This window comes from Electrona antarctica (genome assembly GCF_951216825.1).
Source record: "Electrona antarctica genome assembly, chromosome: 4".
Lineage (NCBI taxonomy): Eukaryota > Metazoa > Chordata > Actinopteri > Myctophiformes > Myctophidae > Electrona > Electrona antarctica.
The window spans coordinates 25,554,245-25,698,423 of record NC_136809.1 but is presented as its reverse complement, the minus strand read 5'-3'; the positions used below and the strand labels follow the sequence as shown (position 1 = coordinate 25,698,423).

General features: G+C 43.1%; 3 protein-coding genes across 7 annotated transcripts; all 3 read left to right on the top strand.

Annotated features, from left to right (window-relative positions):
* The first annotated feature begins 30,380 nt into the window (after positions 1-30,380).
* On the top strand, positions 30,381-46,830 carry usp38 (ubiquitin specific peptidase 38). The gene is made up of 11 exons (XM_079499930.1): positions 30,381-30,574; positions 31,087-31,812; positions 33,226-33,361; positions 34,318-34,447; positions 34,603-34,704; positions 36,625-36,783; positions 37,517-37,710; positions 40,174-40,267; positions 40,686-40,792; positions 41,272-42,634; positions 45,292-46,830. Exons 2-11 carry the CDS (start codon positions 31,131-31,133, stop codon positions 45,460-45,462), a joined length of 3,138 nt encoding a protein of 1,045 aa, XP_079356056.1. The 5' UTR covers positions 30,381-30,574; positions 31,087-31,130; the 3' UTR covers positions 45,463-46,830.
* A 3,118-nt stretch (positions 46,831-49,948) lies between these two features.
* gab1 (GRB2-associated binding protein 1) lies at positions 49,949-124,679 on the top strand. Of its 5 annotated transcripts, none has more exons than XM_079500078.1 (14): positions 49,949-50,507; positions 50,714-50,808; positions 105,308-105,436; positions 105,803-105,968; positions 109,647-109,869; positions 110,286-110,363; positions 111,119-111,801; positions 113,315-113,409; positions 113,725-114,028; positions 115,859-115,951; positions 118,823-118,916; positions 119,430-119,553; positions 121,937-122,065; positions 122,365-124,679. In XM_079500078.1, the coding sequence occupies exons 2-14, from the start codon at positions 50,737-50,739 to the stop codon at positions 122,521-122,523; spliced, it is 2,349 nt and encodes a 782-aa protein (XP_079356204.1). In that variant the 5' UTR covers positions 49,949-50,507; positions 50,714-50,736; the 3' UTR covers positions 122,524-124,679. The 5 variants fall into 5 exon arrangements, with proteins under 5 accessions (XP_079356204.1, XP_079356202.1, XP_079356205.1 ...); XM_079500076.1 differs by having other exon boundaries at positions 50,681-50,808; XM_079500079.1 differs by having other exon boundaries at positions 49,949-50,573.
* Positions 60,360-62,425, top strand: LOC306922093 (ATP-dependent RNA helicase SUPV3L1, mitochondrial-like; the record flags this gene model as incomplete). Its single annotated transcript, XM_079499486.1, is given in 2 exon segments — positions 60,360-62,373; positions 62,376-62,425. Coding segments are annotated over 2 exon segments (2,064 nt in total).
* Positions 124,680-144,179: the final 19,500 nt, after the last annotated feature.

The window sequence follows — 144,179 nt, the reverse complement described above, 5'->3', positions numbered from 1 at the left end:
CTGAGGTGGTTTCACTTTTCTTCTGGGATATGTTGCACTCTGGCCACTGTCACCTGCCTGAGCACTGACCAAATCATCCATCTCCCCTGCTTCTTGTTCCTGTATCTCACTGGTTTGGCCATCTTCACCTGCCTGAACATTTGCCAAATCACTCATTTCAACCACAACCTCTTGTTCTTGTGTCTCGTTAGTTTCCCTATCTTCAGGGAGGTGGTTTACAGTCCTTCCCCCACTGCAATCGTCATCCCAATCTGTTTGGGTCTGAATCTCAATGACATTCCTTTGAATGAACTTTACCAATCTGTGCTTAGTTACCTTCCCAGTGTCGGGATAAAACACTAAATAGGCTGGGCTATTTTTATCATATCCTACAAATATCCCTTTTTCACATCGTGAATCCAACTTTTTCTTATTTTGTTTATATGCATAGCATGGGGACCCAAAAGTTCTCATTCTTGAAAGGTTTGGCCTCTTTCCTGTCAGCATGTAATATGGGGTCTGTCCTACACGCTTATTTCGAATAACAGCAGCCGTCATTACCGCATATGTCCACAATTCCCTTGGTAATTTGCACAGCATACATCTGGCCATCTCAAACAGCGTTCGCCAATTTCTTTCAGCTGTCCCATTCTGATGGGGTGAGTATGGAGCTGAGGTCTCATGTCTAATGGACTTTCCGCTTAACAATGCCTGAAAGTGACCAGAAGTATACTCGGTACCATTATCCGAACGAATACACTTAATTTTCCCATAAGGTGAAACATCGGCAATGTACTTCTCTGTAGCTTGGACTGTGTCACTCTTAGATTTCAAGAAATAAACAAAAGTAGCTCCTGAATAGTCGTCAGTAAATGCTAAAGCATATTTGAATCCGTCTTTAGCCGTTGGATCAATTGGTCCAGATAAATCAGTGTGTACAAGTTCTAGTGCTGCTTTAGCTCTTTGGTCTGGTTCTCTATTTCGGCTCTGAGCAAATTTACCTTCTATACACACATCGCATGACAACTTGGAAATATCAACCTTGCCTTTAATTTCCATACCATCAGTTACATTCTGCAGTTTTAACACATCTTCGTAGTTGCAATGTCCCAGAATCTCATGCCACGTCTTGATGTCATAGCACCCATGACATTCATCAACATCAATACTCTCATCAACGGTGTTTACATAAAACAACCTGTCATGTACCTTAATGTCGTGCCGTCTCTCTGGATGAACTTGTTCTGTCCCTCTTTGAAGATGAATGTGGCTCCATTTGATGTTGCTGCGTTGACTGAGAAAATGTCTTGGGGAAAGGATGGAACATACAGCGCCCCCTTCAGCATCGTTTCCACCTCTCGACCCTTGGTATCTCTCAGGTAAAACACTGCAGTACCTCTCTTCAGCGCTACGCCAGAGGCCCTCACTTCATCAGCCATCTCCAGAACATTCCTCCGTGGCTCGAAATTCTCATCGAAGTTTCGGAACTTCTTCACGTCGGTCACAATATGTGACGTAGCCCCGGTGTCGACCATCAGCCCTCTGCTCAGAGTATTACTCCGACAAAGTCTCTGCTTCGGTCTCCCGGCGCCGTCCGAGTCGCGGTTCACCTGGCCCACCTTGAAGGCGAACGTGTGCTCCTCTTCATCCTGCGTCACATTGACGTTGTCTTTTCGTCTTCTCCGTCTACAGTTGGTGTCGTTATGTGTTGGACTTCTGCAAAGACTGCACCACTGTCTCTGTTCTCTCTGACCAGCAGCATCTCCGCACTCAAACGATTTGTGCCCCCTCTGGCCGCAATTATAACAGGACAGTCTCATGTCGTTGTCCTTGCTTCTTAGTCTCATCACGCTGTCATCCCCGGAACTGCTACTGAACCTTTCAGTGATCTCGTAACTCCTCAGTTTGGACTTAAAGTCGGCGAAGGTGATCCTGTCGTCACTTTGTGTGATGTGGATGGAAAATGGCTTATACGATTCTGGCAGCCCCTTCAGAACCATAGCTGTTAGCAAGCCATCACTCAAAGTCTCTTCCGCATTCCTCAGTGCCGTGATAGCTATTTCTGCTCGTATAATATAGTCTGTCATTGTTTCATCTGCAGTCTTCCGGAGCGACGTCAGCTCTGTGTACAAACTGATCACCCTCGGTTTCCCCTTGCCCGCATAGTGATCTTTCAGAATCTGTAACGCCTTTCTTCCGTCATCCGCTGCCTCACGCATAACCAACGACAAACTTGTATCATATAGCATTTGAACCAGTTCAGCGTATGCGTTTTCATTTTTCTCGGTGTCCTCAATGGCTTTCACCTCGGCTGCAGCGTCTCTTGCTGCGGCTTCCTCCGCATCGAGTATTTCCTCGTAGTCGATATCAGGCTCGTATAGTATGGTGTCTTTCAGCCCTTTCAGCCGGAGGTAACCGAGAAATTTTACCAACCATAATTCAAAGTTCCTTTCATCTCCGTCAAAGCGAATTCGGCTCCATTGGCTGTTGTTGTTGTTTCTACCACTGGGCTCCATGACCTGTTAAACAAAGCTAGCGTATAGCGTCAAACAAACAACAACCCAGAGCTAGCCGGAAACATGACGGAGGACAATAAAGAGACTCAGAGAGCAGATGTGCCTTTGCTTCTTAGACCATGGCTGAGAGAGCAGTGTGTTTATTTTCATTTCCTTATATACAGATCACATGATCGGTATCAGGTCACGTGCTCTCAATAAAGGTGTATATATATAAATATACATACAGTGATATATATATATACAGGCAATTAACGATCATACATTCCAACAAGGACTGACCCACATACACTAAAAAAGGCCTTTCAAAGACGCATCCAATGCCATGAGTGTGCTTTCATATGGACTTGTACAACTTTGTAAAAAAATTCAACAAGACAACACTAACATGGTCATTAAGTGACCAAAGGTAATATTTATCTGGGTAACCCTAACTATCACTAGGCTTAGTTTATATGAAAAAAAGGTCTCGGTCACGTGCTTCTAAAGGTGTAAGTGACATATTTTTCAGATGTTTGGTTAAAGAGATAATGGCCTTTGTTTAATGTTAAAACATTATATTTATGGATTTCCCTATGGGACATTTTTTTAAAGGTCAAAAAGTCTCTGAAATTGTTCCTAACCCCCAAGCAGGTGTCTGCGAACAACTTTAATATAGGGCAAGTTGCATTGCATCCAACACAGGCATGAAATAGAGCCATGGCTACCAAGGTTACATTTAGCCTGCAAGCAAATCCAACAGGCATAGTTCCATGTAGCTACATTAGCCTACAAGCTAATCCAACAGGCATTTTATGAGCCATGACTACCAAAGTGCTATAGCCCATGTAGCTACATTTGTTTTTTCTTTTAGTAGGCTGCATTATATGGTAGAAGCTTGTGGAGAGGCTTGATTCATTCATACATTAGCCTACAAACTAATCCAACAGCCAACGCAACGCCCATCAGGCATGATTAGATTAGAGCCATGGCTACCAAAGTGCCATGTAGCAGCTACATTAGCCTACTACAAGCTAATCCAACAGGCTTGATTAGAGCCATGGCTACCAAAGTGCCATGTAGCAGCTACATTAGCCTACAAACTAATTCCAAAAGGCATTATTCCATGGCTACCCAAGTGTCATGTAGCTACATTAGCCTACAAGCTACAGTAGCTACAATTCAACAGGCATGATTAGAGCCATGGCTAGTTTGGCTACCAAAGTGCCATGTAGCTACATTAGCCTACAACAATAACAATGGTCAAGAAGAGCCACAACCCCCAGCCAGCCCTAATTAATTACTGATGAAGAAAATGTGTTGATGTCCAAAAAAGCAAATACAGTGCTACATTTTGCTACGTAGAACCTCATAGCACGTCACATAATGCAATATTTGGAACCACTGCTCAAGAAACTAAAACAAACAGCGATTGGAAATAACACAGGATGGTAAACAAAAAAATGCGAGTGACAAGGGAAATGAAATACAGTTTTAGGGTTATGTCTTGGTTTGTATACAAAGAGTGACTTACTGACAAGGGAAATTAAATACACGTATAGTGTTAGGACTTGGTTGGGGTAGGAGGATGTAACAGTGTTTGACAGTAGTTTAGTTTTAGGCATATTTTAGTCATGAATCTGAAATCTAAATGTTTTAGTGTTACTCTAGTTTTAGTCGACTAACTAGAGTAGACTATAAGTAGGCCTGTAACATTTTAGTTGACTAAATTGACAGTTGATTCAGTCGAATAAAATGTATTTTAGCAGGCCTTGATGGCATTGTAATGGCTTATTTTAGAGTTGGTTGCATGTGGAAAATAACAGATCTACAGGCTCACAATGCGTCACAGTGCGATGTGTTGTGAGCTTGTACATCTTTTCCTTGCAACCAAACATAAAATGACTTGTCTTGTGGTTCTACTAGATTTCTTCTACAGTAGTCCCTCCCTGACATTTCAGTCTAGTTTTTTAATTGTCAGTATATCAGTGAATCAGTGAAAAACGTCAGTTTTAGTCATCAAAATCAACACTATAGTGCGTTGTACAAGTACAATGTTTTACTGAGCTTAGGCTGAGGTGTTCACAGCTCACTGCTCAGAGAAGGAGTGAAAAAGGGCTTTTATAGCCAAGGGGTGGAGCCACTTGTAAGTTTATTTAAGTCAAAAGTTGTTTTGACCCACACCCCTATTTCTTGCATGGGGAACAAGAATCCAAAGCTTCTGCCAATTATTATTTCGGAAGAACAGACTGGTTTCATACAGAAACGTCATTCATTCTCGAATGTTAGAAAGCTAATGAACATCATATATTCTCCATCATCCGCAAACACCCCGGAGGCGGCCATTTCTATGGACGCCGAAAAGGCCTTTGAAAGGGTAGAATGGGGCTATTTGTTTACAGTACTTAAAGAATTTGGTTTTGGAGATGGTTTCATTTCTTGGGTCCAACTACTATATACTTCTCCCCAGGCGATTGTCTGTACTAATGACCCCTTAACGAGAGGGACGAGACAAGGCTGCCCTTTATCCCCACTTTTATTTGCCATTTCCATCGAGCCACTGTCCATTGCTTTGAGAACTTCAGTTATTCAGGGGTATAGTGCGTGAGGGTGTGGAATTTAGGGTATCTTTATATGCTGATGACTTATTATTGTACTTATCTGACCCCGCTTTTGCTATCCCCCATGTTCTCTCTATTCTTAAAGATTTTGGTGTCTTTTCTGGATACAAGTTGAACTATCAAAAAAGTGAATTCTACCCAATTAATGACCGTGCCAAACGTATCACACAGGCGGAGCTGCCATTTAATATCTCGGCCTCAGGATTCAAATATTTGGGTGTACAGGTCACCAGTTTATTCTCATCCCTTTTCTCAGCTAATCTCAAACCCTTGGTGGAACAAGTAAAATTAGATCTCCAAAGATGGGATAGCTTGCCTTTATCTTTGACAGGTAAAATCCAGTCTGTTAAAATGACCATACTCCCAAGGTTCTCTTACCTCTTTCAATGTATTCCACTATTCTTGCCTAAATCCTTTTTTAAATCTTTAGATCAGATGATTTCAGCATTTATTTGGGGAGGTAAACAGACCAGAATTAAGAATTCTGTTCTGCAGAGGAGCCGTGATGATGGGGGGTTAGCTCTGCCCAATTTTACTTATTACTATTGGTCAGCCAATGTCCAGAAAATGGCCTACTGGTTCCACTCCCCTCTAACTGACTGGTGTGTACTAGGATTTAAATCATGCCACTCAATGTCTCTCCCAGTAGTACTCTACTCTAAATTACCCCTATCACCATCTAAATTTTCCCAAAACCCAGTAGTGATTGCCACCATTAAGATTTGGTCACAGTTACGCTCCCACTTTAAATTTAAAGATGGCTCTATAAATTGTCCCATACTTGGCAATCACCTATTCCCTCCCTCTATGTCAGACTTAGCTTTCAAACAGTGGAAAGATAAAGGTCTTGTCAAATTCTCAGATCTCTATGAGAGGAATATATTCAGTAGTTTTGAGAAAATTCGCACCAAATATGATCTACCCCACAATAATATTTTCAGATACTTCCAAATTAGAGACTTTGTTAAAAATCAATTCCCCTCCTACCCTGAGAAACCAGCAAATAAACCATGGGACAACCTTCTAATACTGCATCCTGGGCAAAGAGGCCATATTTCAGTGACTTATCGATCTCTTATGAGATTAAACGTCCTCCCCATGGACAAGAATAGGAATAGGTGGGAGACCGAGTTGGGTGAAACCTTTCTTGATGAATGGTGGGATGGGGCTATTGATCGAGTCAACACATCAACATCATGTGCTAGACTAGGCCTTATTCAATTCAAAGTATTTCATAGACTTCATTACTGCAAATCTAAACTTGCCACAATATATCCTGGAATTGATGACAAATGTGATAGATGTGCTCTCTCACCAGCTAATCACACACACATGTTCTGGTCTTGCCCCAAGCTGGTACACTATTGGACTAAAATATTTGAGATTTTGTCTGATATATTTGAGGTCCGTTTGGAGCCGTCTCCCCAGATCGCCATTTTTGGGGTACCATCAGATTTTGAACTTCTAACCCAGAAACAGTCTAATATGGTGGCATTTGCCACGCTGATAGCAAGACGTAGAATATTGTTGGGATGGAAATCCCCAACTCCCCCTTCTATAGCTATGTCGCTTAAGGATATTATGGGGTTTTTAAAATTGGAAAAAATAAAATTTACAATTAGAGGTTCAACAGAGGTTATTTTCTAGCTGGCAACCGTTTATTACCTACTTTGAGAATCTGAGTACTTCCGACAGACTAACTGAGTCAATACTATGTGTTTTTTTTTGGCTTTCTCATAATGGTATAATTGTCTGTAAAGGAGTATATCATTTATAGAGGGTGATGTATGACAACGTTCCGATTCAACGCAATCTTTTCTAACAACTTGTGACTATCTTTTGAACTCGAATAACCCAACTTATAATTGTATTTATTTAATTTATTTTTGTTTGTTGTTTTTTGTTATTTATATTGTTTTTGTCATCTGTGCTTGAATTATTGTTTTTGTCATCTGTGCTTAAATATTTTTTTTGTGTCCTACTGTTTACACTTTTTTTTTTTTTTTTTTGCTATTGTTGTTTTTGTATGTCTGTACTCAATTATTATTGTTTTTTTTTAATATATTGTTTTAATAATGACGATAACTGTGGGGGGAGGGATGGGGTGAGGGAGAAAATGGGGAAAAAATGGTATGTTCAAACTGAACTTAAATTGTTGAAACCCGCTACCAATAAACATATATTTTAAAAAAAAAAAGATTAATAAAAAAAGCATGATCTCTCCATTACAATGTTTACATGTTACAAAGTTTTAGTTTGATTCATTTCTCTGGCTGGAAGTAACTATCAGGACTGACCCACATACACTAAGAAAGGCCTTTCAAAGACTCATCCAATGCCATGAGTGTGCTTTCATATGGACTTGTACAACTTTGTAAAAGATTCAACAAGCCAACACTAACATGGTCATTAAGTGACCAAAGGTAATATTTATCTGGGTAACCCTAACTATCACTAGGCTTAGTTTATATGAAAAAAAGGTCTCGGTCACGTGCTTCTAAAGGTGTAAGTGACATATGTTTGGTTAAAGAGATAATGGCCTTTGTTTAATGTTAAAACATTATTTTTATGGATTTCCCTATGGGACATTTTTTTAAAGGTCAAAAAGTCTCTGAAATTGTTCCTAACCCCCAAGCAGGTGTCTGCGAACAACTTTAAAATAGGGTATTTCGGCGCGTAATCAGTGCCTCAAACTGTGACTCCGCCCACCCCCGGGGGAAGTTGTGATTTGCGCTCGTTCACTGCAATGCAATTTGCGCCATTTTAAAAACAATATTGAGCAGAGTAGCGATTATCAAACGTATTTGCAATGCCATACGTTGAAAGATCTGTTGACAAGGCACGCTACCTCCGCAAGTTAGATAGCATCGGCATAGATGTTTGTCCGTATGTGATTAAGGATTGGACCAAGTTGCATTGGCAGCCATAGAAAATTCTTACCCCAGGCTAAAACCGGATGTGATGTTTTTGGGCGTTCCTGTCTAGCGTGGTGTCAGTGTATAGCTGCAAGCAGCGATAAGGCGGGATCCAGCAGGAAGGCAATAAGCAATAAGACTGCTGCTCAAGAAACTAAAACAAACGGCGAACAAAATAATTAGATTGTAAACAGAGTGACAAGGGAAATTAAATACGCTTAGTTAGGGTTAGGTCTTGGTTTGCAAACAGAGTGACAAGGGAAATGGAAATAAGCTCATAGTGTTAGGGTTATGTCTTGGTTTGTATACAAAGAGTGACAAGGGAAATGAAATACGCTTATAGTGTTAGGTCTTGTGTAACCAGATGGAGTCGCTACGTACTCCTAATGTCACAGTGATACTACGCCACTCCCAATTACAGGGTGGGAGACCCGGAATACATATGAAGGTAAGTGTTCAGTTGAGTGAACAATAATTGTTGGTTGCTTCATGGGAATATAACTTATTATATAGTATTGACATTTCCTTTAAAACTTATATTCACTATTCACAGAGTTATCAATAAAAGGTTATCAAGTCTTCCACTACACAGATAAAAGGGATTTGAATGAATTGCACTAGGATGCACTCATTTCCTATGTCCATAGACACACAGTTAAGCACTGCAAAGAAACGCAATATCACTCAGAGCCAAATATGGTTGGCATTAAACACTGCAAAAGAATACTAAACTCTCCTAAAAGGAGAGTTTCGAGCCACGAAAGCATGTTCTAGAGTTGGCTGATGGAGTGAGGGCCTCTGGCATAGCGCTGAAGAGAGGTGCTGCAGTAGTTTGCCTGAGAGATAACAAGGGTCGAGAGGTGGAAACGATGCTGAAGGGGGCGCTCTACGTTCCATCCTTTCCCCAAGACATTTTCTCAGTCAAAGCAGCTACAGCAAATGGAGCCACAGTCATATTCAAAGAGGGACAGAACAAGCTCATCCATAAAAACGGTACGACATTCAACATTAAGGTACATGACAGATTGTTTTATTTAAACACTGTAGAGGGAAATTCTGATGTTGATGAATGTCAAGGGTGTTATGATATCAAAACGTGGCATGAAATTCTAGGCCATTGCAACTACGAAGATGTGTTGAAATTGCAGAATGTAACTAAAGGTATGGAAATTAAAGGCGAAGTTGATATTTCCAAATTGTCATGTGAAGTGTGCACAGAAGGTAAATTTGCTCAGAGCCGAAACAGAGAGCCAGAACAAAGGGCTAAAGCTGCACTAGAATTTGTACACACTGAATTATTTGGACCGATCTATCCAATGGCTAAAGATGGATTCAAATACATTTTAGCATTTATTGATGATTACTCAGGAGCAATTTTTGTTTATTTCTTGAAATGTAAGAGTGACATAGTCAAAGCTACAGAGAAATACATTGCTGATGTTTCACCTTATGGGGAAATTAAGTGTATTCGATCAGATAATGGTACCGAGTATGCTTCTGGCCTATTCCAAGCATTGCTAAGCAAAAATGCCATCAGACATGAGACCTCAGCTCAGAAGGGGGCAGCTGAGAGAAATTTTAGATAACTGATTGAAATGGCCAGATGCATGCTGATTGAAAGCAATTTACCAAAGGAATTGTGGACATATGCATTAATGACTGATGCTGTCATTCGAAACAGGTGTTTCAACAAGTGTGTAGGGCAGACACCATACTATATGCTGACAGGAAAGAAACCAAACCTTTCGAGAATGAGAACATTTGGGTCACCATGCTATGCATATAAGCAGGACAAGAAAGGGTTGGATTCACGATGTAAAGAAGGTATTCTTGTGGGCTATGACAGAAACAGCCCAGCTTATTTGGTATTTTATCCTGACACAGGGAAAGTACTTGTAGCTAAACACAGATTGGTAAAATTCATTCAGAAGATTGTCACTGAGATTCAGACCCAAACAGGGCAAGATGAGGAGGATGATGAGTACAGTATGAGGGCTGTAAACCATCTACCTAAAGTTAAGAAAACCAATGTAACTCCAGGAGAGACACAAGAACAAAATGCAGAGTCAGAAATGAAGAAAACCAATGTAACTCTAGAAGAGACACAAGAACAAAATGCAGAGTCAGAAATTAGTAATCTGGTTGAACAAGATGCAGAATCCGAGGTAGGAGATCTGATTGACTTTCAGGCAGTTGAAAGTGGCCAGAGTACAATTTACCCACAAAGAGAAAGGTGTTGGAATGTATGATCATTAATTGCCTGTATATATATATCACTATGTATATTTGTATCTATACCTTTAAGAGCACGTGACCTGATACCGGTCACGTGATCGTGTGATCTGTGTATATAAGGAAGTGAAAATAAACACACTGCTCTCAGCCATTGTCTAAGAAGCAACAGTATATCTGTCTCTCTGAGTTTCTTTGTTTGTCCTCCGTCATGTTTCAGGCTAGCTTTGAGTTATTGTTGGTTTGACGCGATGCGCTAGCTTTGTTTAACAAAAGGAGACCACCTCAATATTTAAAGGATTACGAGTGTCAAGTTAAATCTGATTACCAGGGAAATGTAACCTTTGATTATTGTTATGGAGTTAGGAGAGAAAATGATAAATTTACCCTGACTATACTGCCAGAGGGCAAGAATGCAGTGGGGGGTAAAAACAAAAACAGGGTGGTGATGCATGATTGTCACAACACAGTAAAACAAAAGAAAAGAAGGAAAAAGATGTGTTCATTTGTGTTTGGGTGACATTTGTGATTCATGTGATTTATTTATTGCTATTTATTGAGACATTTTATTGGCATTGATTTTGAACCAGGGATAAATCCTTGTGCTATAGGAAATGTGAAGAACTAGGATTACTAGTGTGACCAGTGTCAAAAACAGGTTTCTCTTTTTGGTTGTTCCTTTATTGTTTTGCATATTTATTATTTATTGTATATCTATCAGTGACTTATGATATCCTTCCTTATTATATATATATTTACCACTGTCGATTGGATATATGATCTTATTGTGCAGGACTTATGGTTCCACCGGACTAAAGAATGACGTCGGCGTCATTAACTGACAGCTGTCAGGTGTGGGGAACGGAGGAGGAGGAGCTGCCTATCAGGAACAGACTTTTGTATCAGTTGAAAAGGACACTTGGGGAGGAAGGTTGTGTGTGTGCTGCTCTTGTGCGTTATCGAGAGGTTGACAGGAGGACCGAGAGAGAGAGAGAGAGGGCCGTGGATCAGTTGGCGCACCACTGTTACGAGTCGAGAGAGAGAGGACTCGTGTGTGACCGAGCTGTTGATGACGGAGGGAATCGAGTGAGCTGAGCCAGGGGAGGTGTCATCAGAAACGTTGCTGTACCTTTGAACATCGGCGGGCAGGAAACTGCCCGTGTGAGTGAGTACCGCTCTATGCAACGTTGTCTGTCTATTCCACACCCGTTAAAGGCTGCTCGCAGTGTATATCTATGGAACGGAGGAACTGGCTTTCTATTTATGTGATTTCAGCTCCATGAGGAATTGAAGTGGACGTATTGTGTTGATTCAACATATCTGATGCTGGACTAACCTGAAGAGCCTCCCTGTTAAGGAAAATAACTGTATAACCTAACGCACTTTAGCACACTTTTGTAGTTGAACGTTTTTAAGGATTTTGTATTTTGTTTAGTTTAGTTTGTTTTTGTTAGTTTTGCTACTGCATTTTAAGGATTAATAAATATTGTATTTTAAAGGCATTTTAGTAGCCCATGTATAGGACGAATAAACATTTGTTATATTTTGAGTTCCTGAGTCAGTGTCAGTCTCTCTCCGCCTATTTATGGTTTTTGCTCAATTACCTGGTAAAACGTGAACCTGTGTGAGTCCTTGAACAAACTGAAGTTAAGAGTAATAATGACAAAAGAGTTTCCGTTTCTCTTCAATTAAATAACGGATGGCGTAGTCATAGTACAGGATTGTTTAAGGTATAAAACTTTGATATCTCTAGCACCTTAAATGGCGCAACTCTAATAATTAAAGGTTGTGTGTCTTATAAAATAATAAGAATATTCTACTGCCCAAATTCTGTGTGGCTGATTCGGCCTTGGTCACACTAGCATATAGCGATGCAAACTGGGCAGAAGATGCAAGTGACAGACGTAGCACTAGTGGTTATTGTGTCAGCTTAAACCCAGAGGGTCCTTTGATTTCTAAAAAGCAATGCACCGTAGCACTTTCAACTTGTGAAGCTGAGTACATGGCTTTAGCAGCAACTCCACAAGAGTGCTTGTATTTTGGTTTAATTGTAACATATGTATTGATATTTATTTGAGTATTTGTAAACTTGTAAACATGTATTTTAGAAATGACATGGGTAGTAGAAGTTTTATTATTGAAACTAGTAATGTGATGTGATAAAAGATGTAAAAGAGATGCTTACATTTTGCACATATTTGAAATGGATTTTATTGATTCTGAACACAATGATGATGTAAAATATGTTGATTCAAGTTTTAACATTAAGTTTACTGCATTTTCTTATTTACCAATATTCGATCAAGTGGGGGTGTTGAGATGTGATCTTTATTATATTGTATGCTCTTATTCTGAAGTGAACAGCTCATAACAGGAAGTGCCTATTAACTTGTGTGTATATATTGGTTGAATAAATGCCTCTCATCAGTTCTGTTGTGTACAGCTGAGAGAGTGGATGTGAACTGACGCTGCTGCCTACTCGTCTCATTATTTATTTCCTCCATACATTCGACTTATGTCCACAGTATACAGACTCTTCCTATCGCTGTAATGGCAGTGAAAAAAAGCTGTGTACCTCGAGGGCTTTTATAGCCGAGGGGCGGAGACAAGTTTCTGAAATTTAAGTCAAAAGTTGTTTTGTTTCTTTAAGAACCACACCCCTATTTCTGGCATGGGGAACAAGAATCCAAAGTCCGCTTTTGAAAATAATTTTGGGAAAGTAGTCAAAAGATTCATAAAAAAGCATGATGTCTCCATTACAATGTTTATGTAGCCCCCAGCCCGCAACAGCCCTGCCAATCGGGCTCAGCCCTATTGGCACGACAGGTTGCGCGTTGGTCTGGCGAGTGGGAGGCCCAGGTTCAATCCCCGCTTTCCGCACAATGCTACAATCTGGCGTAGTCGGCAGGACGAACTAACTGTAAAGCAGAGACGTGTCATTACAGTCATTTCAGTTGGTTTGCACTTTGTTTTGTCTTTCTTTTGATTATATATGTTTATGAGTTTATTTAAAGGTAACCATTGTTAGTTTGTTTAAAGGACAAAAACAGCAGTTGGCTTTGGCTAGGAGCCACCTGTGGATATCGGCCTGGTCATCATGAGCGACGAACAGGAGCTGCGGGACCTGGTGATACAGCTCGGGGCCGACAGGGAGAACCTTGTACAACTTTGCTCCAGCAAATGGGGACTCCAGCCCTTCTGGCCGCCCTGACCCACCTGTTGTGGTCCCTGACCGTCTGCTCTATGCGCCCAGAGAACGGAAGTGCCCCATGTTTCGCGGGACAATGGGGATAGGTATAGTAGAGTGGATCGAAGAGGTCCGTGCTAGCATGCGGGCCCGGCGTCTAGCCCCAGTAGATCAGGCCTACTTCATTTATGACCATTTGGAGGGGCCTGCCAAAGACGAGATTAAGTATAGGCCTAAACAAGATCGTGAGGATCCTGAAAAAGTCTTAGCTATTTTGCAGGAAGTGTATGGATGTGCTTTGTCTTATGTTGCCCTGCAGAAAGATTTATTTTCTAGAAAACAGCTTGATGGTGAGTCACTGCAGGAGTACTCAAATGCTTTATTTGAACTTATGGAAAAAATCATGAGGAATGCACCTCAGGCCATACCTAACTCATCTGTCTTATTGAGAGATCAATTCGTTGAGCATGTTAATGACCCTGATCTCCGCAGGACTCTAAAGCAGTTGGTCCGTGCCAAACCAACAGCTACGCTCCTGGATGTACGAGGTGAGGCCATCAGATGGGAGAGGGAAGGTACACTGCCAGAAGGTAGGCCACGTAGCTTTTCAGTCCCCACAATTTGTGCCACCCATACAACTCGGGTGTTTGACAAAGCTAATGTGCCACCTCAAAATGAGTTGGCTGAGATAAAAGAAATGTTTAGAAAACAACAGGAACAACTCGATCAATTCTCTGAGCGCCTTCTGCAGTTACAGAACCCTCCCAGATGGTCTCAGTCTCAGAATAATGGACCTGTGATTTGTAGACGGTGCCAGAAACCAGGCCATTTCGCTCGTGATTGTGACAACGAAAGGGCCCCTTCTCAGGGACCACGCCCCCAGTATCGTCCGGTGCAACAGTTTGCCTCAACCAACCAGCCGTCGGAAAACTAACGCCTTCTGTTTTACAGAGCCACAATTCAGAAGGGGGCATTACAGGCTCAGATGAACAGGTCGTTTCTCAACTTGTACGTCCATGTCCACATGTCACTGTAGATATGGGGGGAATAGAGGTAAAATGCCTCCTTGACACAGGGTCCATGGTCTCTACTATCAGAGAGTCCTTTTTCCGTGAGCACTTTAGCAACTCTACTCACAGCTGCCAGTGGTTGCAGTTGACAGCAGCCAATGGACTTAGCATTCCATATGTTGCCTATGTAGAACTTGATGTTTGTGTACTGGGTATAGGCATTCCTAAGAGGGGCATCTTGGTTGTAAAGGACCCCCCTGGGTCCTCTGAAAGGGATGTCCCTGGTGTACTAGGCATGAACGTAGTCCATGAATGTTATGCTGAACTGTTTGGTAAACATACTTCCTCCTTGTTCGACATTCCACTGGTGAAAGAAGCTCCAGAAATATGGCAGAAAGCCCTACAGCAGTGCCATGAAGCACAAGACCAACCAGCAGCACGTGACAGCGGAGTTGCTAGGGTGAGAGGGAGACGGCCAGTGTACATACCAGGGGGGACAGTTAAGTTGGTAGCAACAACTTGTACTCAAAAATGCTTCCCCTTTCCTCATGCTCTGTTTGAACCCTTCACTAATTATGACACCCTCCCCTCAGGCGTATTAGTATCTCCTACCATGGTCACAGTGCATCGTGGTACTGCATATATTCCAGTGATAAATGTTGGAACCACTGCTGCTAAACTTTACCCCCGTTCTGCCCTAGGAATGCTGGTCCACACCCAGATAGTGAGTTTACCTGCAGGCATCAGCGAGGCCCCCCAGGTGCCAGAAGGGTTGCGTACTGAGGTCACCATGAGTTCTCAGGCAGGGCAGGTGAGCAAAATATCAGATACCATACAGTCCCTTGAGTTAACAAACGTCCCAGAGGCAGAGCAGGTTAAGGTCAGGTCCCTGTTAACCACATATCAGTCTGTCTTTTCAACTGGGGATGGGAATTTGGGGTGTACAGACCTTATAAAACATGAAATACCACTGCTAGATGAGGTGCCAATGCGACAGCGCTTTAGGAGAATTCCCCCCTCAGATTATGATTCTGTGAAGGCCCACATTAACCAGCTGTTAGAGGCCCAGGTGATCCGGGAGAGTTGCAGCCCATATGCGTCCCCCATAGTCCTGGTCAAGAAGGACGGCAGCCTGCGGATGTGTGTAGACTACCGTCAGCTCAACAGTAAGACCCGCAGAGATGCATTCCCACTACCTCGGATAGATGAATCCCTGGATGCCCTGTCTGGTGCACGGCTATAACCAGGTACCCGTAGCAAAGAAGGACAAGTCAAAAACAGCCTTTTGTACTCCCTTCGGCCTGTTCGAATTCAACCGCATGCCCTTCGGTCTCTGTAATGCGCCAGGTACATTTCAGAGGCTGATGGAGCGCATCTTCGGTGCCCAACACTTTCAGACTCTCCTATTGTACCTAGATGACGTCATTGTTTTTTCATCCTCAGTAGACGAACATCTGGAGCGCCTGGAGTTGGTGCTGTCCCGTCTACAGCAAGAGCAGTTGAAGGTAAAACTGGAGAAATGCTGCTTCTTCCAAACGGAGGTAAACTATCTGGGACATGTGATTTCAAACGAGGGGGTGGCCACAGACCCAAAGAAGATTGCAGCAGTAAAAGAGTGGCCAAGGCCCTCTAGTGTGAAGGAATTGTCCTCATTCTTTGGGTTCTGTGGCTACTATCGCCGATATGTAGATGGCTTTGCCAAAATTACAGCCGTGTAAAAGCAGAACTTACAGACCCCCACACAAAGAGACCATCTCGCAGGTTAATTGGAGAACTGTGGGACGAACAATGCGAGAAAAGCTTCTAGGAACTTAAGTCCAGATTAGTTAGTGCCCCTGTGTTGGCCTATGCTAACTTCTCACTGTCCTTTATTCTGGAAGTAGATGCCAGTTTTAGTGGCTTGGGAGCAGTGCTCTCCCAAGAACAGGAGGGGAAAGTAAGGCCTGTAGCCTATGCCAGCAGATCTCTGAGTCCCTCAGAAAGAAACATGTCGAACTACAGTTCAATGAAACTTGAGTTTCTCGCCTTAAAATGGGCCATGACGGAAAAGTTCAGGGAGTATTTGATAGGTAAAAAATGTGTGGTATGGACCGACAATAACCCACTCAGTCATCTGAACAGTGCAAAGTTGGGTGCAGTAGAACAGAGGTGGGCCTCAGAACTGGCAGTGTTCGACTTTTCTATCCGCTACCGCTCAGGCCGTTCTAATGCTAACGCTGACTCTCTCTCCAGGCAGCACCCCAGCACTCTTCCAACTCTCGGGACCGCTCTCCCTGATTCCCTGAGGTGCAGAGACACTGAAAGGCCATTACAGGTGACCCAGAAGTCGATATCTGTCCTCCCCTCTCACTCCCCTGACCATCTGATGTCTCTCCAGCATGCAGACCCAGTGCTGGGGGCCTTCCTCCCATTTTGGCGCCGTGGCAGTGTCCCAGATAGGAGTGAACACCAGGCCCTTTCAAAACCAGCACGGGAATTAGTACGGCAGTGGAAGCGGCTGGTTGAGAAGGAAGGGCTCCTGTACTGCCGTGTCTTGCGTCCGGATGGTGGCGAAGAAGTCTACCAGCTGCTGTTACCCATATCCCTGAGAGAGGAGGTCCTCCAGCAATTACATCAGGGCCATGGACATCAGGGAGTGGAGAGAACGACTGCCCTGGTGAGAGAACGGTGCTTCTGGCCGGGTTTGTACCAAGATGTGAAGGACTGGTGTAAACGGTGTGACAGATGCACTTTAGCTAAACCTACACACACGACTGTGAGAACACCGATGGGACACCTGTTGGCTTCCAGACCAAATCAGATTCTGGCCATAGATTTCTCCCTGTTAGAACGTCCCCGTGATGGAAGAGAACAAGTCCTCGGAATGACTGACGTATTCTCCAAATTCACACAGGCGGTACCTACCCGGGATCAGCGTGCATCCACAGTAGCAGGGGTACTGGTCCGGGAGTGGTTTTACAGGTTCGGCGTCCCGTCCCGCATACACTCAGATCAGGGCTGTAACTTTGAAAGTATGCTGATCCAACAGTTATGTAGTGTATACGGTATCCAGAAGACCCACACCACCCCGTATCACCCCCAGGGTAATGGCCAGTGTGAGAGGTTTAACAGGACATTGCATGGACTGCTGCGAACACTCCCACCTGACAAGAAGCTGGATTGGCCCAACTACCTCCCACATGTCACCTTCTGCTACAATACCACCATCCATCAAACTACTGGTGAGTCACCACACTTGTTGATGTTCGGTCAAGAACCCTCACTCCCTGTCGATTTCCTCCTTGGCAGAATCCGGGAACCAGCTGGTGGCGCCGTTAACGACTGGCTGCGGGAACACCAAGCACGTCTGCAAACTGCCTTTGATGGTGCTAGGGAGCGGATCCAAACGGCGGCTCGCCATCGGAAGGAGCGGCATGACCAGCATGTGTCCGGCGGCAGTTTGGCAGAAGGCGAAGTAGTCTATCTGCGAGACAATGCTGTGCGAGGAAGAGTGAAGATCCAAGACACCTGGGGCCCCCTGAAGTATCGGGTCATTAAGGCTCCTATTGATGGGGGAGCAGTGTACTCTATCGCCCCGGTACCCAGCAACGGTCAAGCATGTCCACCGAATCCACCTGCGACATGCCCTTCAACCCACTTCTCCCGATGAGGTCGACCCGATGGAGCCAGAGACAGCCCCCCCTAGAGAGGAGGGTGAAGACCAGAGTGGAGAGTGGTGGATTGCTCCCCAACCGACCATGGAAACCGTGACCCCAGTAGCCCCTGATCCCCCGGTTGTCTCCCCTCAGCTACGTACACCAGCAGGGCCGGCCGCCGTAGCCACCCCGTCTGAAAGCACGGATGCTGATCCCATGGAAGGCTCCAGTGGCATAGGACCGAGTGCCGTACGAAGAAGTCAACGTGAGACAGCTGGGAGGCATGCTAACCCTCACCATCTCCCTGTAGCGGCAGGCCAAAGATGGACGACAGCTGCAACCTCTCGGGTCCCTGGGTCTGGTAGTATGCACTCTATGTTTAGGCCCTGGAAGTAAATGCCTTTAGATTATCGTTGGGACATCGATAAGAAGTAGGGGGTAGATTGTAGTGGGTTGAGCTTCACCAGTTGCCCCTAGCAACGCAGCGCAACGCCCTCATCATCAGGTTAATTAATAGGAGCCGTGCGCGGCTGGTGTGTAGCTGGCCTTGTTTGTCTGGGGTTTCATGCGGGAGCGTCTCGCGATTAAGGTACCGTATATGCGCTTATGAGGTGTTAAATGTTTATCGCTGTTTAGCGTCCTTTAAACCTATTATCCTGACTCTACAGGTGCTCTCTGCAAACCCCCTCTTACCTGTTCAGACCTCCCGTGCCGTGGGCATGTCTGCCCTATGTATATTATGTACTGTGAACGGAGGTAAGGCAGAGCTGTGCTGTTGTATTATCGCTTGGAAGTTATCTGGCAGCTATTTCATTATATTAATTATTCTTTTCTCTTTGCCGACGCATCCAGAGCGGTGTGTTCCGTGCCATCTGCCTCACCCTGGGCAAGACCTACGCTGAAAAGACTATCAGCGGAAGTGGCGGAAGTGTTGCGTGTAAGATAACTACGTCACGCGGTGCGGCTGTGTTTACTAGTCCCCACCCAATGATCATTTCAGCGGGAATACATTTTCGGGAACACAACGCGGCGATTGGTCAAAAAACGTTAACTTCCGGGGGGGGGGGGGTTACACGGCGGAAGTCCTGCCTTAGATAGCTTATTTGTCCTAGGTTGTGACCAGGCTCTTCTTTTTCGCAGTTAAGTGAGCCTGGGACCGAGGCTACATCTGCCTAATGTTTATGTGTCTGTAACCTTCAATAGAGGTAAGGCAGTTGCACTGCTACAGTATATTGTTGGGTTTACATTAATGAGTGTCACGCTAATTATATATTTTTGTCTTGTTAGGCGAAGCCCTGGTTTGCCTTGCTGCTGCTGTTTTTGTCCTTGTTATTTTGGTTATTTGGTTTTGTTTTGTTTAAGTTTATTGTTTTGTGCAAACCAGCTCACTCTAATTAAGTGCATTAGCAGTTGTGAACAGTTTATGAATAGAGACTATATGTTATAGGTATATTAGGCTCTGGCTATACCAGCATTGCCCGTAGCTGGGAGGGCTAGAGTTGTAGTCCCGACAGGTGGTGGGTCACATGGTACTAGAGGCTGTATGGGGATTTTACTTGCATGATATACTTTTATACTGTGGCTTGCCTTTTATTGTGAAACCAGTGTTGTGTGTGTTTATATAATTCCTTTTCTGTTTCCTTGCAGTGCGAGTGAAGTGTGTGCGTCCTTGGTGGCGGTGATTCTTTCCCCTCACTCCCTCACTCCCTGCCTTCCCCCTGTCAGTAAGGACACCTTTGGTACAGCCCGGCTACTGGTATTTATTGTATGCTACTGTCTTTTAGACCCTTTTGATATTGACCTGTTTTGAAATAGTCATTTTAAATTAGTATTATGTAAGTGACAAATAAATACACGTTCTAACCTGATTCCTGACAGTCTTATAAGTCTTATAGCAACATATTGCATTCTGCCTTGTCATTAATACATCAATATATTCATTTCAACCTGGAAATGCACGTCTCTGCTCACTTTCTCTACCTCAGCCCAGTGGGCTTAACCATTTGTATCATTGTGTATATCATATATTCTCTGGGTGAAATTCCCATTGTGGCGTAGTCTGGCTCTGTTTCCGGGCCTTAGTGCCCAGGTTACATTTACATGTTAGCAGAGCTACCATATTATTGCAGTGATAGGAAGAGTCTAGATAGCATGGAGACTGGTCTGAATATACGGAGGAAATAAATAACACACACGAGTAGGCAGAGCTTGCATACACTCCTTCAGCGTCAACACTACTGAAGCCAGCCGTTTATTCAGCCAATATATACACAATGTTAATAGGCACTTCCTGTTAAGTGCTTGCATTTCAGAATAAGAGTTCATTGTTTACATATAATACAAGCAATAAAGATCACATGTTAACACCCCCACTTGATTGTATATTGTTAACAAAAATAAAAAAACCTTTAGACTTGCATGTCAAGCAGCATCTCAACATAATCACTTTGTTCAAAATAAACAACCCTCTTAAATACCAATAAAATCTTTCAATAAATATGTGCAAAATGTAAGCATCTCCTTTTACATCTGTCAACACATCACATTACTGGTTGCAATAATACAACTTCTAATACCCATGTCATTTCTAAAATACATGTTAGTCTACAAATACTCAAATAAATAGCAATACATAAATCACAAAAACAGATATCACCCAAACCCAAATTAACCCATCTTTTTCCTTATTTTCTTTAGTTTTACTGTGTTGTGACAATCATGCATCACCACCCTGTTTTTGTTTTCACCCCCCCACTGCATTCTTGCCCTCTGGCAGTATAGTCAGGGTACATTTTTCATTTTCCTTCATAACTCAAATAATAATCAATAATAACAATAATCAAAGGTTACATCATCTTGGTCATCAGATTTTACTTGACACTCATAATCCTTTAAATATTGAGGTGGTTTTCTTTCCCTTTGTGGATAAGTTGCACTCTGGCTACTTTCACCTGCCTGAAAGTCAATCAGATCTCCTACCTCGGATTCTGCATCTTGTTCAACCAGATTACTAATTTCTGACTCTGCATTTTGTTCTTGTTTCTCTTCTGGAGTTACATTGGTTTTCTTAACTTTAGGTAAATGGTTTACAGCCCTCATACTGTAATCATCCTCCTCCTCATCTTGCCCTGTTTGGGTCTGACTCTCAATGACACTCCTCTGAATGAATTTTACCAATCTGTGTTTAGCTACAAATACTTTCCCTGTGTCAGGATAAAACACCAAGTAAGCTGGGCTGTTTTTATCATAGCCCACAAAGATACCCTCCTCACATCGGGAATCCAACTTTCTCTTGTCTTGTTTGTATGCATAGCATGGGGACCCAAATGTTCTCATTCTCGAAAGGTTTGGCTTCTTTCCTGTCAGCATGTAATATGGGGTCTGTCCTACACGCTTATTGAAACACCTATTTCGAATAACAGCAGCAGTCATTAATGCATATGTCCACAATTCCTTTGGTAAATTGCTTTCAATCAGCATGCATCTGGCCACTTCAATCAGTGTTCTCAAATTTCTCTCAGCTGCCCCCTTCTGAGCTGAGGTCTCATGTCTGATGGCATTTTTGCTTAGCAATGCTTGAAATAGACCAGAAGCATACTCTGTACCATTATCTGATCGAATACACTTAATTTTCCCATAAGGTGAAACATCAGCAATGTATTTCTCTGTAGCTTTGACTATGTCACTCTTACATTTCAAGAAATAAACAAAAATTGCTCCTGAGTAATCATCAGTAAATGCTAAAGTGTATTTGAATCCATCTTTAACCGTTGGATAGATCGGTCCAAATAAATCAGTGTGTACAAATTTTAGTGCAGCTTTAGCCCTTTGGTCTGGCTCTCTGTTTCGGCTCTGAGCAAATTTACCTTTTGTGCACACTTCACATGACAATTTGGAAATATCAACTTCGCCTTTCATTTCCATACCCTTAGTTACATTCTGCAATTTCAACACATCTTCGTAGTTGCAATGGCCTAGAATTTCATGCCACGTTTTGATATCATAGCACCCTTGACATTCATCAACATCAGAATTTCCCTCTACAGTGTTTAAATAAAACAATCTGTCATGTACCTTAATGTTGAATGTCGTACCGTTTTTATGGATGAGCTTGTTCTGTCCCTCTTTGAATATGACTGTGCTGTAGCTGCATTGACTGAGAAAATGTCTTGGGGAAAGGATGGAACGTAGAGCGCCCCCTTCAGCATCGTTTCCACCTCACGACCCTTGTTATCTCTCAGCCAAACATTTGCAGTACCTCTCTTCAGCGCTAGGCCCTCACTCCATCAGCCAACTCTAGACTCGTCGAAGTTTCGGAACTTCTTCACGTCGGTCACAATGTGTGACGTAGCCCCGGTGTCGACCATCAGCCCTCTGCTCAGGGCAATGCCCTGACAGAGTCTCTGCTTCGGTCCCCCGGCGCCGTCCACTTGGCAAACCTTGAAAGCAGACGTGTGCTCCTCTTCATCCATGGCCTGTTGTTTCACATTGACGTTGTCTCTCCGTCTTCTCCGCCTGCAGTTAGTATCGTTGTGCGTGGAACTTTTGCAAAAGCTGCACCACTGTCTCTGCTCCCTCCGACCAACAGCAGCCTCAGTGCATTCGAAAGCTTTATGCCCCCTCTGGCTGCAGTTGTAACAGGACGACAGTTTCACGTCCTTGCCTTTCATCACGCTGTCTCCGACGACGGAGTTGCACTTGCCACTGAATTTATCAGTGCTCTCGTAACTCCTCAGCTTGGTCTTAAACTCAGCGAAGGTCATCTTGTCGTCACTTTGTGCAATGTGGATAGAAAATGGCCTGTATGAATCCGGTAGCCCCTTCAGAATCATAGCCGTCACCCATAGTCTCTTCCGCATTCCTCAATTCCCCCAGCGCTGCGACATCGGCTTCTGTTCGCACAATATAGTCAGTGATTGTCTCATCAGCTTTCCGGAGCGACGTAAGCTCTGTGTACAAACTAATCACACTTGGTTCTCCCTTACCAGCATAGTGATTGTTCAGAATCTCCAACGCCTTCCTCCCATCATCTGCTGCATCGCGCACAATCAAAGACAAACCTTTCTCGTCGAGCACTTGAATCAGTTCAGCGTATGCCTCCTCATTTCTTTCGGCGTCCACATTGACGCCGTCGTCAGGCGAATTCAATATGGTGTTCTTCAGTCCTCGTAGCTTCAGGTAGGCGAAAAATCTGGTCTGCCATACCTGGAAATGGCGTCCGTCTCCATCAAACAAACATAACCTACTCCACGGTTTCCAATATTCTTCTTCCTGCTGGGCCTCATAACCTGTTAGCAGAGCTACCATATTATTGCAGTGATAGGAAGAGTCTAGATAGCATGGAGACTGGTCTGAATATACGGAGGAAATAAATAACACACACGAGTAGGCAGAGCTTGCATACACTCCTTCAGCGTCAACACTACTGAAGCCAGCCGTTTATTCAGCCAATATATACACTGTTCAGATTTATAGCTATCTACGATTTAATTGCTAAGTTGATAGCATCGACTCATAACTATCCCTACTGAAAGGGTCACAACTGCACAACGAGTATGTCTTTACTCGAACTGTCTAAATAATATAACTCAAGTGTCTTTTATACTTTTATTGTCGTTCAACAAACATACATTTAAACACATGAACTAGTTATCTAGGGTTGGTTTTAGGGTTAGTAGTTCGTTAGGTTAACCCAGTTTAGGTTAGTTAGGTAAATAACCTGCAGACAGAAATACACATTCATTCGTCAATTACAGGCAGGTTTACACAACACATGGATAACACATTATTCATTGATTGTTAATAGTTTGCATTAACATACCATTGGTCTATGTGAGCTGTGTTGTTCATCGTACGTTTGGCACGAGGCTGGACTCATCTTAGTTGGTTCCACTAGAATCTGACTGCTAGAGTCATCGCAGGGTTTATAAAACCTCTGTTTAGTGGAGCCCGCCCTGTGGGCGGTTCCGTACCAGCTTGCATCATTGGCTGCTGAGCACATTGTAACAGCCTTACTATTGGTTGAAAGACCAGGAAGTATTACAACTGACCCTGCTGTGAGGTTTACTCACTGTAGCCATGAGTGTATGGTAATTACATGGGCTGGTGGAATGGTCTATTTTCCCACTCTACTCTCAACTGGTTTATGAGAGTTTAGGGTTTAACACATTAATCATTTACATTCCTTTTAGGCACTGGGATTACATCTCCACCTTTAGATAAATGCAGGCATAATGTTTTATAGTTAAACACAGTCATTGGGACATGTTGTTGTTCTTCACCGGCAGTGGGCAACATTACTACCCCCGCAGGGTGTCGGAATTCACACTCTTATCTCGTTCCTCCAGCAACTGCCAGGGGTCTGACAGGGGTCCTGGGCAGTTTTGAGCTTAGGTGCATGTTACTGTTACTTCCACAACATATTTATTAAACATTAACACATCCCAATATCCTGGATATTTCCACATACACAATGTTAATAGGCACTTCCTGTTAAGTACTTGGCATTTCAGAATAATAGTTCATTGTTTACATATAATACAAGCAATAAAGATCACATGTTAACACATGTTTTAGTTTGACTGCACGGTTCAGCCAGAGCTGATATTTTTGCCAGAAGGAGAAGGAGGAGAAGGAGAAAAAAAACAGACAAACACAATAAGGGGACTGCTTGGTCCCTTAAAAAGAGAAAACCGTCTTTCTTCCAAACTCTGGGGCCTATAGTTTCACCCAGGACGTCCGTCTCGGGGTTGACTCGGTTGGATGCAGCAAAGGGTCCTCTTTACTGTGATCCCTGGGTCGTGGATGACGGACACTGTGTCCAGGACTTAACAGGTCCTACGTCACCTGGCTGACTCCAACATCGCCGCGGTTCTGCTCCTGCAGAAGACACACTGCACATCTGACACATCCTCAAGATCCCTGGGTTCCATCTTGCTGGGTCCATCCTACTATAGAAGTTTTTGATGTTACTATAAGTAAGTAAACAAATTGCAGGACTGCAATGCACCCAACCGTCAGAATTCAAACTTTTTTGTTTTTTATTATTTTATTGTAGATGTCACCACACCGGAGAGAGACTAGTGTCTCCCTCCAGAGCTTCCCCCCGCCTCCCTACACACATGTCCCACACATCTTTTATACTGTCAGGAGTGTACAGAGAGTAACAAGAGATGGTCAATCCTTACATGGACTCTATTCTATAGTTGACTCACACGGTTTGAAATAGGTTTGCACGAGTCGGCAGTCTCTAATGAGTTTGTCAGAGAAGAACAGGTGGTAATCATTGGGTTACAAGTTTCATCTACTAGTAGGCTACATTAAATTCATCAATACCATAGTGTTATATGAATTTTGCCACCACAATCCACAGCACTCCCATCAGTAAAGGCTCATACATAGTCTGGATTTTCGGTGGTGAGGTGACCACCGAACTACAACATGACGTCACGAGCTTTCGTGACGTCATGTTGGTTTCCCCAATCACATCACCGACTGTCCATCATTAAAGTCCCATCACTGGTGGAACTGTTACCAGGGAAACCTGTCAAGCGATGGAAATTCTGAAAGGCCAACTGGGATTCGTATGCTGAGGAGACGTAAAGAAGGTCCGCTGGCCTGCCAGACCCAGAGACAGCCAATGGGGATGCAGCCTATGCAGCCTACTGCCGTGTCATCCTGGGTGCGGCAAAGAAGATCATCCCACGTGGTTATAACAGGAACTACATCCCGGGTTGGGACGAGGAGTGTAGCCAGTGTGACGACCAGAGGGCTAGCTCCAGAGAAGAGATGGACGTGACTGCAGCAGCTCTGCTTCAGAGGCTGGACGTCACCCGCAGGGCCAGATGGACAGAAGTCATCGAGTCAATCAACTTCACCTAGACTCCACCTTCTATTCGCAAGGCATGGCTGACCATCAGCTTACAGGCAGAAACAAAACACCCCACATATGCCCAGTCACCGCAGCTTTCCATCGCATCCCAGCTCCTGTCATCCACCAGAGCACAACAACATCTGGCTGGCTCTGTTCTTTCTTCACAGCATGCTACCGGAGGTTAAAGCTTCCAAATATTTGGCACCGCGCCTCTATTATAGCTCTGCCGAAGCCAAATAAAGCTCCGGAAGACCCCAAGTCATACAGGCCCATCTCGCTGCTCAGTGTCCCATTTAAGATCTTGGAGAGGATCATACATAGCCGTATCGAGCCAGTGGTGGACTCACAGCTCCCATGGGAACAAGCTGGTTTCCATCGTGGAAGGTCAACAGCAGACCAGGTGACACTACTCTGTCAGGACATCAAGGACAGCTCGCAGGACAATGAGAAAGCTGGGGTAGTGTATCTGTACCTGAAGGGACTTTAGTAGCCGCTGGGTGGATGCTCCAGTGTAGCCTCCACACCCGACTTCCACTGGGTATGTGAAGGCTATCCACCCTGCTTGTGAGCACTCACTTGCCAACTCTGAATATTTGTCCCTCTTTACTTTTATTTCTATGTAGTTAAAGGGGGACATTTAGAATTGTTATATGTGTATGTTCAAGTGAAAGTAAAGACAAAAACCATAATTGAGTTATTGAATAAAAACATTTATATTGATCTCAATGACAACATGATCCTTAAAGGGTTAGTTCAGATTTTTTGAACTTAAGTTGTATGAAATACTTGCCATTAATATAGTGGTTGCAACTGTATTAATTGATTGCCCGAGTCCTGTGGTGGGAGTGTTGCTCTGGTTTTGGTGAAATATCAAGTAGTTCCGGTCATTTTGTGGGGGGCACTGGGGGCCACGCAGTAAAAGTAAATGAATCCACAAAACTAACGTCATTTGTATTGTTGACCTATTTCTAAAATATTAGTGCAACTTCCGTTCTTTTTTTACCCCTCTATCACACAGAACTATGTTTTTTGTGTCCATATCACTACGCCCAAAAATAGTTCCATGTGATAGAGGGGTCAAAGTTGAACGAAAGTCGCGCTAATATTTTAGAAATAGGTCAACAATACAAATTACGTTCGTTTTGTGGATTAATTTACTTTTACTGCGTGGCCCCAGTGCCCCCCACAAAATGACCGGAACTACTTAATATTGACCAAAACCAGAGCAGAACTCCCACCATGGGACTCGTGCAATCAATTAATACAGTTGCAACCACTATATTAATGGCAAGTATTTCATACAACTTAAGTTAAAAAAATCTGAACTATCCCTTTAATGGTTAAAACAATATCAGAAATGAATTTTACATGACAGAATTCTAGATTCATTAGACGTATTGCACCTGTTTTTGAGTGGTGTAAACCACTCCTACAACTGGCTTTTGTGTGCAGAAAAAAATGAGCATGGTTGCTATGTTCAAAATAATTTCTGACGTAATTAAATCACACCCGGGTAAACTGGATGACCGTAGCAACCATGCTCATTTTCTCTGCACAAAAAAAGCCAGTTGTGAAATCACATCCAGGTGTGATTTCATTACGTCAGATCAGAGCTGATCAGGCTATATAATACCTTACCTTATATAATACCTCACATCGGACAAAAACTCCAGCTGAATCAACTTCATGGTCACAAATCATCACATCAGAAGACGAGTCTACCTAGCCAAAGATCTTTAACGTCAGACATTACGTCAGACCACAGCTGATCATGCTATATAAAACCTTACACCACTCAGTTCACACGGGTGTGATTTTTACTCCTAATAATGGCTGCAAGTTATGTCCACGGTTTTAGGAATATAAAAATGACCTTGACCATGATCTTTCAAGGTCAATATCACCCAAAATGGTTAAAATAGTATCAGAAATGATCCCACACACCTCAATTAGTCAGAATGTAGGCATTACATGTGCAAATTACACCCAGAAGGGGAAAAAAGGTTTTATTTTCATCAAAGCCAATGGCGATCATATTCATTTTGATGTGGCCATTGCGCCATTCATGGCACTGATAGAAATGTTATGAATGATGCCATGTTCCATCGACCATTGGTTTTTAGATGGAGCATTCTATGGGAAATTTGGATTTTCTTTTTATTCGCATTTTTCTTTTCAGGTTTTTCTTGACATACTTTTGGGACTCTGCATTTTTACAAATAAAGGACCAAAGGATACTAAAGGACAACTTTAGATCTTTTTCAACCAAGGTTCATGTTTTAGGTTGTTAGAGAAACTAAAAGATGAGTGTTACATTTTTTGCATTTGCTGCTTTCTTTTGTTTTAACGATTTTAGCTATTTTTTAGCTATTAAGTTTTACAGCGATTTCTTTATTATTATTTACTATAGACCCACTAGACCCCAGGAAATTACATATGGCCAGAAAAGGTCATGTGATCTATTAAATGTGCAAGGGGGAGGTGACAAACTGACACACTGTCTGGGCATTCCATGCACGGCCAAAAGCCGCAGATTTCCGCGTCGACCAGATTCCCGGAAAAGCTTGCCGCCGCGGCATTCTGCCGCATGGGTGGAGCTTCATTTCCATCCACCAGCCGTCTAAAAACCCGGAAGAGACGCCGGCAGACAGGCATGGAATCCTAGGTGTGCTTACACTGACATTGAGCCTATGACACACAGTATGGCATCCCCCAGTAGTCAGTTGTTCATTCAGACACACGGAAAACAACTACTGTGGCCAGATGTCATTTCCTAGGGTCTAGTACGACTGTAGTAAGTAATAATAAAGAAATTGCAGTAAAACTTTGTAAAAAAAAAAAAACATATTTTTAGCCACTTGTTCGAATGCCCCCACCCCCCATGTCAAATTGCTAAAATCGTTAAAATGAAAGAAAGCAGAAAATGAAAATAATATAACACTTATAACACTCAAAAAAGTCCTTTATTTGTATAAATGCAGTCCCAAAACATCACCCCCTAACAAAGTTGCAGTTACAACGAACCTCCTCCAGATGCCCCCCTCGTCGCGTTTGCAAAACTTACAGAGCATACATCTCTGCCTTCTCCTCCCAGGCTCCCACTATAACCCATTCAAAGCAAGCAAAAGCATGTATACAGTAAGTCATATGTCCTTGTTATTAACCAAACCAAACCAAACCATTCTTACTGGTCCACATACGCATAGTGCGGTGACCCTGAGCAGACCGCCGACCATATCATCTACACCTGCCCCTTATACAGACCACCCTCGGAAGCCAGCCTCTTTGACCTGGGACCAGAGATGCGGGCGACACCGAGTTGGACCTCTGACGTTACACGAAAGAAGAAGAAGAAGTTGACGGCAGACTGCTGTGTGAGCGCTGGCACTTTGGCATGGTGCCGGTCAGATCAATATGGAATAGATTCTGTACTGACTATATAAGGTAGGGCCGGGCCTTAATGTTCGGGCCGGCTGCCGAGCGCAGCTGCACTAATAACTTTGGGGCAGGCCCGTCTAGACTCTGAATGGACAGGTAGGCTATCAGTCAAAAGGGAGACATCGAAGAGGAAGGATGGATGAGGAAGGATCAACATGGAATGCCAGAACAGGTTCCGACATATATCCATATGGAGATCTAAGGGTTTGAGGTTTGAGGTCAGATGTAGGCTAGAGTAGCCTCGGAAACCCAGATGTAGAGTTGCTGGCCAATATTGATGACAGGAATATCCAAATATGGGCTTAATTGCGACAACAGTTCGCATTTACTGCAACTATGACATCCCTGATGATGTCACGTGATGTCACTCACAAGACCCTAACCCTAAACCACATCTATGGGGATAATAAAGTGACTGGCTGACTGACTGACTGACTGACTGACGGGAAATGGACGTTTTCATAGTAAATGCGACGTGCTTTTAAAACCACACCCCTAGTAGAGACAATCAATTAAACTTAAGAATCAATAGCCTATATACATTTGCTGTCCCAACTCTAAGAGACCATGAGCCTTGAAAGAAAGAAAGAAAGAGTGTCTCATACTGTAATATGAGTTACCAGAAGTTTTATGTTTCACTGTGAACATGATCAATTGCCAGCCAGACAATGGGGCATTGGGGCCACAGCAAAGTTAGTTTCATATTGGATAGTTGACAGATATTCAACCATAGAGCCTGCTAAGTACTCCGTTTCATTTGTCATAATTTGTATTTTAAATTGCATGCGACATTGACACTCGACAATTCAGATTTCGCATGAAATATAGCATATAGGCCTACAGGTGTGTGTGTGTGTGTGTATATATATATATATAAATTTCTTTTTTTCATTCAATCATTTAGGGGCCGATGATTCAGCTTTGCGTGAGGTAGGTTTAGTCAGAGCCTGGCTGTGGGTTTAGTTTATTAGAATGAGTAGAATCAGGCACTGACAAGACGAAATGTGTCATGCCTGGGGTCCTCATAGTATACGCCGTCCACGAGAATGACGTCAGTGGACGGGTAATCAGCTGATTTAGAGCAGTAGAAAAACATAATAAAATGTGTTTTAGGTGTCAGGAAATGAGTAACGTTTTGCAAGTACTGTAAGGATTATCAGGTCGGATAGTTCTGTCATGATTCATCTGGGTAAGGACTTTATACGACTTTTTTGTATGTTGATAACAGCATTTATGCTAAGTCAGTGGCACCTAGTATAAACGTTACATGGCTAGGCCTAGTTGTGTTGCTTTGTTCGTTTATTTAACAGTACATATATTTTCGACATTTAACAGAAGTCACTCCCTCGGTCACTTGCCAATCAAAGGGAATTGTATTGAGGAACTTTATGTAGCTTGTGGGCTCTCAACTACCTACCATACTTGTCTATTGCTACATAGCCATGCTAATGTTAGCATGACATAAACACTAGCTAGCGCTAGTTCTCTGTACTGTGTGATGATGTGTAATGTCATCATAACACAACTAATTAAGAAGGATGGAGCCAAGCTCATTGACATTTAATTTGGATGTTTCCTGTTGTGGAGCAAAGTGATGCTGTAGACAGTTTGTTATGAGCTTATGATGTAAACATGAAATCAGTTGTCCATCTTCAGGTGCCATCTATAGCTGAGTCAGTCCTTTTTGCTCTCTTTGTGCAGGTTTGGACTGCGTCCTTTAGCACTACTTTCTATAGACTGTCATCATGGACAAGATTTTGGAGGCCCTGGTCTGCTCAAGCCACCCTGTTAACCTGAAGAAGGCCATTGTAAAGAGGGTAGTGGAAGCAGCAGAGAGGGAAGTCACAGAGGAGCAATGTAAGGCGTTGTACACTCTCACTGCCCGTTTCATCTTACTGGGTGAAGATGCCTTCCAGAAGAAGGTGGGCTTCCAGGTCCTTGAAGCCTACGCTCGCTATCACCGCCCTGAGTTTGAGAATTTCTTCACTAAAGACTTTGTCCTTGGCCTGCTGCAGCAGGGCTATGGCCCCCTGGACCGCAAGGACCCAGCCATAATAGACTACATCCACTGCAGCCTACGTCTGCTCATCAGCTGCCCCTCAGTGCTGGAGATCTTCAGTGTCGTCCAGGTAGAGGTGTTGAGGATGGTATGTGAGCGGCCCGAGCCTGCCCTTTGCGCCCGCCTCAGCATCATGCTGTCAGATTTCCTGCAGTGCGTACCCAAGGACAAGCTGGCCATTCTGTTTTGCCAGCAGCTGGTGAGGACCATCAGCTACTTCAGTTGCCCCGCCAGCCAGGAGCGGGAGCTACGGGAATATGTAGGTCAGGTGACCAAGGTCAGCACACTGCTGCAGAACATCTGGAAGGCTGAGCTGGCCACCCTGCTGCCCTCCCTGCAGGAGGTGTTCGCCATCATCTCCTCTACCGGTGAGACAACTCCTGCCAGAACGATGCTAGAATAGTGGAAAATTATCAAAAGTTGTGAAAGAAGTAAATGTTCAGCAGAGTATCACAGGGAGACAATAGGCCTCATCTACTATATATACTATGTGTAGAAGTGTTCTTACTTTGTACACAAAATATGTTTGCACCACACCATCATGCGACGTACTCAGCTGGCCAATTTTGTTCTTAACCAAAGTGCATATTGGTGAATCAGAATCATTCTACATTTACAAGCACGATTCTTGGTTAGCATAATGTAATGCCCGAGATTCAAACCCAGGTCCCCCACACAGGAAGAGATACTAAAATCATCTTAACCACTAGCACATTTTTGCTATAGAAACTTAATACAGCTCATATTTGGTTTTAGTTGAAATTATCAGCTCTTAAGCCTTGAACTTGCATAAAAGCATCAGCAACAGCATTAATAATGAAACGCAGGAGGTAGGCTACAGCAAAGAGCAAGTATTCTGAATACAACATGTGAACTGTTCTATTCAGTAAACGTATTGATCTTTTTCGTAACTTGATTCATAATACTAGAAGCTCGACTGGCCACTAGCGCCACGGGAGGGGAAAAAAAGTGTAACGCAGAAACCTGTGGCCTGTAGAATGATGTTTGATGATGTTTTGTAGAGTGGTCTTAATGGGCAAAAGAGGTGACTGAAATGTGCATTTTTTATATATAACTGTTTTATACACCCTGAACGGTATAAACGTAGGTCTCGGTCCTATCAAATAGTAGCGCTCAGGACGGAGATTAATCACAGGACGGAACTTTATTGATATCATAACCGAGCGCAACGCTCCACAGGCTGGGAGCGCCTGTTGGGCAACATTCGATGTCATTTCAGGTTGGGACGTCATCCAAAATGTTCCCCCCCATTTTAGCGGATGAGATAAAAAAAAATTAAAGGCGTAGTGAAATGAAAAATATGTTCTTCATACTTTTAGACCACATCCATGGTCATCATATGGGCATACCTAACAATCGATGCCAAAAAAAATGGGTACATTTTCATTTTTGTGTATTTTTATATCAAATGTCCATAAAAATTGAATTTTAATTACTTCCTGAAAACGAAAACGTACTGCGTGATGACGTGTCGAGGCCCACATCGATAAAAGCCAATAAAAATTAAGCTCACCTGTTTTATTCCCCATATCTGCGCGTCAACATCCAGACAGTGTATTACTCGGTTTCAACTTATATTAAACAAGAAAATATTATGCAGTCCATTCCCTAGTTTATGTCTTCTTTATTTGGACGAATGAAGAGAAAGCTTTAGAGGGAGACCGTAGAGGGTATTAGTATGTAGACTGTAGAGTTAACCTCATGGCTATCAGTTCCTGTTAAGTTATATTTATTTGTACCATTTTTGCTTTCCTCCGCAGACTCTGCCTTTGACCCATCCATTGCCCTGGCCAGCCTGGTGCAGCACATTCCACTGCAGATGATCACAGTGCTTATCAAGAGCCTCACCACAGACCAGAATGTCAAAGACGCCAGCATCACTCAAGCACTTTGCAGGTTACAGTTCTTCTATAACAGATCTGAAATTATGTATTAATGTTGTGGCATTATAGGTAGATACCGGTATGCCACGTGTCTATGTCGCAGTCATCCAAGTGTGAGACACACACTTTATCTTTGCCCATTTGACCGTGTGTTTTCCGTGCTGGGCAGGTTGTGGTCCATGTTGTTGTTTCTCTGTGAATGTCGTGTGTCTGCTGTCTGTGTGAATTCCTGGGCCATCGCATCATCAAAAGGGAAACCACAGAGCTGGGTTGAAAACACAGGGGTAGTAGGGTCGGTGACGTATCGCGGCCGCTGAGCACAGATGTAGGTGGAGCTTCCGCATGCTCCACAGGCGTTGCGGTCTATGACTTACCCAACTGAACTGTGCAGTGTGCACAAAGTGTACACTCACAACTTGTTACCGTCTCAATTGTATATATGATATAGATTTAACCCTGCTACCGACAATTAGTCTTTGGGCATGCAACTGGTTACAGCTGCAAATGAGATCATGAGCATTGAGCACAGACACGGTTCCCTATGCCAACGTGAGGTAATGTGTGAAGTCTTGCACAGACTTTATATAGTCGCAAGTTGTGCAGAGTGACCACAATAAAGAAGATACCATTTACAACAGACATAATTCATAGACATTGCGATTACATATGATCAAATACTTATTTCGTCCACCCAGGATGTGAAATACCAGTGATTATTTTCAAATTCAAACCATAGAAAGAAAATTACTTAATTGTGGTGTTGATACGATTAAAAAGGTGGCTTACATCAATATCTCCACACGCAAAAAAGTTAAAATTGTAATAATAACTTTAAAACAGATGCTTAGCACCCTTCAGAAAGATGCAACTCCATTCAGCATCGGAATGCTTCAGTATCATGTAACCAATGTAATGCATTGACACATACCTTTCAAATACAATTCTCCTGGTCTTGTTTAACCTGTGCAGGATGATAGACTGGCTGTCTTGGCCTCTGGCCCAGCATGTTGACACCTGGGTCATCGCCCTGCTGAAAGGACTGGCTGCAGTACAGAAGTTCACCATCCTCATAGATGTTACTCTGCTCAAGATTGAGCTGGTGAGATAGAACATATATCTTTCATTTGATTATTGGCTTCGTTATTTATTTTTCTGTCTCTTGCTGACTGTGAGATTGGCATAGTTTGTGGGATGGATGGATGTATAGATCAAGAGGTTGGTTGATGGGTGCAATAACATGACCTTTTTCCATAGGTGTTCAACCGACTCTGGTACCCTATTGTGCGCCAGGGGGCACTGGTCGTACTCTCCCACATGCTGCTGAGTTTCCAGCATTCCCCTGAGGCCTTCCACTTGGTAAGGTCACGTTCTTTCTCCGTTTCCCTCTCACTTTCTCCACAGCCTATTTAATGTGGTTGCCCAAAAGGGCACCTACAGCCCATGAAAATACTAATCTAACAAGACTGAAATATCTCAGGTAATCGGATTATTTTGGTACGAATTAAAGAGTGCAGCACTCAGTGTCCTTGTAGTAAAATATTGTTAAGATTTCATAAAATGCTTTAAGCTTTCTGTAAATCATGTGGTATGAGTGAAAATGCAGCCCCTGTGTTATTCCTTGCCTCTGTATTTGGATTTCGGATCTCGGACCAATCAGGGAAGCTCTATGAACTTGAACAATAATGTCAATAATGCACACACATGGATGATTGGCGGTCAGTAGTTGGTACCTTTTACTTTGTTTAACTTGGCCAAAAGCCAGTATCCAGAAAAGGTCTTATTCCTCTGCTGCCAACAGTATATTCAAGAAAACTAGCAAAAAAAAGAGTATGGTCGATCAAGAAATGGTGAACAATAGTGAACATACAATTTATAATTTAGGCATTTAGCAGACGCTCTTAATCCAGAGCGATGTACAGTAAGCAGGAACAAAAGATTTCATAAAAATAGTCATCATGAATCATACGTTTGCTAAGTACCTAACAGTAGAATATCTAATAAACTATGCGTATATACTATATAGTGCTATGTCTACATAAAATGCTATCTAAGTAGTTACAAGTTGAGCCTTTGCGTATGCCTGTAAGGTCATCGGGGCAATGGCAAGTGCCTCGACAAGTGCTTTACGGGCTATGATGGAGTCTGAAGAGGTGGGTTTCTAGACGGGCGGAACTGATTGCAATGGGAAGTGCATTCCATAGTTTGGGAGCCTGCAGGGAGAAGTGTTTGTCCCGGTGTTTTTAGTGAACATGGATGGCCCGAGCGGAGGGACTGAAACCATTGAAGACAGATTTCCAGTTTGCCCTGTGTTAGTCTACTAAATGATCCCATGTAATAGTATACTCTAGTTTGTTTTTGATAGAGCTTGCAAAAAGAGAGCTAAGCTTGGTAGTATGAATGTAGACAGTGTTTATGAATGACTTCTCCAAAGTTGCCTACAGCAACTTTTAATATGTTTATCATGATTTTGGGAACACAATTATTTGACTACAGTAATATTAACATCTTAAATATTTTCAACTCTTGGAGATGTTCTAACTGAGATTACATAAAACATTTCACTATGGCCAGTTTTTTTCACAGTTATGTGATTATTTATGGTGCACATTTAAGGCAAAGCTCTCAATTTACTGGTCAATGTTTGTTCCCAATCTCACCTATGGTCATGAAGATCACAAAAAGTACATGATCATGAATCAAGTAGCTGAAATGGGTTTTCTCATGAGGATGGCTGGCATCTCCCTTTAGTGATATGGTGTTAGTTTGACACATCACATGCCACTTGAAGCAGAATAAAACTTTGAAGATGTTGACGTTGTTAATGGTACCCCAACTTTCAGCAGCTGTCACAATGTTTCCCAAGGGAGTTGCCTTGGGTGATAGTAGGTGATAGTAGACACCTTTTATGAACACATTTTTGAAGAAAGGTAGTGGTAAGCGTTTTTTTTGCAGATTTGCCAGACATTTAGCTAATGTTCGCTAAAACTAGGGTGTATACATTTGTATACTTTATTTGTTGAAGGTGTCTTTATTGTGATGTTATTCTTCTGTACCAATTGTACTTCTTGTCCTTATCTGTAACTTTTACTGCTGTGTTGGCTCTAGCGACTGAATTGCCCCCACGGGGTCAATAAAGGGTATCTAAAAATATTGAAACACAAAGGGTATCTACATTTAAAAAGCTCTCCCTTACTTTCCCAGTATACTAGCTTTAACATATTGTCAATATACTCATTCTAAAACACCCGTTGTCTGTTTTTCCGTCCATGTCCTTAGGTTGTACCTCATGTGGTCCCTTTGGTTCAGTCTCTGAGGACTGACGGCCTTCCTACCAGTAAGGCCTTTCTCCTTCAGTTCACTGAGCTGGTCCACTGTATGATGTACCAGTATTCTGGCTTCCCTGAACTCTATGACAACATACTGGAGGCCATCAAGGTAAACGGAACACAGGACACGTCTTATACAACTGTGATGAATACAACTGTGATGAAACGGTCTCCGCAGAAATGGAACGTTTTAGCCTCACTTTTTTTGGTGAAGAGATTTGGTATAGATGGAAAGAATCACACCCGATCTTATCATCATACATCGTCTCATTCCGGCCAATCACAAGTTGCGTCCAAATTGTCAATGGCATTTAATGTTTGTGTAGGACAAAGTTTGTCTTTTCACATTATGCCAAAAGTTGGATGTAGGAGGGGCTAGTGCCCCTCAAAAAAGGAGGAGGTGGGGTGTGTGCTACTAGGGAATTCACAAATATAGATTTTTAGATGTCTACTTTGACTCCCATGAAGTTTTTTTCATCTAATATAAATGATCAATTTCCGTCTCAAACGTCATGCTGGAAGCCTCAGATACAACATAGGCAGGACAAACCTGGAGGTTGGTGAACTAACTGAGTCACCAATTGGCCCTGAGAGGCTGTTACTACAAATGAGCTGCATGAATGCATTGGACTAAAACCCTAGACATAGTGAAGTAATAGGCTCCTGAGTGGTTAAACTATTGTTATACTACAGCACAAAAGTGATACATTGCACTTAATGTGATGAAACATTTAACATATTAAAACACTATCATCAATGCAATCCATAAGGTATGAATGGGGGCCAAAGAGTATTGTTTCTTTTCTCTTTAGTGTACCAGTATTTTTTCACTGTTTTTCTAGGATCTTCCAAAGCCCAGTGAGGAGAAGATCAAGCTGGTTCTAAACCAAAGTGCCTGGACCTCTCAATCCAACTCACTTGCCCCAGGTCTACTGAGGCTGGCTGGGAAGTCAGAGACAGGAAAAACAGGCCTGGTGAACCTGGGAAATACCTGCTACATGAATAGCATCATCCAGACGCTCTTCATGGCCACAGAGTGAGTGCTGCTCAATGTATATGGCATGTTAAAAAGGCATTTTCAGTGGTACAGGTGAAGGAAAATGCATGGGAAGATGCAATGTGTGTTGATGGCAGAGTACATCTTCAACTATCCGTAGTCGGGTTGCAGGGGTAACGGCTCCACCAGTGGGCAGAGCAGTGTTCCAGACATACAGAAATACAATTTAAACTATTCCCAGCGAGCACTTTAATCCTAAACCTTTATCTCAGTGGTAACGCTACGCTGTCTTCCAGATTGGGACACAGGACTCCTTATTTTCCAATAATTCCCTATTATATTATTTTATATTAATAATGATGTGCTTGGTGTCATGATTCAACAACATGCTGTGCAGGAAACGGATTATTATTTTAATTCAGGGCCAGGGCTTTAGTGTGTGTCCTAACACTGATGGCTGGTGAGTTCTTGAACTATACAGAATCCTTTGATTTTATGGTTCATGAGATAACTGGCTTTAAAGCGGTACTATGTCATTTTACTCTTTTACCCCAGATTTGAGCCTGTATCCTGTGCAAGGCCTGAAACTTTTACCATTGAAACTTAGAAATTGAAATAGAGCCTGGGCCATGGCTCAGAGGTCCAGGCACCATGGCTGGTAATACAGTCTGGCAGTGTGCCGCGGGTTCGACTCCCGATCCCGACGGCCTTTACTGCATGTCTTCCCCCCCCATCTCTCTCCCCATTTCCTGTCAGCCTACTGTCTGTCCCTCCATAAAAATATAAAATAAAGGCGAAAGCCACAAAAAAAAAACATTAAAAAAAAAAGAAAATTGAAATAGAAGAGCAGGGACACAAAATTGAACCAGCCAGATTATTATGCAAGGGATAAATTGACGGCCAAAAATAAACAATTGTTGAGAAATAAACCCCTTCAGGATGATAAGATTCTGCTTATTACACAGCTACTTAATAAAGAAAATAATACATTGACCCAAAAGTAACAACGAAGGTTTCATTGCTTATGTTAATGAAAGTATTACATTAATTTATGGCCTCGAAAAACAACAAAGTGTTGATGAAATAGGTTACTCGGTTACTGCATTCTCTATTTCTCGCTTGAAATTATCAACGTTCTTGACAGCAATGTTTGATGTAAACGACTGTTTGTTTATGACTGCCATGTTAAGTAAGTAAGCCTTGCTGAGCCATGAGGCCCATAGGGCAGGAGGCGGAGCCTATCCTGTTTCTTTAGAGTGAGGCAGCTTGATGTACAAGTACACCCCCTGGACAATGGACATGACACTAGTATGTCGCAGGGACTTACCCCCAATCCAGCCCTAATTGAGGCTGAGTGCCAAGCAGGCTGGCACTGGGTCCAATTTTTCAGAGTTTTTGGTTTGACCCGGCCGGGCATCAAACCCTGACCTACCAGTCTCAGGGTGGACACTCTAACCACAAGGCCACTGACCAGGTTGGTTATGGCAAAATTGATGCAGCGCAGCAGTTAAAAGAAATGTATTAGTGCTACAAAAGCACATACCAGTAACTCAAATGTTGGCAGGTGATGGATGGCTACATCTAAAACATGCAGGTAGTAGGTACACTGCGCTTTCCTCAGGCAGATGCTTCCAATCTTTAGTGTTTTATTACTGGTCCACTCCTCTCTCTCTCTCACTCCTGGCACTCCATATACTCCCGGGGGTGTGCACATGCAAACTATGTGTGGACTTGAGACCGCAACTGGCACTACAGATCCCTTAGCCTGTGACAGAATGTGTATAAACAGCTTAAAATTTGTAAAGGTTACAAATCGGCTTCAGTAAAATGTTAAAGATATTATCAACCCACTGAGGAAAAAAGACGCGGGAAAACAGCCTCATCGTGAGAACAGTATAAAGGTCCCTGTCTGTGTATCATGATAGAGTACCAAGTCCTGATGTCACTCCCTGGGTCACAGGCTCACAGCGTTATTTTTTGTATTGGAATCCCCATAGGGCATTCTTAAATTGTGTCATGTGAGAACTGTGTTCCAAAATGAAACGCATCACTTTATGATATTGATAATAATGGCTGTTTGGAGGAGAAAAAAAATCATACTCTTGCTATATTTGTACTTTTCCACTGTCAGTTGATGCTTCGTATCCAAATGAGTGAAATCGCCCAGTGGTTTGTTTATTTCTGGAACACAGTTCAGACTCTCCTATGGGGATTTCAATACTAAACATAAGACTGTGGCCCAGGGGGACAGCGCCCTCTAGTGACAGTGATGTCAGATTCAGCGCCCGCCCATGTGCAAGTTCAGATCTGTTGGTCAACCCTCTTTAGAGACAAATGGATGAGGACAGACTTTTCCTCATTTTATTATAGTAGGATTCTCATTGCCACTTTGGAAACCTGTGTTTCTCACTGTTATGGATAGCCTTGTTATTACTGGTAATGTGACTTACAAACATTACGGTACTTCTGCTAATGTTACTTGTGTGTGTGTGTGTCTCCCAGTTTCAGGAGGCGTGTCTTGTCTTTACATCTGAACGGTGCCAATATAATGATGAAAAAACTCCAGCTGCTCTTTGCTTTTCTTGCACACACACAGGTTAGTCTCATTCAGCCGTTGCCTATGTTTAAACACGCACATCCTATATACTTTCTATAAACTTTCTCAACGTTTTTGGCTGGGGACCCCGGAAATGCTTTGGTCATGTCTCGCGACCCCCACCCCCAATACAAACTGACTGCAAAAATTACCTTTAATAATAGAGAAAATATATCATAAATGAATACTAAAAAACATTAAGGAAAGTTTATGCATGCATAACGACCCACGGGTTGAGAACCAGAGCAATGGCAGGGACACCACCAAAATTAAGGGTTTAAATCCTCTGCAGATTCTACACAGTGTAGGCTACCCATGGTTTAATCAAGTGTAATATTGACATGACATAATGATAATGATGAGTGTGTGTATGCATGCATTGTGTTCATGTCTGTCTGTGTGCATCTGTGTCCTACAGAGGGCAGCATATGGTCCCAGGAATTTCTTTGAAGCGTCTCGGCCTCCTTGGTTCAATGCAGGCGCCCAGCAGGACTGTTCTGAGTACCTACGCTTTCTCCTAGACAGGTATCCCTAGTAACACTCAATTTCTATATACTTTGTTGACTGGGTTCTCCCACAGGTCTCCCCTTTTCCCTCAACACTAAATCCACACTACAAAATAGATAAGTTCACAAGTTCATAAGTCACAAGTTCACACACTCACCGCAATATTGTGACCTTATACAGTAGATCTTTCTCTTGAGTGTTATGACATGCGCAGAATAGTGACACTATGGTCAGGTGCTTAATCGATGTCAGTTCACCTTAGAACTGAATATTTGTTGAGAGTTTGTTCTGAAACGCATTAGCAGCTGGAGGAATAAAGACAATAGTATACTGAGCTATTCCTCTTGCATTTTCTTTTTTGTGCCGCTTTTCCCACCTCAGTGAATTTCACTGTTGGATCAAATGATTCTGATAGAGCAGCATTGTAATTGCAGTGATGATAATCATTACACACATTAAGTGTACGTCTAAGATTCTGTCTGTCCTCTGTTGTCAAGGTTACATGAAGAGGAGAAAACCCTGCAGGTCCTGGAATCAGCCAAGCCAAATGTTGGCTCTGGCAGCGACACTACTACTAACAAAGACTCAGGGACTCTGACTTCAACAGAGGGGATGCAAGATGCACATTTGACCCTGGTAGAAACCAAACCTGCGGCTGACAGCAGAACATTGATTGAGACAATGTTTGGTGGAAGACTGAGCACGGGCATCCGATGTATGCAGTGCAACAGCATCTCTGAAAAGGATGAACCCTTTACCGACCTATCGCTGGCCTTCTGCCCCTCTGCTGACATCACCCAAGAAGGCCCTCAGACAGAAGAACCCTCTGAAGAGCCCAAGGGGCTTTGCCAGGGTGCCGTCAACGGTGGCAGCGAAGCCCCAGAACAAGGTCCGGCAAAATCACCAGCTGGTGATGTCCATTTTGCACCGGTGACTAATGAACCGCCTCTCTCTGTGCCTGACATGGTCAACTACTTCCTGGCCCCGGAGATCCTGGATGCAGAGAACGCCTACTTCTGTGAGAGGTGCGGGTCGCTGCAGCGGGCGGAGAAGGCCATGAGGGTGGTGGCTGCACCAGAGTACCTTATCCTCACCCTGCTGCGCTTCTCCTACGATGCCAAGTGCCATGTGCGGCGGAAGATTCTGGACAATGTCACCATCCCACCGCTTATGAGATTGCCCGTGCATGTCCCTCCACCGCCCGGAACCTCTTCCTCTTCCACCTCCTCCTCCCCGCCACCTCTGCAGGTGGATTCCCCTGAGAGCAGCGAAAACCTGGCAAAGAAGCTCAAACCTTCACAGAAAGATGAGGAGGAGAAGGGTGAAGAGCGAGTAAAGCAAGCAGAGCTGATGAATAGAGGAGGAGGCGACATGATGATCCACTCTGTGCCCTACATCCTCAGTTCTGTGGTGATGCATTCTGGGATATCATCCGAGAGTGGCCACTACTATGCATACGGCCGGAACATTAATGGGGCGGATGGAGCACAACACCAGGCCAATCACTTCATCCTGGAGGAGGACTCAGGGAATGGCCAGCGGGACCTCTCCACCTGCTCCGCCCCGTCAGCCTCATCCAAACAGGTGGAGGTGGTACTTAGCAGCAGCGGCCAGGAGGCCAGGGATTGGCTGCTATTCAATGACAGTCGAGTGACATTCACATCCTTCCAGTCAGTGCAGAACATCACCAACCGCTTCCCCAAGGACACAGCGTACGTGCTGCTCTACCGGAAACAGGGAGCGCCAGGGCAGACCATGAACGGGGGAGGGCCTGCTAACGGAGTGACACTGAGCGCTGAGCTTCCGCTGCAGAAAGAACTGCTGGACGCCATTACCAAGGACAACAAGCTGTACCTGCAGGTGAGGCCCGAGTGCCAAAATGTTGAAAATTGTATGTTATAAAAGTGTCTTGCTGTTGTTGGGACATGTGTTGGTAGCACTGGCAGCTGCTGACACAACATCCCTTTCCACTAAGGTTATGATATTCCTGATTTATACTTGGTTTAGCACCTATGTCACACATACAGTATATTAGGCCCTCTCTTTTGGCACTCACCCCAATTAGTTTCATGACACAATTGTCCAGGTCAAAATACCACATGTCAGCAGCCTGTAAATTGTGTTGCTAAGTGCAGGAGGTTCAGGGCAAGAAATTATTAACGCTTACACAAGTTTTTTAATTTGCTTCTAAGTGGTTCATTGGTCATTCAGACCAAGTCACCTTGGTAATTTATCATGTGAGGAAAATGCATTCCACTAATCACATCATTACATCACACCATTACAAACACTGTAACCACCTTTTGACATGATGATTATTATGTGCTGATTATTAGCTTATGTTTATTACAATCATTATTAACATTTGTATTAGTGATTCAAGTGTGAAATAGCTGTGGAGCTGGCTGCACACACATGCATCTGTGCACACAGCTCATTGACGAGAGGAAATTGCTCTGATTTCTACTTGGAACCAAATGTGAACTGTCTAAAAGGAGAGGTGTAATTTCATGACTCTGGTTTGTGGAATGTTGTCAGTCATGTAAGTGATGACTGGAATCAACCCTAGAGGACGCCACAATACTCAGATGAACTGTCACTATAACACAGTGTCATTGATTGTTACTAACCATACCTTACTTTTACTGCTAGTGAAGGGTTTTTTTTCTCTGTTGATGTATAGTATATACATAGGCCCAACTTATACACTACAGGTCTACAGCCCGGAGAAATGAACCCCTGGGAAAAAAACCAAATACAGACTATTGTACATACTGGCACTACCTGTACAGTGTCACCAAAATATTGTCTCAGAGTAGTGTTGGAGCTAAAACGGCGCTCTAATAGCGCTATATCAGTGCTGAGACATTTCAGCGTCGCAACATATTCACACCCTATAGCCTTTCTTCTAGCACCATTAGCCCAATTTATAGTTGAGCAGCACAGCACAGACTATACAGCAGTGGTTCCCAAACTTTAGTTTATGTCTCCCTGGGACCCAAACGTGTTGCGATATTGTAGATCAGCTATTTTCACTACTACTTTTGTCAATTTGTTTTTTGGAATTCTTAAAAAAAAAATATATATATATATATAAAATCAGATTTTTTTTTTTTTTGATTTTTTTTAAAAAAATAATGAAAAACAAAATGTAAGAAACAAAAAATTAAGGCGTATTTAGTCGGGACCCATACAAATAATAGACCCACATATGGGGCCCGAACCACTGTTTGGGTCTCTTTAGTATTGTTTTATTGATTGACACATTTGATGTTCTTTTTGAGTCACCAGTTGTGCTCCAGTTTTTCAGGTATTTTCACTTTTTGTGTAATTCTGGAATTTCAGTTCCTAGATCAGCAGTATTAAAGAAACCAACAGTATTATAAACTAACATAGCACATGGCTGGCTGCACAATTTTGCTGTGATGCTAGAGAGCACCAGAAGTGTTTCGGGCAACGTTTTTGTCCTTTAATTTCTTGATAATTCAAGAGAGGAATATTACCATGAATAAAATAATGTGGTGTGATAGGTAGGTAGGGAACCTGTGGTTTGGAGAATTTCGCTTTACTGTGCACTTGTGGAAGGTGGAATGACAAAGTCGAGTGGAATTTATAGTTGTCTTGGTTCAAAACACAGAAAAGATGGAGTCCTCTCCTCTACAGAATTGAGAGGGACAAAATCAGATTTCCAACTCCCCCTTCTGTTAAAGCTCCATATTTTATCTGTTTGATTTGCACAACAGGATATATACTATAGAATAGTATATTATAGAATATTTTTGATTTGATTTGCACAACAGGATATATACATAGTTGAGCCCCCCCCCCCCAAAACAAAATGTTAACTGATTTTTGATAGTGAGGTAAGAAGCCCTAGAGGGGCTTATAGAAAAACCTCACTATTTACATTGCAATTTGAGTTTATTAATATTATAACAAAAACAAAGAACAAAAATAGATAAAAACAGGTGATAAAAGACAATGGAACAGCATAAAGTATATACTGAGCAGAAAAGACAAAAACAAATTGTTTTATAGACATAAGTAAAGACATAATGCTACTACCAGTACTCATGAGAAATGAAAATAATGTGTGTATAATGTGACATTATTATGGATGCCTATCATCTAATCACTCACTAATGTATTTAATTTATTTATTAGACTTAAGTAAAAAATAAATAAGTCACTTATTTTATATACGGAGGATGTGGATGTGGTAGCCACTAGATGGAAATTGGTAATCTATAGTAATAGTAGCCTATAGGTAAACACCTTTTATATGTGATGAAGAACTGCCCCCTTGTGGTGTTTTATTGTGGAACATGTAGTTGGTTTGCTTGCCTGGTAGGGTATGAATGAAAACTGGAATTTCTATTATATCATCTCTTAAATCCTTTGGGATATCATTGTTTGGTGTTGAGACAACAAGAAATGTGTTCACACCTGGTGAATTACCAGGCCACTATGCACAAAGAAGCAATGAGAAATCATCGTCATTCTCCATGTCCCCACAGGAACAGGAGCTGAACGCTCGGACCCGGGCTCTCCAGGCGGCCTCTTCGTCCTGCTCTTTCAGGCCAAACGGATCTGACGACAACGACCCCCCAGGCAGCTGTGGGCCCTCTGGAGGGGGAGGGGGTGGTGGGGGTGGGGGGTTCAACACCATTAGCAGACTGGTCTTTTGAACATAGACTCATTGGAACTGGAACAGACTGGGAGACCTCAGTGTGTGACATCACACATGCATATACAGATTAGATGGGATATAGATGTGCACATGAACCTTGTTTGCCAGGAAATAAGAGTACTGAAGATGTTGAAGAACACACCCACACAAACAAATGCAAACCGTGTTAATCTAGTTTGAAATAATTTTAGATTGATATATTCTTAATCTTTTGGATAAAATCTTGCCCATATTATTTATTCAATCCATGCTCCATTTGTATTTATTTTGTGACTGTCAACTCCTGACATTTCCTAAGTGTCGACTCTTGAAATTGGGCTTTAGTAATGCTAAGCAACAGAGAATAACCTTTTTTATTACTATTACCTCACTTAAAGAAAAAAAGAAACACAAAATATAACTTGATTGAAACACAAGTTTCAAATTCAAAAACTTTCATGCAAATTGTAAATGAATCTTTTGTTGCTTTTCCTTTTAAGAACAGGCAAAGCATTTTGGCCTCTGTAGTCGGTGTAATGTAAAAATCCATAACATCAGCTTCTCATCTTAATTGCATTAAACATTGTCATTGAACATTTAACTGTTCATGAATATGATTTATCACAATGTTTGTAACATTAACACTGGCGTGCACAGTCATACATGTGCATGAACACACACACATAGAGGCATGTACACTACAGATTTGAGAGAGCACTTACATTTATCATATAGAGACACAGTTGGAGGTCCTTGACATGCAATTTTCCTGTTAACCATAACTCACAACTGTCTGCCTCAATGATGACCCTCAATTACCTTTCTGATTTGCATGTAATATTCCTTTATAAATTATGGGATTGGAATTGAAACCCCCCCCACTCTCCCCTGTTGTTCCATTGTTCCAGGGACATTTGGTTATTTGCTGTATGATGAGTGCTTTGGTTTTAAAAGTTTCATATCACATGCAATAAATGTACATATGACTTCAAAATCTATTATAAATTATTGGACCACTTCTATTTAGTACAGTGAGAATTTACAGGGGCTAGTTCATTATAGTATGCATTTTACTATCTTTTAAAGCCTTGTTTTCTATAAATATTTACACAATTCCATACTGTTTGATTTACAAAGTTTGTTTTGCCTTTGTATTGAAAATGCAGTTGGACACTTGGAGGCATCATTGATGCTAATATGTTTAACAGACGATTCTAATTTGTTCATTCAGGGAGCCTTTTTGTCCACTTTATGATGATTTTATTTTAGTGATCATTGTTAGTGTTTATTTTGGAAGTAGTTGCATTTTGTTGTACCATTCGGCAGTTAAGGACAATGTAAATGTTTTACCATACCCAGCAGTAAAAATACATTTTGAACTTTGTAACTGATGAATAATTTCTAATTTACTTAAACTGACAGAGGAAACGGCATTTGAGGGGAGGTTGGGGACTAAAAACATACAGAAACAGAACTACGCACAGCTTTGTGTGTTTGTAATATGGAATGTGATGATTTGATTAGCTGATGTATGATGATAAGAGCGCCCATCACTTCACACAAGTGTGATTTTTATTTATTAGTTTAAGGTGGAAAGTGTCAGTGCACGTCCACCTCATAGTCCACATAAAGTAACTGGCACTGGTATAATCCGCAGGTAGGTCCATTTAGGAAGAGCAATAAAGTCCAAGTCACTGTCCCTGGTATAATCTGAGATCAGGTATAGCTGGGTGTTCAGCAGTCTGACGCTCACGGTAGCCAGGTGGAAGCTATTCATCATCAACCTGGTGGTGTTGCCCGCAGTAGGCCTCCTTGCCCGGCCGTGGTTGTATGCCGGGGTTTGAACATTTTCATTATTTAGATTTTTTTTTTTTTTTAAAGCCTGGTGAAAGGCCCTCTGAGCTAGATCCGCCTGAGGAGGCGGGCTGGCGGGGTCCTATTCAGGAAGCGATGGCAGTACAGTCACTGCTGAGCCTTTTAACTCATTTGATTGGCATCAAAATGTTGTCTGGGGCCCGGACGGTTAGCTCAACCGTCTGGGCACCTAGGCTGCCAAACCAGCCAGTCGGCGTGCCGCAGGCTCGACCCCCGAGCCCGACGGCCCTTGCCGCGTGTCATTCCCCTTCTCTCTCCCACCCAGACCAGTTCCGGTAGACTCTTGAGACAGACTGTTGACTCTGAAAGAGGGTGCTGTTTTTCCTTTGTTTTGGCAATGGGTTCCCAGATTGGATGTTAAGTAATCTTTATACTGTTTTGTTTTTTTGCGACCACAGGTCGCATTTACTATGAAATTGTGCATTTCCCGTCAGTCTTGTGACATCAGGAATGGAGATCCCTGATGTCATCAATATTACATACATCTGACCTCGAACCCGTAGATCGATTCTCCATATATGGAGCTGACCTATTCTGACATTCCATATGTTGATCCGTCCCCATCCATCCTTTTTATTCGATGTCTCCTTTTTGACGGATTTAAACTAGACGGGCGTCACGGGCCTGCTGGAAGCCGGCGAAAACTAGAGTTCTCAACAGGTCCGAAAATGAAGGCCCGGCCCTAACTGGGCGCTCATCAAACCCTGTACACTCACGACACTGCCCCCTGCTGCCACCCTCTGGAGCTGACCTGTTCTGACATTCCATATGTTGATCTGACCCCCCATGCCAAAGCGCAGCGCTCTCCCAGCAGTCTGCTGTCACCCAGGTGGATATGTTGATCTGACCCCCCATGCCAAAGCGCCAGCGCTCGCCCAGCAGTCTGTCTGTCTATCTATCTATCTATCTTCTATCTATCTATAACAGTTTCCTTATGTTGATGTAATAATTGTATTGATGGTGATACTGTGAAGATGATTTAAACACACACACACACACACACATTTGAATTTCTTCCCAGCAAGCACGGTCAGGACCAAGTCAAACCAAGCCTAGTCCTGTTTCCCATATCCAGGTAGTTATACAAACACAGGGGTGTACTCTTTACTGTTGTTGATACAGCTGAGACAGCTTTACTCTCCAATATTTCACCTAATCTAAAAACCAAGGTTATTATATATGCAAAACTAGGTTGGTGGAAGGCTTACAGTCAGGACGCCACAATGGCCCTTTCAACATGACCATACACCACATAATATTCTTAAACGTGCTACTTTATACTTTTCTGCCTATAAAGTAATTTTACAGTAGTTAGGCAGGCTACTTGAGTAATATTTACGTCAAGTGGTTCTTGACTCTTAGCACTTTATTTACCACAGTAGCCTACCTCTCCTGTTTCACTATTATTGTTGATGCTATGACACTTGACAGTGCATGGTGAAAGAAGTACTCCGTTTTTTACTTAAGTAAATGCAGTGATTGCAATGCATAGGCTAATATAAAATTACTCTCCAGCATTCAAAAATGTACAAATAGTAAAAGTATACAAACGTAGGCTATTGGCATCAAAGCAATATTTAAAGTAGGTCTATATTTTCTTTTTTTTAATAGTCGTAAGTATACAATACAGTTAAAATGGTGCTGAAATATGTTTTTGTTTGTTGTGGATTGGAACCCCTTTGGGAACCATGCACTGGCCTACTGAACCCATAATGGTTCAGTTACTTTCTCTTTGTATTTTTTTACTTGCTGAAAAAGACCAGTTCACTTAACAATACTGGTAAAGTCACAAGTCATTGAAAGGCAGCAGCATTCTTTAAGGGTCACATTTACCATTACAATAGCATTCCAATCACATTCCTCAGATAGGCTAGCTACCTCAATACCCCCACGGGAATTCCCATTCTGCCAAATGGTCCATGGCAGAAAATGTCTAGTTTCTCAGCTGTTTTGCTCTGTTTTTGGAACCTCTCACCATGCAGTCACCTGTCCTCACTTCCAAGTGGCTAGCCCCCCCCCCCCCCCCCGAACTGTTTACTGTAGGCCTATATATTTTTCTTTTTGATTTCTAACCATTTAGATATTTTTTTTGCATAGTGTTGTAGGCCTATGTCATTTGTATATCTCTATGAATTGAGTTAGGAGTTAGGACCCCAATAGAAATAAGACACTTTTGTGGGTTTAGAATAGCAGACCTTTTGTATTGAACCCTTTTTTGTTTGTTTGTTTGTTTGTTTTTTGCAAACTGCAAAGAAAGTATTCAATCATCAAACAAACCCCAATTCCACTTAATCCACTATTCAAGTTGGTCTCCTGGACCACTAGTAATAACATAGGATATTCTGCACTTTAATTGATAAGACAATGAAAGACAGATAAATAATAAAAAAATACAATGTAGTTTTAATTGTTTGGAACAGCAGTGCTGTTACAAACCGGGGGGTAAAGCATGTCCAGCAGAACTGTAGCTACTACACTGCACACGCATTATGGATAGTGTAGTTTACAGTACACGATTTGGTGGGACCTCCCGGTCAATATAGAGGCGGGTCCTTTCTTTGTCTTTTCTTTGGACCAGGCTCTGTCGCTATTCCGTTTTATTAAATCGTGTCAGATATGTGTAACTCTGTTTTACATGGCCTGTCATATATATATTTTTTCAAACGTGCCGACAGCCGTTTATTTTTATTTTGGGACAATAAACGTTAAACAATCTGGCTGCTGGCCTGGGACTACATGTCCCATGGTTAAACGTTAGGGTTTTCCTGCACGCTGCCTCTCCCTCTGTGTTCTGAAGGAGGGTGAGTTCAGGGAAAGACGAAGCTACCCTGTCAATCACAATTAAAGGAACCCTGGAGTAAGCTGCTGGGGAGAAGAGTGCGAAACGACCCTATTATTTGGTTGGAAAACATTATTATGTTGGAATTTTGGGAGATACAAATATGCATCGCAACACTGGTCGTCAAATTCCGCAGAAAGGGAGTCGCTTCACTTTGACGGGAATTGCATAAAGCCGTCGTTCCATATAATCATAAACTTGGCGAGTTTCACTTCTGTCTGCGTTTTGCCACAGCGATCTTACTCGGATAAGGAAAACAAGGGCAACAAGAACGGATGTTTTTACAATCACTTCTTCAACCTTTCGGATATATTCACACTTGACTTGATCAGAAGTCCTGGGGAAATCTGGTCAGTGCATTTCAGAGGACTACTACTGCGCGAGTGCGCGTTAGCCTCGACTTTCGAGGAAGGACGGTATTTACTGCTACTACTAACAGAAAATACGTGCTAAATGCAACATTGTAACTTTTGTGTCTTTACGTCAATGTTTGAGACTTGAGAGGCCTGTTGACGTTTTGCAGGTCCAAATACAAATCCCCTCTTCTACTCCAAAGGACGGCAGAAGAAGGCAGCCGATATGAGTGGGGGAGATGTGGTGTGCTCGGGGTGGCTGAGAAAGTCGCCTCCTGAAAAAAAGTTGAGACGTTACGTAAGTGCACCTTTATTATGTAGTATTTGTTACTTTTTAATAACAGCAGCTACGCGTGTTTACAGAAATAAGTAGACGCTCTTTAAAGTCAGCCTGTTCAAAGACACGAAACTAGGTGCAGAGTTTGCAGCGATTACGTAGGCCTCGTATTGTTGTGCCAAAACAAATACATTTGGCATAATTGTTAAAGATGGAGTTTTGTTATTATTAGTTTGTCTGTTGTGTATGCTTAGATGTTTGTTCACCTTGTCTGTCCGCATAGACTACTTAAAACACCCCACAACAATACCAACTCCTATGTAGCTACTACTACTAGCTAGTGAGTTGATGGATTTTGAATGCGTTCGTCAAGTGATCTGGTAGTGGTGGTCGACTTACTTTGCATTCCTCAGCCGAGAAGCTAATAGTAATAACCCAGCTTGTCTAGTCATGGTCTATGGTCATGCACAGCACGCACGCACGCCTCTGCTGAGTCAAAGCAGCAAGTGGTAGCAAACCACTTAACCTAACCCAAACCATTCCTCAAAACAGCCCTAATGGCGTTTTACATCAAAAGGAAGGACGTTCTCAAATATTTCCTCAAATTGCCTCAAAGAAAAGGGCAAACGATGCACTTGTGTGCAACTCGCTGTCATTGCAGAATCCCACAGCATATGGTAGATAGCACTCACAGTTCACTAGTGTCAGTGTGTGTTGTTGTACACTAGTTGTACACAATATTAAACACAACACAGCATAGGCATAACACACAGTTCACACACAAGTAGTACACACACTATTAACAGGAACATAATTACTGAGGACAGTACTGGATCATTTGCAGCTTGAACTCAACTTTGTCTCACTAGCAATACATGTAATTGTTGTCTCTGTGCCCCCATCCCTGATATATTAGGCCCTACCTGTGTTAACTTGTGCCTCCGATAATATTTTATGTTAACTGACCAAGCTCATAATCCTCAAAGCACCCTGGATAGCTGACAAGAAAACTGAAATGAATTTGGTGGGGACTGTGGTGGTGGTGTATATTATCAGCTGATCATGAAGGCCTTTCCTGTGGTTTATCGGGCATCTCGGTTATTGCGATGCATTAGGAAGCAGACAGCCTGCATGTTGGTATGTTTTCATAGAACCACAGTTCCACAGAACTTGCAATGAAAGTGAAATCCAGCCTCCAGAAACCAGGCATCGTCGGGGGATTTTCTGTTCTCCTGCTGATAATGGCCTGCTCTGTGATATCATATGACAATATGGCAGTCAAAGTCTCATTTTACAGTGTCTACATTATGACCGATGAGATGAACTTTTCTCCCTGTGTTTTTAGTATATGCTTTTGTTTTGGCCCATTATCACTCACAGCACTGACCATTCAGCAGAGTCCTCAGTGCTTTACCACTGTGTGGTAAATGTGGAATAGATGTCCGCACAAAACTTTGAACAGAATGTATGGATTTTATTGTTGTTGTTGGTGAATGTCTAACAACACATATAATACTGGATACATAACTGTTGTGTGCCAACTCCTATTCCTTACACTGTATGTATTTTACATACTTAGTTACAAGTATTTGCCTTTCCCACAGTGCAATGTTAAGTAGTAAATTACTATAACATTACATTGTGGCAAAAGGTTTCTCATCTGAACCTAGAGGTTTGGCAGAGGTCACATTGATACTCAGCAAGTTCGATGGCAGAGTTGATGGTGGAGAAATGATGATACCATGTAGCAATGTCACCGTATCTCACCGTATCTCACCGTATCGGTTTCTGATATAGAAACACACGATTCGGGGTAAGGGGATAAGTCTAGTGCAGATCAGCCTGTAGGAATCCACCTTAATCCAGGTGTAGTCAACATTAGCCTACATTTAAAAGCATCCTATATGAACTGGAGACAATATTGATTTGAAGTGGCGGTAGGAAAAATGAAACATATTTTACATGCCATATAGCAATGTGCAGCACGTTTAAATTATATTAAACAAGCTGCCATGGTCAGATAGCATCACTGCCATCTTATTCTTTGGGACACATTTTTGGTTTCTGAATTCCTGATTTGGCAACAACAAGCTGGTAAGTTCAGCATTTCCCTTGAGCATTTATACTTGATTGTGTCAGTTATCTCTGCAGTCTACTGGCCCATGCTGATTGGTGGGACTGAAGTAACTGCCAATTGATATTGAAGAGGTGAATTGTAATGTCGGACCCTGGATGAGGATGTGAAAAACCTCAACTGGTCTATTTTCCTTTCCTTCCTCTTCCTTCTATTTTTTTGCTTGCTAGCAGAGCAAGCTATAATTTGATACGGTAATAGTCAACTTAAACCCTGATAGTCATAACTAGTCTACAGCTGTGTAATGTCCTATTGCATCATGGTCTAATCACCCTGCCTGGGTTTATTTCTCAATAATGACCGCTCCCCAGATTGATTATCCCACTACATGGCTACTTAATAAAGAAATTATAATAAATTGACCAAAAAATAACAAAACAAAGGATTTTTTTTGCTTACAGTAGTGTTCCATTATTTAATGCCAAGGGTCCAGTGCAACTCTCGGAAAACAATGAGAAGTGTTGATGAAGTAGAATCAATATTTGGTTACTACATTGTCTATTTCTCGCTTCAAATGTTTTCAAAAACATTCTTGAGAGCAATGTTTAGCTGTAAATGACGTGTGTGTTTGTTCACATGGCTGCCATGTTGGATACGGCACTAAAGCAAGCAGCAACGTAGATGCTTGGTGGTTGAGCCAGGTTCTCTGAGCCTTTGATTAGACAGCGGTCTGTTATTGAGTTCAGCTGTCATTATCAACAATAACAGACTGATGAATTCAGTGATTGACCAATCAGAATCAAGCATTCAACCAAGCTGTGTAATGTGCAATAGTTACTTGAAAATCAAGAAGCTACTATCCTTGATGCATTAGGACTCAACAATATGTGTGCATTTGTGAGAAGTTCATTGCATCCATTCTGGCATAAATTACCTCTTTGTCCCTTTGAGAGCAGACTGTTGATGTTCTGATGTTTCTGTGAAACACCCTTTGCCCCAATTCTCTCTCTCACACAGTTTTTAGGACAGCTCTTCTCCTCCCACCCCTTGAGACATTTGTTCTTTATGTGTCCTGCTACGTGTGCTGTATGATCAGGCCTCTAAAATGCAAACTATTCTTGGTCACAATCTAGACATGAAATTGAGCTGTGTGACCTGGAAATTAAATTTGTTAGTAGTACCAGTGCAACCGCAAATATTTGTCTTTGTATAAGCCAGCACCAAAGAGCCCTTTATCTGCTCTGTGTAACCAATCAAATGTGAGCTTTACTTTATGGATACGATGTCCTTTCTTATGTTTTACTGCATGAAACAATTACAGGAAGCTTCATTACGTTGAAACTTGAAAGACTATCAATGTTGGATTATCATGCCTCTGATAGTATCTTTGCTCTTCCTCTGATTGTCATGTGAAGCAGCCCTTCTGTTGGGGTGAACACCAAATGCTAACAAGCAAATGGTACTCACAGACAGAATAACAATGATAACGTTGACAGTGTTGCAGAATCATTAAGCTTCAGATTTGCATGGGTGTCAGGATAGAAGAAAACAGAACGGTGACGGATGGACAGTATAAACAAAATCCAGTCCTTTCCCTAATCAAAACTCCTCAGCCGATAAGATGGCAACTGAAGCAGGGAGACAATATTGGGCAATGGGCCTAAACGCCACTGGTATTGTATGCAATAACGACAATATATGAATCTGTCAGTGCACCACATATAGAGGGTATATGCGCGTGACATCATCATCATACCCGGAAGTTATACGGGAATGCCTACTGAGTGGCAAAAAACTACTTTTCTGGCTTTGATAGCCCATACATCCAAGCAGAAAAGTAAATCTGATTGCATTAAATGATGTTAAACGACATTAAATTAACTTTGCCACTCGATTTCCCATTCACTTTATGCATGCGCATACCCAGTCTATAGTGATGGTTTCTCCTGAACATTTTGCTAACAATCTTTCTTAATGTGTTGATGTTGTGTGCACCAGCATATGACAAGGTTCCAAAACTTAGTGTCTGTGTTCTCACATGGGCTAGTAGGCATCTGACCAGGGAGAGAACAGAGAGATCAATTGACTTTGAGAGACAACACAGAGAGATCAACTGACCTAGAGAAACAACCTGTACACTGGCTGAACGCTTTATTTATTTTTGTCTTGTTTGTCTTGCTAACAGTGCACATTGCATTTTTATATTTTTGTTTGCGCGTGTGTGTGTGTGTGTGTGTGTGTGTGCACACGCTCACAATGCCTCCATTTGGGTGTGACACTTATTGTGATCATCACGATTGTGTGTGCACGTGACGCGTGTGCATGTGCAGAATGTGTGTTTATGCAATAGCGGCTGTGTGGGGGCCATGGTGGCCATCACATGGTTGTCTCTGTGGGAAGAGGTGAGCTCATTTGATCCTTCTCAGGAGGGCATGTGACTGAGGAATAGCCACGCAGCGGCAGGCCATGCGGCCATGCTGTCAGATGACCCAGATGTCATGTCATATTTCACAGCGGTAGGATAACGGTAGTTTGGTTGTTGTTTTGACCATGATTGTCACAGTGGCACACATCACTGCTACAGTACTTCATGTTCATTTCACACCTATGTATAAAAAGTGACAAAGGTCTTTAGATTCTACTCTAGACCTTCATCAGGTAAATACCTGTTATGATGATACAATAAAATGAAGACATTTATGAGTGTCTTGAATATTTTATGAATATTTGACTGATTGTGACACATACCAGGTGATCATCAACCGTCAATTTCAACCCTAATTTAGGGCGGAGCGAGTCCCAGGTTGCTCCACTCACAAACTGACGTGAGCAACACCACTTGACGTTGTTCTATATATGCCACTTATGCCAGCACTGAAACGCGCTGTTTCAGTATACCTGATGAAGGGCCTTGAGGCCGAAACATATTGTCCGCTCTGTCAATAAATTATTTTGGGAGCTTTTATGCTTAAATGGTGGGCGGATCTCCTCTCTCAATAAAATGAACTACCAGTCTGCTAATCAAAATTTGAATTGGTGTCCCCATGTCCCACCATGCAACCAATAGCAACAGTCAACTCTTCAGCTCCAGTCCTAGTACGCATTAGGATCTACATCGCCAGAGGATGTCCTCGCCCTGCACACCGCTGAGGGCAAAGTTTGTCTTGAAGGATTAGCTACTGATTGGTGGAGTTCAAAGGTGAAAGCTGTTTAGTGGCCCTGTGTTCTGAGCTAACCCCCAAACATATTGATGTGCAAACTCTGCACTTTTTTCAGGCCTGTTCTGTAGGACCTCAATGAACAATATGTGGGCGATGCCGATGTCTATGCTAAAGTAGTACCAATAGTTTATTTCTGAATCAAAACGCCATATATCACTCAAGGGGGTCTACTGTTATCAATATAGTTGTTATATCCATGAGCAATATCCAGAACAACAGAAGACTTGCAGCATTTTTGGGGCCATTATCATACAACCAAAGTTGTCTTTACTTGGATGGAGTAAACATATCTTGGTGGGAGTTTCCCAACCAGATGTTGTCAAAAATGTAACCTGTGGGTTTCCATTTCATTTCATTGACATTGCATTTTCCATATTTCTCTCTCCTTCCTCTTTCATTTCTCCTTACTGGCTTTTTTACTGACTTCTGTAGCGTGTCATCCAAGACACCCTGAGAAATTAAGGGGAAGAGGAAGGGGAAGAGACAATAAATTGTCACATGACATGATGATATGAAAGACTGCACATCGGAGGAGAGGAGAAATGTGTATGGTGATAATCGGTGGAATTGCTTATTTTGTTGTCATAAATCATTGCTACAGAGACACAGATTTAAGTCTTACAGTCTTTGTGATCACCAGGGCTAGCCTGCCTTTTTACAGTCCAGCAGATCAGACCAGCTGGTCTCGGCTTGGAGGATTTATTTTCTTCTTTTTTTCAATCTGATACTGGCCCTTCAGGGGTATGTTGGTTGACAGGAAGAAGGAAAATGCTGAACTCTGAAGGTCTACTTATGATGGCTGTGAAGAGAGGCTGAGGACATATCGCCTGCTGGTTAGTCTCCTGAGCTGTAAGAACCCGTCCCCAGACGGAGTATCCCAGTCGCCTGACTTAAACAATTTGCTGTACACACAACATCCAACCCCACAGTGCTCTCACAGGCCTAACCGTGCCTGCTCAAGCCTTAATTGCATAAACACATCTCGGTTTGCAAACCGACTGAAAGGAAATAAGCAGCTAACTAGCAATTGTGACTGAGTCGGGTTGAACGAAAACAAAGCCGTGGCCTTTGTTTTTTTCATTAAGTCGAGGATTCATTAAATCTGCTTAGTAAGCGGAACAGAGAACAAATGCGCACTTTCTCTTAAATACACCCCGCTCCCCTCCCTGCCTTCATGCTGCAGGAGAAAACAAATAAGTGGCCAGAACAGAATGCAACAGAGGATTGCTTGTGTAGCATTAGCCTCTTAGGCTAATGCAGAAAACTACCCTGATACTGGCCCATGGCCTATGACTATACCACCAACAACAACAGTGTTGCATGTTGGTGTGACTGCTGTTGAGTGAGGCCTCCTCAGTCCGAAAATGGATTGCATTAAGCATTAATTATTAAATGGCCATTACAAACAAAAAGTCATGAAATATTCATATCTGTCCTACTACAATGGCTATCTACCCTTGTACCAGTTTGTTTTTTAATTTGATAGTTCACGTAAAAGTCCCAGACACACTATCATGGCTGTTGTGTCACGCAATAATCGGACCCTTCAGAGCCTAACCAAAGGTGTTACCCTGTAACCCTGGATATGCAATTGCAGTCCAGGGAACACAGCCTTCTGGTTGTCTAACTCAGTGTTTCCCAACCTGTGTGCCGCGGCACTTTACTGTGCCGTTTGATGTGTCCAGGTGTGCCGCCTGATTTGACCGAAAATAACACTAACCCTCCCCCGAAAGCAATAGCTACTGAGCTGCAGGATTCGTGCGACAACAACGAAACAATAGACTCTGACGACCATCGGCCATAGGAATGTTAATCACCTGTACTCGCCTGGCAACTTTACTGTATAAATGGGCAGTGATGTACCGGAACGCGTTCAAAGAACGATAGTTCACGAACGCGTTCCTATTTCGGCTGAACGTGAACTGAACGTACTGTATTTCTGCCTGATGAACGTCATTGTGAACGCGTTCATTTCTGGCGTGTGTGAACGTCACTTTCTCACGTTCAACTTCGTTCAAAAGTGAGTGAGCCTTCCAGGCGAAACCCCCGCTAAAACACACCCTAATCACTCCTTATTAATATCTAGCGGAAAACCCACCAATAAGCCCTTATCCAACACAAATTAACTAATCTTTCTCAATCCGCACAATTTCACTGGAGCGCGCAGCGCGCATATGCACGCAGACAGCAGACACATACAGTCCTACATGTCCCGACCCAAACACTGAGGAGGTAAAGTAAACTTGTTTATAATGTGCCACGGAAAATAGATTCCAATTGCTTGTTATTTTTGCGCAGTGATGCCTGATTTATTCTTCGTCGTACACGTGTTCCATGCTGAAAATAGTTGATCTACAAGCTCACAACGCGTTGCGGACGCAACGCGTTGTGAGCTTGTAGGCTGTGGCTGTGAGGCTGTGAGATTGCAGGCTGTAAGAACTGAGACCCTTCACAATAAAAGCATGTAGCTTTCACAAGTTGGCTCATAATAAAGACAAGGAAAAGGATTCATCCTTAAATTCGGTGGCATTTCACATTGCAAAGAGCAATTTTTTCCCCAAAATGTAAAAAAAAAATCACACCCGTGTGAACTGAGTGGTTGCTCATGTTTAAGACCATTGTATTGTGGCAAAATATTTTTTTTATTTAGAAGTATTTACTTTGCATTGACAAATTGAACATGTGTGTGCTATATTTTGTATATTGAGTTATTTGATGAGTGCTGTCATGTGTGTTTTTAAAAGTATATTGGGTTCAAAGAAGTTTTACTCTGTCAAAAGTATAATGTGTTTGGTATCAAAGACGGTTTACTATATATATATATATATATATATATATATATAGTGTGTGTGTATATATATATAGTATATATATATACACACACACATGCACACCCCCCGTATATCTAGGTGTGCCCCAAGATTTTTAGGCTATGAAAAGTGTGCCCTGGGACAAAAAAGGTTGGGAAACACTGCGAGTCTACACACACTACTCAGACATTTAAATCACTACAATTGTTTTGTTTTAAAATTGCTATTTTATACATAGGCTATAGGCTATAAGAGAGTGGGATTATTGGGTTTTGACTCCTCGACATGAGAAAATTGGGAGAAAAAGAACGAAAGATGACCAATATAATAACAATAGAAATACTGTAGGGTCCTTTGTTAGGTGCTGTCCATTGGTCCTACCTGTAAATATTATCCCAGTGGGGTAGGTAGGAAATCTACTCATCTTTCAGCTTATAGACTGCACAATGTGGATAAAAAAGCAACAAGCATTCTGACAAACACTGACATCTTGAAGGTTCCATCAGAATGCGGTTAGTGCTTGATTGGATGTGCCGGAGAAAGGGGGAACGCTAGTTTTATTTCACTCTCAAAATTGCATGTGTGCGGCATGTCGAGTAAAAGAATAGGAGTTCTCCCTGTCCCCAACCAAAGCCATAGAGTAAGATAGAGTTACGATAACTCTGGTCACTTCATGGGGCCAGTCCAATAATTGTATTCTATTTGCGAATAGTGACAAAGGTCTATGGGCTTTACAGTGACAAACGAGTTACATGAACCACATGCCTGCGCTGTTTTCTTCCCCCTCAATGTGGTAACTCTGTCTTACTCTATGGCACTGTCCCCATCTTGATCAGATTCCTTTTAACACATTTGACAAAGTGGACAATTCACTATAAAAGGAACTGTATCTACAAATCTTTATATAATTGCTGTGTAGCACACATGACGTCAGTCATCTATGATATATCTATGACGTGTGACTCCAAATTTGGCCACATCAGTGTGTCCACATCAGTCCGTCTCTAGCCTTGGAGAGAGATGGTGAAATGTTGACTGACCGCCCTCTGCAGTTCTCCAGTTAAATACAGTAAGACCAAATGAATGGCATGGGGACTGTAACGAAGACTCTTGCTTCCAGTCATGTTGTTGGATCTGAGTAGTTGCTCATTGGATATTTAGTCCCCATATATGGGGATATCCGACTAGGACATTGGGCTATATGACATTATGACATGTCATGTCAATCCCTATATTTGGCCCGAGCCGACCTAGTGCTGATATCAGATAGATGTGGTAGAACCATATATGGATAGATCTAACTGGCTTAGTCATCGTGACAGGCATAGTCGGAGAATATATAACAAGGGTCGGCTTCCTGGTTTAAGTTCTAACCGGACACCGCTGCGGTGGGTCCTAATCTAATCAGCAATACAGCCATTATCCACAGCACAGACCAAGATGTCAGTAAACCGGTGCATGCATGCCATGTATGTGTTCTCTCGCGTCCCACACAGAATAAATGCGTTGACTCGAGGCAGAGTGGAGAGCCGACTGTCCATGGCGTTGTTCAAACAGCTGTCAGTTGTGTCCATGGGTTCAGCTTCCAGCCGTCATATTTCATCCAACAACAACTCGTCTCAGAGACCCCTCAATACATCACTTTTCATCCCACTCCCCATCAAGATGGAAGCCTTGGCGGATGGCGGCGTGGGGGCCGAGTTGACGCAACCTCTGGACAAAAGTGAACTACTGAAAATCCTGAACCGGTTCTACAAGAGGAAAAAGACGCAGGAGCTGGCATCAGACCAGGGTCTCGACGCTCGTCTGTTCCACCAGGCTTTCATCAGTTTCAGGAAGTACGTTTTGGAGATGACGTTGCTCCCCGCTGAGCTACACATAATTCTGAACGATATCTACTGCGGAGCGGGTCACATAGATGACATATATCCATATTTCATGCGTCACGCCAAACAGATCTTCCCCATGTTGGATTGCATCGATGACCTGAGAAAAATGTCGGACCTAAGAGTTCCCGCCAACTGGTACCCAGAGACCCGTGCCATCCAGAGAAAAGTGATTTTCCACGCTGGTCCCACGAACAGTGGCAAAACCTACCATGCCATTCAACGTTACCTGGCTGCTAAGAGTGGGGTCTACTGTGGCCCACTAAAACTACTGGCTCATGAGATCTTCCAGAAGAGCAACAAGGCGGGCGTGCCTTGTGACTTGGTGACTGGAGAGGACAGGACATGTGTTGACCCGGAAGGCAGAGCAGCTGAGCATGTGGCGTGCACGATTGAGATGTGTAGCGTCACCATGCCATATGAGGTGGCTGTAATCGATGAGATTCAGATGATCAGGGACCCCTCCAGAGGCTGGGCCTGGACGAGAGCACTGTTGGGTTTGTGTGCAGAGGAGATCCATGTGTGCGGGGAACCTGCTGCCATTAACATGGTCAGAGAGCTGATGTTCGCCACAGGGGAGGAGATGGAGGTTAATACCTACAAGCGTTTAACTCCATTATCAATCTTGGACCATGCTGTGGAATCACTGGACAACCTCAGACCAGGAGACTGTATCGTCTGCTTCAGTAAAAATGACATCTATTCAATCAGCAGACAGATAGAGGTCAGAGGACTAGAATGTGCTGTAATCTATGGAAGCCTACCACCAGGCACCAAGCTGTCCCAGGCCAAGAAGTTCAATGACCCTGATGACCCGTGCAAGATCCTGGTTGCAACAGATGCCATTGGCATGGGCCTCAACCTGAGTATAAAGCGCATCATCTTCAACAGTTTGTTGAAGCCCAATGTTAATGAGAAGGGAGAAAAGCATATGGAAAAAATCAGCACGTCACAGGCTTTGCAGATCGCTGGTCGCGCAGGCAGGTTCTCCTCCATATTTAAAGAAGGAGAGGTAACAACAATGCACAAAGAGGATCTGCCTGTCCTGAAGGAAATCCTCAGCCACACTGTGGACACCATAGAGACTGCAGGTCTCCATCCCACCGCTGAACAAATAGAGATGTTTGCCTATCATCTGCCTGATGCAACACTCTCCAACCTTATAGACATATTTGTCAGCCTCTCTCAGGTGGATGGTCTCTACTTTGTGTGTAACATTGACGATTTCAAGTTTCTGGCCGACAAGATTCAGCATATCCCACTCGATCTGAGGTCACGCTATGTGTTTTGTACCGCACCGATCAACAAGAAACAGCCCTTTGTATGCACGTCTTTCCTAAAGTTCGCCCGTCAGTTCAGTCGAGATGAGCCCTTGACATTTGACTGGGTCTGTCGACATGTCAGCTGGCCTCTGTCTCCGCCCCAAAGCATCAAAGACCTAGTCCACCTAGAGGCTGTTCATGATGTACTAGACCTTTACCTCTGGTTGAGCTATCGCTTCATGGACATGTTCCCGGACACCGCCTTTGTTCGGGACATCCAACATGAACTTGATGACATCATCCAACAGGGAGTTCTTAACATCACGCGCCTCATCCAGCCACTGAAGCGACCGCCACTGAGCCAGCACAGACACGGCACAGTTGATCAGACCCCGGCCTGTGTCCAAGTGCCATGTTTACAGCCCCCACTGTCTCCTGCAAGACTAATACCCAGGGGGCAAACCACCCTTTTTTTAGGAAACCTGCATTTGTCATAACATACAAAGTTGTCCACCAGAAATAATATCTATGACCCCATAGGATCACAACCTATATGGACAACTCGGTCAATTTTGTTGCGAAAGTCCAATAGGGCCGCCCCCAATATTAGCCCCTATTAGTTATAATGGGGGGTGAATAGGGCAACATTTTAAACTGAGAGATATTTCCACGAAACTTCTCAGGTTGATCAATGATATGAATACGAACATCTTTTGTATTGCAAGTTTCCATGAAATCCAATATGGCCGCCACAATATGGCCGCCACATTATTAGCACCAAAAAAATAGGTTTTGGCTCTAACTTCTGAACCAGATGAGCTAGAAATGCAAACTTGGTGTCTATTTCATGGTTTCTGACCATGAGAGACTCAATGGAATACCTATTTTCATTATTGGGTGTGTCTGGACCCTTATTGTGCATATTTACAAGATGGTGGCTACCCGAAATAGTGCTTTACCATGATTTCTACCATGATTGTTGACTGTTTTGGCAAACACAAGCAATATTAATCCATTGGCTAAGATTCATGGCACAGAAGGAACATATTTTCTTGAGCTTGCATATTGTCAAAATGGCTGCAAACATGAAAAAGAAAAGAGACATTACATTTCCTGTCAGATCCTATTACCCAGGGGGGCAAACCACTCCTTTTTTGGATACCTGCATTTGCCATAACATCAAAGGTTGTCCACCAGAAATATCTATGACCCAATAGAATCACAACCTATATGTACACACCAGCCAATTTCTTTGCTGGAAATCCAATATGCCCACCACAATATTAGCCCCCATTAGCCTATAATGCGGGTGAATAGGGCAACATTTTTAACTGAGGGATATTTCCACAAAACTTCACAGGTTGATGAATACCATATTTTTTGTATTGGAAGTTTCCATGATATCCAATATGGCCACCACAATACTAGCACCCAGAAAATAGGTTTGCTCTAAATTCTGAACCAGATGAGCTAGAAATACAAACTCATGGTTTCTAACCACGAAAGATATTATTGTTCTGGGTGTTTCTTTGCAGAAAGACATCCCTCTGGTTGTATTTTGGTTTTGTTCTAATGTTTGTTGGCATTTCCTCTGTTTATGTTGACAATCATCCCTGGCAGGGACGTGCATCGCCAAGCCGTACATCCCTTCCTTCACTGAGTCTGGATGGTCTCTCAGTGACGGGAATGCAGTCCCCTGTCCATCTACATAGCCAGCCTGGCCTATGTCAATGAGCAAGACAATTGCATCATTCTGTGTGCTCTTTATGGGCCCAAAACCACTGGCTCAACTCCAGTCCGCTCCTCTGACAAGTGTCCTGCTCACTGACAAGAGTGACATCCTAGCACACTGGGAAGAGCACTTCAGTGAGGTCTTAAACAGAGAGTCCTCAATTTCCGAAGAGGATATTGCCACGATACCCCAGCTGCCAATCAAAGCTGATCTGGCTGACCCCCCCACCAGTGCAGAGACAGTGAAAGCACTTCTGGAAAGGCACCAGGAGGTGATGGGTTGCCCGCCGACATCTACAAGAATGGAGGCATGGCACCTGTACCAGGTAATCTGGAAGAGGGGGAAGTCCCTCAAGACTAAGGACGCATCCATAGTGCATGTTTACAAGAGGAAAGGGGACAGGGCATAATGTGATAACCATCATGGTATAGCCCTCCTGAGTCCTGAACATCACAGGAAAGTTCTTAGCAAGAATCATCCTCAACCGGCTAATCAGCCATGCTGAGAATGTTGTCCCTGGATCCCAATGTGGTTTCCATGGAGGCAGAGGTACCTGTAACATGACCTTTTCCATTTGCCAGCTGCAAGAAAAGTCTCTATGGTCTAGGGTCTCTATGTTTGTCGACCTCACCGAGGCCTTTCACACAATCGTGAGGGCCTGTGGCAGATCCCTGGCAAGTTTGGCTGTCCAGGGACATTGATCTCTCTCATCGCGTCCTTTCATGACAGGATGCCAGCCAGAGTCCAAGATAATGGTGATGCATCCCCAGTCAGGAATTGAGTGAAGCTCCTGCTGCATCTTGTCTCCAGTCCCTGGCACATGAACAGATGTTCTGGCATAGGCCAGGCTGGCTCTAGATGGACAGGGGACCATCACTGAGAGACCATCCATACTCAGTGAAGGGATGTCCGGCTTGGCGATCCCTGCCAGGGATGATTGTCAACATAAACAGAGGAAATGCCAACAGAAACTGTAGAACAAAACCAAAATACAGCCAGAGGGATGTCTTTCTGCAAAGAAACACCCCAGAACAATAATACTTAATAGAGGGAAATTATGTCTAAAATATTTATATATCTCTCGTGGTTAGAAACCATGAGTTTGTATTTATAGCTCATCTGGTTCAGAATTTAGAGACAAACCTATTTTCTGGGTGCTAGTATTGTGGTGGCCATATTGGATATCATGGAAACATCCAATACAAACCATTATGGTATTCAAATTCATATCATTGATCAACCTGGGAAGTTTCGTGGAAATATCCCTCAGTTAAAAATGTTGCCCTATTCACCCGCATTATAGGCTAATGGGGGCTAATATTGTGGTGGCCATATTGGATTTCCAGCAAAGAAATTGACCGGTGTGTCCATATAGGCTGTGATTCTATTGGGTCATAGATATTTCTGGTGGACAACCTTTGATGTTATGGCAAATGCAGGTATCCAAAAAAGGAGTGGTTTGCCCCCCTGGGTAATAGGATCTGACAGGAAATGTAATGTCTCTTTTCTTTTTCATGTTTGCAGCCATTTTGACAATATGCAAGCTCAAGAAAATATGTTCCTTCTGTGCCATGAATCTTAGCCAATGGATTAATATTGCTTGTGTTTGCCAAAACAGTCAACAATCATGGTAGAAATCATGGTAAAGCACTATTTCGGGTAGCCACCATCTTGTAAATATGAGGGATATAAGGGTCCAGACACACCCAATAATAGAAATAGGTATTCCAATACGTCTCTCATGGTCAAACCATGAAATAGACACCAAGTTTGCATTTCTAGCTCATCTGGTTCAGAAGTTGGAGCCAAAACCTATTTTCTTGGTGCTAATATTGTGGCGGCCATATTGGATTTCATGGAAACTTGCAATATAAAATTCTTTCGTATTCATATCATAGATCAACCTGAGAAGTTTTGTGGAAAAACTCTCAGTTTAAAATTTTGCCCTATTCACCCCCCCCATTATAAAGTAGGGGCTAATATTGGACTTTCGCAACAAAATTGACCGAGTTGTCCATATAGGTTGTGATCCTATGGGGTCATAGATATTATTTCTGGTGGACAACTTTGTATGTTATGACAAATGCAGGTCAACCCCCTTTGCCCCCTGGGTATAAGAGACAGTCAATGGGGAAGATGGCTGTTGAGATGTTGGCGACACTAAGAGGCTCCTGGCGCTGTGGGAGTGTCCAGGCCTGGCTCCTCCTTCGTCTGACCAGAAGTTGCGGAATCGTTCTGTGCTTTTTCAGCTTCGGTACAACTCGAGCTGATTTTAAATTAGTTTTTGATTGGGTAGCTGATTAGATATTGAGCTTTATAACTACTGGTAAACAAAAGGTATAGAGAATATGATAAAATATTCTCAATCATCGATCATAATGGTTTTGTGAGAAAGGGAGATCACTCTTAATGTCTAATAAATGCAGCAGTAGACTCTCCAACATCCCTATTCTGGCGGAGGGGGGGTTCGCCTAAATCAGTGTTTCCCAACCTTTTTTGTCCCAGGGCACACTTTTCATAGCCTAAAAATCTCGGGGCACACCTAGATATACGGGGGGTGTGCATGTGTGTGTGTGTGTGTGTGTGTGTGTGTGTGTGTGTGTGTGTGTGTGTGTATATATATATATATATATATATATATATATATATATATATATATATATATATATATATATATACTATATATATATATATACTATATATATATATATAGTAAAACGTCTTTGATACCAAACACATTATACTTTTGACAGAGTAAAACTGCTTTGAACCCAATATACTTTTAAAAACACACATGACAGCACTCATCAAATAACTCAATATACAAAATATAGCACACACATGTTCAATTTGTCAATGCAAAGTAAATACTTCTAAATAAAAAAAATATTTTGCCACAATACAATGGTCTTAAACATGAGCAACCACTCAGTTCACACGGGTGTGATTTTTTTTTTACATTTTGGGAAAAAAATTGCTCTTTGCAATGTGAAATGCCACCGAATTTAAGGATTAATCCTTTTCCTTGTCTTTATTATGAGCCAACTTGTGAAAGCTACATGCTTTTATTGTGAAGGGTCTCAGTTCTTACAGCCTGCAATCTCACAGCCTCACAGCCACAGCCTACAAGCTCACAATGCGTTGCGTCCGCAACGCGTTGTGAGCTTGTAGATCAACTATTTTCAGCATGGAACACGTGTACGACGAAGAATAAATCAGGCATCACTGCGCAAAAATAACAAGCAATTGGAATCTATTTTCCGTGGCACATTATAAACAAGTTTACTTTACCTCCTCAGTGTTTGGGTCGGGACATGTAGGACTGTATGTGTCTGCTGTCTGCGTGCATATGCGTGCTGCGCGCTCCAGTGAAATTGTGCGGATTGAACAAGGTTAGTTAATTTGTGTTGGATAAGGGCTTATTGGTGGGTTTTCCGCTAGATATTAATAAGGAGTGATTAGGGTGTGTTTTAGCGGGGGTTTCGCCTGGAAGGCTCACTCACTTTTGAACGAAGTTGAACGTGAGAAAGTGACGTTCACACACGCCAGAAATGAACGCGTTCACAATGACGTTCATCAGGCAGAAATACAGTACGTTCAGTTCACGTTCAGCCGAAATAGGAACGCGTTCGTGAACTATCGTTCTTTGAACGCGTCCCGGTACATCACTGCCCATTTATACAGTAAAGTTGCCAGGCGAGTACAGGTGATTAACATTCCTATGGTCGTCAGAGTCTATTGTTTCGTTGAATCCTGCAGCTCAGTAGCTATTGCTTTCGGGGGAGGGTTAGTGTTATTTTCGGTCAAATCAGGCGGCACACCTGGACACATCAAACGGCACAGTAAAGTGCCGCGGCACACAGGTTGGGAAACACTGGCCTAAATAGCCGATCTACAAGCTTGTAGACCTGCTATTTTTGGCGATTTGATTTGTGTAGAGTGAAATAAGAGCATACCAAATGTGTCCTTTACAGGTCTGTTTTATCAAGTATAGAGGGTTTAAGTGGTACTGAATTTGTAGCTTAACAAAAGCCAATTCATCCTAGTATAGTGTATGACGGAGGAACATTTCACGATAAATTAAACTCTCTGCAATTATAGATTATTTTGAGCGGTGCACACTGCTCCGTTTAAATAGCTGTGTGTCCCTGTGTCTGTTTAGAGACCTATTGACCCCTGCAGATGATTGGGGTCATCAGGTCGCACATTGTTCATTCACACTAAGCAGTCATCTAATTGGGGTATCATTGTGGTCAGACACACACACACTGCACTGCTCAGTTCACACAGGTGTATTTTTTTTTAAATCACGATAATCGATAATAACGATTAGCCTCCCATCCCTAGTCTACGCAGATGATCACAGGTTCAATGTTGCTTGTGTCAACACACTACCTGATCAGCCATTTAAATACATGATTGCGACCGCATGTCGCATTTACTATGGAATCGTGCATTTCCCGTTAGTGTGTTGTTTGGTTGGTTGGTCACCCCAGGCAAGCCCCCATATATTGGGCCCAGGTCTCGTGACATCACGTGACGGAGATCTCATCAATATTGGCCAGCAACTCTACATCTGACCTCAAACCCTTAATATATGGATATTGATCTGACCTCATCAAACCCTGTACACTCAAGACATACTCCTTATATGGCCAGTACAGAATTCATTCCATGTTGATCTGACCCCCCCATGCCAAAGCGCCAGCGCTCGCCCAGCAGTCTGCCGTCAACGAGGCGGATGTGTGCACGCAAGGCCGCTTCTCACCCTCGGGCGTCGTACTAGTAATAAGACAAGAGATAAAATAAGAGAAAAATATTAGTTAGTATTATGTCATATGTTTTTCTTTTGCTTGAATCAATATTTAGCTCTGTAAACAAATTAATTGCGTACTTGCGTAGACGGCGTTATGAATTTTTAACCTTTAATCCTAAATCAACTAAATTAAATGATAGCCTATAATGCACTACTGTCACTTGTCCACTGTTTATCCCTGTTTATCAAATCACTCAACAGGAGCATACATGGTTCATTCTTTTGGCCTCCAATTTCAACTGTTTATTTAGCCAGAGGAGAGAGGCCTGAAATCTACATTGCATCACAAACAAAGGTAAAAACCACAATTGGACAGTGAGAGTGGAGCCGTCAGCATTGGCAGCAAAGGGCGCTTTTAGTGACTCAGGGTAAACAATTTTCAGAGATTGTTATGTGCAACTTTGACATGGCTTTAGACCTGCATAGCTGTCACACAATTATTTGTTGAGCACTTAATAATTACATTTCACTCTCACTATGTACCCCAAATTGTTTTATTTTATTGGGGGTGTAAATCAGACCTGGGACACAGATGACGGCAACCTGGTAAACAAAAGAAAGTCCATCTTGGTGTGCAGGCAAACACTGTGTTACATTACACGCGATATTAGCCATTCAGTGGAACAATAATGCTGAATACCTCCTTTAACAAAAGGACAAAACAAATTCAGTCACAGTGTCTTGCTGCTCAACGCATCAACAGATCTGGGGATGTTGGGATACATCAAAGTTACTCTACTACATTCAAAGGAAGGAACATCAACATATCAATTAAATTCTAAGGCTTAGCTTTATTGGCATGAGAAAACATACGTTTACATTACCAAAGCATGTGTCAAGATATAATAATAACAGTTGAAAATGGGGAAAGTATATACAGTTGGAGGGGGTATAGCATTTTTTTAAACAGCTATGTCTCATTGTGTCGTTATATACATGTTATACAGGGTATAAAGCTTTTATTGGGACAAATGGCAGCATTTTTCAAGACCATATAGCATACAAAAAACCCCTCAGATTTAAGGTGTGTTTAAAGGTAGCAGCTCTGTTTACATGTGCAGTAGGTCTAGCAGTCTACTTGGTACGAATACCAGACAACTCGCCCCTTTACCAACTCGCCTTGGGCGTACAGCCGGCGGAACTGCACTGCCTGGTATTCCTAAAGTAACCTTAATTATGCTTAAACGGTTAAACCTAACCTAACCTTAACACCAGTAAAACTATGCCTAACCCTAAACGTATTTCTAACCGTATTCTCAGTAAAACAAAGTAAAGAATAGAAGAACCGCAGCACAGAGCGGTCGGCGGAAAAAAGCGGGGGCGAGATGGAATTGAGGCGACCGTACCTGTTACCCTTGGTACATATCAATGAAAGGGATACTAGGCTATCTTGCCGTTGACTCGATCGTTGTCTGTATTTCCTTCATCATTCACTGTGATCTCCTTGTCTCTGTGGTTGTCAGAGCGGATCAATGTGGGAGACCACAATGTGTACTTTTGGTTTGCTATAGTCACTCCCATGCTGTCACTTTGACCGAGTGGTTAGCACTTCTCCATCAACTCGTGTGGCTATTGCTGTCACCATTCATGGTCATGCAACTAACTACCTTGTCACATACCACCACCCCCCCCCCCCCCCCTCTCGCAATCTCAGCAAAACACTATCACAGCACTCTGTGTGACAAACAATGCTAATTCAATATTAGTCAGTTCTGATACAGTTCCCTGTCCATTAGCAGAGCAACTGGAACACATCAGGTCCAGAAAGCCCACGTTTGTAACACAGGTTGCATTACTCTGCACTGGCATGATGAATTTTAAAGAGATCACATTATGTATTTAACAGTTACTTTATCATTGCTGTTTAGCATACTCATTATGTTGCTGACGTACCCAATAATGTTGTGCTCCTGAACCTTCTGTAATCTGAAAGCTAAAATGACAAGAATGTGTAAACATTATGCTTGGTATTGACTTCATCACAGATCTTGAGTCTGTCAAGTGCCAAAATTGTCACATGGGGTAATGATTTAATCAATCATAAAAGAGCTGGGCTTGCAGTTATTCAATCCACACAGTTATTCCACAAGTTGAATAACTGCAAGCCCAGCTCTTTTATGAGGCACAGATGACAGAACAATTCTAAGTATTTGGCTAGTATTTTCTTTTTTTCCCTTTTTTCTTTTGTTTGCAGTTCTTTGTTTTAAGACAGCAGCATGTATTGCAAAACCTAAATTAGCATTAGCAACATTTATCCTGCCGTTCATTTTCTTTTTTACAATTACAAATAAAGTAAAATAAACACCAAGACATATAAAATAAGATACAGTACATTTTAAATAAATGGATGGGTTGCTTTGAAAGTCATCTATTCCCAATGCTTAATTTACATTGTCTCTCAGGGCTCAGCTCAACAGTGCATATCTGGAAACATGGACGACAGACATTTAAAAATAGGCATCTGTGTCATATGGCTGCATTCTATTTCCAGAGCCTAGTTTGTAGGCTGCTCTGAATGTGCAACACGAGGGAGCTACTGGGAGAACTGCACATGGCCAAAGATGGTCTCTACTAGTCTGAGACTGGAAGACTGGGGGGGGGGGGGGGGGGGGGGGTTATGAAGAGACACCTGTAGGTGTGTTACCGTGTGTACCGTCGTCAGTGTTCATTTAACTCTGAGTTAATCATGCATTTGGGTCCATATTTGCACTCAGAAGTGTGTGTGTGTGTGTGTGTGTGTGTGTGTGTGTGTGTGTGTGTGTGTGTGTGTGTGTGTGTGTGTGTGTGTGTGTGTGTGTGTGTGTGTGTGTGTGTGTGTGTGTGTGTGTGTGTGTGTGTGTGTGTGTGTGTGTGTGTGTGTGTGTGTGTGTGTGTGTGTGTGTGTGTGTGTGTGTGGTACCGTGAATTGCAGTCATGACACTCTACAGTCAGGGACGTATGAAAATCACACCTGTGTGAACTGAGTGGTGCAACTCGAACTCCCCTCTCCCCCTGCCTCTCTCTCTCTCTCTCTCTCTCTGTAATTAGCAGGCAACAGTGCAACACTATTTATCTCTGTTTCTGGCACAACAGCGCCACCTTTTCCCCTACTGGTACTCTAAACATAGTCCAATAGTCCCGAACACTGCTGTTCCTTGGAGTGGTTGCACCACTCAAAAAAGAGATGAGAGAGACAGGGCAGTGTGCTTCTTCTCAAAGTAGAAGTCATTATCCAGCCTTCAATAAGAAAAGCTATCGTTCCCTGACTGTCTGTCTGTCTGTCTGTCTGTCTGTCTGTCTGTGTCTCTCTCTCTCTCTCTCTCTCTCCCCCTCTCTCTCTCTCTCATGCTGTCTGTTCCCAGCTCTTCTTGGCAGGTGCAGGTTGCCAGTAATGTGATATTGTTCTGCTCTGCTGTCAGTCTGAGTGTGATGGCCTGGGTTTGTGTGCTGCTGGTTCTAACCAGGCTGAGTCTTCCTTCCTGGGCTCAGTGGGCTGGGCTGGGCTGGGCTGGGAGACTGGACTGGTTCAGTGTTGTTTCTGCAGCATGTGAAGAGAACAGGCGCCGCTCCCTGGCGCCCCAGCGAGTCATGGCCGCCCCTTCCTGTATGAGGCTCTGATGGCTACCAGATGGTGGGTGAAGGAGGGAGAGAGGGGGGAGAGGGGAAAGGGGCGATTAAGAAAGATGGAGAAAGAGAGGGGAGAGGGGTGACAGGATGGAGAGTGAGGGAGAGAATGAAGGGGACTACAGGACAGAAAGGGGGTGATAAGGAGAGAGGAGGAGAAGGGATCCCTCTGTCTCTTTTTCTCTTACCTTCCCTCTCTTAAATTAAGTTCTAAATTCTTTCTCTATGCATCCTCAGCCTACATGTTCTCTCATGCATTCATTTTCTCCTTCCTGTTTCTTTTTCCTCTTAAATTAAGCTTCTCCAAACACTGTTAGTTCTTACTCCATTGATGGTTTTCTTAGCAGAGAAATTGATTAATGAGGTACAAGCTCTCACCAACAGGAGGCCCTGTAAGCACATAGCCTGGAAAACCCATTGTCAAGTTTTTGTTGTTGCTCAAGTCACATAAGAGTACATTGTTTCACTTGACTCTACACACCTGCCATAAGTTGCTTTGGATAAGAGCGTTGACGCGCTCTCGATTAGCGCACCGGCTAAAATATCCAAGGCAGAATTACAGTTAAGATGTGCAACCTCCTCCTGTTAACTATTGTTCCCCCTCATGTTGTTTAGCCCGAGCATCAACAGTGTGCTACATTTTTGCAGCCACACCTTACAGATTTACTGCCCTTTTAGGCTGTTTTAAATTCTGTGGTTTCTGAAGAATGACATGTCTATTCATGGGTTTGTTTTATTCTCACAGTCTGCACAGTGCTAAAAGCTTACATAGGATGGAGAAGTTGTTGGTTGCAGGTTTGAATTGGCCTGCATGAAAAATCTTTGTGGGCAAAATAATAAATTATGAAACGCCCTTCTGTCGCTTGCTCAGCACGGCGACAGATTGTGTGTGGAATTAACATTAAGGAATGCATATTTGATCACCAGTTTCTTAACCACTTTTTAGCTCACAAGATGCATTGCAACGTGCGGTGAGCTTATAGATCTGCTGTTTTTCACCATTTGGCCAGCTGCCATGCAGATGGCCAGCAACGCTAAATTAAAAAATATGGATTAAAATCATGGCAATGACGATCACCAAACGTTGTGAGTCAGTTTACCGAAAGTTCCAAAAGAGGCTAGGATGCCAGGTTGAAGTGTTTAATTATTAAATTCTATGGTGATAGGCTTCTTCTGTCATGGAGAATAATCCCCTCAAAGCACTGGGTAATGATGAGCGATCGATGGCAAAGGCAGCCGTGGAGTCTAGCCATTTACGTCTGTGCACATTCAAATCCTGTGGTTCACCTGTCACTTCACACACATCCCCGTGGCTGGCACTCGTGCTATGTGGTGCTGTATGACATGACCCCAGCTGGTGCGTGTGCAAGGCACTCAATATAGACCACTGGTGTCATGGCTGTCCCTGCCTCCCTGCCTCTTCAGCTCTACAAGTGTGCGTGTGTTCATGTGTGCATGTGGGATGGTTTTGTGTGTATGCAATACGTAAGCATGCTTGTGTGTGGGTGTGTGTTTGCATGTTGTGCATGCCAGCGTAGCGTGCCGTGCATGCGTGGCGTGCGTGCGGACCAGAGCAACGTGCACGCACCTTGAAAAGTTGGCCTGGGAGGGAAGTGGCTGGGTGTTCAGCCTGTAGTCTAGCTGTGAAATACTGCCACCGGCCTGCGTAATTTCCCAAGTGCCTGCAAGTCAGTCACTATTAACATGGAGACCGCAAGGAATCTGTCTGCATTATTCCAAACTTTCTTAGACCTATATGTACTGTATGTTAAGGGAAAGGCTCCTTCATATGTACAGCATAGTGGTTCCACAGAACATGAAGCCCACCACCTGCTGAGTAACGGTAAATCAACATGTAGTCTACATGTCCAATGCTTAGATTGATCGAGAGGCTGAGAGCAGTGGCCACTGTCCCTGATTACAATTGGATATCTGAGGCCTGGCCTATCTGAGCCCCCCCCCCCCCACACACACACACACACACACTTGAAATGAGCCTGCGACGAACCCCTGCTTGTCATAGTAGGTTTCTCTTCAGTCTTATTGGAAGCAGAGTGTGAGAGACCCTTTCGCCTCTCCAAGCTTCTCTCATGGCATTGCATTAATCTTTCCCTGGAACTCATGGAATAGCTTGATGATTTGACACATTTTAGAGGATTAGCTCTCTTCCACGATGCTGTTTGGATAGGAGACTAATAGCTGTTTGAACGTCAGGCAGTACTTGAGGTTAGTCATTTAACAATTCACTAGATTATTTTAATATTTCTGTTGTAGGAAAATAAACATGTAGATGTTGTATTGGCAAACTTGAGAGGCCATTGTGAATGGTAAATAGTTAACCCTTTTGAAATTGTGAACACGGCAAAATACTCTATCAGTTAAGCTCAGAGTGTAAAAATGTACTTGTCCTGTCAACAGTACCTTTCTCTGATACCCTCCTGCAGTTCTGCTTTCAGCAGTGGGAGGATACAAGGGGAATTTCCAACTTACGGCTTTTAATAATTCACTGGGGGGGCTGGTTCACAGGAGGACCTACATTGTTGAACCAAACACACTGATTATCTGTTAGAAGAGCAAGTCCTTTATAGTTTTCTTTGGTGAGATGCTAACAGGAAGACAGTGCAAAGGAGGAAAGCTTTGGCGGGATTTAACCCTATAACTAGCAGGGGTATGTTTGGCACTATAAATGTTTCTTAACAAAACAATGTTTTGCCTTTGTGTTGCTCCATTTGGACAAGGCAAAGGAATATCGGTCTGGGCGGACTGGAGCCTCATTGTTTATTCACTGTCAGCCATTGTCATTGGTGTCAAAATACACTTTTCATAAATGTGTCAACCGCAGATTATGGCTCACAAATCATTGGTCTTATAATTAGTGTTCTTATTCAACTATGTATATTCCGCAATGCTTGTGGGTGTCTGTCTGTTAGTTTGGTTCTGTGAGTGCTTTCTCTTCACTGTGATGGATACTATTTGGCTGACCTATAATAGTGATATCGTGCTTAATGCTGAACAACAGAACTCAAAGGGCAGTGTTTCAGCGCTTATCCACCGCAGCCAAACAGCAGTGATCATGTGAACTGAGCCTGCCATGCAGATGGAATGTGTTGAATTCTAACGATGCAGCTTCGACAAGTGCATGTGACTTCACTGACTGCGTGCCACAAAGGCATTTAGAGGGAGGGGTAGAAACAATGGTGAGAGTAGCATGGGCGAAAGGCATAGATGGGAAGAAAACAGGTGAGAGGAAACGACAGTAATCAGATAGAGGAGAGGAAAAGTGAGGAAGCTTGGTTCTGTGTAGTTAACCCATTTTGGACTGAGGGCTGAGGCCGATTTTATAAACGCCTTCTAAATCCTGACCTAGGTTTTCTGAAAAATTTCAAATATTTATATAGCAGCATCAAAAAATAAATATTTTTTGAATACTGTAGGCTACATACTGTACAGAACCCCAAGAGGGGTTCCCGTCCAAAAGGGGTTCCCGCCCAAGGGAGAATTACTCATTACTCACTGTATGTAGTGTTTTAGCCTGGGTTCCAGCCTGAATCGCAGCGTTCCGTGATTCTGAATTGTCACTCGCTACTCTGTAGACTGGACAGAGTCTGCTTGAGACTCTGTAGTCTGGACAGAGGCTGCTTGACTCGCATGTCATAACGTCTCTGTTATGTTGTTACGTTGTTACGTTGTTGCTGATACGTCATCAGCCAGCGCCACTCTGTGCATGCTTCTCACTGTTGAAAAAAATAGTGCCGTTCTAGCCTTAGACCTATGGTAAATGGTAAATGGTGCATTTATATAGCACCTTTTATCCAAGGCGCTTTACATAGATTGTGCATTACATTCACCCATTCATACACCGATTGCGGTGGAAGCCATGCAAGGTACCAACCAGCACATCGGGAGCAATTTGGGGTACAGTGTCTTGCCCAAGGACACTTCGACATGTAGACAGGAGGAGCCGGGATTCGAACCGCCGACCCATGGATCATTGGACGACCTGCTCTACCTCCTGAGCCACAGTCGCCCTAAAAAGTAAACGATTCAGTAGTCCACTGTCAGATTCAGTAGTACAAAAACAATTACGGCTGTGTGGCTGTGGGTTGAGTTTAGTGAATGATAAGGGGACGCAGCTACAACAGCAGTAGCTGCGTAGTGTGCATTGATACGTCAAACTGGTGTTTTTCCTCGACCCGTACCACAGACCAATCAGAAGCCACGGTTCCATTTCAACCTTCATATGTCCCACCTACCTGTGGAGAATAGGAGACTTTCCAGATTGAGTAGCGCAGTGACATTTTCAGATCCGCGGAACGCAGCGAATCAGGCTGGAACCCAGGCTAGTAGTGTTAGGAATAAACAGTTTGACTGATATATCCCATTGATATATGGAAAGGCAAAAATGTCAGTTTTAGGAGAACTTGATATCATGGTACCACTTGATACCACTGACCCTGAGTGTCCTGAAGTCCGAAGTACTCGACTGTAGGTCCTGGAGTCAGATGAGGCGTCCCTTACCTTCAGGGCACCATCAGTTCTCGTGGCAGACGGCGGGTTGCCAGTTCCACTCACTACAAACTCCCCTCAGACTAAGCAGATTGAATAGGGTACGTCTTTGTAAGCAAAGGGCAATTTATGTAGTCTATAATCTGGTCAAGTCTGGGAATCCTTGTGAGCAGTAGTTCCCACCCATAGCTTACACAAGTGAGCTGTAGTAATTCAGGCATACAATTTGCTATTTGAGGTGTTCAGTTGTGTGGGTCACTGACTCCCAATGTCAGTAACATTATTCTGTTTCATTATTTTCCAATTGAATATTTGACTTTCAAAGTTTGCTGGAGGGGTCTGTTTTGCACGACATGCTACAAGCACCGTTTGACTGATCGGCGGGAAACTTTGGACCAACACTCCCAAGAGTAGGCCAAGGATGAATCTCCACCTAATTGTTTTTCTAATGTGCCTGTTAAAGCGCCACCATATATACCATTATATTTGCTAAACATATTTTTGTTACAATTACAGATTTTGTCCAAACCTCACACAATGTGGTATACATTATCTCTGTAGTTATGTGATCAAGACATTCCATTTTGATTGGCTATGATATGATTGGCTTCAAACATTTGCGGTTTTGCAGAAAGTGCCACACATCGAATTGAAAAATTTGTAGCGGAGCCGGAGGTTCTTCCTTGGCCTATTGGCCGGGTGTGTGCAAAGTGTCATGCTGACTGGTCCTGGCGGAGATACAATAAATGCAGGGTCACTTTTGCATTCATTATCGGCATCAAATCAATATTCTAAAACAAATTTGAGACAATAACTGCATACATACTGTGTGTGTCCGTCTATACAACACTCATAAACTTATAAACGCATATTAACAGCACTCACACAATCCAATTCCTCCAGAGCTTAATGCCGGTTCCTAGTCAATAGGTTAATAGCTATTGATTGATTACTTGGTTGGTTGCCACTCACCATTGCAAGCCCTGCAGACTCACCAGAGCATACCAGAGAGAAACTGGGAATGATGGCGCAGACAGAGTCACAATACCTAACCCTAAAATGCTCAAATTACTTTTTTACATTGTGGCTTTGTAGGAGGCTAGCCATCTCTGTCTGTCTTTCTGTCCGTCTGGACCTAATCTTTCAAAGAACTGGACTGATCAGCGCCAAATGTGCACACTGTCAGTAGGCCACAGAAGTACCTATGCTCTTTTCTTTTCAAATGTATAATGTAAGTTAACAGGGCTCTGATCAGGCTGAAACCATGTCCCAATGCAGATTCTATGGCTCTGATCAGGCTGAAACCATGTCCCAATGCAGATTCTATGTGAATCCCCGAGATCCAGGGCCGGATTAACACCTCTGAGGGCCCCTGGGCACTGAAGCTCGAAGGGAGCCGTTTTGGGGCAGTTTTATGCCGTTATATTGGCCTATTTCCAGAGTGACAGCCAATCTAGCATTGTTGCTGCTTTACACACAATTGCACTTTTCAGCTGCCCTTCTCACCAACAATAAAACACTAATCTTTTTTTTTTGGGGGGCCCCTGGTGCCCAAGGGCCCCTGGGCACGTGCCCAAAGTGCCCATATGGTAGATCCGGCCGTGCCGAGATCCACATACATTTTCCACATACATTTTCCTATTTTGTTGCATTACTTATGGTGAATGAAGATACATTATTGAACGTGACATGTCCAAAATTAAAACAGCAAAACTTTGGAAGTACTGTGCATATGACTATACATGCCACTTGGATTATACTTTCAGAGTTATACAGAGAGTATAAACACAGTAAAGGTCGTCAGGATTGGGAGTCGAACCCCTGCGATTGGCAGCCCGGTGCCCGGACCTCTAGGCCAGCCCGGGCCTACTAAAACCCCTTTAACTACATCTGAAAGTTGGTGGATTGTGGAAAACTTAAACCCTTCTAAGACTGATGACAATAGGAGATCTAACGCACCACCACCAAGTTCATTCACATGTGCACTGTATAAGCCACCAACTCACCAAAATGTATATTTCGTTACAAATCTTGCACTGAGCCATCAATAGTGTAATTTTATTGCAAAGAAAGTTGACAATGCTGTCGGCCACCAAGGCTCAGAGAGCGAGAGAGAGAGAGATATCTTAGGAGAAAATTGCTGACATTGTTCTTATGGGCTGGTTGCACAACAGTTGACTTGCATGGGAAATTGTCTGCATTGTTAACCTGCCTTCTGCTTCTGATGGCCTAGAATGTATGTGCAGTGTGCACATTGTCTCAGTAAAGGTCATCACCATACATGGTTCACATAAGCACACACGCACACTTACAACATACAAGCTTGTGTGTTGACGTGTGTGTTTTTCCTTTCAACTGAAAGTGAAGCAGAGTATCATTTGAAGGTGACAGTCGAGAGTGGAGGTGTGTGCAAGTTTCGTGGGACTGGCTGGAAATGGAGGTGTGTCTCTTTCTGCTGAACAACAGGCCTTGACATGTTCAACACATCAGCTTGTAGAACAAGACACCGCATACACACAACGCATGTAATGAATTGTAAAAAATGAAAGTTGACAGTTATACTTTGTTTCTGTACTGGCTTGGATATACGTGACATTAAAGCTTAAAGACAATGTATGGTATAGATAGAAGGAAGGAATACTTTATCTGGATTCGATTTTAGGCCAGGAGGAGTGTGAGTGGTTCTAACAGGTCGGGATACCTTCATTTCATCCAGGAATACTAGTTTAAAATGTAAACGGACAAGGGGTGTCTCACCTGGTATGAGCGCACTGTTGCACACACCACATAAGGCTTCCCGCAGCTGGTTCGGTGGTTGCTGCATGTCATTCCCCCCCTTTTTCTCCTGCCTTTCCTGCCTCTGTTCGCTTGTTTCTATCCAAATAAAACAGAAATGCCCCAAAAAATCTTAGAATGTAAAGAACCATAAAGTCATATGCAGGGACTGTGGACTATGTAATGAGAGACATTACACATTTTTAGGAACCTCCCTTTTACTACATGTTCTTCTCCCAGTCACTGGTATGGGGATTTCTTTACAGAAACCTATGGGATCTAATTTCTAAATTTGAAGAAGAATCTTGCATCACTAGTAGGCTGTCCAATCTACAAGAGAGAGACTTTAAGAGAGATTTAAGTCAAGCATTTGATGTTGTCTCTTGTCACAGTAGTTGGCTCCAGGTGCCACATTTTGAATGTAGTAATGTTCATCAACTACAGACTAAACACTAAATATTTTCATGGATTTTCGTGATCTCAATTCTTGTGGAGGAAAATCAACATTCACATTTGAGCAAGAATCTAATTTGTTAGGTCAATTTAAATTCCAGCTGATAAACTACATATCCTGTTGGTTAGATACACTGTACAATAACTGAAATGTTGCAACAGCCAGATGTCCATCACTGCTAAGTGTCGGAACACCAGAACACTTAACTTGTTAACATAATTGATCTGGATTAGAGCAACAGCTAAATGCCTAAATAAATTCTTGTAAAGGAAGTGATTCACCAGTTATGAGCGTAGGTTCTTACAGGAGTTCCCACATAAATTGCTTAGATTTAAAATATATGCCCAGGCGGTGGCGTAACCGTCTGGGCACCCGACTGGTAATCCAGTCGCAGTGTGCCGCGGGTTCGACTCCCGAGCCCGACACGGCCTTTACTGCATGTCTTCCCCCATCTCTCTCCCGTTTCCTGTCAGCCTACTGTCTGTCCCTTCAAAAAACAATAAAAAGGCGTAAGCCGCAAAAAAATATCTTTAAAAAAAAAAGATTTAAAATATATGTATTGTATTCTCAAAGCCAGGAACATGCTTGATCATTAGACATTAGATTTGTTTTTAAAGCTTTATTTTTGGCCTAAAAAAGGAGACTGAGAGACAGGAAACCAAGGACATAGAGCGAGGAGAAGAGACATGCGAGACAAGACTGGGTCGGGTTCGACCCCTGTCGAACCCGACAGGGTGAGCCACCAGGCACCCCCAACATTCCGTTTGTTTTTTGATGTGGATATAGAGGTAATTGTGATAGGCTCCCACAACATAACCACATGTATCGGACAAAAGGAAAAATAGGGGGACTTTTGGTTAGCAGTAGCACCACTGCAAGGTTGCAAGGCTCGAAGCACTGACCATCAACCTTGAATGTGCTTGAAATCTGTTTTACATTAGAAAAGCGGTGCAGACTCCCCTACAGTACACGTCTAACAAAATCTGTCTTTCTTTATCATAAGATGTGACGTTTCAAGCCATTTCCTGGTGGAGTGTCTCCTCTCCTGGCCACAGAGAGGCTAATTGGATCAGAACCAAGTCAACCTCTCCATGGCCAGAAAATGTGATTTGGTCTCGTTTTCATTGGTCTCTGATTGGATTAGCCTGCTGCTATTGCTGCTGCTCTGCTCACAGAATGGATGAGGATTAGGTTTTGTGGGTGTGTGCATGTGTGCGCACAGTCACATACACGCATGCAAGGGTATAAAAACAACACCAATATTGGTGTATTTACAAGTTCATATAGATTTTATGATAATGCCAATTTCAAACCATCAGTAAGGTATGACTGGGTGTGGCACGCACACGCACACACACACACACACACCACAGTGAAAGCTGTCAAAAACACAAATTTAAGGATATGTGGATTACGTGTAGATATTTGTTTTAGTTTGTGTGTGCTGTCAAAACAATTTCCTGGAGTAGATGATGTACTGTCTCAGACAGTGAGTCCTGTAGGAGGCAGTGTGACTGGTCGGATTCTGCTGTTCAGCCAGTGTGAAACACTGTCTCTTTTGGTGTCTGTCCCTCCGTGCCTCCCCCTCTCTCTATCCCTTTCATACTTAAGTTGAGCATGTGAAGCACAGTAGTAAGATGTGTGATATGCTGATATCTTAGCATATCATCATGTAACTAGAAAAAGTGTGTGTGTGTGTGTGTGTGTGTGTGTGTGTGTGTGTGTGTGTGTGTGTGTGTGTGTGTGTGTGTGTGTGTGTGTGTGTGTGTGTGTGTGTGTGTGTGTGTGTGTGTGTGTGTGTGTGTGTGTGTGTGTGTGTGTGTGTGTGTGTGTGTGTGTGTGTGTGTGTGTGTGTGTGTGTGTGTGTGTGTGCCGATTTGTGTGACATTTGGATAAAGTGAGAGTAATATTAGAGAAAGTGTGTTTTACATATGTCGGCCTCCTGGTGGCACTATAAAGAGCATATGTGAAAAATTCCAGTGTGCGTACAAAGTTTTAAAAATGTTCCAGTGGCATTTCTTCCTAGGCATAGGAATGTGCGTGCACAATTTCACGGAAATCACACGATGTGTTCATGGTTAGCGGCATTTTGTTTGAAACTGAGCACTCCTGCGAACTTTAGAAGCCAATCTTAGCCAATCAGGATGGAGTCTGAAAAATCTGAAAGACCCGTTTTGTTGAATGGCTCTAGAACACTGTGTACCAATTTGCGTGATGTTTGGTCAAAATCTGTAGGTGTACTGTCCTAAAACCTGTTGTGCACAAAGCGGCCTCCTGGTGGTGCAAAGAGGCCAATGTGAAAACCTTGGGGCAGAGGTTCAGCTGTGGCATTCAGGGAGTGTGTGTGCAGAGTGTGGCTGCGATCAAGCCAGCGGTGCCGGAGATTAGCTGTCCACAGACGGAAGGACGCACACACGGACGGACTGAGTGCAAAACATACTCTCTCCCTACCATGCCTTCGGCCTGGTGGAGACAATGAATGAAGTCCAGTGGGTGTGTACTGACCTGGCCCTCTCAATTATGAGCATGTGCAGGACAGATATCCATAAGCATTCTGGGAATGTAAGGTGTGTGTGTGTGTGTGTGGGGGGGGGGGGGGTTTAAGTGGTCCTAGGCATGTTGGCAGTTGGCACCGCCTGGTGAGGGGGTGGTATATTTGGTTCCATCCACTAGCCTCTCCTATCAGAGGTGCTCCTCCTTGGCCGCGGTCCACCATAGTGTAGGGGGTGGGGGGTGGGCGGCTGGTTGTTGCCAGGGGGGGGGGGGGGGGGTGCGTGTGTGTGTGTCCGTGCGTGCGTGCGCTGTGTTATTTTCAGTCCATTGTGTCTACTTCCTGCGGGTCAGGGGTTATTGGAGCAGGGTGTTGCAGACTCTATGCAAGGGGAGGGGAGGAAAGGCAGGAAAAGTGGCCAGACTCACTCGGGCAACAATCACTGGTCAGCAAGCTTGCCTTACCTTTCCCTCCCTCCACTCTCTTTCTCTCACTCTTACCTACGTAAAGTTTGGACTCTTCAGCACCAGGTAAAGATCTAGAGATTGCGTTTTGATACCAAGTGCATGTTCTCAAGTTAAACCGATTTAAGCTTGTTTTCTTTTCTCCAATCTCCCTCTTTTGTTTATATATATATATATATATATATATATATATATATATATATATATATATATATATATTTATATATATTAAGGAATCCTCTTGTTGCGGATGTTCTTCAGCTTCTCACCAACTGTGGTTGTGGTCGAAACCTTGTGAAGGTGGTGTTATTCTTCGGCACCATTCTCTGTGGTGGAGATGTTTATTTGGCACCACAGGCAGCCCACTGAAAACGGCTTTTCATCATGGTTGGACGTTTGTGGACTGATCTTATGTAAAACCACCGTCACCTTGATTATGTTGGGTTTTGTTTGGACATAATTTGTGTCGGTGACTGCACTTGTAGATCGAAACGTTGTCATTTTCAATAAAGAACGTCTTTCTTATACCCATGGTGTGCGGGCTCCATCCATATCCTACTGAAGTTTCTTTAGCCCAGCACCCAACCTGTTGATGTGCGTGTTCTACGTCCGCTCTGGTGACTGCACTTGTCTAATGATATTATCACATATTCAGATTGGAACATTTGCAATATAAGACAGATGCATTTGAGCTTTAACAAATAATGTTTCCGACTTTGTTGGATAGTTTAGAAATCTTGACTAGGTCTTCTAAAAGTATCTTCAGTTTCCGTCAGAATAACATTTAAACCAGTGGCTCAACCTGCAGGCGTTTCAACATTTTAGTTCTCGCATTTCAGCAAGGACACATTGCACTTTATTTCCATCCATTTTTTGTTTGGGTCAAGAATCAAGATGTGATATGTAAAACTAACTGAACTAAGGTCAGTTTTCAAACACCTTAAGCGGCTACTGTGCAACAGACCGGCCAAAGATCAACCTTGGTTATTGAGTTTTTAGAACACAAGACAATGATTCCTTCACAGGTGTGTGTAACACGTAACAAGTCTGAGAGCACCAGTGCATCAGCCATTCAGCAGGGATGTTTCATGATCCCCTCTGGCTGAGTTGTGCACATTCAAATGAAGGACTGACATCTCGGTATTCTCCACTAGCCCCACACCGCACCACACAACAAAATACCCCCAAACCTGATCTAGCCATTACATATTTGTGCCTATTAAATGAGCATGTTGACTGTTTTAATCCACGGTTTAAATTAAATGTTTACACTCCTTGGTCCTTGTGTTGGATGTATTCTAAAGTTAGCTACTGGACAGAATAAACCCCCGCAAACACAACCACAGTGACAAAAGGAGGCAAAACAGGAAATCTTTTAGTTCAGAGTGTGTGTTGGGAACAGATGACCAGGAAGATAAAAAGCGCTAACAAAGTGGAAACCTCCACGAGGGATGTTTTTTTTTTGTGCCTTATGTGATGTTTTTTTCCCTGCTCTCCTTTTTCTCTTTTTCACAAAGAAGCCATTTCCTGGAAAACAAAGTGAGAGATGTAGCTGGTTTGGTGTTGATGAAAACTGAGAGCTAAGTACTAATGTTCTGAGTGGTTGTCAGAGTAGCTTCTGCACGCAGGACACACAGCCACAGATGCCTCCTGCACTTTCCTGTGTTAATGTTTAAACCAGCGCGCTCATAGTTAATGCTTCACCTCGTCAGAGCACAGGTTAAATGTAAGCCAAGCTCACACTGGGTATATTGTATGAAAGAGAAGGGAGAGAGACCGACGTTTTGTTTCAGATTGTTGTAAAACTCAGAGCTGGTTACAGAAAAGATTGAGCTTCTTCCTGTTTTGGGAAACTAGGTCATTCCCACTGGACTACTGTTTAAAACTATTGATCAGTTTTTAACGAGCTCACTCTTCTGCCTCCTCCCCATCTTCTCTCTGTGTTTATTTTACTGTGTCTGCCCCCCCCCCCCCCCCCCCCGTACTGCACTTCCACTTTGTTTGTCTGTCTGTGTCCTTTTCTCCACTTTCTATTGAATTATGTGGAATAACGTCCCCGTCTTGAGCGAAACGACGAATACTTGTCCAAAGTACTTTGAGAGTAAAATGTTTGCCTATAATGACATGCCCAAAATAGGGACGCTAGGGTGAAAGTGGTTAACGAACATATTTGAATGACAAATCACATTGTCTTCCTATTTCACACGGGAATGTACAAGGAAAACAACACTGTTATGATTGCAAAAGACCCACACAGCCTTTCGTCCTTGGAAGGCTTGAAAGTGTTTGATGTTGTGTACCGCTAGCAAAGATAGCAGCATGGCTAGTGGGGTTTGTGTTCTTTGGACACTTGCTGTGTAGATGGTTGGGGGGGGGGGGGGGGTCGGATGACGCTTGCTTGGGTGTGAATTTCACAGCTGCACATGAAAGTGAAGGGACTTTGGGACGCATGGTGTAAGTAAGAGATCGAGGGAGGGGGAGGGAAGTGACGGACGGAAAGATGGATGGAGTCGAGGACAGAGGCAGGGCTTGTTTTGTTTTGAGGTGATCCTTGTAGAGAATTGATTGAAAACGATCACATTGACGAAGGCATGTGTGCAAGGACCAAGAACATAGTGAAAACACACTAGTTACAGAATATTGGACTCTACTAGAAGCTCTTCGCTCAGGTGCTCCACAGAAAACGGGAGACATTTTAGGTGAGCTGGAAACGTTTTATTATAGAAATTTGGATTTGGTATGTCCTTTTCAAGTTGACTTTATGGAAAAGCTTGTGACTGTCGAGAATGAGATGTTTGTTTATGTATGTCCGTCCGACACATCCATGTCTTAGACTTGAGATGAATGCACTGCAAAACCATGTTTTGGTGTGAGAGAATAGTCACAAGAAATGCTGGATTCTTACGTTTAGTGTTGCGATGTGAAGTGACACAGCAGTCTGTAGGTGGCCATTTTCTACATAACCATGGTTATTCAACACCTATGCATGCTGATGCCTTCTGCTGAGCCCATGTCTTTTATTCTCTGTTCCCAGCTCCAAAGTATAAACTCCAGGCTATTTTTACAGCTGGCCTTTCCCCACCTCACAGGACAAATGGACACACACACACACACACACACACACACACACACACACACACACACACACACACACACACACACACACACACAGTCTTTACATTGCACAGCAGTTGCAGGTTTGCCAGTTTATTTCCAGCGATGCAGGAATGCACAAATGTTACGTGGGGAGGGGGGTGTGGGGGGTTGGGCTGTATAGTGTGTGTGTGTGTGTGTGTGTAGAGCTTCATAACATAACTGTGACGCATTTGGCACTGAGGCAAAACCATATGGCTTTTCGGTGCGCAACACGTTGCAGGCCACCGTTATAAGAGTGTCTGGTTTCTGAGGTTTGGCCCGGCGAGAAGAAAACCATCCACACTCTGCTTGTTGTTTTCCTTCTGACCCGTGTGGGAAGACGGGGCTCTCCAGCATACAAAGAGATGATGTTGAACACGTTCAATCTTACAAAGAGTACGTCTTGTTTTCTCTCATGGAAGAGGTGGAGAGGAAGAGTTTGAGCTCGCCGTGGGCGTGGGGGTCTCTAGGCCAAGGCGAGATAAACGAGGAAGAGGACTAGTTGGGGAATTGTGGATGTTGTTTGGTTCACGGTGGTGTTCTTAATGTGGATGTGGAAATGTTCAACAGCAGTACCACTGCACACACATGGAGGAAGATAACTAGAAAAACAATCACACATGCACTCTTTGGACACACTCACGCCCTCCCTGACATTGCTGTAACTTCCCAGTCTTATGTGTGTGGCCATAGCTCTTTGCTTGTCCCTGGTCTCCTCACAAATCATCCGTGCTGTCTTTGGGTCGGGTCTGAGTGCAGGTGTTTTGGGAGAGGGATTGTTGTATTTCTCTCTGAATGGTTCATGCAGGGGGGCCATCAATCTGGGTGAGAAATGTTCTCCTGGCTGCAGTATAACCCCCACAGTGCTGCACATTTTCACAGTAGTATAGACATGCATATTGCCAATAGAGTTTTGAGTGTGGGAAAGCATAATTCATAATTTATAAAACAAAGTATAATTTGTGTCGTTGACCATGACCAGAATAGATGTTATTGTTTTAGTACCGGAGCCCGACAGATATTTGAGACCATTTTAACTTATAAGCAAAAAAGAATGTAACAATAACTTTAAAAAAAAACCTGTTTGATGCTCAAAATAGGGATGAAACTAAGTGGTAATAAAAATCAAGACACACATTGGCAGCATAATTGCAGACACTGACAAAAAGTCAGGTAATCGGCCCAGGGCTAAATAGACAGGGCCAGATTTCAGTTGTGATTGGTGCAGCCCGTAGACTAAAGCGGTGACAGTTGACAGAAGGAGTAGCAGCTACTGGTAGCTACTGCACCTTTACCTCTGTCAATATGCAGCAAGGTGAACTTTTCCCAGCTGTCATGCATGACTCGGCTGCCTGGCAACATCACTGCTTTGTGTTCTCATTACACAACACCACACAACATGCTCGGTAAGACGGACGCATGCACTGACATGCACTTAAACATGCACACGTGTGCGCGCACACAGAAACACACACACACACACACACACACACACACACACACTGAAATGCACTTGGATTTAGGGATGTGAATTATCGATTAATGCATTAATAGTTAATTGATACGTTTTGAAAAGGTTATCGATCGATTAACCGGTTAGTTGATAAAAATCTGAGAATCTTAATTTCCCTCAATGTCTAACATGCAAATCTACATTTTGCTGACATACAGAAATAATACAAATGGCATATTATATTCCTTAATCAAATATTTAGCATTCAGCATTACATTCACAGAAAACCAAAAATGATAGAACCACATAATCTTCGATTAATTACGATTAGTTATTAACTGTTAACGACTACAGACTAATTTCTTATCGGCGATTAATCGAACGATTAACTATTAACATCCCTAAATACTTAAGTCATACAGTATATGCACACCCGTGCCCTCAGATACTGAAATGCATGCACAACGCACGCACATATAGACATATGCAAGACCACACACACACACACACACACACACACACAAACACCAATCCTGGAAAAATGTTATACTGAACATTGGAAGTGTTTCAGACATGGAAATGACCCTGTATGCATATCAAGTGGAATGCAAAACACAAGAGTGGAATGCAAAACAGTTCCACGGTACTGTGCGGTTTTAAAATCTGGACAAAATCAGGACACCTGATGTTCCACACAGTAAAATCCTTGGTGTTAATTAAGCTCTGAGTCTGAGAGTATAAAAACAGACCTAACATGGTACATTTTTGCCCACATTCACTGAAGATTTTGAGGTCTATTTCTCAGACGAGCCCTCCTCGTCTCTTCCAGTCATCTCGGTTCTCCATACATCTGGCCAGCTTGTTGGTGCTTTGCGCTCCTGTGTCATTCTTGAGTACGTCACTAGTTTGCTGGCTGGCAGGTCTTGGTGTCTTTGGCAATGTCCTGCTATTCTCATTCTCCTGGCTGCTATTTTCTGGCTCACCCTTGGCATTCCATCATACAGATTCTTGTTGGTAATGTGTACTCTTGCTGATGTTAAGTACTGCATGCAGCATTCGGGTGTAGCACCCATCTAGAGACTTCTGCAGGGTTGGCTTCAGGCTCAGGGTCCAGCATTCATTCACTATAGGAAAACAGACTGTACCATTGCATAGAAGAAGCTAAGTTTGGTTTGACGGTGGAGATACACTGGCCATGCTGTTCAGGCCCCTCCATGCAAGCTCCTCCCTCACTTTAAGATCTTGCTCCGTTGAGTTGACCCATGAGCCCAGGTACTTGAAGTCCTTGACTTCCTTCAGAGCAGTGCCTCCTGTTGTTGTCAGAGGTGGATGCTCCGATGGGATGTTATAGGTGATAACTTCAGTTTTCTTGGCCTTCAGCCGGAGGCCAACCTTGGCACACTCTGATTCCACTCTAGTCAGGAGCTCCTGGGCTTGTTCCACATGGTCGGAGAGCGGGCTGCCCGCGTAGTCCAGGTCTGTCAGGACTACTGTGGGGTGTGTCTCGCCCTCCTTTGTGTTTGGAATGGTGAAAAGGAGAGAGAGACAACTTTGTAGCAATGTTGATAAACGCAAATCTTCAGCTTTATGAATGTGAAAAAACATGCTTGTTTTTAATGTTACTACGAATCATGACATCATGTATTCTTACTGCTGCTCCCCATTTTCTAAAGCTTACCATAGTTTTATTTTTGTATTATTATTATTATTTATTATTATTATTATTATTATTACCTGATGAAATGTGTTTAATTCATACAGGTGACTATCCATGTTAAAATAATCTGTCGGGCTAAAATCTTTTTTCCAGTGACCAGTTTGGTTTACCTGTACAATCAGTCCACACTTACAGTTACAGTTGCATTATTTACCACACAACATTAACAACAAATATAGGTAACATACAGTTAGTTCACTGTGTTGTATTACCTACCTCAAGCAAGTTTCAAGTCTCTGCAAGTTGATTTCCATACAGCACTGAGATGAATGGAGACCATTGGCTTCCTGGAAGGCAGGAAAACGCAATCAACAGTGGGAAACTTTGAGAAATTATCAGCAGCATATCGTCTGTGTCGGGTGGAAACCTCATATGTCCAAAACTGTTACTTTTCAGGATTTAAAAAAAAATCCAAAGTAGAAGATCTACAAGCTCCAAACATGTCTCTCTGCGCTGTGTTCCGAGCTTGTAGATCTGCTACTTTTCATACTTTAGTCAGTGTGACACTGTACGATCAAGTGTAGGCATTGAAGTAGGCCATCAATTAGGCATTCATTTACCAAAAACACAAAGTTAAAACATGGAGATAAGAGGTTTCGGCCTGACGGCAACGGTATAAAGTATACGTAACCTAGCTAATGGGCTAAACATGCAAAAACACCAGTATGGTCCTGCAAGTATTGCCTGCTGTCTAATGTATAATCCGCTGTCTGAATCTTTCTTGTGCAATCCACTCTACACTGTATGATCTTAAACAAATGGATGAACTGCACTCTTTCCTCTTCTACCCCGGATTGTAACCAGCAAGTGCTGACATTTTTACCATTGATCTAATGGAGAACCGCCTGCTTGCTCAGGGGATGAATTGAATCTTGACCATCAGGTCAGAATTCGTGTCGGATCCTGTGTCTAGGTGAGACATGAACTTGGACACAATTTAAATGTCTCGATTGAAGAGAAGGGCTGCAAAATGAAACCACCCCAATTGTAGTTATATTGTATTAACATACTCGACCATACAGATTGGACAAAATGACATCTTATTCATTGAAAAAAAAGTGACATAGTGCCACTTCAGTTGTTCAGTTGACTGCACAAGCTGAGGCAAATATCCAGTGTGAGCCTCATGTTTGGCAATATGACGTCTCTGATGATCATGATCACAAAAGTATCTTATTTTAAACTTCCAAAATGATGTTGTGCTATTTCAGTCAGACAGCCTGCCATTCAGAGTATTTCAGTAATCGGTATAACTCGAGTGTTTGGGATCAGTTCTATTACACTATGGACACAGGCTGCTAGGCAAGCTGGCTAGCAGAGGAGACCCTTCTTGATGGTGTGTGTGTGTGTGTGTGTGTGTGTGTGTGTGTGTGTGTGTGTGTGTGTGTGTGTGTGTGTGTGTGTGTGTGTGTGTGTGTGTGTGTGTGTGTGTGTGTGTGTGTGTGTGTGTGTGTGTGTGTGTGTGTGTGTGTGTGTGTGTGTGTGTGTGTGTGTGTGTGTGTGTGTGTGTGTGTGTGTGTGTGTGTGTGTGTGTGTGTGTGTGAATCATGCGCGCATGAATCATTCTATCCTTATCTGTTGAAATATGTATGTGGGTGCATGCACACCCACTTTATAAAAACATTCTAAAACACATGCTCTTTCTCGCGCAAGCATGCACACACACACACACACACGTCTTGCTCCTCCCCTTTTGATTGAGCAGTGGCAGTTGAAGAGGGTCTGTGCTGACCTGATTACACACAAGAGGAAGTCAGGAGGGAGAGGTCACCCAATGCAGACCCTCACACACACTGCAGTGCACGATAAAGACGGGAGATACAAAACAACACACACTCACTCACTCAAGCGCTTAAGGAAACATCACCTTCTGAACACTCACAAGGTAAGGCTTATCTTTGAACTCGTATGTCAGAAGGAGGGGATATAATGTTTGTGCATATGGAGTTCTATATGGAGCTTTATTTAGTGTACTTGACTGCACGTTGCTGTCGTTTCCCCCCCCCTCTTGACGGGAGAAGAGCAGGTCAGCCAATGGCGAGAGAGAGAGAGACTTGTCACTCTTCTTCCTTCTCACTCTGTTTCAGGGGAACTTTTGTCATTGGTTGCAGAGTTTAAACTAGAATGGGGAGCTCTGCTGAACACGTATCACTGCCAGGCTGGGTTGCCTACCCAGGGCTGTGTAAGATGTGGGATGCAGCTGTCAGGACTCAAATAAGCTTTTGGGGCAAATAGCGTTTCTATGACATATGCTTCAACCTTTAACATTTGTGGAGACCCAGAAGTGAAAGCATTGTAGGGGGTGAGCTAATACAATTTAAATAAATCTTGTGTTCATGATATAGTGAGAACTACTCCGCTCCCACTGAATGTGGAAGCCAGCAGCTTTGTTTAGAGGCCCCTCAATCAGATATGGTCAGTTCACGATCATAACGTTTATGAAATTAGCCTCTCCTGCACACTTTGGAAGCCAATTATAGCTAATTAGATTATGAAATATGAAAGATTGGTATGATTAACATTTATCACATGACTACAGGTATAATGTGTTGCAATTTGTGGAGTTTGGGAAAATAATTTAAGGAGTAGCAAAAAGTATGTTGTGAAATGCAAAATGGCTGTATACTGTATAGTTCGGTCTTGTTAGGTGGAAATGGGTGTGGCCTATGTTACCATGGTACAATTTTTGATTGGGAGCTACCCATCTTCATCTCTCTCACTCTGTCTCTCTCTATATATATTATATCTATACACGCACGCACGCACGCACGCACACACACACACACAGACACACAGACACACAGACACACACATGAGAAATGGGTCCAGATGTGCTGTCAGATTATTGGGTTAAAAGTTCTTAATGTTAATAAATACTATAAATATAAATACATATTAATAGGGAACGGTAATATCAAATATACATAAGGGGTATGTAAAAAAAATCTCAATCATACACCTTCTCATTGTCCCTCTCACTCTCACCGTCTCAATCATACACCGTCTCATTGTCCCTCTCACTCTCACCGTCTCAATCATACACCTTCTCATTGTCCCTCTCACTCTCACCGTCTCAATCATACACCGTCTCATTGTCCCTCTCACTCTCACCGTCTCAATCATACACCTTCTCATTGTCCCTCTCACCGTCTCAATCATACACCGTCTTATTCATGTACTGTACACACACTCATCATACTGTTTTGTGTGCTGCATCTACTGACATGGTCTTTCCCTCCTATCTTCCCATCTGTTTTTCGCCGTCTGTCTGAGCTCATACTCCCCTACTGATGACAGGAGAAATCCCACCAGACTAACCAAAGCAGTGAACTTGTTACTTTTTCGTCGCATGACTGAGTCTGCGATGCATCACGTTTTCCTGTTTTAAAATGAGGAACATTCGATGAAGCGTAAATTAGCCCTTATATCTTCAGAACTGGGCCTGTTTTGTCCAGCTATTTGACCATTCCGCTGTGTCAGTTGGTGATTAAGCAATGAATGAGCCATCTGCCTTGTTGAACAGTTGCTCATTACTCCACAGTGTCATGTTTTATCACTGTCTGTGTAGTTCAATGAGGACTAGAGTTTACACAAGGAAACTGGAAAAATAAATCACAATATTGACTATCCAGTAGTGTTGTTTTTATAAAAGCAAAGTGTGTGTGTGTGTGTGTGTGTGTGTGTGTGTGTGTGTGTGTGTGTGTGTGCGCGCGTGCGTGTGCGCGCGCTGTTCTTTCCTTATGTTCTTAACCCCTGACGTAGAAAAAAAAGTATTCTGAAAGAATATATATTCAAAGATTTGTGACGCATTTTCACGATTTTTCAAAAATAGCAGACCTACAAGCTCGTGGCGCGCTATGAGCTTGTAGATCTGCTATTTTTCAATAGCTAAAGTATAACATAATGCTTAGTTAAAACACAAAGGGGTTCCCGTCCAGAATGGGTTAAAAAGAAAAACAACACAAAATAAAATCTTCCTCCATTTTCTTGCTAGCATGCTAGTGTAGTTGTTTGAAGTGGAATTGTCACGATTCAAGTCATATGTAGTTTAATCTGGGGTAACGTTGGTTCAGCTTAATTCTTGGACCAGAGAAGCTGATCTTTTGTTTGAGGCATTTCCAGACCTACTGTCTGGACATGCTAGACCTCATGGATGCACGTTGGTCATGGAAGTCCCCTGTCCCTCCAGCAGGAGGAGGGTTTTTCTTTTCTTTTTTCTTTTTCATAAAGGGGGGGGGGTTGGGCTTGACGTTAGCCAAGCAGTTTTTCATTCAGCCAAAAGGCCATGCCCTTTTGGTTTGCGCGTCGACTGCCTCTCCACAACTCATATTGGCTCTCTTCGGAGCTCAAGGATGTAAAAATAGCTGTTGAGTAAGAATCCCAGACATGTCTTGATAACAAAGAGTGATTTGTACGAGCCGCCATGCCAAGCACAGGGAAGCTTTTGTACGTCCCCCTCCAGACCTCGTCACCAAGGCCTCTGACGCTGGATCTATGGTCTCTTCTTAGAACAGGCATTGTTCCGGGCAGCCCCTGGGTTCTGATTGTGAAGCCTGGTCATAGCGGGGCCCTTCAGAGGGCTACGTGTTCAATTGCGGCATCACCGAGATATGTTTGTGGTTTTGAGAATTCTCTGTCAGCTACTGCTGTTATGCAGTCTCTTAACAGAGCAGGGTCATTTTTATGGAGCAGTTATTCAACCCACTAAATATTCTGCCAAATTTCATCATTGGTACATCAGTAGTGAAACCAGAAATTGTTGGGAATTGTTTAAAGTCCTATCTCATAATTCTCATATGATGCATTTTTCAGTTCAACATAACTTTGAGTACGTGGGGGAGTGTGTCGTAATCTTGGATGTTCAGGATTCGCTAGTCTCGTGTTGCCAGACTGTTGCCTCTCGCAATTTCCAATTGTTTCTGTCATACAGACTGTATGACAAGCAACGGAAGCTCTATCATGAATAAAATATAAAGTGGAGCCTCCTCCCCACTTCCGTTTCGTCTTTACATTCGCGCACTTTTATCCTAATATAAATATAAATCATCTAAGCATATATATCTTGGTACTTAGGAAAAGGAAAAAAAATCAAATGTAAAGATATTTTAAAATATATTTTCGTGAACGGAAATGGCAGCTTCCTTAGTTCCAGACTCTATAGCATTCGGAGATTGTGGAATAGTCGTCTGGCTACACGAGACTAAACGTCCTTTCAAACAGGCAGCGATGAACGTAGACGTTGTCGCCTGGATCAACAACAGGGCTGTTCTAGGTCTGCTCAAGAGGGGCGCGACAACGCAAGCGTAAAAAAAAGCTCAACAGAATCCAGGTCTGGTGAGTCGCGGGCGTGTACAAGAAACGTGCACGACAATTTCACGGGACCGCGCCCACGGAAATATGCTTGCGTTGTTGCCCCTCGACTTCTCCGCGCGTTCAAAACAAAAATGCAGGTCTCATTGAAAATGAACTATAGGCTGGTTAAATCACTGCCCGTTTGAATTCGAAAGGACCTTAAGGATTCGCTAACAAAAATGCCTTTAATGCCACTACTTTATTGTAGAGGAAACAAAAAGTATACACATTATCTTTTTACTTGCTACTATTGCATTTGAAGAATCACATTTTCAACACACTGGTATTGCTTTTTTGTAGCTTAGTAGTTTAGAAGCTCCATTTAGAAATAATTCCTCACCCTAGCAATGATTACAGTGATTTCAGAAGGTGAAATAAGGCAGTTCAATACTCTAGCTATCCTCTGTTAACCGACAGTGACATTCAGTGGGTTAAATAACATAAAAAGCCATTAGCAGTCTATTGACCCCCTCTTAATCTGTATACATGTTTTGGTCCCTATCATTCGTTCTTTCTCAACTCTTCCATCATTTACTTGGTATAGTTGGTATACTGCTCTTTTATTCTCCTCTTCACTAAATCAAGTTGTATATCTGCTATTTTCTGTGAATGTTCCCCCAGAATAGGGATACTAGGGTTCAAGTGGTTAATGCCACTCCCCTCATCTTTATGCCTCTCAGCACCATCTCTATATTCCTTCTTTCTCACCCTCCCTCCATTCCTCCCTCCCTATGTTTTTTTCTTCTTCTGAGGAACAAACAGAGAAGCTGTTTCTAGTTGGGATGAGTCAGTGCAGCTGGGGTGCAGGTCATTTACCCACAGCCCACTTTCACTGGCCAGATGGCCCAGCCACTGTCATGCTGCTAAGCGCTAACGATGCTTCCAGAGTCACTGAGCTAAACCAATGCTAACGCCTCCACTCTCACACTGATGGTTAAGTGGCTGTATAATGTATAAGAGCTAACAAAACACTGAGCTACTCAATATATTGAGTTCTCCAATGTGAATGGGATATTTTGGAAGGGTATTACTATTTTAATGTACGTTATTAGTCAATATAAATTGCAAATATTCTCACTTTCTACAGTAAGTATCCATCTTTCTGTCTTTAACAGAATCTTTCTGTCTTTAACAGAATCCTCTCCTCTTCATCCCATTTATAGCATATCAAAAAGGCTATAGTAATTCAAATTCATAGTGAATTAACCTACTTTTGTTATTGCTAGGAAATCTATAGACTTGACCCAGAACTTTTATTTATTTGGATTTTAACTTGGACTTTCAGTGCACATTGTATAATGATTAATAAATACATTTAAAATCCAGCTATTGTTTACTACCAGAAGTATTGTGTATGTAACATCACTTACAATATGGTGTGATCTGAATGCGCCTTGCATGCCTTTGATCTACGCGCAGAAAACATTTTGACGACGTATGCGCACTGGCGCATCGGTTGTGTGCCCCCCTGATTATTAATAACATCTAAATATGTAACATGTAAACACAACATGAACATAGTACTCTTATTATGCATATCGCATTCTCGCCGAGAAATATTTTCGAGTTAAAAAAAGGAAAAAAAAAAACGAATGGTTCAAGCCCAGTAATTAAGATTCGAGTGCCAACCCTAACGAGCGAAGATTCGAACCCCGAATGTTCGGGGACAGCCTTACTTGGTAGTGACTTGAAGTTAACTTGAAGTTGACTTGGACTTGTGAACTGAAGACTTGTGACCTAAAGTGACTTGACTGTTGCTAGGTACCAAAGTGACTGTTAAAAAACAACTTCAGCTTGTACACTTACTGTATACTACTATATTTATTTTATAACAATGACAATTTGGATCCCTGGCGATCTTTGTCAACCCTCATTCTGATGTGTGTAGTGTACAACTGTCCGTGTGGTTTAGACTCGACAAAGCAGATGTTGTGACATCACTGCTCATCCAGAGTTATACAGTATAAGGAACAGGGTTGAAACCCTATGAAAGTAAACCGCTTCAGTTATGTTGTGATTAGGGAAATTACTGGGTGTAGTGTTTGGATGAAATGAAATCTTGCAAACCCAGCACTCCATGGCACATGATTGGTCGATATTGACAAGAAAAAAACTCATAGACAAGATTTTTCCTTCCGGTGAAAAAAAAATCCCTTTCTGGCCAAAATGTGCATTTTATACGTGTGGTGGGGGGCTCAGAGTGCGTCCACTACAGTACTTAGGCTTTCTATATACACAAGCCGCCTTTGTATTGGTGAGTAGGTAAAACATAATTAATATTTTCGCTACAGAGGAGAGGCTGGTCTGCATTTCATGCGAGGGCAGGAAGACAACAGTCCCATAGCCTAAATGCAACGGCAGCAAAGGGCATTGGGCTATGGATCAGAGCTAGCGAATACCCAGTATGCCCAGGATTTTGCTGGTGCGCCTGCGTGACTGCGTGTGTGTCTGCATGCAAGTACGTGGATGCAAAATGCTTAAATGACTTGTATAGTATGGTGAGTGTTGAAGAGAAATACTATACCACACAAAACCTGTTTGCTGAGTGAAAGGTAAATTCTAATCTTTGAGCAATCTAGCTAATGTCTGTATGTTTGCTCTAATGAAGGGTTATTGACTCCCTTTCCGACCATATCAGAACAAATTACTAATAAATTATATTATATAGCATACACTAAGTAACAGGCAAACATCTGTTTTACTAACGAGACAGTAAAGACTTGAAGTGAGTTGTGCTGACAGTACAGTGCTTGTCGTATTACATTGAGTGTACATTGTGGTGGCATCGAGCATTGTACAGTGTTGGCAATGTTTCAAGTGTCTCGTTATGTCCCCACCGCTCTGTTTCAGCCCATTGAGTTTGATGTGCCAGTCGGGCACATGCTGTGCCCACATTAACAGCGGATGGCACATAAGCCAGGAGCTATTTCACACTTACAAATGACTCCTGGGTCACTCTTTTTCTCTCACACACACTGTGACACACACACACACACACACGCACGCACGCACGCACGCACGCACAATAAAACAACGGTGTCATAGAAACGGCACACACGACACACCCCTCCACAATGTTTTTGTAGAGACACATGCATCCGATCTCATCCCCATTCTACACGATTGATGTTGGTTTAACACAACTATGTCTACATACAATGGATCCCCGGCACTCCTTACCCATATGTTTCAAATGGCATACTTCAAGATATTCGGTTACAATTATTGTATTGGCTTTTTTCTGATGTCAGCCTTGAGTCCACTGCCCGGTTTGATGTTCTTTACATGCTAAAACATTAGTATCGTAAGCCTGATTTATACTTTGTGACACGGCGGTGCTGCATGCCAAAAATAGCAGATCAGATCTACGTGTCGAGGATTCATTTTTGAGCTTGGAGATCTGCTGTTGTCAGTCATGCGACAGTGTATACATTGGGCATTAGACTTCAACTAAGTGTTTCTGGTACTGGTGAGACAGTAGTCGGAAACCCACTGGCCACTGTCTCATTCACAAAGCATTAGAGATATGGAGGATGAATTCAAGTGTGCAGTTTAACAGCCCCATTATGGCGGTCCATTCACATTAGCAATTAGTGCTCTAAAAGGCCTTTCAGGCTGCATTAAGCTATCTATGGCACAGAGCACAATTAGCCAGTTAAGTGCACTATATTGCAGTCAAATTGGAACTGCAGGAGTGCGAGTGCTGCTGTTGTAGGGAGACGTGCATGCTTCTTGTGGCGAAGCCCTGAATTGAGCACCAATATTTGAACTACTTCAGGCTCTAGGCATAGGCAATATATTGTGACTTCAGGTGATGTTGTGACACGTAATAAATTGATAGATATGTTGGTTATGATCATCAGTCCTGATAGATCGGTGAAGTGTTTGGGAATCGATTTTTCATAGAAATTACAATATAATTGGTCCTCACTAATGATCATGATAATGGATTGGGTTTAGCATTTAGCATTTTTATAGCGCTTTTCCAAGTGCTCAAAGCGCTTTTCAATGGTCCATTCATTCATACATTGGGAGGATAAAATAGCACGATTCTTTTTCAACTCTGTCTGTGTCTCAGGAGGGAGGGCTGTGGGCATTTACCCTACTGTTCTGATTGGTATTAGACCTTGAGAGTTTTGTTATGAGACAGACTAGCAAACTGCTTATCCTACAAGAATGTTCCACATGCTGATAACTACCGTCACTTGCCAATTTCATGCTTTACAGCCATATGCCACTGGTTTAAGAATGAGGAACTTAGAAAAATGTGGTAACAACACATTTTTGTTATTAGATGAGATCTGTTGGTATCCTCCAATGCATAGCATACTGTCATGATTTACGGCAGGGTGATGCAATGAGGTTGAAATGTGTTAGACCTTGAAGCAAACAGGAGTCATGACCTGCTCTCAAGTCTGAGCCTTGCCGCTGTAATGTTTCCCACATACAAACCTGGACACAACTTGTTGTACAACTCGCTTTTATGACTGTTGTATGGTATACTAGCGTATAATGTCTTTGTATTTGGTGAGGGATCTTGTGTTCTTGCAGACAACAGTTGGTAGCTGTTTGTTTCCTGTACTCAGGCCTCGGTGGCCTTTTATCGGTCAGCTGGCATAGACATTGAGCCCAAGCCGGGGAGGGGGGGGGGTACCAGATGCTCCAGAGGGGCACTGTGATAAGACCCCAAACAAAAGACACTGTTCTTAGGGGGGCCCAGAGCTTGTGAGAGCAGGAGTCGGGCCGAGGGTCTGGGAATGTGATGCCTCAGAAGCACCACTGCCCCATTATGTATGAAACCATATCACAGTCTGGACACGGTTCTACAGTATATGTATATCTATATCATTAGGTCAACCCGTAACATGTTCCACATGTATGTGTCTATCCATGATTTGTGACACATAGGCCTACAGCCTACTACATGAGTACGAGAACATGCGTACGGTGGCAGGGGTGATGTAGTTGTGCAGCCTTCACTCTCCTCTCTTTGCTGTTCCCACACACACACACACACACACACACACACACACACACACACACACACACACACACACACACACACACACACACACACACTGTAACCCTATGTCACAGACAGTGGTGTAGTGCTTTTAAGAGGTCTCTGACGGCAGTGTGACATCTTCTCTGCCTCTTCTGTCTGTCTCTCTCTCTCTCTCTCTCTCTCTCTCTCTCTCTCTCTCTCTCTCTCTCTCTCTCTCTCTCTCTCCCATCCTTGTAGTCATCCCCTCAATGCCCTCTCTGTCCGAGGACCCTGGTGGGGGTGGGGGTGGAGGTCTTCCTGTCCTTCATCGTATCAGAAGACACCCTGGACACTAAGAGAAGGGGAGGGGCCCGGCCAGCCCCCATGCCAGCTCCAGTCCTTACTTGTCTCGTCCCATGCTGTCCCAGTCCCCTACCACACACACACACATACACGGACACATACGCACCACATGCGCGCGCAGACAGACACACACACACACACACACACACGCTTGGCCTCTGTAATTGTTGGGTCGGAATATTGTGACTGATTCTGGATCAGTTTGGCTTCTGACTCACAGAGGTGAGGTGTATTGTATACGGCAAATAAGGCCTGGAATCTGATCAGCTTGGACTTATGGGGATTGCAGTTCTTTGTCCTGACAGCTTTGTATTCAGAACAACAATGTTGTGAATACAGAACTAGGAGCTCCGCAGCGGTGTAGAGGTCTCTTGACAGAGTCCCAGCTGAAGGTAGGTGATTGTAGGCAGGTACATTGTGTACATCTTGATTTCAAGTGCTTTTGGAAATTGCCCACTTGGCACCTATTGAATGTCCACCAGTGTCCACACTGGAAGGCGGTCCCTTCTTTTGTGATCCTTACTGAGCTTTCTCTCTTTTCTTTTTCCTATCAACCTTTTTTGTTCTCATCCATGGCCTGCAACGTTTCATCCGGAGCCGCTTACAATAAGTTGAGCAGGTCTGGAGATTCAGCGTGTTCACTGTTCAGGACACATGACTGCAACAAAGACTGAACAATAATAGCTGACCTTTCTGTTACGGCACAGCCACTTAAAACGCTATAGGCTGGAACTGTCACAACAAGCCGTGTGCGTGTGTGTGTGTGTGTGTGTGTGTGTGTGTGTGTGTGTGTGTGTGTGTGTGTGTGTGTGTGTGTGTGTGTGTGTGTGTGTGTGTGTGTGTGTGTGTGTGTGTGTGTGTGTGTGTGTGTGTGTGTGTGTGTGTGTGTGTGTGTGTGTGTGTGTGTGTGTGTGTGTGTGTGTGTGTGTGTGTGTGTGTGTGTGTGTGTGTGTGTGTGTGTGTGTGTGTCAGTGCTTTGCATTGTGGTCTGCTGTGGTGTCAGCGGCTGTGTTGATGAGAGAAACACTGTGGGTCAGCGAGATGCCACTGGGCTCAGACAGACAATGGTTCTCTGGTAGATGTGTGCAGGTTGCTGTTTGGTGGCAACAGAGCCCAGTGTGTGTAGGGATTTGGTGTTGCTTTTTGCTGGGCATGTGTCTGTGAGCAAAGTGCCAGTTTTAAGTGAGCGTGCGTGCATGCACGGACGGGCACAGAAAATCAGCCCCTGGCATTTGTGCGCTACTATGTCTTTTTACCATGCAATAGCAAGCTGAGTCTATAATCGATGTGCAAGCTAGTCCAGTAGTCCTCTAGTCCTGTAGTCCAGCTGGTTTTCTCATTGGCTGATGTATGTGCGCACTGCAAATATGTCCGGGCGGAAATGAACAACTCAATAGTTCCGCCTTAGAGAATTTAGCGAGATCAGAGACAGACAGACAGTCTGTGACCCTCGGGTCACCAGTTGACCGAACATGCTCGGTTCTTCATCAACGGGTTCCGACGCGTTGGGAAGGCGATATCGACTGCATACAACGGGAGCTTGTCGTCGAGAGTCCCCTGCCGACAAGCTCACGACGCTTTCAAACTGGCCGACAGCCGACCGTCTGTGCTGTCTGGAGCTACCTTTAGACGGTTTCGGTCAGTAGTTGCTAAAAAATGCCCTAAAAACGAATTCACTCTGTTTGAAATCTCTGCTTGCTGTATGCACCTGTATGGTCAGTAGTTACGTTCAGCTGTATACACCTGTATGGTCAGTAGTTATGTTCAGCTGTATACACCTGTATGGTCAGTAGTTATGTTCAGCTGTATACACCTGTATGGTCAGTAGTTATGTTCAGCTCTATACACCTGTATGGTCAGTAGTTACGTTCAGCTGTATACACCTGTATGGTCAGTAGTTATGTTCAGCTGTATGCACCTGTATGGTCAGTAGTTATGTTCAGCTGTATGCACCTGTATGGTCAGTAGTTATGTTCAGCTGTATGCACCTGTATGGTCAGTAGTTATGTTCAGCTGTATACACCTGTATGGTCAGTAGTTATGTTCAGCTGTATACACCTGTATGGTCAGGTTACGTTCAGCTGTATACACCTGTATGGTCAGTAGTTATGTTCAGCTGTATACACCTGTATGGTCAGTAGTTATGTTCAGCTGTATACACCTGTATGGTCAGTAGTTACGTTCAGCTTTATACAACTGTATGGTCCGTAGTTACGTTCAGCTGTATACACCTGTATGGTCAGGTTACGTTCAGTGGTCTTTTAGCGCAGTGTTTCCACTTTCCAGAACAGTTGGTGTTTGGGGCATGGGTCCAGGTGAGAACGGCAGATTTCTCTGTTTGGGTCTCGAGCTGAAAGGCAATGGGAACCACTGTTTTAGCGCATCCAGGAGTTCATACATTTGGAGGCCTCAGTGCTAGAGAAGTGTTTCTGTCTCTGGTGGTGCCAGTCCTCATGGCGTAACCCAAGCCTCTCAGTGACCCCCCCCCCCCCCCCCCCCTATGCACTACCTACGGGTAACCTGACCCCAGAGTGCTTTGTCATGTTTCATTCGGGGGAGAGAGGTTCCCGTCCCACACTCCCCCTCTTTGTCCGCCCGCAACATGGCACCGTCACAACAACCCTGTCCTCAGATCGGCTTTGACAGAAATGATGGGTGTAACTCGGCTTCAGGAACGCCCCGTGTGTTCTAGGATAAAGACCAGGAGATCTTGTTGTGAAGTCTTTACCTCACAGTGAAATGCGTAAATTATTGAAGAGTTGTATTTGTATGTTAAACTAGGGATATTGCCTTTTAAGTCCCGATAGTAGGGTGACTTCATTATGTTAGGTTCGTTGTGTGGAACATAAAGTGGGACAACTCTATTGGAATAGTGATTTAATATCTGCAAAATCAGTTGGAGCTCCCTTTGATTACTTTATTTTGCACTACTTGAGTGAGCTGAGCGGCTTTTCGACCACACTGCTCTTCTTCAGACGAGGTTGTCTGAAGGAAACATCTCTCAATCTGCCTGTTCTGTTTGTTCCGGGGAGAATTCTTCTGGTTCCCCCATACAGAACCCAGTCTGGGGTCTTGGCCCACTAACAAAGGGATGTCCCGTGGATGGAAAAACAGCTGAGGACCAAATAAAACAAAGAGAAAGCCCACAGCATTGTTAATTGGTTAAAAACCTAACCCATCCAAATGATCCAACAAGAAAAACAAAACAGGAAAACATACAAGAACAAAGCTTTAGTTTGCATTCCTTGCTCTGCGTTGGCACGCTCACCAACTCCTCTGATCTCAGTGGCTGTTGTTATTGTACCGGCTCCCTTCTCTCAATCTACAAACTCAACAGTACTGGTGGTCAGAGAACGGCACCCGTAGTATAGTATTCACCAGTTCATCTGTTATTCACCAGTTCATCTATGGTATTCACCAGTTCATCTATGGTATTCACCAGTGCATCTATGGTATTCACCAGTTCATCTATGGTATTCACCAGTTCATCTATGTTATTCACCAGTTCATCTATGTTATTCACCAGTTCATCTATGGTATTCACCAGTTCATCTATGGTATTCACCAGTTCATCTATGGTATTCACCAGTTCATCTATGGTATTCACCAGTTAATCTGTTCTTCACCAGTTCATCTATGTTATTCACCAGTTCATCTATGGTATTCACCAGTTCATCTATGGTATTCACCAGTTCATCTATGTTATTCACCAGTTCATCTATGGTATTCACCAGTTCATCTATGGTATTCACCAGTTCATCTATGGTATTCACCAGTTCATGTGGAATTGCTACAATTCTTCAGTAATTCATTGGATAGTAGAGGTCAGGTGATCTTGTGTCGAGCTGCGCCAATGTACGTTTTATCAATATATGGAAATATTGCTTAAGAAACCCCTTGAATTGGCCTTATACCATCTCCTCTAATCTGTTATGCAACAAGATATCTTGATGTGTCGTTTGCTATTTTTCTTTTATCTCCCATAGCTTTCATTGTAGCTTTACTTTAGAGATTCCTTGTTCTCCCAACCACTCCAGCTTCAAACCCTTTAGTTGTGTCAGTAAAAGGAAACTAGAGAAAAATCCAGAGATGTGTGGATTCAAACTGCCTGCTAGTGTTTTAGCCAAGAGCTCATTTTTCCTCCTGGGAAAAAAACACACACAAAACATCCAAATGTTTCCTAACTACTCTTGACTCAGCAAAGCCCAGAGTTCACGACCTTGCTGTGTTTTGCAGGCAGTGAATTGCTGCCTGTTAAGCCTCCGTTTGACAGCAGGCAGGACATTTTCAGTGCTATGAGCCGTCTCAATTCATCCGAGGTGTCAGCTGTTGATGTAGAGCTGAGCAACACTATAGGATGAAAACAAACTATCTGGAATGAGGAGTATTACAGTATGTTTTAACAGCGGGTGAACAGCGGCGACTCTGGGCGATCCAAATCTCCTAATGGGCGTGCCTGCTGTCATTACTTGTCATGGGTGGTATGGTTCCGCGTGGAGGATAAACAAAGCAACACATTAATTTGATTCACTATGGCCAGACAATGTCGTCAAAAGATACAAATAAAATATTTTCACACTCGTGTGAAGTGAGGGGCACTCTTATCACACATCATCATACATCACATTCCGTGCTCAGCCAATCAAATCATCACAACTGTCATTCCGGCCAATCACTTTTGGCATCTCGCTATGGCTGTCGTCCACTGTTAAAACGTACTGTCATGGTGTCGTGCCACTTTGTATAATGAGCACTATTTTTTCCCCTCTCTCATATTGATTGACCAGGACTTTTAATATGATGGCCAAGGTTTAATCTTATGAAGATGTGCAGTTTGTAATTCTAATTCAAACAACCATAAATAAACTCTTACGGTCCATTTCATTTGTACTGTGTATGTTGGAGTGTTCTCCAGAGAGAGGCCTACTGCGTAAAAAGAAAAAGAGTACTGTATCTCCATGTTTTTTGTTTCTCCATCTGTCTGCCCTCGATTTAACTCCTCTGTCTGCTACGAGGTCCCACAGACAGACTAATCCCATTGTTAACGAAAAAGGAAACTAATTGCTTGTTTCCAATTTTGGATCATGCCGTTCATCCCAATCAGGGTGCAAGACCAAACTATGACTGTGGTGAGTGCGATGGTCGACCCAGACATATTTCTGGTTGCGGGCCGGTCCCCACTGTTCCTGTGTGCCTCAGTGAGGTCTGGCTATAGCTGGTGGTGGAAGGGAGTACACACACAGGGCACACACACACACACACACACAGATGCCGGGACAAACCATGAGACAAGTAGTAGTAGAGACAAAATCTCGGGCCAACTTGTGGTCAGTCAGAAATGGAGCAGCCCATGTGAAAGAACTCACAAATGACCTTTGTCGTTGCCCCCCCCCCCCCCCCCCCCCCCCTTCCATTTCTGCAGGCATGGAAGAAGAGGTGGTTTGTTCTGCGCAGCGGGCGCCTGTCCGGCGACCCAGACGTGTTGGAGTACTACAAGAATGACCATGCTAAGAAGCCCATCCGCGTGATCGACCTCAACCTGTGTGAGCAGGTAAGACCCCACCCCCAACCACATTGCCACAGAAAACCTTGACAGCATGAATCATGTTGTGTCTTACCTGTGACATGCAGTTTTGACCAACTATTAAGCAAATATCGGTTACCAGCAAATATCGGTTACCAGCCTTGGCTTTAGCCAGATCCACAATAGCCATCTATTCAGTCTTGGCTGATGCTGTACAGAGCTACAACTCAATCATTGCATTCCATTAGTTGACATTACCAGCACTAGTAAGAGTCTCGCGATTTCCTTCACTGTAACTCACTTATCGTAGGTGTGTTTAACACTGCCTCCCGATGACAAGGTCACATCTACAGTTTGGTAGAGATATAGTGTGTGTGTGTGCGTGTGCGTCAGGTGGATGCTGGGCTGACGTTCAACAAGAAGGACCTGGAGCACAGCTTCATCTTTGACATCAAGACCATCGACCGTGTCTTCTACCTGGTGGCCGACACGGAGGACGAGATGAACAAGTGGGTGCGCTGCATCTGCGACATCTGCGGCTTCAACCCCACCGATGAAGGTAAGGGTTGGGCTGGTCAGAGATTCAGAGTTTTCTCCGTCCAGTCGGGAGGTGCACAATTCAAGGTCTCGTACAATACACTGAGTTACATATTTCAGCGAGAATAAACCAATAATCAACTGTATTATATTAGATAATAGGGGTTGATTGAGCATATCGGCACTGACGAATGCACATCAAGACAGCCAGCCGCCCCTGTTGTGTTCTGTGTTAACCCTCATACTGGTGGCAACGAGGCAGCAGTAAGGTGTGTACTGGCATGCGTCATGCTCTGCCCTCTCTGCCAATTCACACTATATAGTCCAACTTTCCTGCTTCAGCGCCCCTGAAAAATAAACTTGCTTCCTTGTACTACTCCTGGCTACCTCCACTCGTCTTTTACATCTTCTTCTGTTATCAGTGCTGGCTCTTTGGCATACCTAAATAATCAAATAATCAAAGTTTGATTCAAAAATCAAACTCAAGTCATTTTATTAGCTGCTGTTGTCTTTACCCTGCTAAAATGAGTCTGGTAGAGGCACATTCGCAGTACAACTCCACCCTCCACTGGGTATCAAAATCAAACCAATGTTGTGCTAGTAACTGTGCACATACTGTACATGGACATTGACATTGACACGCAGCATTGCACCACTTCCTGTTGATTCCAGGGGCATCAAATGACGCTGCAGCAACTGTGTCTTGCGTCAAGGGACAGAAGTTCCCAGAGAAGGCAGACTTTGTACATTAATTTGACCATCAGTGGGCACATGAATACAAAATTCCCCATAGCCTATATTGGTTTGGGCCACCACGGGGTGACCGGCATCATCAAGAAGTGATCATGCGAAGCTCAAAGCCAACATGCCAGTTACTGGTCTGTTTTGATTTGTGTAATTCAAATAGTTCCGTCTTTCTGGTGGACTTGGCTGGACTGGTTGTAAGCTCCACGAGGGGCCTGTTCAGTGGAGTTCTCAGCCCAGGCCTAATGGTCCGTGTGTTGAGATAGGCTCACATTTCCCCCTCCGTTCCCAGTGCTGGATAATTAAAGCATTGTGTTCCCTGCAGTCCCACCGACACTCAGTTCCTACTTTCCTTTCCCTTGTCTGGTTCACATTCTCTCACTCCCATTTTTATGCTCTCTCTCTCTCTCTCTCTCTCTCTCTGTCTCTCTCTCTCTGTCTCTGTCTCTGTCTCTGTCTCTGTCTCTTTCTCTCTTTCTTTTTTTTGTCCTAACACAAACATGAAATTCCATTGACAATGAATGGTGAATTTGCACCATAATGTGTCTGTCTGCGCAAATAAGTATTTTTGTCCTACAAAAAAAGAAAAATTAAATTCCCATTGACAATGAATGGAGAATTTACGTCATGTGTCTGAGCAAATAGAGAGTATGCGCATGCTTAAAGTGAATGGCACATCGAGTGGCACATCGAGTGGCAAAGCAACATGCAAAGTGAGTTTAACATTGTTTAACGTTGTTTAATGCAATCAAATAGGCATTTAGCAGACACTCGCGTCTCGCGCCCCTCACTTCACATGGGTGTGATTTTTGTTTTATGACGAGATACGGTGAGACACTTATGACGCATTGACTGACTGTAATGGACACTTTATTAGTTTTTACCTTCGTTTACCATTGCTTTGTATTGTTGATGTTTCTTGTTTTGTTTTGCCTTTTTTTGCTGTACACAACAGTACTTTTTCTTTCTCATTCAAATAATTACAAAGACTGATGCCACTGAAAAACCTAGGGCAGGAGCATGTCATTTTTCCTTTTTCTCTCAAACACCAAGTCAGCTCAAACCCTGGCAACAAGCGACTCTGCTCGGCTCCAAGGTCAGCCTCTCGTTTGTGTTGTGACTATGTCTCAACCTCTGCTAGCAAGCGTTGGCCCGGGAAACAACCTTGACAGAACATCGCTCACGCCACCTTCTGTCACCAAGTTAGTGGACCTGCCTGATAAATCCCTTGTATACACACACATTCAGTGGTGCACAGCTGAGAGATGTACACCCTCTTGAGGGTCATCACCAAGGACCTCACACACCCCCATAACAGTCTGTTCAAAGTGCTGCCATCAGGGAAGAGGTTAACAAAGCCTCAAAGCCAGAACAAGCAGACTTTCCTGCCTCAGGCTATAAGACTGCTAAATAAGAAAAAACAATGAACATCTTCTGTGGTATTACGGCCTTGTATGTTGATCTTTTGTCTTTTTTGTCTTTTTTTTTATTTAAAAAAATAGTTTAGTATTATTTATTTACTGTTTTATTCCTGTGTATTATGGAGCACCCCCAACTTAAGTTTTCCCACAGTGCACATACACTTTTACATCCTTGTGACAATAGACTTGAATCTTGTACACGATCCCACACCCACAATTTAAATTAGCATTCCTGATTTGACTGCTTATGAGACAAACATCCCCACAGATAGACAGCTGCCAGTTCTCCAAACCAGGTGTCCTTGAAATGCTTTCTAGTTTTCCTGTCTGTGCTCATCTGAGACCCACCTCCTGTTTCTTTTGGTGACGACCAAGGGTGCTTTGTGGAATGAGTGGATATAGTTAGGTGGTGGACCCTGGCCTGGTATCGGAGCCAGGCCAGAGTGCTTCATGGCAGGTGTCGATACTAGGTAGGTGGATGATGGGCATTGTAAACAGAGGACATTCTCCCACTGTCTGGATGAATCAGCACGTATCGCTTCAGAGAGAGAGAGAGAAGAGTTTGAAAGAGAACAGAAGATAAAGGAAGTGTTATGGAAGAGAGTGGGAGGGGGAGTGCGTGCGTGCGTGCGTGCGTGCGTGCGTGCGTGCGTGCGTGTGTGCGCGCGCGCGCGTGTGGTCCAGAAAAGGGTCCATGACTTGCAATGATTAGTGCTGTGTCAAACCAGAGACCTTGAGGAAAATCTGTCTGAGAGAGGTGTGGGGGATTGTGATGCTGTACACAAAAGTACATTTTCTTTTTCATACTCTTATCTGTACGCTTGTAACCTTAACTGCTGTGCCGCCTCTGGGCGTCTGATTTCCCCCCACGGGATAATAAAGGTGTCTGTATCTATCTGTTTGTGAGCACTTCACTTTCTCTTCAGGTATAATGCAATATGGCATAAGGCATTTGCTTTACATAATTACAAAGACTAATGCCACTGAGAAATCTAGGGCAGGAGCATGTGATTTTTCCTTTTTCTCTCAAACACCAAGTCAGCTCAAACCCTGGCAACAAGCGACTGTGCTTGGCTCCAGAGTGCTCTGTGAGAGGTAGCCTCCTTGGGTGATCACATCATTCACTAAAATAAATGAAATGTTTCCAAATAGCTTTTGTGCTGCATAGAGCGGTGACAAATACAAGAAATTGTATTGGCAATATGCCACACATCATGAATATCCAGCACTGATCTGAAGCCAGAACCTTTCTTTGTGGCGATGGTAAAGCCATTCCAATTAGACAATAAAAGGGGCAAATAACCAGGTGGCTTATCAAGGATAAAATATTCCAATCATTCACGCTGTACATAATTTAGTTTAATTATCACTCAGGATTTGACTGTGTATGGCTCCTACCCTTTGTGCTCCTTACTATTGGTTTGGATGCTTAGGTTGCTGGGTAATTATGAATAGAAACATGTTGTACTGTATCACTCTGGATGCCAGCATCTACTGTAATAAAAGCCCCCCCTCCCCTCTCTCTCTCGCTCCAGAAGCGGCCAAGGCAGCCCACCAGTCAGCGATGGTAGTGGATACCCCGCCTCACCCAGCACACGGGGGTATGATGGTCCCAGGGGGGCCGAGTGTGCTGACCAATGTGCCCCCTCCTTACCAGCCTGTGAACGTCCGCCACCTGGACTCTCAGTCCAGCCTGGATGAGCCACAGGACTACCTGTGGCTGGTCAACTGTGAGAGCAAGAAGCCTGAACCCAACAGGTCAGTGGGTACTCTATGTGTGTGTGTGTGTGTGTGTGTGTGTGTGTGTGTGTGTGTGTGTGTGTGTGTGTGTGTGTGTGTGTGTGTGTGTGTGTGTGTGTGTGTGTGTGTGTGTGTGTGTGTGTGTGTGTGTGTGTGTGTGTGTCTCTGTTTGGGTGGGTGTTCCTTTTCCCTTTGTGTACATTAGTGTGTGTATGTAAGTGTGTTATTGTGGGAGACGGGGACCTGTCCCAAATAAAAACATGTTAGTTTGTTCATGTTACGGTATATCCATTATCTTCTTATCTACCTGTTGTTCTCGTTCTCCTTTTTTCATTTTGATTTCCTTCTATGTTACTGCTCTCCTCCTCTGTGTGTGTGTGTGCGCGACTGCGTGTGTGCGTGCGTGTGCGTGTGCGTGCGTGCACTGTGTGTAGTTCTGTGCTGGAGGCAGACCAGGTGTACTTGCTACTGGAGGATTGTGAGAGCAGGACTCTTCCCTCTCAGGCCAGTCTGTGAGTGGCCAACCTCCCAGCTGGAACGGCCTGCTGTGTGGAGGGTTACACGTTGATGTAGCAATGCAATATATGCATATATATGCATATATGACAGACACACACACAAACACATAGGGCTGTCACAATTATTTCTTGTCGCTCAAAATGACAGGCCTACACACACACAGACAAACTGAGCCACACGCAGACCCACTAACCCACAAACATGCACAGCTACAGGGTCCCACACACATGATCATGCATAAAAAAATCTACATGTACTCGCAGAAATACATATACACATACATACACATCAAAAGATTACACATGGACAGTTGAACACACATGTGCATTTAGCATGTACACACATACTCGCAAGGACAGTTGTTTGGCGTGTTTGACAATGTTAGCGTAACGTCCTTAAACACCAAAGGAGGAAGTGAGTGAGAGTGTTGTCACTGATGTTGCATTACCTTAGTTCTTTCCTGCACGTTTAACCATGTGTGAGGTCTATTCCTTAGCCATTAAGAATTAATTGAATTAACTTTCTCACTAAGGTTTGCAAAAAGTGTTGTTTCTGAAATAACGTGTCTGCTGGAGGCACTGGCACATGGCTTTTACTTGTTCTTCTTTGGCTGCAGTTGTAGTTACTAGTAGTAGTAGTAGCCGCTGTGAACATGAGATAAATTGATGGAATGTTAAAAATGTATAATACTGTAACTATTCGATTGTAGATCTCCAACTCTTCTGCTGTGCTTGTGTTCTGTTCTCAGAGCCCATGCAGAGTGTTCCAAGTCTACCTCTTCAGAGACGGACCTGAACGACAACCTGCCCTCCCACCGCACCCCCACCTCCTCCACCTCCTCCACCAAGCACGCCTCGCACAACGGCTTCTTCGCCCAGCACCCAGCTCCGGCATCCGCCTCCTCCATCTACGACTCTCCTCCGTCCCGCGGCGCCTCCCTCTCCAACGACGCCGGCCTCTACCACTTGCCGCGTAGTTACTCTCAGGACACGGTGCTACTCCCCAAGTCTGCGTCCTCCCCGCCTCTCCCAGAGGGAGGGGACCAGTCAGAACTATACGTCTTCAACACGCCGTCGCGGAAGCCCTCCATGGAGGCGCATATGCGCAACCTCTCCATAAGCTACGACATCCCACCCACGCCCGGTGCCAACAGCACATATATGGTGCCCCGCACCTTGTCTGCCTCTGCCGGGGGAGGAAGTATGGAGGGCGGAGTAGACGTGGTGCCGCCGCCCAGGCCACCCAAGCCGTCGCTAGGCTCCACCTCGGGGCCCCCTCCGCCCCCTGCGGAGCGCTCCCCCACGGACACCTACTGTGTGCCACGGTCGGCCTCGGAGACGGACGGGAACTACTGCGTACCGACCAGTGCGGGGAGTAAGGCGCTGCGCAGCAACACTATCGGCACTGCAGATTCCACACGCATACGAAGAGGTACATGGCGACCAAATGGATATAGTGTGCAGCTACTGTATTTTTTTGCGGCACGTGGCGAGCTTGCAGATGTGCTTTTTCTGGCGAAGAGATTCGGTGTTGAGGAAAAAATGGAGTATATAGGGTTTAAGCGCTTAAGCTGAAAATACTACAAATGACCACACACATCACTGTTTGCTGTCAATCAGCATGCCATTGATCATGAAAACAGTGACATGCTTATGACAACTGCACTGCAGTAACAGCACAGCCATCATGCATTTCATAAGTTTCATGTTCCTTCCAATCAACAAAGAATATTTTGTTTTTGAGAGTAAAACAAAATAGGTTTGGATTGAAAATGTGTTCTTTGCCATATAAGTGAATGAGAACATTATAATTAAGGATGACTTGATGACTAAAACTCCTTGATTTTGAGTGTGTGGGGGGGCAGCAAATTCTAAGAAAACAAGGGTTGTATCTCACTACCCCCCCTGCTGGTAAGAAACATCACCACAATAACAAATCCACTGGATGGAGGATTATTTTCAAAAGTGAGAGAGGAACTGAGGTCAACATTACTCCAGCAAGCTCTGACACAACATGTCATGTACTTAATGCTTTTGGAAGCTGTTAAACTAACAATCTAAAGATGAGAGTAGATGTCCTGCGTTTATCTTGCAGGGTTTTGTTTCTTCGGCAATATTTATGGAACAGAACTAGGCTATCTTTTGATGTACACTACACTTTTATTCACACTGAATGCCAGTACCATACCATGTGCACTTACATTTGTAGCATGGATCATCCCAGTTAGATTGGGACCCCTCCTAGCATGTGGTGATGGTGCCATCCCCTATAAACGTTATTGCAAAAGAAACTTAACCTCCAGCCCTCATTGCATTAGTGCCATGCTGTAACCATTGAAATACACAGGAAATGGAACCCCAAGCTCCGAAAGTGCTGGCCTACACAGCAGAATTTAGTCTCATATCCTTATCTTAGCTGTCTTCTTTGCCCTGTGTTGTTACCACTGAGCTCTTTGTGGTTGTGTGTGTGTGAGTGAATTGCATTAGCGTGAATGGCTAATGACCAGGGAAAGAACACAACAGTGCACGTCAGGGAAGACACAGGTTTGATTCCTGCAGCAGTTAGTTCAGAGAATGAGAAACCATATCCCTAAATGCTCACTCGTGCTTTGTTTAAGAGAGACAGATAAATGTCTCTAATGGAAGGTGAGATGGTAAACGTTTAGAAGGCTATTGTGTTTGCGATGATGCAGTAGTTCATGGAGTTTAGTGTTGCGTTGGACATTTTGGCTTTTGCCTTTGTGTGTAACGGTACTATGCATGTATATACTGTATGTATGTAGTGTATACAGTATATATTAGTGGTGTCACAATATATCATGCGGCTCATGCCACACTTTATTTGTTAATGTTACACGTGCGTGCGTGCGTACGTGCGTGTGCTATCTCCGTGTAAACAATATTGAGTTGTTGCAAGCCTTCTCTGTATTTTTTTAATTCTTCAGATTTTGGATCCCAGGATTGCTACGACATCCCCAGGTCATTTCCCTCCGACAAAACCTCTACATTTGACTTCAACGAAAGTTTCAACAGCTATTTTGTAAGTGTTTTAATAGGTGATTTTCTGGTTCAGTGGAGAGCCAAGCTTAGAAACTCAAAGAAGATGAGCATAGCGCCTCAAGGCTTAAAGTGGATTGACTGAGACTGACAAACTCTTACACTGTGTGTGTGCGTGTGCGTGTGCGCGTCTCTGTGTAAGAGATGTGTGACCTGTTGCCATCTTTGTGTGGGTGTATGCCGGTATGCATGTGTGGGTTTGTGCTTCCATGTACTATACAAGTGTCTATTTTTTGTGTATGTCTGCTTTGTGTGTGTGCACTGTGCGTGTGTTTACCTATGTCTTCAACCTCCACAGAAAAACAAAGGCATGATGCCAGTTGGTAGCCAGTCCACTGAAGAGATGGATCAGAACTATGTGCCCATGAGTGCCAATTCCCCATCACACCACCACTCTGGCAACCTGCAGGACCCCATCCAGGAGCCCAACTATGTCCCCATGACCCCAGGCACGGTCGAGTTCTCCTCCCTGGGTAAACAGGTCCCTCCACCTGCCCACATGGGCTTTCGCGCCAGCCCTAAGACCCCGCCTCGCCGGCCTATGCTCATCAGCGACTGCCAGCCCCCGCCTGTCGACCGCAACCTCAAACCTGACCGCAAAGGTGAGGTGTGTGTGTGTGTGTGTGTTAACATCTGGAGTGTTAATTCAACTCTGAGTGAGTTGAAATGGACCTTCATATGGACATTCGAGTTAAATTAACACTTTGGATTTTGCTGTTTAGACATGCTTGTGTGTGTGGGTTAATGTTTCTCCATAGCTGTTGGGTGGTGTGCTGCTTTACGTTGACTGTTTTCCCCCTCCTTGTGTCTGTCATCTGACACTTGGCTGTGTTTCTGTGGAGTGCTGGCTCATGTTTTTTTTTGTCTCTGCTCAGTTTCTCAAGCGTCATCATGTTGGAATCGAGAAGACACTTTCTACAAGCCTATGACTTGAGTTAAAAACCGATACACTGAACACACCATAAGGCATTACCAAGACACAAGGGTCCCATTATCATAACAGAGCCTCTGGTAACTGTGCCACTTCATATTATTTAAAATTTGTCAGGTAAATCTGACCAGCCTGTGTTACCCTGCACCAGTTGTGTCCAGCATCCCGAAAATACCGGCGCTGCTTCCCATTAGCCCTGTCCTTGACCGGTCCACACACACTGCCTGTTTTACCTCCGGCTGAATTGGGTTCAATGCTTGCCACGTCATCTCCCACTCGAACACATTAGCCCCCCCTGTCAAAGGCACTTTTGTCTGAGCCTCGGGAGGCCCGTGGTCTGTTTTGGAAGGGGACAGGAGGGGGTAGGGGCCGTGCCATGGAGCGCCCGAAGGCCAGAGTGGTCACCTCCGTCCCCATTGTCCCATCTGCCTGAATGGAGGCTTTGATGAGAGACCTACTGTAGCAGTGAGGAAGGAGAATTACAGCCTGTCCAGAGAGATGCCAGGAGTGAAAGAGAGAGGGAGAGGATGAGAGACAGGCCATTTTTAGATTATGGCAGATCCTAAAGAGCGGGATCTCAGCTCACTTTAGCCCTGGTCAGGTCCATGAATAAAATAAGTGCACTTTAAAATAAGTGCACTGAAGTGTTACCAGGTTGAGGTTATCAATCCCTTTGTTTGGCTCCTATGGATTTGTTGTACCATGAGCCATGCATCTCACTACCACAATGCTATATCTGCCCATGCCATCTCCCATGTGTCAGTCTGTATCTTTGTCTGTCTGTCTGCCTGACTTGTGTGTGCCAACTCAATCTTCTCAATTGCACAGCATCTGTAACTAACTGTATGCTCGAGTTATACTTAGTTGCACATCATGTCACGGCAATCACGCACTGAAAATAGACGATCTACAAGCTCAGAACGTGTTGCACTGAGACATGTTGAGCTTGTAGATCAATCCTCTATATTTTTAGTGTGCAACTGAGCATAAATCTAAACACTTTGATACTGGATCCCACTGCAGGGCTTTTTAGCTTGAAATGTGTCTGTTGTTGAATGTTTTTAGTTTTGATAGAACTACACAAAAATGAAAAATGCCATTGGATTCAATATGTTGATATTAAAGCTAAACCCTATGTCCCCTGCCCAGGTAGAGTTGGTGTACTTTTCATGTTGTGGCTTTGTCGATGTATTGTTATTGTTCTCACAGCTCATTGTGCATGCAGTGCTGATGTCAGGCTTTGTATGCAGGGAAGCCATGATGCATGGAGTGAGGTTCATGTCGGGGGGTTTTGAGGCCTGCTGTTGCCATGACAATGAGTTGACAATTTTTCCCTGTAAAGGGCTGATTAGGGGGTGGGCTGCGAGGGATGGGGTGGTGCAGCTTTGTTGTTCAGCAATGTTCTCGTTTTGCATGGCAGTGTTCAATTGGGGTTAGAATAGGGATGAACATTGTTGTAATGATTTTCTTTTCTTTTTGTAATTGTTCTTTCACCAATCAGGTCAGAGTCCTAAAGTTATAAGAGCAAAAGGTGTCGGTTTAGAGCGAACGGACTCTCAGACCATAGGGGAATTCCCCAGGGGACGTCGCAAGGGTAGGTACCCCGAACTACCTCCAAACTGGAATTGTGCACAACACAACTCTTCATTCTTCTGACTTTGTCCAATTCAACACAACCTTAATATGCATGCTGGAAATTATGCACTGTGGGAGAGGGATTGTTCTATCTAAAAGGTACTCCACACATCGAAAGAGAACACAACCTTATGCATGCTGGAAGTGGTGCACTGTGGGATAACCCTCTTAATTTCTCATATCTCTCTCTCTGATATATCTAAAATGAACTCGACAACATCTAAACAACCAGAGGTCAATTCAAGCCGAGTTGAGTCTTTGAGGTTTATATATCGCCACTGGTACCCAGTTGGGTTGAGGATATTTAAAATGATCTCCATCTCATCATTGAATCCCATATTTTTTTGTGTGTAGTGGTAAGTCCATTTATTCTAAAGGCCATTAACTTCCTGGTTCATGGTTTGGTGTTTGTTCAAAATATACACTGTCGATGGTTACCAAACAGTTTTTTACACTTGGAATAAATGAATTTACCGTATATTTTGTAGAATCTCTCCCATACTTGAACCATTTTAAGCCCTATACCAGTAAGACGCCTGAGGGCGAGAAGCGACCTCGCCCTAAACAGGTCAGCTCCATATATGGAGATCTAAGGGTTTGAGGTCAGATGTAGAGTTGCTGGGCTTAATATTAATGACCTCAGGGATGTGATGTCACGTGCTCCATCCCTGATGATATCACTTGATGTCACGTGCTCTCTCACCCCGACCAACCAAGGATTTTGTCACTTACTACAATAAACCTTACTACAATAAACCTTTCAATGAACTGGAACCTACTGTAGGCACTAGGCATCTGAAAATATCATAGTCATTATTATAGACTTGGTTTGTAAATCACACAAGGTTCAGTATGTTTGATTCTGGACAGTATTTACAGGATAGAAAGAAATGTGGGCTTCTCTTGCGCTTGAAACAGTTTGAGTCACTCTCCAGTCTTCTGGGGCGCGCTGGTAGATGGCCGGATAGTGCGACGTCAATAGCAACTTCCCCAGCTTGATTCCGACTGGAGACGAGTGTTGCGTGTTCTTCCCCATCTCTCTGAACTCGGTTTACTCTATACTGTCCTTTCCAAAGCAAAAACTGACTATAATAATTATTCTCACCAACATGTAACCGCTCTCATAAAAACTAATAGCTAGAACATTAACTTATTAACATTTTCTGAACAAATTTCTCTAACCATATTGTGTTTGCGAGCTGCATTTGGCTTTTGCTCCAAATCGAAAGCAGACCTTCACTACTAATGTGATGGAAGGCTTCCGGGCAGCAGGTGTCTCTCCAGGAGGAAATTGAACAATGATATCATCTAATGAAAGATGATACACACTGATGCATGCCCGTGCGCGCACACACACACACACACACACACACACACACACACACACACACACACACACACACACCCCCTGTTAAAACAAAGCATACCCTTCTCCTTTTGTTCAACATTTTTGGTCACCCCTAATTTATTAGAAATATGTGTGTTCTATAATTTGTGTTTACTGTATTCTGTCCTCCTCATGCTAATTCATGAACTGTTAGCAAAAGTCATGTTCCGCTCTAGACATTTTGTATGCAGCAAATATTGTGTCTTTCTTTGCCAAACTGAAGCTTTGCTGTATGATCAGTTGACGCGGGTTGCTAGATTGGGCCCTGATAACCACAATGTAACATCGGCTGATGTCCTATCAGCCTTATTTCAGCCAAGACGAGACGTCGGAGTCATTGGCCAAAATTTAATTGGATTCAATACAAAATGCCTGTATCACTGGTGCATAAATGTGTTAGAAAATAGAAATGTATGTTAAAGTACAAGGACATTTGGTAGAGCTTTGGGTTTGGTAGTGTAGTTAGTTGCCATGATGTATCTCCAATAGTTGCTCCATTGATTAGAAATTGATGATTCAAAATATGCTCCTCATTGACTTACATCATACAGTGAAACAGTTCTCAAAGTCACTCTTTTAGCCTGTAAACAAACAAACAAAGCTTATTCTGCCATTATAGAAGCATCATACAGTTTGTATTTTTTAACTTCATGTTGATTTAGCTATTTGGTAGGAAGTTGACATTTGTATAAAGATGGTAATTCCGATGGCGCATTAGTCCGACATGCGGGAACAACGGTCAGACTAGCGCTCGAACATGCGCTGCTCCCGTGCTTGCGGTTATGGTTAGGTTAGGGTTTGAGGTAGGTTGTCGGTCTAATGACTACCCAAAAACATGTGCTGTTTGCGTTCATTTACAGGCTAAAATGGTGACATTAAGAGCATATTTTGAATGATCAATTTCTAATTATTGGGTTTCTCAATTCTGGCTCATCTTTAGAGTTGCATCATGGCAAGGTAACTACACACAACCCAAACCTTTACCAAGGTAACTACACACAACCCAAACCTTTACCAAGGTAACTACACACAACCCAAACCTTTACCAAGGTAACTACACACAACCCAAACCTTTACCAAGGTAACTACACACAACCCAAACCTTTACCAAGGTAACTACACACAACCCAGACCTTTACCAAGGTAACTACACACAACCCAAACCTTTACCAAGGTAACTACACACAACCCAAACCTTTACCAAGGTAACTACACACAACCCAAACCTTTACCAAGGTAACTACACACAACCCAAACCTTTACCAAAGGGTTATTTTGCACTTTAATTGAGCATTGATGGTCCAAAAACATAAATTAAAAAAATGATAATGAAAACTCTTAATTATAGAGTAGATTCACAAGCACAGTTGTCTAATTGTAGTCATTATTTCTTGGATCTTTGCTGCAAGGATTGACATGTGTGTGTACGTGCTTTTCCTACAGGAAAACCTGCACCTTTGGAGATCAAGCCACTGCCAGAGTGGGAGGAGCCTTGTGCACCTGTACGCTCGCCTGTCACGCGCTCCTTTGCTCGGGAGTAAGTTTCCTAATCGCACACTGCATCAAGGAATGTTATACATGGCCTATAGGTTTAGGCAGTAGATCCAGCTTAATAAAAGTAGTAGATACTAACCCATGCATTACAGTAGTCACTTCATGACCTGTCAATGTCGCACTGTTCCTAGAAATATGTCCATTGCTCTGTCTCAGTAGCTCCAGCATAATGCATTTATGATTTGTTGGCTTGTCAAGGATGGGGTTTGTTTCTCTGCTTTTTATAGCGGCAGGGACTCACCTGGCTGCAAAGGGTGTGTGTGTGTGTGTGTGTGTGTGTGTGTGTGTGTGTGTGTGTGTGTGTGTGTGTGTGTGTGTGTGTGTGTGTGTGTGTGTGTGTGTGTGTGTGTGTGTGTGTGTGTGTGTGTGTGTGTGTGTGTGTGTGTGTGTGTGTGTGTGTGTGTGTGTGTGTGTGTGTGTGTGTGTGTGTGTGTGTGTGTGTGTGTGTGTGTGTGCACACTGAAGTGGGTTTGTAAACCTTGTGAATGCTGCTCAGTCCCTCTAGGTTTCCCATGCCTCCAAGACCCCCATCAGTGCATAGCACGGCCTCCAGCACAGACTCCGAGGAATGTGATGAGAATTATGTAGCCATGCTCTCTAATATGTCAACAGACGAACCAGTATGTAACACCCAATGTTATTCATCTAATATAAGAAGTTGCATGATTACAATTTATTTTTATTACATTTTGTAGGCAGGGTAAAACAATTGAAACGTTTAGCTGCAATACAGCTGCAATACAAAGAGAATAACACAATTTGTGGATTTAAGTGTTAATTATGTCGACTTTTTAAATGAAATCCTATTGTTTAATACCTGTCTTAGACAGACCAAAGGTTTTAAATGGTTTGGTTTCAATCACAGACACTGGCATTTATCTAAGACCCCAGTATGTCATATATGGTATGTCCCACGGTCACTTGCCCTCCTCTCCTAAGCCCACCATTAATTTAGAGACAAATCAACAGTTGCCGCAGAGGGACTCCTCAACACTTAAGGTGGTTGCACACTGGACGCGTTTATCGCAAAACCGATGGAGAAACGCAGCTAAAAATCCGAAAAACGCGATGTTGTGTGCAGGGACCTTTACTCTCTTCCTCTGCTCTTTTACAGCCTCTTCATGTATCGCTGCTTTGCTTTCTACTTTATCATTTTGCTCCCCCCTGCAGGTACCATATACTGTGGAAAAAAGGGTTTTTCTTTTTCTTCCATACATCAATACCCTCATTGTAGTTTTTAAGAACCCCTCTTTATTTGGTTATCTGTTACATATAGAAGTCATCTGGTGTTATTTTAGATTGTATTTATTTTCTGATATGAATGAATTATCAGTAGAATTGATTAACCGTAATTGGAACAGAAGGGGTGTGCCCATACCCGATGCAGGGGTTGGCAAAGGGGCCTTTCTGTGTGGAGTTTGCATGTTCTCCCCGTGTCCCCTAGGGTAGGTATCCTCACAAAAAACATGCAGTAATCCTGGTCTGTAAACTACCTCCCCCTGGCCAGCCGGGGTGCCTGATGGAGGGGAAAGGAACTGGTCGGAATAACGTGTTCCTTCCACACGCTACGTCCGGCCCGGGAAACTCCCCCCTGTCAGGTGAAAAGAAGCAGCTTGGACTCCTGCATAGAAGGAAGCATCAGGTCAGTCCGCTGCTCCCCAGGTTGGCAGAAGTGTAGCGCCCAGGATTACATTAGATAATTGACACTGGGTGAAAAAATGGGTTGCAAAATCGTGGGATAAAAATGTAAAAAAAGGAACAGAAGGGGATTAGTTGGGTACGGGTGGGTACCGTCTACAAACAGATTACTGAACGAGGGGCACTTTCTCTTACAGTCTGGGTACTTGATTCTACATTTTCTTTGTTTTGTCAACCATAATAGTTTCCGTTTTTTCCTAAATCTGTCTTGATATTTTTCTGCTGACTTCCTGTTCCCTTGCCATGATGTAATTTCCTTTCCTCGAGTCTAGTCTTTGTTCATCTGTTCATTGTTTCCTTCTCCCAGTTGTTTTCAGATGACCCATTAAGATATTTTCTTATTTATATTCCTGGCTGCATTCTTGTTATCACTAGCTGCTTTGCTTCTCTCCTTTAACCCTTCTCTACCGCTCCTTTCACTCTTCTCACTTTCCTCTCCAGCTCACTAGTCCCTCCCCTTCGTTCTATCTACCGTTACCTGTTGTTTTTTTCTGCTGCTAATACTCTGCTCGTTTCCTTTTTCTTTTTCTCTCTGCCCCTGTATTTTCCTTCCCCTGGCTATGTCCATGTCACTGTGTGTGTGTGCAGAGAGGAGTCCTTCTACTGCACTGTCCCCATCACCCCTGTAAAGCGGGAGGTGGAGGAACTAGATCCCATAGAGGAGGTGAGACAGGTTGTCAGGTTTGACATGCATGGGCTGCTGTGCTGGAGCACTAAAGTGTTGATTAAACTCTGAAAGATAATGTACTCACCCCCCATCCCTACCCAGAAACTGTGAAAATGACCAGTCTTTGGAAAAAATGGAAAGAGAGATTCTAATGCTCTTCACTCAATGCAAATACAAATATGTCTACCTTCATCCGGACGCCACGACAGTGATAGTTTTCAGGGGAGTGCATTTCTCAGCCTTCCAACCCAGAGCACCAAGGGTCAGCCAGTTTCAGATCCAACCCAGAGCACCAAGGGTCAGCCAGTTTCAGATCCACTATCAGTATCTCAGTGGCAAGAACATGCATGGACTCTATAGTAGGGTGGGACTGTGATCTATCCTTAACTGCCCTTATTGACTTTTAGATGTAAATTAAGCCAAAACTGTTCTTCTAACTATTTTGTGTTGTAATTCTGTCTTCATTTTAGTTCTAATACTTTAATACTTCCACCCAATCATAGTTTAGAATTAACAACCTCTTCTACTGTAGTTGCCGTACTGTATGTTAATTTGTGTGTGCAGTGTACTTTAACCGTTGCCTTCATTCCCCTCTTGCCAATTCAACAATAAGAAGTCTTCTTTTCCTGGGTTTGTAGAACATTAAGCTGGGTCCGCCCATGACGGCGGATGGGGGGAGCAGCCCCATGGTGAAACCCAAGGGAGACAAACAGGTGGAGTACCTGGATTTGGACCTTGACCCTGGCAAATCTACCCCACCTAGAAAGGTAGGACACCACTTTAACACTGCATTCATAGAGGTTCCCTATTCGCTGACTGGAATATACTGTAGACAGCTGTCTCGCATGTAGAGAACAGTGTCATATACATAAACAAACCCTACAAGAACAGTAAAAATCATCATCCATATTACCCATTACAATGCATTTATTACCAGTAATAGTAGTAGTACATTATACGTACACAATTATAACCAAGAATACTGTGCTAGTTCTGTGATACATGCTGAATCTTAAGGAATTTTAAAGCCCCACCATTGGTTTGTGTTTTATCCCCTCTAATGTAGACGAAGAGTAATGGAACTGGCATGGCGGCTTCAGATGAGCGTGTGGACTATGTAGTGGTGGATCAGCAGCGAACACAGGCCCTGAAAAGTACCAGAGAAGCGTGGAATGACGGACGCCAGTCCACAGAGACGGACACACCCACCAAGGGAGCCAAGTGACCCTTGACCCCGCTCAACCTGCCCGTCAGCTGCAGGCTTTCAACACTAGCGGAGGTCCTAGTTTCTGGGCTCTGGGGTCAGCCACCAGACCTTTAGCTGCTAGAGGGGGCCAGTGGACCTCCACTGAGCTGTCTTTCTTAGTTTACACTGCTATTCAGGCCAAGGACAGTACAGCCCTCCCAGTGGTAGGAAGGGGTGTGGGACCATTTTGGAATAAGCTGCACCCAGTATGGAAGCCAAGAGGGAAGGATGGACCTGGATGGGCTTGGCTTCTGAGTTCGCATGGAGTAGACTTGTGAACTGCTATGTCTGAACACTCACTGCCTCTGATGTTGGGATTTATTTTTATTCCGAATTTCACCGTTTGGGAGGACAATGGGAAGGCACACAAATACATGTCCTTGAATTACGATGCTGTTGGGATATCCAATTGGGGAGAGTGAGTCAAATCATTTGATATAGCATGATCAAAATACGTATCCCAACACGTACTGCCAACCTGTTTGGTGCACCTGGTTATCAAGTGTTCACCCCTGTTTGAGTGTTCGTAAGGTTTTCCACGGACACATAGTACCTGAGGTCAATTTTACGATTTCTTCACTGATAATGTCAGGATGTGTGGCTGGAGTTGCCCCCTCCAGCCAACCAGCAGCATGACTTCGGCTCTCATAGACTACCAAATACAGCTTATTTTTCACAGACTAATATTAGATATCCTTTCTTTCAATGAAAAAAGACAATGAAGTCACATTTATACATGATGCCCCAAGTTGAAGCTTTGGATTCACTCAAAGCTTCATAAAAATAAAAACTAAATCTCCTTTTTTTCCCCCCCAGCTACTTTTTAAGTGGAAGTGCTTTAATCTTTGTCAAGAGGAAAGCAAAGACTGTGTACAAAAGTGTTATGTATATAAACAGAAAAAAGTGTATTTTATTTGTACGGAATATCAAGAGCGTTTTGACGTGGAAGGCGTGTGGATTCTGCGGGGTGGAATCCAGTGGCCATCTTGTAGGTGGTATCATGACTGGTGATAATTAAAACCGAACATGTAACTGTGAGTAAAAAAAAGAAAGTCACTGGCTTTCTATAAGTTATGCAAGGTATCAAACTTAAGCCTAATTGTTACTTGGTTGCACAATGATCTCACTCACCATAACTTATTTTCAAGCTAATGAGTGAAAATCTGTCAGTTTGGAGAGCAACAAAGTTGTGCAATGAAGTATAAATAAGGCTTTGGGCTAGAGAGGGAGAACAAATAGATAAATGAAATCAGGTACTCTTATGAAATGCATACTAATTCATCTATCTCATTTCTAATTTATTTTTCTAGTTATTTCATCAAGTGGGTTGGTTATCGACCAAACTAGCTCAGTGTTCTCAATCTAGATACAAATGAGTTTTCCAAACCTGTAGGTGTTTTTAAAACCGAAAACCAACAGTCAATTAGTTTCAGAAGTTAATTGATAAGTCTTCACTACATCTCTCTCTTCTGTTTAATTTATTTCAAATGGAGTGACGAACCTTGGGTAGCCTAAATCACGGCTTATCTAGTAAACTTGATTCATGTTTTTTGTAGATAGTGAAGAAGTTAGGTTATTCAATAGATCTTTTGCTTTACTAACTTTCAACTTTCACTCATGAAGGCTTGATATAGTTTGTCGTGCATGTCGTGTGGTGTCATGCAACGAAAATAGGACATCTACAAGCTGCGTTTCATTGTGAACTTGAAACATTGGCTATTTTCAGTGCACGGCACCGGCATGCAACAAAGTATAAAATCCGCCGAAATTAATACTGCATCACAAGATCCTTTCGACAAGGGTCACTCAAAATTACATATTTCCAAATGCAAAATAGTAGGATATATGATATTTTTGTTGACAAAATTTTGCCTTACTGTAAGTCCCAAGCATGTGCTACCATAAGAGAGAAGTCTTTGCTGTATATATTTTTGCCATCCACTATTCCAGCATGTATCATTTGAACTGAAAACTGTGCCTATGTCATCTTCATACTACTTTGTTCTTTCTCCAGTTGCAGTTTTGTTGTTATGAACTGCAAACGAAGCTGATGATGCTTTGATCTTTTTTAGTGAATCTAGAGAGAAATGTCCATTTTAAAAGTGAACTAAATAAAATACAACCTTTTAATGTTGTGTCCTCTTTAACCTTTTTAGCCCTGTTAGCAGCAGGGCTTTATAAATGTTAGTTGTCTACCATATCTCAGACACTACTGGTTGGAAGTCGCTGTGTACTTTAATGATTGTTCCTAATGAGCCTGCTATACTCTTTCTGGTGACCCAATGGCCTTTGCTATATCGCCACCATGAGGCAAAAAATGTCCAGTTGCACATGTCATGATACATGGTGGACCCAGCCTCACCCAGGATGAACCCAACTGACTGGTGTGCTCATGGCCTTTAGTTTAGTCTAGTCTAGCCACCATTTGCCGGAAATTGCAGCTAGAATAGATAGATTTTGTATGTTGCAGGATGCAAAATAAGATTTTTTATGTCTACAAAGCAGGTTTGTGTGTTTGTAACATGGAATGTGATGATTTGATTGGCTGAGTACGGAATGTGATGATGTATGATGATAGGGCAACCCACGTCACACAAGTGTGATTTTTATATTGATGTTGGAGAAACCATCCTTCACTCACTTTTCCTAAAAGTTATGTTTTTTTTAAGAGATCTTTTAAATTGTTAACACAAGTATCGACAGGCGGAGGGCACTTTATCTGGCTTTCTTCGAGGGGCTTAGTGGGAGAATAGATACTGTTCAAAATTAAAAGCTTGGACACATATAAAGAGATTAGTGTGGGGACTGTGGGCAGGCAACATGTTTATGTTTATTTATTTGATATGGACATAACAATTGCATTGCTCATTGCACAGTTGTACAGATTGTAGCTGCATCATTTACAGTGTGTTAGCACAGGCTTTCAAAAAGATGAAGAGCAAGGGAAGTAGCACCACTCATTTTCCAGTTTTTCCAACTGCTCTCACTGCTCATTTGTTATAGCTATATATGTTTGCTTTAATACTAAACAGTAAACGCATACTAACTGGCGTTAACATATAAATGTGATTTTTTTTTCCAAATTAGTTTCAGCAAATTCTATATATTATCTCTAGCCATGGTCTACTCTACTCTAAAGTCAAGGCTATATATGGCATCACAGTCGTCTTGCTACTCTACTAATGTAACAGACCTGCAGATTGGTTTGTCTTTTATGTGTTTCCTTTACTACAGACCCCTGACCTGCTGCAGCCAAGGTGACATTATTATTATTATTATTATTATTATTATTGCCCATTATTATTAGGCTATTTTCTTTTCTTTATTTTTTTTAAGTTTAAAAATGTTGCCTAATAATTGGAAAAGGTGGCGGGCATGCAGGCAGGCATTTAGGATATATTTTTTTTTACCAATCATGACATGGGTTTGGGTTTTTAATTTTGACGTCAACTTCCTCTATAATCCACTTCCTCTTTGATTTAATTTAGGTGCGGCGCCATTAATAAACCTGACAAGTAGCCAGCATGCACCTGCAAGAATTACCATAACCTGATTTTATTCACATTTTAAAATGTTCACCTGTCTGTGTCTGGAATAATGTGCGTGGATTAACCTACGAGTAGCCTATAAACGTTTTTCAACACTTCCAGTTCCAGCTCTCAGCATGTCGTCGTGCGTGCGGTAAGACCTTTTATTTAAACTTCTGAAACAGGCCAACGCCTTGTATCCTGAACGTGACTTTTGTCACAAGCTGATTAAATTAGCATTAGGCCCTTTTCTTTCTCCTTCTTTTCTTTGTGAGATGAATGTGATGAATTCCTTTTGGCCTACTTGACAAATGAATACTACCCAAACTTGTTACCTTTGGCTTTGAGGGATAATAATAAAATTACATTCAACCTCGTCCTAATGAACACTAGAGTTTTACTATTTAAACGCTAGGTGGAGCCCTTGTTTGAGAAACCAGCGAGCTATCAAACATCAGCCAACCATTCGTCTACTGCCAGTTCAGCATAGGGTAGCCTACTTCTAGTTATGATATCATTGTGAAAATTTATAGGAGTTTGTCTGTTTGTGCTACTTTTAGTTAAATTAATAAAAGTTCCCTTAATTGCTCCAGTGCTGTCTCTCTCCCGACGTCCCGGGTCCCGAATGATTTGCCTGCTGTAGGCTACAAATGCCCAATGCTCCAATTGATTGATTGAAATTTGTATTCACACTTTGTAGAATGGGTACATTTCAAACGAAAGTAGGCTTTTTTACAGGGGCCAGTTTCAAATTGTAGCTGTTCCGAAGTGCTCTTTGAGTGCAGTTTTGAAGGAGTCTAGGGATTCACATTTCTAAAGGCTCATTCATAGACTGGATTTATGGTGGTGAGGTGACCACCGGAGCTGAAATAACGTTGAGCGGTGGTGAGGAAAAACAGAGAGAAGGGCTGTAGCAGTGGCGGTGGTTTGCTCTTCACCGTGGCTCGTGACGTCATGTTGTAGTTTGGTGGTCACCTCACCACCGAAAATCCAGACTATGAATGAGCCTTTAATGGCTGTTGGGTTCCACACGTGTGTGTGTGTGTGTGTGTGTGTGTGTGTGTGTGTGTGTGTGTGTGTGTGTGTGTGTGGTGCGTGCGCATTGCATGTCTGTTGCATGTATCCTACTACAGCATGTGTCAGTTGTGGTGTTGCAAATTTGCAATGTCAACCTCATCTTAAAGGAGAATTCCATTCTAGAAGGCTTTCTTACCTTTATTGTCTCCACCAGGCCGAAGGCATGGGGAGAGAGTATGTTTTGCACTCCGTCCGTGTGTGTGTGTGTGTGTGTGTGTGCGTCCGTCCTTCCTTCCGTCCGTCTGTTACCAGCTAATCTCTGCCACCGTTGGCCCGATCCATGCCAAACTTTGCACACACACTCCCTGGATGCCAACGACGAACCTCTGCCCCAAATATTCCTCAACGGCCTGTTATAGCGCCACCATGAGGCCGATTTAGGCAAAACACATTTCTGTAGATTACTCGTACACATTTTATCCATACATCACACAATTCGGTATACACTATCTAGTGTATCATGTGATCAACACGGATCTGCACCATTTCCCATCTTCCATCCTGATTGGCTAACATTGCCTTCCAAAGCTCACATGATTGGTCCGTTTCCAACAAAATGCCACAAATCACAAACACAGTGTGCAATTTCCGTGAAATTATACACGCACATTTCCACTAGGCCGAGGACGACATGCCACTCATTTCTTCCCCAAATCAGCCTCAAGGTGGCGCTATAACAGGCCAATTCCTGTTTTTTGCTATAACTGCATCGATCTGTATACAACTTATGTATGCGCACTCCCTAGAGGCCATGGAAAAACATTGTCCCTGCATCCCTCCACATCTGCCGGTTATAGCGCCACCATGAGGCCGCTTTCTGCAAAACACATTGCTTATGTTAGTCGCACAGATTTCCTCCAAATGTCACGCAAATCGGTACACATGATCTCTGTAGTCATGTGATCAAGACGAGTCTGTTGGATTTCTCAGATTCTACACTGATTGGCTAACATTGCCTTCCAAAGTTTTCAGGAGTGGCCCGTTTTGTACGAAATGCTGCACATGTCCTGCTCATCCAGAATTCTATCCTCATGCTATGAGTGATCTGGCTCTGCATTTCCTCAACAAAATGAAGAAAATTGTTGCAAAAAAATAACAAACAAAAAAACATGTTTATATTACTCCTAAACATTTTGCCAAACATCTCACACAGTCCTATCCTCCTGGTGGAGACCTGTGCCCAGAAGGGCACTTTTTCTAGTTTGTAGTTGTTACGTCCCCACCAAAGAGGTCTAGGTGTTATTTTGTGCAAAAGCGCATTATTGGCTATTTCTCCTACCATAAGCCCTCAATGAATTGCATTGAATTGAATGGGGCTATGGGGTGCTAATTCGCTTATTACCATCGCTCAAAAATCTTTTATTTTTGAGTGGTGTAAACCACTCCAACAACTGGCTTTGTTAGTTTACGTGTCCACGTGTTTGTTCGTACCAAAAAAATGAGCATGGTTGCTATGGTCACTCAGTTCACACGGGTGTGATTTCATTACGTCAGACATTACGTCAGACCACAGCTGATCAGGCTATATAATACCTTACACCACTCAGTTCACACGGGTGTGATTTTTTAATATATCATCTCTTCATAATGTGAATTGTATCCCAAGCGGCACACTTTACTACTTATTTCGATGGAAATAAGCGAATTAGCACAAAAACCCAACTCCCTTATGGTAGGGGAAATAGCCAATAATGCACTTTTGCACAAAATAACACCTGAACCTCTTTGGTGGGGACGTAACAACTACAAATAAAGGTAAGAAAGCCTTCTAGCATGGAATTGACCTTTAAGATTCAGGTTGAAATATATTTTATTATTCAAATCATTTGGACAAGTTCATTGATACAGATGGTAGGCTAGATAAGACATGCAAGTAAACGGATTATGGACACATTTTGGCTACATACAGCAGCATAAAGATTGGCTTGTCAAATGCATTAACTGCCTGCCTGTAGTGCCCAAAACGTACAAATGCCCACTACTCCACTGACACTTATACACGATTTACTCCATGGCAGGCCACACATGTCAGTTGTCAGTCCTTTGATTGCTGCACATAAATAAATAAATCTCACCTATATCAGGTTTGGGTCATGACTGACCGTTTGATTCTTCACACCAGCAGTTGGTGCCATATTGCAAGATGTTGCCTTGCATTCCCTATTGATTCTGTGTTACTTTGCCAAATGTGGCTTACACAGGTTGACGATTTAAAATGTTTGAGGTCCTTTGGCTAATTAGACTTGTTAAATGACCTTGTGTCCTGCCATGACCGGATGGGTTAGCAGTAGCACAAACTCTGTCCACTCATTTCATTTAGTAGATTGCTGTCTGTGTCATCATCTAGGGATCATGTCCTGCCCATACTGATGCACATAAAACTGGAGATATTATTGCAGAGTGAGAGTATGTTGTATTGCAAATACAGAGTAGCCTATTTATTAACTGTGTGGGTTGTGATGAAACTTAATATTCTTCATGGATTGTTTGGTATAGTAATATAATGTTGCAATGTCTGTTGATATCCAAGGCCTTGTGCTTTGAACTGTAAAGCAATCTGTGAACCCTGTTGGAGAGTTGTCAGTTGATCCCGTCAGCCATAGAGCACCGAAGTCCTGACGTCACTGTCAGTAGAGGGGCGCCAGTCCACAGGTTTGTGTACTTTTTATGAATACGAGACGGCTCGCCCCTTTTCCAACTCGCCCAAAGCGGCGAAGATCGGTCGCCTCAACGGGAAGAGCGGTCGCCCCAACGGGAAGAGCGGTCGCCCCTTCAGTCTTGACATACATACAACATGATGTGTGATGATGTTGCTTTGCCTTATTATTGACTCTGAGTTTTGAAAGTAAAGAAGAGTTGTGTTTAAGCTGTCATGGTCCACTGATTCACAATAGTAGCCGAAAGATTCCACGTAAATTGCACGCTGCCTTCATGATTTGAGTCATTTTCAAAAATCCACCTGTCTCCACGGCTCGGGGCGAGCCGTCATCACTTTCCGAAATTCTGTGGCGAGCCGTCTTCACTTTTCGAAATTCTGTGGCGAGCCGTCTTCACTTTTCGCGGGGGCGAGTTGGAAAAGGGGCGAGACGACCTGGTACCCTTTTTATTTGCATTGAAATCCCCATAGGGGGATTTTGGATCTCTTCATATAAGAACTGTGTTTGAAAAATAAACCGATCATCCCGGCCTATTCACTCATATGGATATGAAGCATCAACTGAAGGTGGAAATGTACAAATATACCCAAAGAGTAACACAATAAGCGTGGTTACTATACTACGAGTGGAGTCGCTGCCAGCTGAGCTTACGTCAGCGAGGAATCTCAGAAGCGCAATGTGTTAACAGCTTGGTGTGACGTATATTAGCAGCGACATTGCTTTCATACCCTTGTAGTTTCAACGCTTTTGCGGCCACATTAATTCCATTTTCTCCAGAAACTGGCTGTATCAAATATGAATGGACATCATTAATGACGCACAGCCACCCCCCTGACAGAAAGGCCGGGATGATCGGTTTATTTTTCAAACACAGTTCTTATATGAAGCGACCTAAAATCCCCCTATGGGGATTTCAATGCAAATAAAAAAACCTGTGGACTGGCGCCCCTGAAAGTGACGTCGGACTTCGGTGCTCTATTGGCTTGGTAGTGGATATTTTGGTATTCCCTGTTTAACATATCCAGACCATTAACCAATCGAGAAATTATATTTTAACAGTTCTTATTATGCAGAGATAGCTTGACACAGAATTTTCATTTTGTTTCACTTCATTATTCAGACTGAAAGCCCTCCATGGCAGCATTTTCTGGGATGGGCGTTGCCAAAGCGGCAGTCTTCGGTGAACCAATCTAAATAGTAGCAACGCAGATGATGTCGTTGTCAATCATATCATTGTGGCTAACCCGTTTGCTAACCAAACATACTAACCAAACAACAAAAATAACCCGTTTGCTAATAAAACAAACAGTCAACGAGCGCTACTAGCATGTAAACAAATATGGTACAAATGTCGGATGATGATATTTCTAAAACATGACGTTTCTGTAAATAAACTATTTATCATAGGGCGATTTAATAACCAGATCGACACGGTTGCAAGTTACCACAGTGGCGGCATATGTTTGTTGTTTGACGTCATGTGACAGTGCTGATGGCCGCCATGGCCAATCAGCTGCTGCGATCAGATTTTTTATCGAGACTAGGCCCGCCATTGACCGAGTCACCGAAGCATCAGAACTTTTTTTTGAATGGCCGTGGGTAGCGATTCAGGGCTTGAGCCAGGCTAATGCAGAGATGAAAGCATCCAATTTGTATTTCACATCTCTCACTTGTCCATTATCCTTCAGTTGAGGGTTCTGTGTTAACAAAGAAAACATGAGACATTAAAACATATCTCCAGCCTGCCCGGTGTTTGTTCTGTGTGTGTGTGTGTGTGTGAGTGCGCGTGTGCGTGTGTGTGTGTGTGTGTGTGTGTGTGTGTGTGTGTGTGTGTGTGTGTGTGTGTGTGTGTGTGTGTGTGTGTGTGTGTGTGTGTGTGTGTGTGTGTGTGTGTGTGTGCACGCTCACGCGCGCATGCACGCTGTGAGTCGGTTGAGCTCGGGAGGCTCTTTGCAGTATCTTTGGCAGTTCTGTGAGTAATCGAGCAGAGAGACAGTCCCTGGCTCCCAAACAGGGCCAACAGAATAATTATACGCCGGGCAGAGAGGCGGGGTTCTTGGGGCGAGCAGGCAGCTCGTGAGCCTCCGAGAGTGTGTCCTCTTGGACCCGTGCCGAGGCAGTCAATAAGCAGGCCTGGGAGCCTGGGATTCGCCTTGGACCCTGTGCCCTGCCTGCCAACCCTCTGTGGTCTGACTGTTTGTGTGACTGCCGTTAGTTCTGGTGTGTGTGTGTGTGTGTGTGTGTGTGTGTGTGTGTGTGTGTGTGTGTGTGTTGGCTTGGGCCTCGCTATGTGTGCATCCTTTTGGTTTATTTAATGCTAACCGGTTGGCTAATTTGCATTCTGTTTACCAGAGGCTTTAATGTTTGATCCTATAGCTTTTCTCTGCCAGCATCTATCTAGCCGTTGATCATCTACATTCCAACCTATAGTTCTGTGAAAAAAGCACGAGTCCTCAGTGTATATCAGATTTCATGTACGTCATTAATGCAATGTCTGCAAGTGACATGCAAGTTTGCATGTCTTTGTCTCACCCAGCCCCATCATCACCATACCTTTACCATACCCCCTTTACTTGAAACCTGCCTTGAGTTGGCTCTGTACTCTGATATTCTCGCAAGAATGACCTTTTACCCACAGGTCCTATGTATAACATCTCTCTGAACATCATCAGCGTGAATCTAGGTGGCCTCCTTCATACCCGGCTCTCTTTTTGTCCACAGATCAATCTTGCGTTGCCTTGTCCGACGCCAAAGTAACCAGCCAAAAATATCCTCTTGACACTTGGCCTCCTCAGATGCCCCTGTCCATGTTCATGTCTTTGATGAGACTCAAAGCTGCCTGCTACCACCTTCCTTCACTCTCGCACATCTGAAGCTGCACAAGGGAATCCAACTGGGAATGATCATTGCCTCACAGTTCACACTTAAAGAGACGGATGGCAGATGAAAAGGACACTTTCTGCTAATTATATCCCCCTTTGGGTGTCCAGAACAAGAACATTGCTTCTCTAAAGTCCAGTTCCAGAGTAACACTCACCTGTCGTCCTACACCATGCATTTCACATCACAGATCCTAACTGGCAGAGTGCCAGAAGACAGGATATGGATACATCTCACTTTTTTTCTTTTTTTTTAAACCCACGCTCACTCACTCTCTCTCTTCACATGAGGCTGGCTTTAATCAGATTTAGGAGAAAAGCTGAAGGATTTGAGTTTTTGTGTGTGAGACTTGTAATATCATCAGCGAAGAGATTTGGAGCAGCCAAGCCCATTACTGTATTGGAAAGGGTGGTAATAGTATTTAGAAAAGTGGGGATTGAATGGGGACTGGTAATTCAGCTTATGATTTGCGCCATTTTCCACTCCACAGTTTTAGCTGCAGTTATTGCACATTCCCATAGGATCATTAAGTAATCATTAAGTAAGGTTATATTAATATTATTACCAGAGATTGTTCTCTGAAGATTGTTCATGCTGCATAATGAGGTAATATGTAGTCTGCCAGAACATTCTATCCTGATGGGCTTCCCAAATTCTGTCTTTCTCATGCAGACAAAATACTCTAAAGGGAGTGGGTTACCCACCTTAACAAGACTGGGATGAAACCCCAGTCTTGAGAGCTGTCTACTACCTCATAGAGTTATAAATAATAGAGACGGCACCGGAAGTCCCCTCCCAAAGCTCCCATCCACTTGCATTGAGTTGCTCACCCAGCACATGAGGCGTTTTGCCCCTTCTTCCGGGTTGGAAAAGTGGTGGGCTTCGAACATTTGGGCCCCATCGACGTCATATAATTGTATTCAATAACAATTCAACTGATCTCTCATGAACACGCCGGGCCGAAAGCATGAACGAGCAAGGCAAGTGCATACGTGCGCATGCGTCACGTATGCACCCATAGTGATGTAGATGGGTCCCAGTGCCGCTCGAGCTGCACTACCTACTTTCGGCCACCATGTCCAGTCAATTGCATCTCAGTCAATAACTAGAAAAAGTGCCCTTCTGGGCACAGGTCTCCACCAGGAGGATAGGAGTGTGTGTGTGATGTTTGGCAAAATGTTTAGGAGCAATGTGTGTGTGTGTGTGTGTGTGTGTGTGTGTGTGTGTGTGTGTGTGTGTGTGTGTGTGTGTGTGTGTGTGTGTGTGTGACGTGGCTTGGCCTGTTGTAGTGCCACCATGAGGCTGATTTGAAAACTGTCAAGTGGCATTTCTTCCAAAGCCTAGTGGGAATATGCATTCACAGTTTCACCACAATCGGACGCTGCGTTGAGTAGTTGTGGCGATTTGTACAAAGCGGGCTACTCCTGAAAAGTTTAGAAGCCAATCGTAGCCAATGAGGGTGGATTATGAGAAATCAAACAAACCCGTCTTGATCACATGACTATGAAGAGCATGTGTACCGATTTGCGTGACATTTGGATAACATCTGAAGGAGTAATATTAGAAAATGTGTTTTACATATGTCGGCCTCCTGGTGGCGCTATAAAGAGCAGATGTGAAAAATGCCTGCAGGCTTAATTCCAGGATTAATGTAAATTGTAGTTAGTAATTAGGCTAAACTTTACTGTCTTTGTCCTGCACAATCCTTGTGCAGTAGTTCGGTGGCTTGCTGTACTGTAGCTGTTGCGCTCACCTTGACATTCTCACTCGCAGCAGCAAGTTATCACAACGTTTACGGCTGTAAAGGAAACATCCCTTTACATGTTCTGACCATAAGCCTGTGAACAGAACCAGTCTGGAAAACAGATGTGGGACTGTGGTGCTGCTGTGCTGCTTTCCGCCATGGTGCAAACATTTGTCTGCTCTAATTGGTTCAGTTTTCGGGACTTGGGAGTATGCTGGTCTGATTGGTTAGCCAAGCCAGTCCCCAGAAATTGCCCGGTCAGTCCCTCAGAAATCTCCCACCGTGCATCATTGTAATCCCAACGCTGGGAGAGAAAGTCGCTGTGAAGATTCCATTCAGGGCTCTACTTTAAAAACAAACAAACAAACACCAGCTTCACTATTTCCTAGAATATCTTCAGGATGGTAGATCATTTGCTATTCCCTGATTTCTGTCAAGATGCACAGAGATGCCACACTTGGGCGTGTTTCTCTCTCTCTTCTCACTATGCTGAAAAGCTGTGTTTACTGTACTGGAGTAGGGGATCTGCTGTTGTGTGCCAACAGACTTAATCTTTGATTGCTCAGCTGTGTGGTCCATGCACAGGATATTCTGCCTTCCACAACACCCGCTCGGCTGTAGTGAGACTCGAAACAGGAATCCTCCTTGGATCTGTTCTTAGACAGGGTTTGGGGGCTGATATCTGTACATCTTTTTGCCTCTCTCTTCACTTTTCCATTTGTGGCGTGTCAGCTGTTCATGCATGGAGCCGGCTGTCTTACACAGCATCTTGGAGATTGCCAACCTTGACAGGATGTCAGCAGGACTGGTTGTCACATTACCGCTGGGAAATGTCTCAGTCAGGGGAATATTTTAAGTTATTTAAGAGGCATGTCTGCCAGGCCTTGTTGATTGGACTGGACTCTGAAGCCAGTTTGTCCTATTTACTACATTTATCAACGTCAATCATTGATCTATAGTTACTTCATTTTATTCTGTTAAAGGACCACTTCACCACTTTAAGGCACTTTTCAACCTATCTTTCATACAACAGGTCCTCACTAATAATCATGATAAAATGGCACATTTCTTTTCTGCAGTCTGTGTCTCATAGGAGGGCTGTGGGCAGTTCAGAAACCCGTCCACATCATCGTTAGGCAGATTTATTTTTTAAACAATATTTTTTTAGAAAAAAGATTATAATGGTGAGAACGATGGCTTCCACTTTCGCATTGCAACTTTTCAGGACTAGAAAGCCTGCAGTTTCTATTAGCTTGGATTCCCCATCGATTATGTCACTGGTGGACAGGTTTCTGAACTGCCCACAGCCCTCGAATGAACACAGACAGAGTAGAAAAAATGGTGCCATTTTATCATGATTATTAGTGAGGACCTAGTATATGAAGATAGGTTGAAAAGTGGTGAAGTGGTCCTTTTAATGATTTAAAAAATGCATGCATATATCTTTAATGTCATTGACAATATTGGTTAAATTACATAGTGTATGACGAGAGGATGCAAGGATGCCCATAAACACATTGTTATCCCACAACTGTGCCTAATATTTGATAATGCGTCAATAAACTGTGAGGGTGTCCTATAAATTATATCTGATAAAGCTTTATCCGCACACCCTCAAATATGATGCAGCAGCATTGTGCAATATGGAGCCCTTACTGATAAGACATATGGAATTAGGATAACAAGCTGTTGTATTTCAGAGTAAGGCAGCATCTCTCTCTCTCCCCAGTGGCACTTCCTCCTCATTCCCCATCCCTCGTCTGTCAAAAAATAAAATGGGCTACAGACCACAGCAGCCAAAGTGAGACAAATCAAACAACTAAGCTAACTACTGACCGACAATTACAATTAGTCTTTGTGCAGATACAGATCGATGTAATCGAAGTACAGTCGTGGCAATCAAAAATGTTTCAATATATTAATATCACACAATGCAGCTTCAATTCATCACTGTGGTACTGCATTATTAATCATTGGTGTTGAGAAGAGGAAGCTTCTGTTAACGGGGGCGAATGCAATTGTCTTAAAAGGATCCCTGGCTAATAAGACAAATGCCTTAATACATTATAATTGCCCTCTATAATTAAAATCTAAAATTTGAAACACCTTCAATATTTTATTTATTTTATAAATAGGTCATCTATCACTCAATAGGAACAACTCCTGTCGCAAGTTCATGATGTCATTTGTCCATGTGTGGTCCAGCCCATAGATATATATAAGAAAGCTAGATGGCTCACCCGCGCTCTGGCCAATGGAGAGCGACGTTGCTACGTGGCAGCCATCTTACCTCGGGGCAGCATAACATTGTGTCTATGGGGCATGTACTTTTAAATAACCATAACTTGCTCAATTTTCAACCGATTTTCGGTTTGTTATAAACATCATTGTTGGCTATTTCCCCTATACCCCACCATAAGCACTCAAAGGGGCGCTGGGTTTTAATGCTATTTCGCTTATTTCCATCGCTCGAAAATGGTATAAATCCTCTCTTCATAATGTCAACAGTATGTGTAGCGTCACACTTTACTCCATAGTAACGCTGTTGCTGTGTTCCGCCGTAAAGTGTGAAGTCTCGTCTATCGCGAGCGATGGAAATTAGCGAATTAGAATTAAAACCGCCCCTATTGAGGGCTTATGGTAGGTAGGGGAAATAGCCAATAATGCATTTTCGCACAAAATAACACCTGGACCACTTTGGTGCGGACCGAACAACTACAACGAAAGCATTGCATTGTGATTGAGGTTGGTATACTGTTCCCACTTCCCATATCAGGCAATTTTGCAGCCAGTCAGGTGCAGTCTGAGGTAGGCTACTAGCAGAGATGCCCACGAGTCACAGAGCTCGAGTCCGAGTCGAGTCAATGTATTTCGGGGTCGAGTACGAGTCGAGTCTAGAGTCCCATTTGTGGCAACTCGAGTGCGACTCGAGTCTCAGTAAAAAATAATTAATTTAATTATTTATTTATACGACGGCTGTAAAGGCTGAAATACAGTGATCTACACCCAGCCCGAAATGAAAAATCCCACCCGTGTGAAGTGAGGGGCGCTCTTATCATTGAGGAGGGAATTCAATGATTCAATGATTAGGTGATGTAATGATGATATAAAACAAACTGTGTCAAAACAAACAAGATGACGTACATTTTCCCTTCATTGTCAATGGCGTTTAAAAAAAAAACATTGAACCTGTATATAGGAGGGGCTAGCGCCCCTCAAAAATGCACAGAATGAATGTGTATCAGATTAGTATAGCTATATAGCTACATGTAATATAGATTCAATTAGGCTCCGCCGCTCTTTGTGTCTATATTAAGTATCAATCAAATCAATGACAATTGCGCACAGCATTGACATTCCCCGCTGTTAGTCACCACAGCCAGTTTCAGGAGGAAAGGCACAATGTACTATACTCACGTGGCTGTTAAAGTTCCAACCTTCTCATGGTTCCATTTCCAGAACAGGAGTTTGAAGTATAGGTATCTCCATTTAGTTTCCACTGAAGAAACGCCAAAGCAGAATGAAGTAGTGTCTCCGTTCAAAAAGTGAACCTTTTTCCATTCATCTTATTCGTGCAATGTTCCAAGACAGAGCCACAGCTATCATCGTGACAACTGACAAGTGACAACTTTAAATAGGCTATTAAATATCTAATACTGTAAGTTTACGGTTTACATCAATCTGCCTCTCAAACCTATACGGCTTGTTCCAGCGCGTAACGTGCGTCGGGCCGGCTACCCAGACATAATAACAGAAATAACTATAAAAAGTGCCCCTCGGGGCACAGGTCTCCACCAGGGCAGGTCAGGTTGTGGCCTCCTGGTGGCGCTATAATAGGCCAATGTGAAAAGGGTGCAATTTCTTCATACGCTTTTGATGGCAATTGGATGATTTGAAGCATTTTGTTCCAAAAATGTGTTTTTTGCATTTTTGTTTTTTTTTGTTGGTGGCGCTATAACAGGCCAATGTGAAAAGGGTGGGATATATTCCTCAGCCTGGTAAGAAAATGTGTGAAAGATGTCACATAAATTGCATGCTGCGTTCATGATTTGAGGCTTTTGTTCAAAACGGGGCAATCTTGCAAACTGTGAAAGCCAATTATAGCCAATTAGGATGGAATATGAAATATCGGACAGATCCGACTTGAGCACATACTGTGTAACGATTTGTGAGATTTTTGGACAGAATCTGGAGGAGTAATATAAAAAAATGTGTTTTCCAAAAGTCGGCCTCCTGGTGGTGCTCTAAAAGGCAGATGCGGAAAATGCAGGTCAAAGGCCTCTAGGGAGTGTGCATGCAACGTTTCACGCAGATCGGTGCAGTTTTAGGTAAAAAATGTGAAAAGCTGCCTCATGGTGGCGCTATAACAGGCCGTTCTGGAAAATGTGGGGCAGAGGTTCATTGTTGGCATCCAGGGAGTGTGTGTGCAAAGTTTGGCATCGACCGGGTTAACTGTGCCGGAGATTAGCTGGTAACAGACGGACGGAAGGACGGACACACACACACACGGACGGAGTGCAAAACATACTCTCTCCCCATGCCTTCGGCCTGGTGGAGACAATAACAGACATACAAGCTGTCGACATGCCGCTTCATGGTGTGTTGACAACTTGCAGATCTGTTCTTTTGGACACAACATAATCAATGATGCATGACGCGCAATGGAATATAGGCTACAACTAAACATTTTTGTAACCAAATAATAAGTAGGTAGCCTACTGTAACATTACGTGGGCAAGGTGGTCAACATATATGGAACTTGATGTTATAGTGAAGTGAACATTAATTGAACATTAAAAGTGTTCCATAATGAGGTCAAGTTTCAAAAATGTTCCCACAGTCTATCCCATCCTCGTATCAACATATTTAACAAAGGCAAAATTGGGATTGGATTATTTTTTTGGGGCATTTCACTCATTAATGTGGGTCCAAAAATACAGTAATGACTCGTCGAGTCATTGAGAGTCATTGAGCTCGAGTCCGAGTCGAGTCTGGAGTCTTTGGGGGTCGAGTGACGAGTCCGAGTCGAGTCTAGAGTCCCATTTGTGGCGACTCGAGTGCGTTGAGTCTTTAACTCGAGTCTCCATTTCTGGGTACTAGTGCTGTAGAGGTAGAGTACTATTATGTTGGCCGATATTTCGGGTAACTATTGGTCGGGCTCTATTACAGTATGTATGTAGTGATTCCCAACCTGTGTGCCGCGGCACTTTAGTGTGCCGTTTGAAATGGCCAGGTGTGCCGTTTGATTTGAACAAAATTTATTTCCAGGAAGAAAAGTAACCCCGACCCGAACCTCCCCCGATAGCAATAGATGTGTGTGTGTGTGTGTATATATATATATATATATATATATATATATATACCCCCACCCCCCGCATATCTAGGTGTGCCCTGGGATTCTTTTGGCTATGAAAAGTGTGCCCTGGCAGAAAAAAGGTTGGGAAACACTGATGTACACTACCAGTACACTACCAGTAATGTACTAATGTAGTAAGATGGTACTAGTGAGCAGAGGGACTATGACAAAATGTTTACATACCGCTACCTTCAGTTTATTTTGCCTAATACCCTTTCACTATGTAGGACACTCAACCCTCCTACCACAGTCTGTATAGACACATCTTCTAGGAGAGGATGAGCGGGGATCAACCCTCCTATCACAGTCTATATAGACACATCTTCTAGGAGAGGATGAGCGGGGATCAACCCTCCTATCACAATCTATATAGACACATCTTCTAGGAGAGGATGAGCGGGGATCAACCCTCCTATCACAGTCTATATAGACACATCTTCTAGGAGAGGATGAGCGGTGATCAACCCTCCTATCACAGTCTATATAGACACATCTTCTAGGAGAGGATGAGCGGGGATCAACCCTCCTATCACAGTCTATATAGACACATCTTCTAGGAGAGGATGAGCGGGGATCAGGTGCTGCTTGTTGAAGCATCTGATTAATTTGCCCCTGGCTCACTCTGCTGCCCAACAGTTGACCCGCTGCCACACATGCAGGGCTCAGACCTGTTCAGTCATTTTACTCTGTCAACTCCTAAGCTACAAATAGAAACCCATCTCAGTTTCACCTTATTTTACCTGGTGCGTCAAATCCTGAGCGTTCATTTAAAGGAGCATTCAGTGATTTGGGTGATTTGGAAAACCACCCAGTCCGCCCCGGTAACAAAATGTGCACATGCACGCTCTACAGTGGGGGGAAGTGCAACAGGCCAACAGCATGTGCACCATGGCCCGCCCCCAGTCGATCATGATTGGAGGAAGGCCCCTCTCATCCTGATTGGATGAAGGCTTTGCCACCCGCCACCAAAACTGAAACTAGGGTTTTTTGACCCCAGGGGCTCACTGGGGACAGGGATGAACTCCTTATATGGTCAGCACACTCTATAGTAGGGAGGATTATCCAGAAAAAATAAGTGATATTTGAATTAAGTAAAATCACTGAATATACCTTTAACTCTTGAGAATCTTCAAATTGAACCTCAACGGACCTGGAACTAGTTCTAGGTGTATATTGGTGGGTATATCTACAGTAGTATACTTTTCCTATTGGAGTTTTATGTCTGTGTTTAAATCTGTTGTTACTGCAATCCATAATCAATCATTCTGCAGAGTTAAAATCCATAGCATTGAGTTGACACAGAAATATAATATTAAAATATTCTGATATGATATATGTACTATATCTACTACTACTACTATTCTGATAAATATTCGCATAAAATCATATATATGCATAGCCTACATTTTACGACGTTTACAAGTTTGAAAAAAATAGTCATCATTCGCACAGACTTGCAAGACTAATTACAGTAAAAGTACTCGAAACATAGAGCAAAAGCCTACCCTTCCTAATCTTTGTCAAGCTACTAAAATTGTCTTATCGACAAGCTGGGCTTCAGTCACAGCAGACACAGTGCACACAAAGAAAGACATGCTGTAATGTTATTGATTTTGTGAAACCTCCGAGTTCATCTAGCCTTCAAAATGTGATAAGAATGAACAATACTTTGTGGAGATGCTAATGAGTATTCTAACGGTTATTTTTGAAGGTCTTACTTCCCATTCTTAGCATGAATGACTTAAGAGCAAAATAAGTTGCACAATTCCCAAGGTTATAATCGTATTTGTTTTATAGTTATCGAATACAGCGTTTTACACAATGTGGTCGAGGCTTTACCTGACAGATATAATAAAGCATATAGTAGTAGTAATAATAATATAGTCATACTATTAATATACTAATCATACTCGAAATAAATACCAACAACTAAAGAAAAGAAAGAAAGGAAGAAAGAAAATAAGAGAAAAAACAGTATGAGGATTATAGTTATCTCGTCACAATAATGTATAAAGGGAAAATGACATTGATCAGTCACATTAAAAGTCAAACATTTCCGAGAAGGTTTTAAATATATTGGACCAGACACATGACAGACTGGAGCATTGCCAGAACAGTTGACCCTGATGAAGGCCCATGCAGGCCGAAACGTGTTGGTCGTGTTTTTAACCCTTGTTTTTAATATTTAATGAAATAAAGGATTCCACAGTGAAATTGACTCAAGGTATAGAACTTTTCAAGAACTCTTGTGCTTTGTTATATGAAACCCTCTCCAAAGAGCACTTGTCTACATATAAAGGACCCACGTAGCGCTTCTTCTTTTCTTTTTTTCATATATGTATGAGTGTTGCTGGAATAGCCTTAATAGCTCGCAGGTTGCATGTGTGTCTTCTTTGTACATTTGTTTCACTTGCTTTTGTCCAGTATGTGCAACGTAGTAGTTTAAACTAGTGATGGGAGATTAATCGGCAAACACATCGGTATCGGACGATTTTAGTTGTTTTTAGATTAATCGGCATCGGTTCGATTAATCAATCAGACTGATTAATTAATCGGTTCCGATTAATAACAGCTTGAACAGATCTACAAGCTCAATATTAAATATAAAGGTACATGTATTTAAATTAAATCTGAGTTGCCTAAGCCTGCAGTGCAGATACCCTGTTACATGTATTTTTCAGAATGGACAAAATTATTATAATTTTCCAATACAGAATTAGATCATATCGACATCGGCAATATCGGTTATCGGCATAACAGCAATTAATTATATCGGATATCGATATGGGCCAAAATGTCTCATCGGCACATCCCTAGTTTAAACTGAATAAGTGCATGCTTGGCAGTTGGCACAAATGGAGGATGAACTCTATCTAGCATTTGTTTCCACTCAACCTCAGAAAAGCTGTGATCCAGATCTGTTTCCCATTGGGTTTTTATTGCATGAGTATATGGTAGCTATCTTTGCACTGTTATCTAGTCCCTGTTGTATTATTATGTCTATAATTGATCTTGGTGGTGGGGCTGGGAAGGTATTGAAATGTTGCCTTACAAATGTTCAGGCTTGCAGGTAGCAAAACAAGTTAGTTCTATGGAGTTTATGCTTCTCAGATAGCTTGTCGAAGCTCAGACCGCCAAGGTTCTTTTGCGTAGAAATGCTTCAGTTTTAATTAGTTTTTAGAGTGGATGCTAATACTTTCAGTTAGTTATTAGTTTTAGTGTTAGTTGTCAGGTGCAGGATTGAAAAGGTAATTATTGTGTAATAAAAACTTAACAAAAGATAGCATTTAGAAATGTATTTTACAGTGCAGACGAACCACCAACCATCCAAAAAAACACAAAGTTTCAGTTGTCATTTTTTTGTTTTTGTTTTTCAATTTTAGTTTCCATTATTTAGTTAGTTTTCGTTAATTATAATAACCTATTCGTCGTCTTCACAGAATTGTTGAACTCATGCCATTGAATGATTTATGTCTCCATCATTTTTCATATCGCTTTAATAATAATAATAATAACTAGAACTGCACTCTGTCGAGTGCCTACTTGCTTGTTGCACACAAGTAGGCCATAAATGGCCTACTAGTGCGCAAGCAGAGCGTGTAAGTGCTGTAGACCGCTATAAACGTTCAAATCTTAGTCTCACATATTGAGTTATTAGATTTAGCTATTTGCTACGTACCTTCTGAAGGAAAAAAAGTAGTATTTTTAAGTATGGTAAAATCATCGTTACGTCACCGTCAACTATACCCTGGCATTGGTACATATATTCATCACGTCATATGCTCATAATATGACATGTACACATATATGGACATATTATGTCCATATATGTGTACATGTCTATATGTATGTATATGTAGTTTTCTGAGTGGTTGGTGGTATAATGTGATTGGCTGGGTGGTTTGATGCGTATGTACTTGACACTGAAACGTATCATCATTACGTCACCATCGTCAACCAATTATACCCTGGCATTGGTACATAATCTTCATCACGATTCACGGATTCACGGATTCATCACGATTCCGTATGTCTGTATGACATCATATCACGTGCATTCTAAGGGACATTGGTACATATCTTCATCACGTCATGGGATATGTTTCGTAGCATGACTAAAACACACCTGCACGGTCAGCTTGGGGCCAGCATATGACATCATAGCATGTGCTGGCCCCAAACACGCGCATCGTAGCACCTGACTGAAAACATGACTTGCACGCTCTGCTTGCGCAAGTAATAATAATCTTTATTTATAGAGCACCTTTCAGACACAAGTGTAGTTCAAAGTGCTTTACATACAAGTTTTAATGACGATTTCCTGTATTGGCAGGTAGCTGTCAGTGGGCTGGTGTAAGTTTGGGGAGGGAGTCGAATCGCTTGAGCACAAGTAT

What these genes read in the sequence shown, in the direction of transcription:
- usp38 (XM_079499930.1), top strand. Translation starts at nt 31,131, where the DNA reads ATGGACAAGATTTTGGAGGCCCTGGTCTGCTCAAGCCACCCTGTTAAC. An exon ending in CTCTGCTCAAGATTGAGCTG is followed by an intron (nt 34,448 to 34,602) that starts GTGAGATAGAAC and finishes CTTTTTCCATAG; the next exon opens with GTGTTCAACCGACTCTGGTA. An exon ending in CTACGCTTTCTCCTAGACAG is followed by an intron (nt 40,793 to 41,271) that starts GTATCCCTAGTA and finishes TCTGTTGTCAAG; the next exon opens with GTTACATGAAGAGGAGAAAA.
- gab1 (XM_079500078.1), top strand. Translation starts at nt 50,737, where the DNA reads ATGAGTGGGGGAGATGTGGTGTGCTCGGGGTGGCTGAGAAAGTCGCCT. An exon ending in ACCTCAACCTGTGTGAGCAG is followed by an intron (nt 105,437 to 105,802) that starts GTAAGACCCCAC and finishes CGTGTGCGTCAG; the next exon opens with GTGGATGCTGGGCTGACGTT. An exon ending in CCTCAAACCTGACCGCAAAG is followed by an intron (nt 114,029 to 115,858) that starts GTGAGGTGTGTG and finishes TTCACCAATCAG; the next exon opens with GTCAGAGTCCTAAAGTTATA.